Raw genomic sequence first — 115,727 nt, 5'->3', positions numbered from 1 at the left:
TTCACTAGCTGCACTTGGATCCCTGTGGAAATGAACGAGAAACATTCCCTCTTCCTAATGACCCTGATAGAGACACAATTACAGCAGACCTACAGGGAAAAAGCAAACTAGATTTTCATTTAGATTTGAGTCTGAGGCTTTCTGAGTAGCTTAAAAGCTGCAGGGAGAGCATGTGTTTATGTGCAAAATTACAATTCCTTCAGAGAGACAGATTAAACAGGCATGAAGGCGTTTTAGAGGCTGATTGAGAGCTTATTTATTTCTCATTTGCATCCCATTTCTGCTCCTTTGACCAATAACAAGACAATAGCTCAGTTTTACTTTAAACAGTTCCATGTTCTGTCTCTTGAGTGGAACAATGAATCTCCCAGATGAGATTCAGTCACAGGGAGGTTGCGCCACGTAGAGAGAATTTGGTCAGTGGAGAGTTTTTATTGAAGCACTCTGTCTTCTTGGACAGGGGACAGGTCAGATCGAGTGCCAGGCCGGACCTCGCTGTGCAGATCGTGTTAGAGGAAGGACATATGCTCGGAAAACTAGATAAATCCGTCTTTATGAACAAGCCAAGAGTTACACAACCAGGTAAAAGTGACAACAGAAGTCTGTGTGTAACAGACAGCAGAATAAGGCTAACCCTGTGAGAGTGACTCTGCATTTTATTGGCTGCAGAGCCACATTGTGCTGCAATGTGACGCTGCACTTTTACTTTTAAGACCATACAGGCTTGGCTTGAAACCAATCCGCTGCTTCTTTGCTGTCTCCGATAAAGAGATTAACTCTTCTGTGATCCCTCTGATGTAGTCATGACCACAGTGAAGCTGAAGTTAGAGAGGCACAAGTCACCAAAGCTTACGGACGGGAACAGAAAAAAGGAAAAGTTTGTGTATTCCCTTATCCGTTCTAATTTATTCATGCACAATTTGTCCAGCTTTAAAGTTTAATCCCCCCAATCCAATCCATCCTGCAAACGCTAAAACAACAAAATCATATGAAACAAATATTTGACTCAAGTTTGCATATTATTAAAAGGTCATTTTAAGCACATTTCTAAAAAACGCCTGTCAAACAAAGCCAAGTAATCTGTTTACTTTCTGTTATTTTTAGGTCAGACCTCCACATCCTGTCTATGCAGTCAAATTACCAGTTTAATAGAGGCCACAGCCTGTCATTTAATTTTATTTTATCCTGGGATTTCTGCTGGGTGTGTCGCTCCAGATTATTTACCACGACAGAGACAGACAGGGCTCCTGCATTAATCCTCCTCCTGCTGCGCCTGCTGAGCGGAGACAACGTTGAGCTGCAGGACTGTCTGCTCTCCGCTCCCCTCTCTGTCTTGTACTCATAAACACACACTCTGGGTTTAATGTCAGAAACAGGCTGTATTAAAGGCAAAATTAAAAACAAGTGGCCTCATGTGGCTCCTATATTGCTATTTACTTCTGTATCCTGCATGTGCAATAAAAATCCAGGGCTGCTGCTGATGGTGCCCAACATAATGCAACATTAGAAGGTCATAATCCCACCCTCAGAACATTTCTGTGTGTGGAGACCAGAGAGCGTTCAATAACCATGAATTATTGAGAGCATTGTTCCTGCTTGCCTTTCCCCTTCTGGCTGCAAGATTTGAGGCAGTGCAGTCTTTGTGCCACCCAACATGGAGAGAGAAGACATCCCTGTTTATTTGTTTGTTTGTTTAGATATAATTCACTGTAAATCCCTTTTATTCACTACTCTACTTTTCGATAAAGTGTGGGAAAGGCTGCTGGCCACTAGGGGAGCTCAGGGTCAACACTTTAATACATATCGGTATGTTTTTTTAAAAGTCAACAAAAACAAATATTTGAGAGTTAGCTACACATGTCTTCTCTGTATGCAAACTTTCTTGACTGCTTTTTGTGTTAGTGTTTGGTACTAAGTTAACTTTTATTTTTCGGTTTAGGACACAAAAGACTTTCCCCTTGGTCAGACTGTCTCCCAGTATTTATTACATGGGTAAATTAAACTAATTTAATCAACTCTGTTAATTTTTCTAAGACATTCAAATTGTTAAAATAATTTAAAAAAACCTTTTTGAAAATAAAAAATACATTGAGGATTATAATTTTCTTCTTTTTCGTGTTTTAAAATCTAATATGTATCCACTTAAAGTTTTAATTGCCTTATTTTTTAAATAGGGTTGTTAAGACCTATATATAAAAATAATAATAAACATATGTAAAACATACTTTAGTCTTCATAATTCACCACAAAGTGTCAGTGTGCTGCTTCTTGATGTGCACGCAGGTTGAACGTGAGGGTGGCGAGTGACATCACACACACCTGCTTCTGATTGGAGGAAATTATTGATTACTCTAACAGTAAAACTGTTACTAATTAACAACAGCTGGTGAAAAGTACTCAGACCTACAGTAAGTAAAATCCTCTTACATTGAAATAAAAGGGAAGATAATTTAACTTTTTTCCAGGCATTTCTTTATAATTCACAGTGAGTTACAATTGTGGTTTTGTTACAAGCTTTTTAACGAGCTAAAGAGCTGCTATAATATAAATAGTTTTAAACTGAACGTGATGTAATGTCACCATCTCGCTTCCTGCATCCTCAGTCAGTCTGGCATCATCGCGCCAGCCAGCAGACGGCAGAAGAAAAGAGGAAGTGGAAACATCAGCACTATCTCTACGGCAGAGGAGAGAGAGGGAGAGAGAAAACACCACTCACACACACTCACACACATTCATAACACACACACAAACTCCGGCTATCAGCGCTTTGGTGGGAGAAGTGTCCTCGCTTCGTCAGGTTTGTCAAAGCTTTGTTTTTTTCCTGTAGGGATGTTAGCGCTCAGCTCTTTTAGCTACATTTGTTCGCGTTTTGTGCTAAATGTTGACGATGTTAGCAGGCGTTTCTGTGTGTTACATTGTAGCGAGATAACAGTGTGTTTCTTCTCGTCTTTTCTCTCATGTCTCTGTGTATATATTTCTCCTCTGTGTGTGTGTCTTTACTTTTGGCCTTAGCGGCTTTGGGCGCTGTTCTTCACTGACATGCATGTCTGATAACAGCATCGCAGCCCACTCCGCTTTCACAAACAAACACAGACGCACAGAAAAATTAAAACTGCGTGTGAATTCATTCATTGTTGCCTTTAATAAATGTTCACGAAACAAGTGCAAGTTGTGCGTTTGCAGCAGCAGTGAAGGAGAAGAAGAAGCCGAGGTTGCTGCTGCTCCCCGGCTTGTGTGCTCAGTGCATGCTGTTCGCTTGATGCAAAAAGTGGTGCGTTTATAGAAGCCTCGGTTTTCTTCCCAACGCTGCTAATTAAAGAGCTGCCTTAATGGTGTGCGGTGTGTAACTCCACTCAACATCACGCTGGCCACACTGAGGGCCTGAGATTAGGAGAGAAGAGAGAGAGAGGTAAAGAGACATTAAATGCAACGCTTGAGCTTTGGACTCTATGGACTATAAATAAGATAAGATTCAAATATCTCAAGATGCATTCAAATCTGCAGTTAAACTCAGCCTTTATAAAAGTAAATCCATACCTTCCGTCCTGTCCTGTCCATCATGGGTTCCCAAAAGTTCTTTTGCATCAGAAAGTGTGTCTCAAACTTTTGTGGCTTATGACCTATTGGCACAAGTGGTTGTAACCCAGGTTGCTTATTTTTGGGTTGAAAATGTTGAACCAAGACAGTTTTTCTCTTCTCAGGTTTGATGCTTCACATTTTTTCTGCATTGTTTTCCTGATGCTTGTTGCGCAACCTACCAGGATTAACTTGCAAACTCCTGACCCTCAGGGCTAATGTCTAATGCAATGGTGTAACACCTGAGTAGACTTCTTCTAAGAAGATGTTTTGTATTGATTGAAAAGTTTTCCTGGAAATGTTATCACTGCACATTAGTAATTCAGATTTAGTCAACTGGAAGATTGTGGAGTCCCTCAGTTAATTTGAAAAGAACATTGATTTGATTGGCAGAAAAATATTTTAGTTATTATTATAGTTTTGAGGGGAAATAAACATTGAAATAGGACAGTAGTTGGTGCAAAGCTGAATTTAAGTATATTTATTGCTGTGACGGCCTCAGTTTCCCATCAACCAGTTGAGTGAGTAATTGCTGCAGTTGAGAGTATGTGGATTAAGCAAACAATCAGAAAAGTCTAAATTGATAGTTTTTAAGTAGTAGCATTACACATTAAAACTTGACTAAACCTAGGCCTTAGACTGTGTATAAGAAGTGCATGTACCCTCTTGCTGTCAAACGTGAAGCTAATGCGGAAGTCTATTTACAGATTCGACACAGAAATGTTGAATCTGTAGGCAGGGATGTGGATTTTAGGGACGGCAAGTGTTCTGGTTTCCGAGTAATATTGACTGATCACGTATTAGCAGGCTGCGGCGTATGCAGGAAAAACAGTCCGCGAGGAGAGCAAAAGCAGGCGGAACGTAATGCTCCGTAGTGACATCCCGTCTCCCATCAGCGGCTATCTGACAACGATTTAGCTTCTCATTAATCTCTATAAACAGACATCTGCATGCTAACAGCTAACAATTCAACTTGAGACAAATTCCCTTAATGCTGTCTCGAAAAAGCCGTTCAGCGTTCAGATTTCCCGACTTCCTCGAATGCATCGGATTGATTCAACCTCCGTTCAACAAACGAACATTTTACAAGAACTTTTCTTCTCCTCTTGAGGACAGACCTGACAAAGCTTCATTTTTACTTTTACCTAATCTACATCATGATGTTGGAATTTAACTTAAGACCCATTAATTAAAGTAAACACAAGAAAAACGGTGTATTTTTCTGTAAACATTGCGGCACGTGGAAAAGGAAGTCAAGAAGAAGCAAGAAGTTTAACGCTAACCGCTGGCTACACGCCCGGCATGTTCACCGGTGTCCCCAGAGGCTATATCGTCGTCAGACTATAGCCGATGGGATCCGAGATTGATGCGGACGTGACTTAAACCTGCATTCTTACTATTGGCCAGCAGGAGGAGACTCCACTGGTTGCAAAAAGAAGTTCAATCGTATGTAAATCTACGAGAAAATATGCCTGTTTCTCAGTTAATTTACTCTCCCAGAAAACATTTGCCTAATGAGATTATGGTCTCACTTGTTCTTCAATACGCCCTGATGTTTATTTTATTAATTATGTAGAGTAAAGTGGCGACAAAGCGTGTTATGCTTTAGGGCGTGGCATGTAACTGACAAGTTGCTATCACTGCAACCTGTCAATCAGGATGGAGACGTAAAGATGTTCACGTCTGTTTTCCGGGCTCAAGTTTTCAAGTCCTCAAACCAGTATTTGACATCACGATGGCGCCGTCTAATTCCTCTGTACAGTTTAAGACCAAAGCATTAACATTGATGACTCCAGGATTACTTTGTCTTGCATGTTTTTCAATGTGCTGCCAGTGTTTTCTCTGTCATGAAACGCTTTTGAACATTTCATGAAGCTGGCTATCCATCCAAAGGGTTTCTTAAGCCTGTGTGATTGACTGTGGGCTTCTGTAAGAACCCTTGCTCCTTATTTCCCCAGTGATCTCTCAGTAACCATCAACAGACCACATCATGCCTGAGCTCTCTCCTCCTCACATCAGGGGCTCCACCATCGCCCCCTCCAGGCACACTCGGATAGAGTGAGAGCCCATTTACATGCCCTGTTAGCCACCAAAGACGTCCCTGTTGTGATGGAGACGCTCACATGCCAGCGTTGTCGTGTCAACTCGACAATAAACGCAGGCAAACACGGCCTAGATAGAGAAGCGCGGGGACGTGTGCAGCCGCGTCTCAGACACAGACATACGGGCAGTGCTCGAGAGCTTGTTGTTGAGGGATGTAAGGGGGAGGCAATTTGTTTTCAAGGGCCATCCTGGTGGTATCATCGAGGTAGAAAGATAAAGAGGATTGTCTGCTTCTGGTTGTTGTAGTTGCTTTTGAGGAGTTATTTAATGTGAAATCCGAGTTCCTATCAGGCTGACATACTTGAACTGTGTTGCAGGATCGTGAGGTTTTGGCCCATCCGAGCAGCCTGTCTGTGGTCGACGGCCGGTTAGAGATTGATGTTTGGTTTTGGATTCAGGTCTGGCACAGCTTTCAGCAGTCCAGGAACGCAAGTTTCAACTCCTTCCGCTGACACAAACCACTAAGTAAAGCTCCTCTTTAACTGGTATGTGAAGTTTAGTGCGGCCAGTAGCCGGCCAGTTCAGAGCCGAGGCCTTGTATTTCAGATTTACAGCCACCTGAGGGACCTATATGTCAAAAGGAATGCACACACACAAGCAAAAACAAGTTTTATTAGCCACAGAGAACCTCCATTTCTTGTAAGCTGGCTTGCTCGAATAAATATTTCTTCATCCCTACAGGGTCTTAAGAATTAGTGATGGAAGTGGAGTGTTGCAACAGAAAGAAAAGCAAGAAGGTGAAATACAGAGGCCTTGACTTGGTCCATAAGTCAGAAGCTAAATAAACGGAGGGAGTGGAGCTTGAGCGCTTTAGTGCTTTGTTTCAAATAATCCTGGAAATCAGATTAGCACAAGAGATGGACTGGTTTATTGGGAGACGATGGGTGCCTGTCCCCCCTCGCTTATTGAGTCTCATCACGTGAGATCCTGGTGTGTATCTGTTTGACACTGCCGACTGTTTGGCATCCTCTCACCCCCTCCTGAGGTGCAACCTTGCCAGTTTCTGCGTCGTGTTTCTCTCTCCCCTCGCCTCCCCCCCTCCCCTTCCACAGCTTGTTATCTTCCTCTCATTAGCTTCCTCTCGTACACTTGCTTTCTCACAAACTGTCTCGCTCATTTTTAGCTTCTTCCCATCTCCGTATTTCTTGCACTTCCTTCTCATTTGCTTCCTCTCATATTGCAGCACAAACACAGGGACCCCCCCTTCTGCTTCCCGCTCCTCTGTTCTTGTTCCCTGTGGGAAAAGGAGGTATGTAAATTGTTTTCTCCTTGATGGATGCTCGGCCTACTATCTGTCCATCTTAATGAACTCATTTCCCCCTTTTTTTCCCTCCTAAAAACTCTGAATTGCGTCATTAAAGTAACACCAGAAACTCCAGGATGCACACTCTTCCTGGTAACAGCCATTGAGAATGCCTTGAGTAGAAAAAAAAGCAATCTAATGTACCAGTGTCTTTGCTTTTTGCACTTACTGGTGCGCCTGTTCTCCAGCGTCGGTAGGATTAATTTGCAGGTCTAAATGAGATGAATGCTGCCTTGCATAATTGCTCCCGGTGGTATGAAGTTAATTAAAACAGCGGGTAGTTACTGAAGGTGCGATGGGAAGGTGCCAGACAGCCAGACAGACATAGGTGGGTGAGGAGAGATCTCATAGGTGCTGCTGCTGCTGCGTTCTGCTCTTTAGTTTACTGATTGTCGCCTCAGGCTGAAGCCGCTCTGTGACTTGTGAAAATAATGCCGAAGATAAGAGAACCTGATGGAAAAACTGGTTCTGAGATTACTTTTCGCTTCAAACTGTGTTGGCATTTGCACAGGGGAATACACTCATTCTGTCCTTTTACCCTGTTGTTTCTATAACCGTGTATGTTTAGCTCCTCGGGCGCAGACTCCGTCCATTCTTACAATATGAATCAGTTTTAGCGGAGAGCTTCTGCAGGCGTGTTTTTCAGACCGAGTCTAGACTTTATGCGGAGTGAAGCAGCCCGGGATGACCCAGAAAGTGATCCGGTTCCCCCTGCGCGCATTCCAGCTGTGGTGCTGCTGCAGAGCTCTGTAAATACGAGGTGAGAGCAGCTTTCTAGCTCTGCTTGCCTGTGGTATTTAGCATCTCTCTGCTAAGAGCCTCTCAGCCTACTGACCCAGTGGAATAAATGGGTAGAGAGTCTATGTACTAACCAGTATATCCAGCTCCAGCTGTGTGAGAGGCTGGAAATAACCTTTACATTTTAGCGTGTAAGGGTCTTAGATCGTTTGCAGCTGTTGTCCTACGATTGTGTGCATGTGTCAGTGGCGTTAACATCACACAGTGTTTGATTTATGGCACTTTGTGCACATGTGCTGAAAAGATTTGCTGTGTAGCTTTGTCAGATCTTCTCAGTCGCTGCATGCTGCTGTTTCAGTTTGACCCAGGTGCTGAACAGTTTTCTTTTTCAGCTGTAACCTAATTATAGAGGTGTATGTGTCTGTGTGTGCGTGCATGTATGCGTGTCTCTAAGCCCTTCAGGTGCTGTGTAATGGTGTAGGTCATTGCTTGAGCTCTTTACTTCCTGTTCATCACTCCATCTGCACTCTTGTATATCTCTTGATCCATGCATCCTGAGTCTATTCATCCACACATCCATTTCCTTTTGTTCTTCATCCTTTTCCATGAAAATATGATCAGCTGCACACATGGATCGCTGCTAAATCCCTCCAAGATCTCAGTGGCTTAGAAAGGATCACAGGTGTGTGAGTGCCAATCCCTTCAGGACCGACAATGTGAACTTCCTGTGACATTTACTCCCGCTACTATCTTCAGTGATGTCCCGGTTTTCTGCACTTTTCTCCCCAAAGCTTCGCTTGACTTTTTGGTATCTGCAGAAATGTAGAACCATTAGTTCATGGACGTCCGTGTCTGATGTGGAAATGAGCTTTCTGTTTGATGTTGGATCTGGGTTGGTTGGGGAGTTTTCGGTGCGTGAGCTCTTTTTCAAGCGCTTTATTGCTGCAGTATTGTTTGTTTTTCTTCACAGTGGGTTTTATTCAGAAGGTTTCTGAACTTTTGCTGAGAGCAGAATGGTAATGCAGTAACACCCAAATAATGTGAATCAGATTATAAGGGAAAGAAGGAAGTGGCATGTCACCTGAAGCATTTATGCAGTTTTTTTCTACCGCAGTATGTACAGGAGAGGTGAAAAGAATGGAACAACTATGAATTCAAAATGTCAAAACAGGAATCGGGGCTTTCAGAGTTTACCAGACCCCTTCAGGCGGCTCATCATGTCAGCTCAAGGCTAACAGCTCGAGGCTACATTAGCTGCTACTAGCATAACACATCCACAGGTTGTCTTGTCAACAGTGTTTGACAGGGAACAAAAAGGTTTAAAATGAAGAATATGAAAAGTGTCTGTAGTGAGTCAAACATATTAAAGACTGCTTAATGATTCCCCCTTTCCAACAATAGTAAGCAAAGTCCCGATTTTTTAAATGCTTTTTAAGATGATCTCTCCAGTTGTTCCTGTGGTGTGAGGGATGTTAAGGGTGATATTACTTCACCCGATCTGCTCGGAAGGCCGTCGTGGCCGCACCGATTTCAAATCAAGATTTACGATTCGTTATCCTTTTGTGTGGGGGGAACCCCGATGACGAGCACGCACTCCGTGGATTGTCACGTGGAACGAAACGACAGCCAATGGGGAAGCAAGCTGACTGAAGAAGGAAGCACAACAACCGCAGCCATGACAACAAAAGCAAACGGGGAGCATAAAGTAACATGTACAGCCCATGGTCACGCCGTCTCCACCGCTTCATCCACAGTATCATCGCCAATTCTTCCTGCCATGTTCGTTTACTTTAAAGTCTCGTTTGACCACGAGGAATTTTGCGAGATTTCCAGTGTTGAGAGTCGGACTCTGGTTGTTCGTGAATGAGTGTGTGTTGTGCTGTTCTGGCGTTGCTCTGCACACACTACAGGAGCACAACTGTTCAATCTATGATTATATATCGTCATTTGTGGGGTCTCTCTTACATTTTCAACATCTGTTAAGATTTCAAAAATCTTTTAGTGTGGGCCAGGCATTAGCCGTAACTGAATACTGTTTTTAGCAACTAGCCAGCAAATGTGTCTTATATTGTGCCTTAGCCTCCAGTACTGTGTGTCTCAGGTTGAGCTTTAATAAAGATGGGAGTAAAGAGAACTAGAGTCCTAATAAGTCCTTCAGAGCGAAGGGCATCCCAAATCTAAAATCAACAAGTGCTTAAGGGCACTCTGGCTTACTTCTGAGGCCCTTTATGTTCGCTTGCTGCAAAATGCTGCTGAATTTGCTAAAAGGAATTACCCCCATTTTATCAAATCCCTTTGTAAAAAATATGGATAACAGGGAATTGAAATCGAAAACCCAAGAACAGCATGTTTATTGTATTAAATCTGGGACTGTCAGTTCAGTCTTTCATGCCCAGTTTTACAAACAGACGACCGCTACAAAGAGAGAGAGGAATGAGAGATTAAAGGGAGGGTTTCTTTTCCAAGTAAAGGAAAGGTCTGATTGATCTTGTCCCTGTCCCTGAGAGAGAGAAAGTCACATGTCGAAGCCACGGTCCAAACAGAGGTCGGCACCATGTCGTCTCTCTGTGTCTCACAGACACACACACAACAATCATCTTGTCAGCGTCGTCCCTGGGTGACAGCGGAAAGCACACACGGATGACTGGAAGTTTAGTGAGGTGGACCGGAAATAAAACTAGCCTGTTGTTTTTGCTGAAATGGACGGGGACACTGTTTCTAAGAAACCTGAGAACTTGTTTTTTTCTATTTTAACCCCATAGTTTTACCTACATGCAATTTGCTTTTAAGATTCATTTGAAAGGACCAGTTCATCATTTTCAACCTCAGTCCTATCACGCTATTATGGGGAGCTAATGTCATTATGCCAGAAGAAAATTGCAATTTGTCTCTTTGCCTTTTGAAGGACGCTATCCGCTTCTCCAATGGACCCTGGAAAACCTTCACCAGACTACGTAAAACTGACAAAAATTACACTCCCTCAATCTAGGACGCCCGCCTCCGATGTCATGTCTCATTCAAAATCGTCAGGTTTGACATGTAGACCGCAGACCTGAAGATTTTATTAGACGATCCACCGGTATATTCTTATCGTATTTCGGATTCAGATTCACTCCAGCGTCTCTCGCTGAGCCGTTCCTTTCAGAGGGAGGGGCGCAATGCATGCTGGGTGTTGTAGGAATGTAGAGTGGGCGAAACCACGAGCTGTTTGTACAACTTTCTCCACAGCTATGGCGCCAATTTCAAACATCATTGCTTCTGTCGATTACAGAGAACACCAGCTTTGACTGACAGTGGCTTTTTCCAGGGGTGAACTGCTCCTTTAAGCAATTATGAACAATTAAATAACTTTATTTCTTTTCAAATCACAATGAAACAATATAACACGAGAGGGAGTGCTGTTGTTCTTAAGTGATAGGCATGTGGTCGCAGGTCAAGTGCCTGAGATAACCACAGCTGTGCTGATATTTAGTAGAACAGCACGACCTCAAGTGTGATTATTTATAATTATGTAACAGCTCTACAAGCAGAATAAAGTAGCAACAACAGAGAGTAGTTTTTGTGCTTGTGTAATCATCGCAACTACTTCTGCAACATTGCTGGAACTGGACTGCCGATGAGAAACATGTTGCCTGCACTCTAACCATTTTGTGTAGGCCTTTATAGTATGTATATTTATCTACCATAATTAAACTGATTACAGAAAAACTGCAACAATAGAGTCTGATGAAAGTTGCTTTGGTGGCCTGTTTTGCTCCAAGGTACTTGATACATCTGGACAAAGACCACTTACAGTGACTGTTAAAAGTGCCCTTGTACTCTATATCAGCACTCAATCAATGCCTCTAGTCAAATTACTCGGTCAGAACTAACTGTGTTATAATTATCAGTTTTGGGCACTGTAGTGGTAGCGGGGTTTCTCCCACTGAGCATCATCAACACATAGCTAAACGTATTGAATAATTAATGCACGCGCTGAGATTTAGAAATTGAACCCATTCTGTCACAATGCGATGTCAACGTGCCGCAGCAGTGCTTTCCATTAGACTAGTCAAGGCTCCCTCCAGAGAGAGGAGGCTGAGGACGAGTTGAGGGCCCCTCATAACACGCCAAGGTCACCAGCCTGCTCGTTCACTCGCTTGTTCGTTCTCTCGGGCTGGGGAACCGCGAGCCTTGGATTGAAGGTGTGTTGCTTTATGTCAGGGGGCTGCCTCAGAGTGTCTGAATAAATCACAACACAGAAGGACAACAAGACAATTTAATATCCATTTTTTTGCATGTACTTTACAGCCTCCTTTCCATTGTTCATCTCTGTGTTCTCGCCGGAGCTTTCCATCTGAACAACTACACATACATATTGTCCAGTCTCTGCCCCTCGCTGCCCACACATTGACCCGCCTCAGCAGCGCTCAGCATCTGTTATAGATCGACCTGCTCAAGGCTCGAGAGCGCCGTCTCTCCTGCTGCTACTTTTCAGCTCGGTATCAGCCTGAAGTGAGTTTTTCTTGTCTCCAACCAGCCAGTAGAAACAAGCCCTAATCACCCTCGCACTGCCTTTCAACACCTGTTAGGAGCAAGTGAATGTGATCTGTAGCTGGGTAATTTATCTGGAAAACAACCACAGAACTGAAGAAGACTCCTTTCAGGGCCGCCGAGGCTTTGTTCAGGAGTTTGTTGAAGCTCTCAAAGAACAACAGATCAAGCTGAACCACAGAACTCACATTTTCTTTCCTCTGTGAAAGGAGCGATGTTTCAACTTGCCCTCACCCTCTGAAATACTTGTGTCTCTTATTGTGTCCTTAATGTTTGATTGTTTGCCTTACTCAGGAATGTCTGGCATGCAGAAATGGATGTTCAGAAACATGAGGCTGCCAGCTTACAAACCAATACGTAGTAAAAAATTAGAGCGTTTCTGTTCACGAGGTACATAAAGCTGCCATTTTCCTCTGATGTCACGCTCAGGGTGAGAAGCTCAAATGCTGGTGAAATATTGTGCCGTATCTATATATGTAAGGTAAATGACAATAGCTAACATTTCACACTTTCTTGATAATCACAAACTGAAAAATCAGATAAAATTCTGGAGGGACATTTGGCCAACACGTTCTGGACGGCCCGGGAAAAGCAACCAAACACTCCGACGGAACGGCAAAACGAAACATGTTGCTATGGTGATGTTGAATAAGCTATATAAGCAATACATTTATTTTGTGTGATCATTTTATGTAATCTAATATTTGTAGCTATAAATGCAGCTTTCTCTTGATATTCTATTGCAAACATAAAAGTTTAGATTTCCCTCAAAATGTCATTCAAAGGTCAAAGGTCATTCATTCATTTCAAATATTGATAGTGAAAGGAGAACTGCACTTGATACATTTCCGGGTGTTGTACCAAAATGATAAGCTTATCATTGTCCAGATCGCCCGTGTTTCCTTGTTGTGTGAGGGAGGTATCAGACACGGGTCTGTACGTGACTGACTGAGTAACTGACTGACTGACTGAGTGGCGGTACTTTCACAGCCGTAGAGAGTTGCGACATTGCTATGGCGGATCATGGAGCATATTGGACCTCCACTGACGCGACTCTGTCTATACGGCTCTGGATACTTTGTTCGGGGAGCAGGCGGGGCTGCTCCTCCTATGCTGGTCCGCTGTGCTCACCTACGTCTGCAGCACGCACCTGCTTTCAAACACGTTGTCATCGGCCTCATAAGGACAGTCCTTGTAACACATTGCCCACAAAAGCGCACATTGACCTGATGTGGTCAGCCACATACTAGGTTTTGACCTAGTCTACCGTTACCGTTGCCTCACCACATTTTACCGTCCTGCTCTCGTCCAATAAAATCATGTCCGGTTTGCCGTCTATCATCTGCCTGAATCCATGTGAACGCAGCATTAATTGATAACCCATTAGCTACCGTTGGACAACAGCTAATGCTAGCATTCAACAACTTCCTAGCTAGAATTTTGGTAGCTATGAAGTACATTTCTGTTTAACCTTACAGCAGCTAGGAATTTACAGAATATATGTTTAACACTACCAAACACTGAATTTAGCTTTTAGCCACTTTCTTGCTAATAGCAATGCTTGCTAAGAATTTGCTGAATGCTAACGTTAGCTGTCGTCTGACCGTAGCTAATGGGTCGTCAAAGATGTTGTTTTAGCTTGAAATATACCAAGATTTTCTCTGTTCGTTGTCTTTTCACTTGCTGATCAATCAGGAAGCAATTAAATGATCATGATTTGCCGGATACACTAAATTTATAAGATTTACGACCTGGAACACAGCAGTATGACGCAACAGCATTTAAGGTTCCAGCCCTGATCATGATGGAAAAAGTGTGATTATGGTGAACAGGACAAACAGTTTGAGTTCCTTCTTCCTGTTTGGTGCTTATCAGTGTTTTTGCTTCTTTTTCTTCCCGTCAGTTATGTTGTTGTGTCTACAGACACAGATCAGATCTTCCCTGCCATCTGGATACGAGCATCAGGGAGTGTTTTGTCATCATGCAGAGCTCTGGATTCTGTCGCTGTCTGTGGCCTGAGCACATCCCCCATCTGTAAACCACCTGCCTCACCCCGTGTCACCCTGGCTGGTGTGCTGGCCACACAGCAATGTTTCCTATTTCCTGCGGATGTTACACGTGTCAGTGTGCCTGGCCTCGTCTTATTCCCAGCTTTGTCTAAGAGCCGAGGGCTGACACGGTACAGCTCAGCTCAGTTGGGCTCAGCATGGCTCTCTGTTGAGAGAAGAGGGGTTTTGTAATGTAGGACTAGCTGGGTTTAATGTTGCCTTCGGGGCTTGTTGCTGTGTCTGTTCTTTTGTTGTCTGGAGGCGAGGCTTAACACCCTGTGTTTGTATATGTGTCTGTGTGTGTGGGTGTGTGTGTGTGTCGGTGTGTGTGTGTCCAACTTGTCTGGCTGCATTTTGCAGGGCAGACGTTGCTGTTGAAGGAAGGCACAGGAAATACCAACGGCATCTTACAATAAGTGGAGATCTACCGGATGCAGAGCAGCATTTAAACATGTTTGTGAAAGTTTCTCATTAACACAACTGGAGGTTTCAGAAGTAACTACAAACGTACACACCTCCTCTTAACTGGAGGTGAGCCACTTCCTGACAACATCTGCATGTGAACCCATCCACTTCCTGTTGACAGAAAGTGTAACGAGAAAGGTCAAGACCCTGCGTCCCAATGTGATGTAGTTAGCAGCTCATGTTTTTCAGTATCAATTACAGAGCAGGCTGACAAGTAAAACATGCCTGCTGTCCGTTTCCATGTGCTCAGTGAGGAGATGTATGGGGGGCTGCTATGCCTCGATTACATCATCCGATGACATCGTACCCACAGCAATGAGAGCCTGGCCTGAGGAATGCCCTCCACTTGTGTTTTTCTTTCCCTCCTTCTTTCTGCTCTCTCTGTTCCACATAAATTTGGGTTACATACAATTAACCCATAAAAGGCAAACATGTACTTCTTTGAATCCTTTGCCCCAGTCCATAAATAGCCTGGCTTCAGCCTCGTTTCAACTCTGGTTGCTGCCTCTGTACCACAAGCGGAGCCCCCACCCACAGTTTCACTGAAACTTTACAATAATGAGGCGGCCACGACTGAAGCAAAGCCTCAATGAATAGCTTGGTATGACTCCGGCAAGGCACGGAGGACGGATCAAAGCGCCTCAGCAGCGGCCAGTCACCACACTGCGAGGGTGGAGGCCGAGCTGGCATCGGCGCTGACTCGTGACTGACCGGGAAGACAGAACTGAGGCCCGTCAGTGGGTAAACACAGGGAGGGGAGGGCATGGGTGTAGCATATGGTTAGAAAAAAATGTGGGGGATAAATAAATAAATAATAGGAAGGCTGTGGTGAGCGGGAGGTCGAGGGCAGAGTTTAGGGGTTTGCAAATTAATGGGTAAGCCCAAAGCTTGGGCATAGGGCATCTGTCAGGAGAGGAGGGGGTATTGTGGTGGCAGGGTGTGGCTGCATGAAGGGGAGGCTGAGTAAGGAGTCAAAGAAGGCAGGAAAGAGCAGAAGAACAATGGCAAGAATGTGTGAGACCATTATTTCCTTCCTGCTACAGATTCTGATACCTACTTTCCGTACCTATTGGCTGATACTGTGCCTCTCTGATACTGTGTGCAGCAGTGAATAACATTGTGCCTCTAACAGTCACTCAGTCAGTATGGTGGACAGGCAACGAGTGTTTTGGTGAAGCCACCCGAGCAATCTGTGCCGGTGGGATGTGTGCGTGTTGGTGTGTGTGGAGTTGAGGGAAGCTTGATGTATAGCCACAGCTGGGGGGTAGGGGGTGAGGCCTGTGGGAGGGGCCGTAGAGACAGCTGGCAGAGCAAAGGGTGAGTGTAACGAGGAGCGAGTGTGACAGCCACAGTGACTCCTTTGTTCCCACTCACTTGTGCCAGTCGCAGCGAGTACATGGCTGATCTGTGAATCCTTTCACATACACAGTGTAGCTTTACACCAGCACTTTACACTAGCATGTATATGTAGCCTACTTGTATATATGTGTGTGTGACTCTGTGCCAGAGCTGGTAGCGGCAGCAGGAGATTACCACAAGTGAGCCCATAACCATCTTCCATAATGTCCGTGCTCGTGTAGAGCGCTTATTACGCTTGTGATGATAGTCATCAGCTGCTAACATAATTGTAGCACCAGCATCACTGAGCAGCAGCCTGTTTGCTACATGTTTAGGTAATGAGGACCTGAGTTCTCTCCTGAGTTATGTTTTAATAAAAGGAGTAATTTTTGCTCTGGAGGAGGCGAGCGCTGCGTGTGAGTGGCTCCTGGAGAAAACGCTGCTACTGTGTGAGTTTATCGAGGTGCAAGGTCACTGGAGACGGCTTATTCCCCTTTCCTTTTATTAAACCTGTCTGGCGTACGTTCACATGGGCATTTATCTTTCCCAGCACGTTAATTTTTACTCCCCAGAATGCCAGTGGCCTTTAAATAATAGACCAGCGGATGGAGGATGTACTCCAAAGCTTTTACTTCCCTGAAAGCTCTACAGTTAAGCGTCCTCTCTCTTACAGCCGTTTAGCTTTCCAGCGATTTTTTTAAGAGTTCAATAAGCCTTTTCAGCGCCTGACTTCTTCCTCTGAGCATCTGAACCATTTAGTTCAAGTAGGACGAGTAAAAATAGCCGCAAATCAATCCCAAATGTGCCGGGGCTCTTCGCACATCTCGATCTAGGCTAGCACAACCCAACAGGGGATAGAGTGACACTGCATTCAGAGCTGTGCGGAGTGACTGGCAGACGGGCACTAAACAGGAGGGCACGTTCATTAAAAACGCGACTGGTGGCGGCGATTCGGGCCTCGACACACTTTGAAAGCCATTAAAGAGGCAGCGGCGGATTATGGTTTGTTGAGTTATGATGATGATATGACCTTTCGGTTATTACATGCTTCAGTGGAGATGGTAATCCTCTGAGCTATTGAATTTAGCTAAGTGGAGACGGTGTTTCCATTAAGAGATGTATATGGCGTGTACAGTGCTGCAGCATGGCAGGTCGAATTATCCATAGCACAGAAATGTCACATACTGTAAAGTGTTGTGTTCGGCGACTACACACCAGCATGCTGGAAAAAGACCTGCAGGGCTGAGGAGCAATGTGCGAGCATCAGCAGGCGGGAAGAGAGCAATCACAGATATTTAAGATTATTTTTTATGTTGGATGCATTCATATGTTTTTCGATTCACGTAAAATATAAGCAGCAATGATTTTTATTTTTAAATTGAAGAATATCAAATAGTTTTCATTCTTAAAAAAATCCCAACACTTTATCTATACCTGATACTTAAAGTAATAATCTCAAAGATTTTCATCTAAATAAATGTCTAAGTCACTATCTATCGCCGAATGAGGTAACACAATGGTGTTTGAGCCTACGGCCCACTGATGAAAGCCTTTGCATTTGCAGTATATAGTATTATTACAGACTGGGTGTCTGTGGCGACTTCAGCGGAAAAAATCACAAGCGGTGCCCAGTTAGTGACGCGTTTTCCATCACCCAGCAGTGGTTGGTCTGCCAGAGAGGGTAGGCGGAGCTAAGCAGCTGCTTTTCCGGTCTCTGCAAGTGTTGCGAGTAAACAGTAATCTACTATGGCTGAACAAACAAAGAAAAGATCGATGACTACAGATACAACTTCAAAAATAAGTTAAAATCCAAAGAAAAAGAAACGTATTCGACGCTCAGATGAAGGCAAACAGTCAAAAAAGGAAAGCGACCGTCAGCGTGGAAAATCAAGAGTTACAACCGTGGACTTCACACATGTGACACTGTCTGGATATCTGGAAAAGTGTGCTCCTGCAATCTTCGAGACTTTAAAGGTTGCTGGGATAGTAATATTGTTTTTGTCCATTTAAGTCCTAATATTAATTTTAACATACGATTGCTGCATGATTCTTTTCCCATCATCCTGATATGAAAATAGTTCTGTAGTGTTTACAGCGAGCAGCAGGGAGCTCTAATACATCAAAACAAGCACTCCTAAATTACCAAATGAGAAAACATGAAAAGATTTGCACAGCTGGAACGGGCAAAACAGAGATTCAAAGATGACATTAACAACTTTGGTAGCAATGTTTTGCCATGTATGCAGCATTGCAGAGTAACACTGCATGTTCACACAATCATGCTATCATAAAACAATAACTGGATCCCATTGTTACCTGACAATCACGAGAGACAATCATGATCTAATTTTAGAAACATACCATAAAGAAACAGTGCTTTAGGATGCAGTTCTTTTGTGCACTGTCCTCACAAGCCCCTGAATGCATCAGAAACTCTCTGTATATTTGAGTTTCATGGGAAAATCTGCGACACAATGCAAACACTGGTAGAATATACACCGTCTTCCTGTGTGCATAGTTGTGAAGGTCTCCCTGATACGTAATCATGTGAAAGCGATCCTAGTTGTGCATGTTTGTCTAAACACTGAACAGAATCAAAGCCTGGCCTTGGTGGCACAGCCGTCATTTGCAATGGAAATTCCCTGACCCGGGATGCCCAATCCTTCACATCCCATTTAACTCGATGGAGCACATGGCAGCCCTGCCAGCGCTGTGAGCGGGGGGAGTTAAGCTCCTATAATGTAACAAAGCAGTTCTGAAAAAGCCCTGTAGTCATCAGAGAACCAGCAGCCTTTTAGTGCTAAACCCCACAAAGACTGTTGTTTTAACTGTAATGCTTTTTGTAGCGCACTTAACAAGAAAGTGCTCAGCGTATAAGGTCCTTTTTTTGCTTTGCTCACTCAAATCTCCGTTTTGAGACGTGTTGCAGAAGTGTCTGTGGGGGAGTGATGCTGCAGCCTTAAATAGATTTGTCTTCTTCTCTCGTTTTGGGGCCAACTTCATCTTTCCGGACACAGATGCATTACATATTGGACATTTGAAAGCATACATACTGTTCTCTATGCTAAAGTTCTGTAATATAATGGATCATTTGCTGGACTGATTTGTTGCACATTCAGAGGTGGTACTAAACCAGAATTAGAAACCAACAGTGTGATGCAAATAAGAACATTTTAATTGACTAATTGTTTGGACATTCTCTCAGCGCTTTTCAGTCTGGTTCTATCGCTCCATCTTTGTTAACCAATTAACATTTAACATAATTTATAGGCTCCAAAAATCCTCTTCTCCAAAACAGCCTACGCAGAAATAATACATATTATGGCTGCCAACAGTAACTGCTTTTAGTGTGGCAAACAAGAGCTGATCCTTGTTAAAATATTATGTAATAGCAAGCAGTGTGGTGCTAGCTGAGAATGTTGCGTCAGTCAAAACTAGCTAAATATTAGCAATCAAGTTTGTCCCTTCGTAACCATTAAGGCTCAAATTTGAAGTCCATAATAAAAAAAAATGTCGGGAAAACTGCTGTTAATTAATTAAATTGTAGAGAGAATGTTTTTCTCTGATGCGCTGCTACCTGCTGGTAATTTTTGGTGACTATACTGTTGTGTTCTGTGATGTTTCGTTCCGGTTTTGGCGCCCCCTATGGGCAAAGCCGTACCTCTTATCTCTTTGCTGATTTTGTCACGTACTATCTTAAGTGGAGTTTTTTTTACAAAAAATCTCATCCTGCTTTCTTTAACAGTCATATGCATCGTTCACTTTAAATGTTTGCCCTTGGAAAATGTAAACAAAGGCAGCGTGCAGTTAATCGCTTCGTCTGACACCTACCCCCCCGCCAGCAGCTTCAGGCATTAAAAATAACTACATAGAAATAATCAATGTTGTCGCTGATGGGCTGGTTTGCTTTTGTAGCTCATAGAGAGTCATCAGAATTAATTTCAGTCTGTTTCATGGCCAGTGAAAAACTCCTAACAGGAGCTTTAAATCAAGAAAATTCAGAAATTTTGGTCGCAATTGGACGTTAACGAGGCGGTGGTGGGTCCTGAGGTTGAGAACCACTGTCGTAAAGGATTCCTTTAGTGTAATGAGCCAGGCCATACAACGATGATAGTAGTCATATAACAGCCATACAGAGTAAGAAGTATACAACTGTTAGAAAATTGCATTGGCATCAAAGTCAATTTTGAAGTCCAGGTATGTGAATAGGTGTTGGTTAGGATAAAAATCAGAACATCACTATCAAAGGAATTAGCATACTCTGCTATGCTGCACACACTACACAGGACAGGAAAGTTCTCCTTTCTGTCTAAAATAAGTGAAGCTAAGCCTTTAGCCACAGTGTTGTTCTTGCATAATCCCCACTGCTCTATTCTGGGACTCACACACAGCTCACGCCTGGTCGGCAGAGTGCACCGCTCTTTTTGTGGGTCTGTGGGTGTGTGTGAGTAACTTCCACTGATAGCACCTGCTAGTTCGGTTTTCAATTAGAGACATACCATCATTATGGTCCTCATTAACAGCGCTGATCCAGTTATGGGACTGTTGATCTCTCTCGTACTTGGCTAGCTGGAGTGTGACCGCCACTGTGTGTGTTTTGTGAATGAGTAGTCCTGCAGAGGGGAGTATACAGTAAAAGGCAGTGTTAGGGCTGTTGTTGTGGTTGTGTGACGATCTTTTTCCACAATAACCTTTTGTCTGGTCCTTTTTCCTCCTTGCTGTCTGGGGTGTTTTAGCACTTTGAGGAAGTGGGATTTAAGTCTTAAGACAGACAACTGAGCTTTACCCTGCTGGGTTGAGCAGTAAGGGAGCGGTTAAAACTTCATGAATGAGTGTGGATTTGAAAGAATTTCAGCCTTTTGTTAGATTTATTTTAAGAAGTGTGTGAAGAGATTTTGAAGCTTTAGAAGCTTTTGTTTGAATTGTGTATCAGGGATTGTATTTACCAGATAAGCAGGCATGTAGTGGATAAAACATGACGCTGTGGTGGGGAAAAGTTATTGATTTTTCCCCTTCAGTAATGCAGTTTGATTAGTTACACAATGTGGAAACTGAAGCTCGTCATACCTCAGTGCCTGTTCTGTTGTTTGAATGAGGGCCAGGCTTCGTAACCAAAACTGAGTCAGTTATTTTTAAGACAAAAGCCAGGTTATGTTTATGTGCTTGTTTGCCTCCTGTGAAATGCACCCACTTGAAATGAGAGGGGGCGTGAGAGAAAGAGATGCGTGGATGCTCTCACCGTTCTGCTGGAGTAGTCAAGGTCACTTTATGGTGGAGGCGTTTGCTTGTGAATGAAGAATGCTGTGCTGGTCCCTTCTGATGCTACAATGCCTCCCGCCTCCTCCAGCACACACACAGGAACGCACACACACACAAACACGCACGCACACTCAGACAATGGGACTATAGACCTGTTTCCATGACTTCCCTCTCTGACCAACCAAAAAGCTACATTCATCCCCGCCTCGGTCACATGACCTGGCAGGGGTTTTTGTGTGGTCCATACATTCTCTGTCTCGCACACAGAGGGGTCCAGGGAAGTTTTTCTGGGTGGCTTGTTCCTTGAAGCGTGGCCCCAAAGGCTCCAATCATTGTCTGAAGTGATCAGTCAAACCGTTCCCCGTTTCTCCCCCCGCTCTCTGCTGCTTTTGAAGACTTTCACTTTGATGTTTTGTTGTTCGACATCACAAACTGTTATGTCTCTGGAAACAAGGAACACTTTGTTGTGTTTTCTTTTGATTCTCTGGAGTTTTCTGCAGTTTTAAACATTTGTTTGATATTGAATTATGTTTATAAAAAGGACTTCAGGTTTTCTTTTCATGACAAAGACGGGAACATGTAAGATCCCACAGTGGGAAAATGTGTCTCTATTTCTTACCACTTTTATTCTGAGGTACTTCCCATGTGCCAATATAAAGAGACGGTCCTTTGATGTTAAAGTTCAATTTTGAGTTTGTTAAAGGCGACATAGGCAACACAAGTTCAGACTGAAACTGATGTATCAAAGATTTTGGAAAATACTTATTGTTCATTGTTTTGCTGTGACCCACAACTGACCTTTTCCCAAGAGTCAAGAGTTAAATGAGGTTTGATTAAAAGGCAAATGTAATGTTAAAGATATAATGTTGAAGAGTTTTCCATCACCCAGCAGTGGTTGGTCTGCCAGAGAGGGTAGGCGGAGCTAAGTGGCTGCCTTTCTGGTTTCTGCAAGTGTTGCGAGTAAACAGTAATCTACTATGGCTGAACAAACAAAGAAACGATGGATGACTACAGATACAACTTCAAAAATAAGTGAAAATCCAAAGAAAAAGAAACAAATTCGACGCTCAGATGAAGGCAAACAGTCTAATAAGGAAAGCGACTGTCAGCGAGGAAAATCTGGAGTTACAACCGGAGCCAACCGTGGACGTCTGGTTATCTGGGACAAATGTGCCTGTAATTGCCTTTTATTGCCACAAGGAGCCGCCAAAGAGAACAAAACTGAGATTTTGGAGATTACATCTTTAAGGGACGAGAAATGTTTAAAAGTCAAGAGTAGTTCGGCCTTGTAGGAAACGTAACTCATTTTCTTTCTTGCAGAGAATTAGATTAGAGGATTGATTGCACTTTCATGTCTGTCTCTTAAATGTGAGGCTATAGTCAGAAAGCAGTTAGCTTAGCTTAGCATTAAAAACTGAAAAAGTGGGGTAAACACTTATCAGTTATTTATATTGATGCTATTGATGATGATGATATTGAGGCCGTTGTTGATGTTGATTAGGATATGCATGATGATTATGATGATGATATTGACATTGTTGATGTTGTTGATGATGATTTAAACCCCCTCCCCCCACTTCTTTACGCCCTGGCCTGTGCACTGCCTGTCGGCACCAGTGTCTGGTCGCACTTGAAGCTGTTTGTTGGCACTTACTGACTTTGTTCCCTCCTGTCTTGATCGTTGCTTGTGTTGTATTAACTCTCAGATGTTCACTTTAGCTTTAGCGTCTGCTAAATGACATTCTAACAATGTAATTGTAAACAGTTTGCCTTGCTCCGTCCAAGGTAACAGAATCCACCTTTGCTGTAATGCTGTAATTAAAATGCTATATCTAGTTTGTTCATACATACAAAAACTGAACAGTGAAAACATCAGGTCATGGTTTTGTGAGGGGTTGTTATTATTGGCTCCAGCCAAGAAATAGTAGAAATAGACTTCCTGGTGTTTAAACTGGTTGCTTGGCTACGCTTGACTATTTTAGACTTTGGTTTTGCACAGATTAAAGGAAAGAGATGTAACATGACAAACAATGAGCTTTCGAGGCACTAGTATTTTGTTACCTTTGGACAGAGCTAGTCTTTCTTGAACAAACCGATACGACAGTTGTGTCTTTTTATCAGAGTCTCCAAAAATGCTAACAGTATTTTTTTCTTCAACACCTTTTTTTGTGTGACTAAATTCTTGGCTTCAAATATGCAACTATTACAAAAAGTAGATCTGATGCGTTGTGATTCTCAGGACTGTTTTAGTTTAGACAACATAAAATGCTGAACCCTCGTAGAGCTTTTCTGTCAAGTATTTTATAAGAGATCTATAATTACAAATGTCCGTCCTTAAGCACATTTATATGTCATTAAATATAATGTCCATTGTGATCCACACAGCCTGCTGCCTTCAGAGTATCATAACACATAACAGATTCCAGTGTGTTCCTTTAAGCGTCCAGGCTCCTCTCTTCAGCTGCGTCCTAATGGCCCAGCTATCTAAGTTGATTATGCCAAAGACCCCACGGGCCTGCAGCCAGACCAGCCTCTGCGGAGTCTTCTGGGGATGCACATAGCATCGCTGACATTTTTATCTCCCTAACCCGCATCTCTAGCTGAGATAATTCAAGGTTGAGAAAAACCACTGTTATCAGCCTCGGGATTCAGTCTGAGGTCTTTAAAAGCCTTTTAGAGCAGACTGAACGGGCCAGTGGTCGAGTGTCTTTGTCTTTCATGATGACTCCATTGTAGAACATTTCCATCGGGTGCTCATGTCTATCTGCTGATTGCACAAGTCGGCATGTACACAAAACTGTACGTTAGTTGTTGTCAGTGCAGCTAAAACCCAACAATCCCTGCAACTTTAATGATTTCCTGCTGCAGCAGGAGCCTCGCAGGCAGAATCTGCTTTGGAAGACATCATTGAATCAGGCAGAATGTCCATAACTCGATCCTCCTGCGTCTGTCAGTGTGGACGAAATGCACTGTGCAGAGTGGGTGTTTGACCTGGTTCGACTGCTTCCAACAGGGCAGAGGAGCCCGAGAGCAGAAGGTCACACCGTCAGTGACTCAGTGCGCCCGTGGGCTCTCTTACACTCACACGCACACACATCACCACACACACTTTCTATTTTTCTAACTGGCAGTGAAAAGGCTTCCAGGGTAAACACCTAATTGTGCTCCTCTTTTCTGTTTTTAAGCTCTCACCACCGACCTTGATGCTGACTGATATTGAGTTATGCAATGGGGGAGGATGGCATGTTATTTTTAAATCTAAAGCGAACAGAGATTGTGTTTGAACAGAGCACATAGCCTATTGTGTTTCAGCTAGCCAGGAAATGGAGGCAAAAACAACATGTGTAATAGTCCCCTTACATAACGCTCTCGAACGCAATGGAAGTGCAGAGGATTAAAATATTCACACCCGGATATTTTAATGATACAGGTGATGTTTCATAAGCACTTAAATATCCAAAAATATCAGCACAAAGGAACAGTGATGAACTCATCCAAAAATATGAAGCTGGCGCCAGCAGATGGTTGGCTTCTCTTACTCGCTGTACTCGGGGGAAACAGCTCCGGTGCAGCTACGGCCAAAGAAGCTGACCATTTACTAAATTAACATGTAACCTAGTTTGTTAAGTTCATACAAAACTGTCTTTTCTCACAGCTTGATATTGTGAAAACTCAAACTAGCTCAGAGCTGAAGGCCTGGCCCACACTGAAAGATTTTGAAATCTCAACAGATGTTGAAAATGTGTGAGACACATGACGACAGATCATAGATCATAGATTTAACTGTTTTGTTCCTGTAGTGTGTGGAAAGCAAAGATATGAGCAAGTCAGCACACCACACACTAACAGATTCCATTCAACCAGAGTCCCGACTCGCACAACTGGAAATCTCACAAAATCTCTCTCGGTTGAACGTGACTTTAGAGTAAACAAACATGGCGGCTGATGGGCAGGAAGAATCGGTGATATTTTTTGCATTTTTAAAACTATGGATGAAATCGTAGAGACATGGGCTGTATGTGTCACAGCCGGATCTGTACGCGTTATAGCTCCAGTTTTTGCCTCCCCTTCTGTCAGCATGCTTCCCAATTGGCTATCATTTCGTTTCATGTGACAATTCACAGACCGCATGCTCGGCTGTCCTCGGGGTTCCCCCCACACGACAGGATAAAGGATCGTTAATATTGAACATATTTAATATTCAGTTCTTCCGAGCAAGTGAAAACACTCTTAATAAGCTCACACTACAGGTAAATCGAGCAAGATTACCGTTAGAACCATCAAAACATCGGGACTTTGCTTACGTTTGTCAGATTATCTTGTAGTGTGTACCCCGCCTTAGTCGGAAGGACGGTATTGTTCCATCTAACCAGAGCGGGGTCTCCAGTCTTTATGCTAAGTTTGGCTAACTAGCTAGCTTCAGCTAGGTACAAACATGAGAATGGTATCAATTATCTCATACAACTCTCAAGTAAATATGTTTTCCAGAACGTTAACGTCTGAATAAAAGTATGTCTGAATGTCATGAATAAGCTCTTTGGCAGCGTTAAACACACGGAATAACAATGTGTCTATTGTAGCATGTGTATTGTTCTTGTGAATGTACACTGTGGATTGACACATGAGGAGTCACTGCCTGAAGTTCAGACTTTTCCTTCCTTCAGTCATGTCCCATTTAAGTTGATTTACAGCCCTGAAGAGCATGCGGGTGAAACGCGTGGTTAAATATGATTCTTTCTCGTGCTGTGTTTGTCATTGTGTCCATTTGGTTATGTAAGACGGGGTTTTTTTTTCTTCATCTTTCTTGTTTCTATTTTTCTCTTGTGCGGTGCTGGAGCTTTGCTTGAGCACAGATGGTGTGAGGATTTTAGTAAAACAAAAGTAGCTCATCACACACACCAGACTTCCATAAAACTTTCAGACTCTGTATAAAGTACGGCACTACGGGCACTTATTACACAAGCCTCACAGGCACGACGCAACCCTAAGGGTCGCTGTTTTAGGCTGTTGGCTGCCGCTTAAACTCGCAGGTTCATTTCTGATTTCCTCTGTGGTGTAAAACCAAGTGAGGAGTCTCTCTTCCCTAAAAGCACAACAGCCTGTGTGACCGTGTTATTATTATTTAAACTACCACAAAGGATAATAAGAGAATACTTGCACAAGCCGTGGGCAGTGAGACCCAACTAACTGTAACTATACTTGACATTTCCTGCAGGAAGACAGACCCAGGAGTGTTTGGTCCAATTAGGTAGCCGCTGCAGCTCGCAGGTTGTGTACCTATTAACTTTGCCTCCGCTGTTTTCACTGCAGGCTGTTCACTCCTGAAAAAAAGGGCAGATTTGGACTCTAGTTCGCTGTTTTTTCCAGTTTGTTTAGCCGACAAAAAGGAGGAAAGTTATGCCACATGTGTTCGTATGTGTATGTACTGTTTATGGAACAGTCCGTGCTGTCATTATGGTGTTTATTGGCATCTTTGTAATATAATCATGCTTTGCTGTATGTTTTGATGGTTTGCAGACGAGCATATGTGCTGATGATGAACATCTGGACTCCAAACTGCAATTTTATGGCTGCCTGTTATTACTTATAGCCCATGATGATTACATTACACATCGTCCCCGAGTAAAACTAATCCAGACTTCCTCCTCAGATCCATCTGAACAGGAAGTCTGCATCTTACCAGTGTCCTACTCATTGTGGGACTGTTGGGACTCCATCCCTGCAGGCTAATAGCTTGTGTTTATTCACTTGTGCAAAGATACCTAGCATATGTTAGCTTAGCAGCCAGCCACAGGCAGTTGTTTAGTGATCACTGCCAGAGGAGATGTTCTGAGGGCGTGTGTTGTTTGTGTTAGCAGGATGCTGTGCGATCGTTCACCTACTTGTGTGAGGTGTTGGTTGGAAATAAAACATTGCCCAGCTCTCTGTCGTCTCCGACCACCGCTTGCAACACAGGCCGCTGTGTGTTGAAATGCCTGGATCATAACCGCTGGAGTTTGATGATTACAAGTACAGCGTGTTGCTCCTCTTCAAGTGGAATGAATTTGGATGTGGTTTTGAATAATAGATGATCCCCCGAGGTGTGTTGGAATTATCTTCGCCTCGCAAACTCCTCTTCGAGCGGACTGTGGAAATGTGCACATTCGTTTTTAGGTTCGAAAAATGGGAAAGAAAATCTGTGAATAAAAACAGGGGTTATGAAACAACCGTCGACCGAATGACGTCAAGACCCGTCTGATATTATCTGCGTTGACATTTTGGTTTTCAGCCAACGCGCTCATCCAGAGCCATTTAGAGCTGAGTGTTACCGTACGCTCCAATTTAAAAGCAACAGGTAGTAATGCAGGCCGGGGTCAGAGCCGTCGCTGACTCATTATGTTCTCTCACCAAGACGACAAACAGTAATTTGTATCATTAGTCGGACTGTTTTAACAACGGAAATGCTGCTTTGTAACTGAGAAAGGGAAACAGGAAATGACTATTTATTTACATCCATCCATCTATTATTTATATCGCTTATTCTGTCAGGGTCGCGGGGGGCTGGAGCCTATCCCTGCTTTCATTGGGTGAGAGGCGGGGTTCACCCTGGACTGATCACCAGCCAATCACAGGGCTGCCACACAGACACAGACGACCTTTCACGCTCACACTCACACCGACGGGCAATTTAGAGTCACCAATGAACCTGCCAGTGTGCCTGGAGGGAAGCCACCCATGCAAACTCCACACAGAAAGGCCCGCTACATCCAAACCGGAGTGTGAACTAGGAATCTTCTAGCTGTGAGGCGACAGCGCTAACCACTGCGCCACCGTGCCGTGCAGCCCGATTTATTTATGTTATTCCTATTTGAACTTTAAAGCAATAAAAATATTGATGCCTGCAAAAAAATTTACAAAGTTTATTAAGGTTTTAACGAGCTAAGACACAGAACATCTTTAGAAGATGACCAAATTAAAATGTATAAACATCTTTGTACAGTTTTATTGAAGCATACATTTTTTATCTTTTAATGCTTTGCAAAAAAGACAACCGCCTCCAGATCACTGCTTCCGCCAGTCAAAAACACGATCCTTTGTGTGTGCTCATGGCATTTATCTCTAACATTTTCATCGCAACCAGCCTTGCAAATAAAGGCTGAATAGCTCCTGATTGGAACGACACACAGCCTGAAAAGACAGCTTAGGTCACGCTAACACACTTACCTAGCTGCGATCCGCTGTGTGTAAAAACCACAGTAAGTGACGCGCATGTAGCAGCAGTAGGTCAAGATTGCCACCCCCTTTTTAACAGCTCTTAAAGAGGCAAAAAAAATCTGTATCTAAAGTGTCAACCACTCAACACTTGTAAGCCTAAAAGGTGGCTGTTAACAGTTTGCAACAACAGCTGTGGTCAGCTTGAACTCTTGTCTGTCACAGCTGCACAGATTTGCTGCAAAACATCTGGAAACCTCTCAAAAAACAGCACAACATACTTCTATATCTGTATTATCCAGATGTTTCGAACTTGAATATTTGTGCTAGACTGTAGCTGAATAATTTGTATGCTTGTTTTTGAATTTTGAAAGTGTAGACAGACATGGTGCAGCATTTCGGATGTGTCTGTCTGGCTGAGAGAAAGCACAGGGGCATGGTGATCACCTGGGAGCTGAGATGGTTTGTGTAGATTATTAAAGCTTTGACGCGGCAGAGTCCCGAGTGAACTCTCTGACTCAGCAGACTTCGGTTTCCCTGACAGATACTTGCGTGTAGATCCTAAAAAGTATTCTTAGCTGGAAAGCAAGAAGTCATTAGCGACAAAGATCCTCTTAACTTTTTCACTTCCTCCGGTCTCCAGGGCTCCGTACGTCAAAAGAAAAGCCCCTCTCCCTTTGTCTTATTTACCCAGCTTTGCACAAGACAAAAACTCAATAACAGAATGTTTCTATTGCCTTTTTTTCTGAGTTGAAAAGTGTTCCTACTTGTATCCTCTATTATACAAGCAAGAGCTGGAAGTCTGCATTTATGAGGCTCATACGAACCAAAGTTGACCTCAGCCTGGGTGGAGTAAGCATCTGTTTTTGTGTGTCATTGCACAGAAGGCCTGTTGAGCCCTCAGTCTGAAATAAAGATGTCACCACCCTGCTGAAACAGTTAAATGTTTCATTTTGGGCACTTAGCCTCTTTATGAGCAGTGGTCTTTAGTGACAGTGTGAACCATGTAACTCACTCTGATGGCGCTAAGCTGTTTTGCCTCTGTGGGAGAAGTGAAAGTGTGTGTTATGTTTGTGCAACTCACTTTCTGTCCATCTTTGAACAACAATATTAAAGAGCAGCTTCAGTTCTGTTTTAAGACGTATAAAATGCTCTGTTAGAAATAATAAATTGTCTGATATGTTTTTTTCTGCAAAATACGTTTAATTACCTCCCAAGGCATCTCCTCCTTCTCCCTCCCATAACAAAATCCTGCATAGTCCCCGCCCACTATGCACATTTCCAACCGCCCCCGCCGCCGTGAAAACAAAACGCGTCGGTTACAGCTGGCTCGCGCATCACCAAAGTGGTTGCCATAGGTTACACATAATGATATGCATAGCGTCACCCCGTCCATTAACGGGATTGGCTCCTTAGGTTTGTGATGTCTCAAACCTGCCAATCTGAAAACGTGTTGTTCAGCCTGTCCTTGGTACACTGCAGTTTAAAAGCAGACGGGCCCAGCCATGGAGATGACTGCTGATGTCCTCCCTGATATGTCTTGTAGCACATGAACAACACCACATGGAGATGTTTACAAGGTTAAACACTTGATTGTCTTGAAGTGTTACATTGATTCAAACTAAGCTATAGAAGCAATATCACCTTCATGCTTATTATTTTTTGGGAATGTTTCAGACTTTCCTCTACGACCTTTTCCCAAAAGGTCTGCGTCCTTTCTTTCTGGGGTTAGCGCTAAGCTACAGCTATCCTGCAATGTAATTTCAGGATAAATCATTAATGGGATACTTTTGGGAAATAACTGCTTTCTTGTCGAGAGTTAAAGAAGATTGATACCACTCTTATATCTGTTAAGCAATTTAAGATTACAGCCAATAATCCACCTGCACCTGCACACAGCTCAGTAATAAACACGTCTTATCTTTGTCTGACTAACTGTTATAAACCCAAAGTGTAAAAAAAGGTTGTTCCACCGAGCTAATGAACCAAGCATAAAGAAAAAGTCTGGTTAATTGTATTTATTTTTTGGTGAAGCTGATAAATGTTCCCCACCGTTCCCTTCCCAGTCTTTATGCCATGCTAAGCTAACCTAGTTTAAAGGAGCAACTCGCCCCTGGAAAAAGCCACTGTCAGTCAAAGCTGGTGTTCTCTACAATCGATAGAAGCAATAATATTTGAAATTGGCGCCACAGCTGTGGAGAAAGTTGTACAAACAGCTTGTGGTTTCGCCCATTCTACATTCCACCCAGCGTGCATTGCGTCCCTCCCTCTGAAAGGAACGGCCTAGCGAGAAACACTGGAGTGAAATACTACTGTTTTGCTGCAGGCAACGGCTCAGAGCGGAACATAATCTGAAATATGAGGAGAATATACCGGTGGATTGTCTAAAAAAGACATGACATTGGAGGCGGGCGTCCTACTGAGGAACCGTAGTTTAGCAAGCTCCCTGGCATCCTCGAGATGACACGTTTTTTTGACATAGTCTGGTGGAGGTTTTCCAGGGCCCATTGGAGAAGGGAATAGCGTCCTCCAAAGGCACAGAGCCAAATTGCGTTTTTTTTCTACCTTAATGGCATTAGCTCACAATGATAGCATGATAGGACTGAGGTTGAAAATCGGCGAACTGGCCCTTTAAGGATAGTTTAATCTCAGCAATGAACTGGAGAAGGAGAACACTAATGAGAGATTTATGAAATATGATTACATTTAATTAATCCTGCTTAGTTTTGAGTTTGTTTTTGATGATTTGGATGCTTATTTCACATTTGATTCTCACCTTCAGACTGCAGTCTCTTCTACCTCACCGTCGTCTTATCTTTGAATTTTACCGCTCTTTTCTCTGACAGACCTGTTTCCTCTTTTCTCGACAAACGCCTACTTCCTCCTTCTGTGTGTCTCTCTCAGCACTCTCTTGGTCGTTGCTTTTTTTTTTTGTTGCCTTAAGCGAAGCGCTGCACAAACTGTTGTTTAGTCTTTGTCTATGGATTATGATGCTGAAGGCACTCTGCTCGTAGGCAGACACTGAGACTGAAGTTGCCTAGAGAGGAGCGTCCTTCTACTTTCAGCAGGTTGATTTAGAGAAGAAGAACGACTGAGCCCGTTGGTTGTCAAGCTTTCCGGGTGAGTCCTCCCATCTCAACTGTGTTTTTCACTCTCTCTTCACGCGACACAGGATGCAGCAGGCCTCAGGGTGCGGCTCCGAGCACCCTCCTGCCTCCTCTCCTCTCCAGCGTGTCACCAGTGGGTAAAACATTGTGGTTGGATGTTTGCAGTCTGGAGCAGTGAATGTCTCCTGCACATGCTTGTTGGCTGATCCGAGATGGGCCTCTCGGTCGGTTTTCCACATCTGAACCGGAGAAGAATGGAAACGTCAAAGAACGGATGTGTTTTAGGACAGTTGTGGCCTCATGGTTTGGGGGGTGAGATGGAAATGTGGCGGATGTAGTTTATGATCTTTCAAAGGATAAACTCATACAGCTGATAAATGTGCTGCATTGGAAAGTCATTACTCTGCTTTATTGCTTCATTCCTTCACAATACACTTTATGGATTATTCCTGTGCCTGTTTTTGCCTTATTGTCTGTCTTTTTCCTCTCCTCCTTGTCCCTAAATGTCCCAGTGTTTGGATTATCTGGGTTTGCACACTGCCATGCAACTACCTCTAATTGTTTCTGACTCACTTGTTTACGTCAAATTGCTGCCTTGCTTTCCTCGCAACGCGCTATTTAGGCTACGTTTGTACCTTGATCAGCAATTCACCGTCTCTCCATGCTTCACCCGTTCTGCTTGTGTGTGCAGATTCACAGATCTAGACACACATACAGTAGATTCAGCTGTACACGGTTTGTGCGCAGCATCAGAGTGGAATTGTTGTCTTCTAAGCGGGCTCGCGCCTCTGTGGGAGGTTGTTACGAGCCGCTGGTACCGACATTTGACAGGATATCCTGGTTGCAGCAGTTTAGTGACAACTAAAGGCACACAGGGGCCCACAAGTGTCACGCAGGGGAGACGTCAGCAGGCTGCTGTGAAGCTTGTCACTGCACTCTTTAATATTTCAGAGGATTTCAAGCTGAATTCATAAATAAAACCTTCGCTCATTTGATGCTTTGTTTATGAGGGACATTCTCTTGTTTTCTTGGTACATATATATATATATATATATACATGCATGTCTCAGAGAGCATGCACTTCCTCCTTTGGTTGAGTCAAGAAGCCTTATTTCTAAACCCTGACCCCGGCCTTCCCCCTTTTGCTTTTGTCTTCTTCCTTTATTTGTAGCTGTTCTGTCAGCCCTTTGTCTCCGAGCCAGCAGCTTTTCCTGTGGGCTGGCTGTTGAATGTGTGTGTGTGTGTGTGTGTGTGTGTGTTTGGGAGGGACTGAGCATAACAAAGTGGCGTGTTTCAGATTCTTACTTTCAATGTGCTCTTTCTGTCGTGTTGCACACTTGGGACTGGGGTCTGTTTTGGTTTATACGCCGCTGTTTGAATTTTAACAGGCACCCACAGATCCCAGAACATCACTCCTGCACGTTTTTTATCATATTGATTTTATTGATTACTTTTTAAAAAGTTTTAAATGTCCCCAGAATATATTACAGATCTCTTGACCCCCTTTGTGCCTGGGTGTTCCCAAAGATCAGTGGATGCAACTCTGTCGGTTGTTCCTTAATCTCGACTGGTAACCAAAGGTGACCGGGCCTTTGCAGTCAGAGCACAAGACTGTGAGACACTCTGCTGATTGCAATAAGATTCAGCTTCTTTTAAACCCTCTCTTAAAACTTCATTTAACAGGAAGGCTTTCATGAATTCTTCATTTATCTTCTGTTTTCATGTCTTTTAACTGTGTTGTTCTTATCTGCTTTCCTCTAATCTTCCTCTCTGTGTTTTTTGTGAAGCACTTTGTGGCCTTGTTAAGAAAAGTGCTGTATAAATAAAGTTTATTATTGTTATTAATGTTCCATATTACGGATACCAACCAGGGGTTCTGCAGTTTCAAGAGAGTACAGGGAAGTAGTAAAGAAATGTAATAAAAATAAAAGTATGATTTCAGTAGCAAAATATCCACAGATGAACTCCAAGACGTCTGTAGAAACTAGCAACGAAAAACTCATCATATACAGAAGCTACTACTACTACTACTACTCCAGCATCAGTTTGACACGTGCAGGGCTCTGTGAGGAGGTTAGCAATAATAGATATACGTCTGCTTTCGTGTAAAACGTTTCGCACTGTAACATTGTATGACTTTTTGGACATGCAACACAGTGTTACGATCATGACCGGTCTCAGTCTGGTTATTTTGAGGCATTCAGGGGCTGCATCCTTCGAAGGGTGCATTTAAAGGCCAATTGCATCATAGCGGCGTGTCGCAAGCGGTCCCATTTCGAAGGCTCCTTCAGATGCATTTGTCAAATGCTTCCTCCTTTTCGTCCGCCACAAAGGATCCAACGGGTGAATCCTTCTTGGCCCAACAGATCCCGAGATTCATTGCGCGCCAATTCAAACGAGATGTTGGACTCGTAAACAGCTGAGAAATACACTTTTAAATGTAAAAGTTTTTGGTTTCAACTCAATCAAATAGCTAGAGAAACAAGTGGGGCCTTGAAACAAATTATCTTTAAAATTATAGGTTCAGTTACATGATGTTAGTTATGATAGTTAGCCCGCTAGCTACCGTGAGGTTAAGGGTAGGAACAGCTGGTGACGCACAGGAAATCCTTCGTAGACCACACCATCTCGTGTCAGTTCAGCCTTAGCGTCCACACCATCTCGTGTCAGTTCAGCCTTAGCGTCCACACAGGCTACGAATGACTCATCCTCTGTAGACCGATGCAGCCCCTAAATTAAGACCCTATGATGTAACTAATGTACATCGTTGAGGTAACATGTATAAAAGCTCTGCGCTTGTTTGGCCAATCCATCGATTCTGACTGCAACCCCATGCAGATTCTTGCGCTCTTCATATCACACTTTAACTACACCAAGCTGCTTTATGTGACACCTTAAAAATGGAACCACTGAAAGTTCAGCTGTGTAAAAAATGGTTTTAATATCAACTGTTTTGTCCAATTATATATAGAAAACTACTTAGTTATATCCAGTTTGTAATCACTTAAAATCAACACATGTTGATCATGAGATTTAGTGTCAAATGGAGGAGCACTCTAACAAAGGTGAGGCCTATCCCCCTGTATGTGCAGGTGTACTCCATGGTCCGCCATTAAACCATGACATCACTGTTGGGTGCTGTTGATCCATCAGTGTTCCCGGGTTTTGCTCAGAGGTGAAACAGTCTTGAAACTTTGAACCAGAGAAGGCAGTAAATCACAGTTATAAACATTGGTGTTAAGTTACTCTATAAGTGTGTGTGCTTCTAACACGCACACACCTTACCTCAAGGGTGTAACACGACCATCCTGCGGCCGGTGTGTGTGTGTAGGTGCGAGAAGGCGTCACGCTCGGAGCAACAATAACTCGGTCCTCCTCTGCACCGTGTCGCCGGCTTTTGTCTCAGCCCTTAGATAAAGGATGGTGCTCTTTTTGTAGTCTGTCACACACACACACACACACACACCCTAACACACACACACCCTAACACACACTCAGGCCCCTGCGGCGAGGCGGGCTCTTTGTAGAGGCATCAGATGAAGAGCTAGAAGGGGTTCTTTTGAAATCTACCCAGCACATAGGTTAGCACACACACACACACACACACACACACACACACACACACGTCTGCATATGAGTATCTATACTCACCCACAGTTCGCACATAAAGCTGTGAACTTGCTGGCACACACATGCACACACACACACACACACACACACACACACACACGTCTGCATATGAGTATCTATACTCACCCACAGTTTGAACATAAAGCTGTGAACTTGCTGGCACACACACACACACACACACACACACACACACACACACACACACACACTCTGAGCACATGAGAGCTTTGGCAGGCGGATGTAGAAGTTTAAGAGGATTAATTTTTACTCTTTAAGAAAAACGGATTTGATTGACAGGTGGCCTCGTGCTTCTGCGTGCTTTTTGGTACGTGTTGGTGAAAGAGGCTGAAAAGGATTTTTTCCTATTGTTCGAATGCTTGCTTTCCCAAATTGGATTATATGCTGTTGCTGTTTGTGACAATAATAGACTCAAATGTTCTCAAACCCTGAACAATTGCAGCCTAAAATTGGGTATATGACTGTTTTTAGAGAAGTCAGAGTGAGTCAGGCTTTTTCAGGAGGGGGTTGGACTAACAGGAGGACTGTAGCATGGGTTAGCTGCCTACGTGGTCGGCTGTATGAGGTCAAGGTGACATCAATTTATTGTCTTCTTTTTTAACTGTAGAGAAAAAAAATGGAGGCATATCAGTGGATAAGATACTCGACCTATCGGTAGCTTTTTCTGCTGAAGAAGAAGGCAGAGCTGGAGGAGTACAGAGTTCAGAGTTTTGAAGTACAAGTAATGAAAAGTGTTTTTATAGAGTTGACAAAAGCCGAGAAAACAAGCTGATTGTAGTAAAGTTAAAGTGACAGAAGAAGGCAGGGGGAGACGGGCTTTAAGCAATTTAATCTGTGGTTTGACACATGTATATACCATGTGTCAAAATGACTCATGGAGAACCCACACAAGGTTTGACATGTGGTGTTGAGCTTGCATCAGACTGCTCCAAATGAAGCGTCAAAGGCCCGAGCTCTCATTAGCTGAGCTAGTTTTTAAACCAGGGCGCAGTCACAAGAAATAAGAAAGAATCATTATCAGGCTTTAATAATAGACAGAGGCTTCTCTAAGTCAGAGGTTCATTACGTCTGAGAGCTGGTTGACCGCCCTGACATTGCCTGTAAAAGCTGCTGCCTCATGTTCTCTCACACCATCAGAGCTCTTCATCAAAGGTCCCAGGAGGCAGCAGGAGAGGACGTGCTTCACTGGGATCATGTTCCTCCTGATACTCAAGCATCCTGTCTCAATCTCTCTCTCTCTCTCTCCACCAGCGAGTCCTTTTAAAGATTTTAATTAAACTTACTTCAAAGTGTTAAAAATGCCTTAAATAAAGCAACAGGCATCATTTTCCCACCACATCATGCAGTGATGCTTTAATTAAAATTCTTGACAGCTGTGACGTGCAATTAGAAAGTGGTGCTGAATGATTCTTTAGCAGTAGTTGGAAATGAATTCAGCGAATTGTACGAGTTAATACACAAAATCAAGCAAGGTTTTGAAACTATTGAATGTGTTTCACATGTCCGATCCATCAGACGCCACCGTGCTTATCGTTTCCTCTTATTGATGCTGGCGTCAGTTTTTACAGTTACACATTTTAGAACAGTGAGTCATGGTTTGGAGGAAAATATGGTCCAAAGTGTGCTGTCATCCCGCCAGAAAACATGATGTGCTGGTTGTGAAATCTCTGAAATGATGATTTCAAATAAGGTTGGAAATACCGGCAATATGCTGAACGCAACATGAACTTTCATGTGTTTGATGCCACACGCATGAGTGCCACTGCTTCCCAAGAGAGCTGCACATAGGTCACAGAGGGGAGATATCATCTTATACCTTTTGTAGAAATTCTTTAGGGAATCGATAAAGGGCTCCGCCTCAGCGCCGTAACGAAGCTCCGCCGTCATGCAGTCTTTGCAATTTTACATTAAAGTGTGTTTTTACAGTGTTCCAGCTTTGCGGAAGCAAAATGTGCGCGAGGTGTAAACAAACAGTGCGTGCTTCAGGTACGCACACGCCGCTGTTCCGTTCTGCTGGCTCCACTGTTAACGTGGGCGGCTGTGGCTCAGTGGTAGAGTCGGTCGTCTTTCAATCGGAAGGTCGGAGGTTCAATCCCCAGCTCCCTCCCTACATGTCGAAGTGTCCTTGGGCAAGACACTGAACTCCAAATTGCTATGAATGTGATATCTGATTGACAGTTGGGCACTTTACGTAGCAGCCTCTGCCATCAGTGTGTGAATGTGACATGTAGTGTAAAAGCAGCTTTGAGTGGTCGCAAAGACTAGAAAAGCGCTATGTAAGTAAGGTTCATTTATCATTTACCATTTACACAACCTCAGATGCCGGTTCAGGGGCGGAACGCCGTTTTACATAGAAGATGGAACGTAACAGACATTACCTTGAAGTGGCAGTGTATAAGGGGCTTATTATGATAAGGAAGTTGATGAACGGTTGGACTGTTAAGAAGTATTGATAATGTCATTGGTAGCAAGAAAATCTTGTCAATTCCTATCTCTATATTTTAGTTAGAAAGTGTTAAGTTAGACTTTCTGACATTTGTAGATACCCTGCATCCTCATCTCTCCTCCTCTCTGCCTATCCTCCTCTTTTACCCCCCTTTTAATTTTCCCACATAACTCCTCCCCTTTACCTTCTCCAACTTTTAATATCATTATATCATGTTTACTGTCTGCCTCTGCCTTTCATCTTAATCACCCTCCTCTCTGTCTTCTCATGCTCACGTACATTTCTCACCTTTATCCCTCCATCTCCTCTCCCTCCCTCCCTCTCTCCTCCCGGCACAGACGACGTGACCCTCGCATTACACATCGTGAATTATTGAGGCGAAACCCGGCACGCATCTGCTGCCCAAACAAATCACAGGCCTGCTCTCGTCCTGCATTTCCTCTCCTCTTACCCTCTCTGCTCTCTTTATTGATGCTTTTGTTCTTTCAATTTCGACCTCTGGCAGCAGATCACATCACAAGTTTCTGCATGTAACGTGAGATTCGGTTCTTTTTTCCCCCCTCTCTTTTGGAGCTAATCCTGAGGAATTCTGGCCACTGCGAACCCAGCGGCACATGCCTCTCTGGTTACTGCAGGTGGGCGAGCGCTTGAAGACGGATTAAGTGCACACATGCACACTCGGAGATTACAATACCTCGCTGGACTGGAGCCCAGTCTGAGTTGTGGTTTGATGGTTTTGGCGGTGTGGAGTATATTAGTGCAATTAAACCAACGGAAACATTTTAAATGGGCTTTAAATGAATGAAAAAAGACAGAATGGAGTCTGCTGTATATGTTTTAGCGGATGATTTGTGTTATTTTTGGGCAGATTTTGTAAAATAATATGTTCTGTGTAGAAAGAGACGCGGCAGGAAATGGAGGATAGATTGAGTAAAGCATGAGAAGTCGGATGTGGTTTTCAAAATAAATGAGCAGAAGAAAAAGTGAGCGTTTTCCTGCGTTGGAAACAAAAGGTGAGTAAGTGCTACGTCCCGTTAGCGGGTATTACCCTCTGGCAAAGCGAAAAACAAACACACACTCTCTCTTACTCAACGTTACCAGGTTGCAGCAGCTCACCTGCTCTGACACGATGAGCTCTGACAGCAGCCAGCTCTGTAACAAGCTCTTACTTACGCTGTAAGGAAGAGACGCCTGAGCGACAGATTGGGATTTGATACAAAGCCCCCTCCCAGGCTACAATAAACACTCATGATCACACACACCGGAGGAAAATCCTGGTGTGAAACCTCGTTGCTCAGAGGGATGAAAAACATGTTGATCTAATGAGCGCTGGACATTCGCAGGTCTGTTCACGGCGTGTGTTGAACCGACGTGTCTCTCAATTATGCTCCAGCCCAGTTTTTCAAGGGATTTACCGCGGCTGTCAGCAATGAGATAGGTGTGTGTCCCGGTGTGTTTGATTGTGTCCAATCAATACGCCTCAAGGCCAGGCCATCTCTGAGTCATCTGTGCTTCTCGGAAGATGATGACAAGGTGCTGGGAATACACACATAAAGACACAAACGCACACACGCGCTGTCTCTATCAGAAGATAAAGGCTTTTATTTTGACGTGTCACACAGTTAAACTCTCTGAGGTACAATTATCGGTTGTGAGGGTATTGACCATACCGAATTAGTTGCATGAATGTGGGAAAACAGCAGCGTCCTTGTAATGAGGTCTGACAGGTTGAGATAAATGAGCAGTTAGAAGGTCAGACAGCCTGTAAACAGTCATCACTTTAATAACCAGATTATGTAAACCTCTTAATTTGGGGGTAAGATGAAGGAGTGACACTAAATTGCAGTAATAATTGGGCATGTTTGTCGTTTCTGCGCTGCAGTTTAATAATTACCACAAACACAGATTCTACCGTTCCCTGACTGTATCTCCGTGAAGCTAATATCTACATATCTCGTCCCCTCTCGTTCACAGCCGACAGTTTGGACACTCATTTTATTCTTCCTCCATCTTTTTCTTGTCCAAATGAGTTTGGCTGAAGCTGAGTGTTTATTTAGAACTTGTCTGAACATGTCTCTGCTCATGTATTCCCAGATCGCAGACATTGACTTGGCAGGCCCAATTTTAGCATCACTGAAAGGAGCAACTGCCCAAACTGTGAAAACAAGAGCCAAGTTGTCCCGAAGTTCATTAATCTTTTAGGTTTGTTCTTTGTGGGAGTTGAAACGAGACAGATTGACTCTACAACAACACCATCCGGTCTGCGAGGGTGGACTTTATTCGCGTTTAGCTGAAAGGATGGACGGATAGATGGCTGCAGACGTTTGTGTCTCAAGTTGTTCTTCTCAACGGAAACAGTGACGAGCGCAAAGGAAGTATCGGCCTGGATATTCTTGTGTTGCAAAGGTCCTGACTACGGAAGCCCTTAGCGGACATGCATCTGTACATTTTAATTACTTAGTTTTCCCGTTATAACGAGTAATTTCTCAACTTATCTATCACGATGCGGCACCACTGTCACGTCATATGATCTTTCCTCGTATCCCCAGAGTTACAAAGCTAGACAAAGGCTTAACGTACCTTATTAGCATGGGCAATGGCAGCACGTGGTGGTCTGTAATATCACAGTGACCAGCCTGTTGGATTGCTGGAAAATTATCCCAATATCACGAGTAAACAAGCTTTGTTTTCTTGAGATAATGGGCCAAATTAATCTTTTATAACAGGGAAAACCAGCTTTTGTTTTTCCCAGATAAGAAAAATAAGTCGAGATCTCAAGAAAACAACTGTAATTAAGTCGTTATCACAGAATACCAGCATCGTTATCTTTAGATAAGGGGGAAAATAAGTTGAGATCTCGAGAAAACGACAAGAAATGACTCGTTATCACTGAAAAGCAGAGTACATAAAATGTATGGATGCGTGTCCGCTAAGGGCTTCCGTACCTGCCTACAAAAGAAGCTCAGAAATACTTATGTAAGATCTCCAGGGAAACTCAACAAGAGGGGTTACACAACAGAAACACATTCATAATTGAAGCTCTACTCAGCACACTGCCTTTCTTGTAACTTCAGGTTACTCATTTAAAAGGCTCTTGTTGAAAGGAGCCGCTCTGCACATGGGCAGTCTCTACCAGCGTCCAGGAGGAAGGTGGTAACGTTAAGCGTGCATTATGTTCAGCGTGCTCCATTTCAGATTAGCATGCTAGCAGTTACTAATTAGCCCCAACACAAATGACGCTAACAGGATAGTCACTTTTACAACAACCATTCAAATAAAACTGTCACCTCATGGTGGCACGAGATGAAAAGTCAGACAATCACCAAAGTTATTACAGTTCATCTAAAGGGGAACATTAACGTCTGCACAAAGTTTCAACACAATTTATCGATGGTGAGATATTTCAGCCTGAGCCGACAGTCCAACAGACTGACATTTAAATCCCTGGAGCGGCCCCGCTATCGCTCAGCTAGAATCATGACAGCGTGTCTCTGGAGTGGCAGCTTTATGGCTCCCATTGACTCGCTCTGTGTCTGCAGTTTGAAAGGAGCAGGATGATAATCTGTGCATACATGACTAACATGCTATTGTGTGTACAATAAAGCAGAATATTCACACTTGCTGTGTGCGTATGAATAGCATGGCTCGTCTATTTGAGACGCAGTTTTTCCTCTAGAGTAGAATGAACAGAATAGTGTTCCAGCAATTAGCCTCATTAGCATCATGTATGCAGGACTTAGTATGTTCAAATGTTTCAGTGTTTCTGTCTCAGTGTTTTCTTTCCTTTCCGCTCCCTCCACATCGTATTTAATCCCTTTTTTTAAACGGAAAAAGAAGTGAAATTTTCTCAGCATGAAGTTACAGAGGGGAGAGATAAAGTGGGAGGGAAACAGAAAGATCCACAGCTGCCAGGCAAAGTCTCTCTGAAAGTATTTAACATATGTTAGGGAGCCGCTCTAATCTTCAATGAACACCCTCGTTCGTATTCCAGCGGAGAAACCCAAAGCGGAGGGGACCTGTGAGTCATGTTTGGGGTAGTTGTGACAAACGTGACTTGAGTATGACACGCGCTTTCGGAAAAGAAAGGCGCATCCACATCTCGAGCTATTGAGGCAGCGGCTGCCATGGCAACGGGCCCTTGAATAAAGGCTATGTGGATCATTACGGGGTGACTCACTCACAACGCCAGGCCAGCCTTATTGCATAAACTACCTTTAAACTAACACATACTCACTATTCCGCCTTTGTTCATGCCGAATATATCAACACTCCCACTATTGTGCTCCGTAGTGTCCTCCCAGGAATTAATCCGAGCCCGTCTTTATGTATTATGGATTCATATTAAAAATGTAAACAGGCTTCTCCACCAGGAACTAGGATGATCCGAGCTTCCTAGACAGGCTAGGAGGTGAATTATTGATGCCTTCCTCTCTCCGTTTTAAGGATATCTATGGTACATTTCCCGCTTGATAACTCTGCAGTGAGGGCTTTCAGCAGACCCCCTGCAAGCACACACAAGTGGCTTTACCCGGATCCCCTCTGTGTGCTTCAGAGCGACTGTGATTTGGCTGTTTTTCCACCATTGGGGCTGCTAACTGGCTTATTTTAGAAAGGCGCAGGCTTTCAGGTCAATCCGGCTGCTGTTCTGCTGTCAGATACCGAGCACGAGGACAGACACCAGGGAGGAGCCACCCAGGAGTGTGTCTGTGAAAGAGGTGTGAGCTTATTGCCGTGCATATGCACCAGGGAATACTGGGTGCACAATCAGATTGTGTTTGTGTTTTTCCAAATGCGTTTTGACCAAGTGAAAGACGGAGAACATGAGTTTCTGTTTCTGGTGTCTCTCAGCGCCTCACTTCTGCGGCTCAGCGGAGACTGCACGTCAGACAAATGCTCTTATCTCACTTTTTCACTCCGCTCCTCCTGGTCCCGTCTCTGTCAATTGCTTTTGCCTTCAGTTTTGCTTTTCCCCGGCATTTGTTTTTTTCCCCCTGAGCTTACCCATCCTCCTCTTTTAAGAGACACATTTTGGATTGCACTTTAAAGCTAGGGGACTTGCAAAACAGAATGAAAAATAAGTTTTAAAAAAGTGATGCATTGATGCAACTTTCCTTCTTTCCTGATGCCTCGGGTATCTGTTGATAACGAGTAACAGCTTTAAGCCTCCCCAGAGACTGTGATCATGTCAACATGCTACACACTGTGTGTGCTTTTGACTAAACCATCTATGGATAAGTGAAAGGTGTACAAAGTGCATATATATTTTTTAAACATTATTATTGTATTTTATTATTATTTTGTCTTGCTTTTTAATCTATCACTTGTTTTACTCTGAGCTGTTGTAACAAGTGAATTTCCTCCATCTTATGTGCAAAGCATGCATTATCAGACTTCAAATTCTGCTTTCCTCACTCTCCTAACAACTTTGTGGAACTTTTTAATAGCAAGCGTGTAATGCCAACACACAGCTGACACTTCATAGATCCTCTTTGCCAGCGGGGTCGTTCCCTCCTTCTTCTTTTGGGCAGAATGATGTAGTGCGCTTCTGTAGGGATCTGAAGAGATCAAACTAGTATCGGCCCCAATATCACCCGTTCCAAATACCACACCTACAACTTTCAAACTCCACACAAGGCCACAAGGCTTCTCTGCGTTCGTCATGAAGAATAAAGTCATTTTTCTATGTTAAAAGTTGGAGGAATATCCCTTTAGAGGAGTGGATTTGGCCGAGGAAGAAGCTCTGTAGCTCTGTAACACGCCTTTGCATGCTTAGTGCTCATTGTGGCTAAAGTGCTGCTTCGATACATCACTGCCCTTTTTTTTTTGAGTGAGGGAACGAGCTGCTTCATCTCTCCAGCTGCAGGGACTCTTGCTCTTCTGTTGCTGTAAAAATGTGTCAAACGTCAGTTCAGCACTCATGGCAGGATGCTGCTGAGTGTCTTGTCTCTTTGTGCTGTGTTTTTAATAACCCCGGCCCCCCAGTGAAACAGAGAGTCTCTTTTAAAAGCATTATAACTTTCCATTGGCTCACCTGCTGTGACCTCATTAGCAGTTAAACTTTGATTTGAATTAAACTGGAGTGTATCTGCCCCACCGGCACGCCCTAATGTTCTGTGTGTCAGCGGCTGCAAATGAAATTAGTCTGCTGCTAAAAAAAAGTCGTCTCATAGGACGATAAAAAATCTGTTGTCTGCTTTGGTTACTTTAAGTGGGTGTTGGAAGTTTAACTGTGTTTTAATGAAGTTTTAAGACCTAGTTCTTGACTAATGTGCCCAATTTTGTCTCTCTTTTTTACTCCCATCCACCTCCCTCTCTTTCCCCGTATCCCTCTCCCTCCTCTCCTCCTGCAGGTTTGGATGAGCTTCCTTCAGCACCAGTGACAGAGGTGTGAGGCAGCGACACCCACAGCAGCCACACCCGCTGTCAGCCATGCCTCCGCCGGCAGACACCGTCAAGGTGGCCATTGAGTGGCCGGGGGCTTTCCCCAAGCTCATGGAGATAGACCAGGTGGGTGTCTTATGGTCAACACACACTGTGCTGTGATGTGTAATACTCACCTTGCTGATTTAAACACCATAAACAAGGTGCATATATAGTATGTTTTGTCTGAACACAGTGCTGTGCAGTAATCTGCTGTTGTGTAGGCCTACATTAAAAGTACTTAAGATGTGTGAGGGTGTGTGTGTGTGTCTGGAGGAGGTGGGTGGATATGACACAGACCTGATGCATCTTTAAATTGTTAAAAGGAAGTGCCCTAATTCATGATCTTTAAAAGGCAGCACAGCCACAGTGTTTATATAACAGTGCTGACATTACACTAAATATCATGGCAGACGCTATAATTATTAGCCTAAATAAAACAGCACAATTATGACTGATCAATTGTAAAGATTTTTTTATATATTATATTATATTAAATATTATTATTGAAATATTAAAGCAATGTCACATGAGAGGGGTGATGTGCCGAATGCGAACTAACACAGCCGTGCTGATACACAGCACAACATCACCTCGAGTGCGATATTGCTTTTATACAACAGTTCTACAAGCTGTGATTAGTAGTGAACAGTAATGATCAACAACAGATTATTTGTTGCTCCACCAACTCCACTAGTTCCACAACTTAACTGAAACTGGACTGTTGTTGCCGAGCAACCAAAACTTTCTCCTGCACTCTGTCTACAGGTTACCACAGCTCAGCTACTTTTTATGATGTACATTAATCTGTATGTTTTAACTTATCAAATGAGAGTCTGCTGTGCGATTCAGAGGTACCAGCTTGATTATAGACATACACGGTCTGCTGTAATGTTAATTAACAGTATTCAGAACACATGGCTGAGGCGGGGTGATACACACAAGCCGCTTTCCCATAGGGTAAAAAAAAAACAGCTAACACTCGGCTTTTTTGCTTAGTGGGAAAGGCTACAATCAGCATTCAGACCCGGGTCAAATGACTCTGCAGTAGACCCGGGTAATTATCTCCTCGGCTCCGATTGGCATTGATGGGAACACAAAACCCAGCTCGACACGCTCGCCCCCTTTTCCGGCGCGATGCTCCGTCTGTAACTTCTGCGACTCCTTGTCATCTCAGCTACAAATTCCGCCGGGAAGACCTGCTTATAGATGCTGATTGTCTCTGTTCCCATTGCCAGTGAAGTATACTCCTGTTGGGCTCTTTTATACTGCGTCACCGTCTGACGGCACAAACGCGCCGGAGACAGGGTTAATAAACAGTGAAGATGTCACGGTGGTTAGGTCTTTATTGTATCTATTACTCATTCAGTCTGTTTATCAGGCAGTAGGAGATTAGCGTGTCAACACAGGATTTGTGTTCCCATCATTGCCGATTGGAGCCGAGGCGATAATTACCCAGGTCTACTGCAGAGTCATTTGACCCGGGTCTGAATGCTGATTGTAAGCTTTTCCATTAAGCAAAAAAGCCATGTGTTAGCGGGTATTTTGACCAGTGGGAAAGCAGCTTTAGGAACCTTAGGTCTACATTAGAAAACATGAGGACTTTGATTCTGGATTTTAATGTAATAAAAAGCTCTCAACCCCCTTGATTTGACTGATTTCACTCGCATAACGTAGTTGCTGTAAATCAGATCAAAACTGCAGGCTTTAAAACGAGTGATTTCTTCTTTGCTTACATCATTTCTCTGCTTGCCTTCAAAGGGGGAGTATTTTAGCCATCACACTGCTTAACCCACAGTTAAAGGCCAGACAGCATGTCAGCGATCATCCGGCTGTAACAAACAATCTTTAACATGCTAATTAAACAATTAGCACAAGCAATCACTAGCTCATGTGTCGGGGGGGATTACACGATTACTGTAGCGTTATTGGCTCCACATACACTGTGTTACATGGCCTTTGCTCTGTGTGTGCGTGTGACTCATGTATGGGCTAATGATTGTACACGCTCTGAGTCACTGTGGCAACTAAAGCCACAATGGCTCGTCTCAATGGACGAAGCAGTGAATGAAATATTGAACCGTGGAGTAAATGTGCTCCTGGGTCTCCTTGTCGGGATGCAGCTTCGTGTTTAATGACTCCTTATTAGCGGCGGGGCTGTTTCAGTCTTTAGCATCAGTTTGTTCTTAAAGCAAACCTCCCCGTGTCCTCCTCATCCTCCTCCTCCTCTTTAATTCTCTTATCTCTGCCTGTCATCTCTCCTCTCCGTCGCCTCCTCCTCCTTGTCCTTCTTTGCTTTCTCTCCTGTTCGTCCCCCCCTCCTCACTCCTCCTCCCCATCTTTTGTTGCCACTGTGAAACTCGCGCTGTTTCTCCTCCTCTTCTTCTCCTGTCCTCCACCATTATCCCCCCCCCCCCACCTCCTCCTCCCTCTGCATCTCCGCTGTACAATAGGCCCTGCAGCAGCAGCATATGGCTGTCTGAGTCATACGATGGGGAGTGGGCTTCAGATGCTTGCTGTCTTGAGACCCAGAGAAAGTGTGTGTGTGTGTGTGTGTGTGTGTGTTTCTTTGTGTGTGTGTGTGTACTTGTTGTTTGTTTACGTGGGTCCAACTTTGCATAAGTAAAACTGTGGGTGGGTGTGTTTGTGAGGCAACATGCATACTTGTTACTATTCACGCTTGTGTGTGCGCGTATGCGTTGACAGCTCTGTGTTTGTGTGTATCCATTTGTATGTTTTCTTAGTATGTTTATGTACATCTATCTGTGTGTGTGTGTGTGTGTGTGTGTGTGTGTGTGCGTGTGTGTGTGCATAAATCGCACTGTGATTTCTGCATCTCTCCAAATCTTTTCCTGCCCCGTAGGCACAAAGCCCTACATTTGTGCTGGAGCGCTGGGGAATTGGTACAAGTGCAGATAATTGCAATAAGTGTTTTATCGTTATTGTTAAAGTTATTAGAGAGAACAGGAGGAGCACACGGTGCTGGAGCTGCTGCAGGTGGAAGATACATTTTGTAAATGAGCAGGAGCATCTGACTTACAATGAAGAGAAACAAGCTCTTCAGGCTGCAGCAGGGATGATTTAGAAACAGCATTTCATCACCTTTTGAGTTTATATGGAACTAACTGGGTTATTTACGCCTCCAGCAGTTACAGAACAACATCAGCATCTATGTTTGTGTCCCTCTAATGAACGTTAATGAAATATTCACACTTCTTTAAGCTCTGTTTTGTTATCCACCATCTCCTGACAGAAGCATTTATCTCTGTCTACTTTCAGCAGCAAGTCTCTATCTGTGCGTGTCTGCTGTTTGTAGCTGTTCAGCTAGTTAACCATTAAACACTCGCTCGCTCGGTCAGGACATAAAGAGGTTTACGGTGCTAAGAGTGAATAAAGATTATGGCCAAATGATAACAAATTATGACGTGAAAGATGTTTTATGTATATATTTTTTACATTTAACTTACAGATTGCAAATGTATGAAGCCGTTCTGGGCTAAGGAATAAACTGCCCATTTGTTGAAATACACTGAAAAGCACAGTTTTGTCACTGCTGCAGTTAAATGTGGTATTTCAATCAGACCGAGACTGCATGTTTTAGTGCATACATAAAAATAACAGTAAAATGTTTAAAGAGCAGCTCCAGTCATGTTTTAAGACATATAAAATGCTCTGCTTGAAAAAATAAAGTCTGACATGTTTTTTCAAATCCCCAATCTGCACAGTCCCCGCCCACTATGTTCTACGTTTCTCCTTTGGTAGAATTACTGCAGAATTTTGAACACGTCTCTGCCATCGTTTAGTAGCAACTTGTTGAAACGTAACTAGCTTGAAATGTAGTCATTAGTAGTTGTTACGTTAACTTTAGCAGTCAGTAGTGAATTGGCAAAAATCATGATGACGGTTACAGCTGGCTCGCGCATAGCCCAAGTGGTTGCCATGGGTTACACATAACGATACGCATAGCGTCACCCCATCCATTAACGCGATTGGCTCCTTAGGTTTGTGACGTCTCAACGCTGCCAATCCAAAAATGTGTTGTTCAGCCTGTCCTTGGTACACTGCAGTTTAAAAGCAGACAGGCCCAGCCATGGAGATGACTGCTGATGTTGTCCCTGATATGTCTTGTAGCACATAAGAAACACCACATGTTTACAAGGTTAAACACTTGATTTTCACTGGAAGAAGAGGTAAAGGTAGAATTAGATGCGTCCCTTGTGTCTATTAATAGCATAAAAACTCTGCTATCAGACATCAGCGCTAGCAGGGAAAGTCTGTCTGTTGTGTAACTGAACGACCTCGAAATGAAGAAACTCGCCGCTCGTTAGAAAGGAGGAGAGCGAGTCAGATAACAGGAGCTCCACAGCTGAAAGACTGAATCAGATTTTATAGAAAATATTATGTTTAATGTTACTTAACAGCCCAGATTTATTCCAATGCAGAAGATGAATGTAGGAGTCATGTACTGCACAGGTATAGTAGCTCTTTATAGACACAGTGGTAGAGCAGAGTGGAGATAATAGTGAGGAAGATGAGGTGGGAGTATTTGATGGAGTAGGAGGAGAGTGGATAGGATAGTGGAGGTGTTCTTACTCCTGAATGATGACAGGGCGGGAAAAAGAAACACGTATTTAGATCTCGGATAAAAAGAGGAGAAGACGAGAGTTATAGGTAAACATAATGTTGATTTATTTGTACTGAAATGAGACTTTTGCTCAGATCACTTGCTAATCTTACTTGTTACAAGCTGCAAAAACACTTTTTCTATTATTAATATCATTTTAATGTTTACTTTATTATTAATACAGTTCATAGCTGGAAAAAGCTTTGATCATATACGAGAGCAGGAATCGCTCCAAGCTATTAAAAGTGCTTTAATGCCTCTCTAAATATGGCAGACCTTTGCAATTTCTCTAATGATTCGGACTATTAATAGTTAGCTCATAAAAAAATGATAGTATAACTTACAGAACATTTACAGTATATTCTGTGATTTCTGTGTGTTTGTTTAGTTTAGTGAGGCCGCGTGCTGTAAGTAAGCGAGCGTGAGGATGACAGGCGAGAAGATATGAAGTGAACACTGGCTGGCATCGTGCTCGAACACTCCTTATATTTGTCACCTCATCCCCTCATATGTGTTCTGCCAGCTCTTCATCCTCCTCCCATCCCTCTTCCTCTCCGTTATCATCCGCTCCCTGCGTTCTGTGTTTGCTTTTGTTTTCCTCTTCATCTTATTCAATTTGCTTGTTTCTCACTTTTTCATCCTCTGTTCTCTCTTTTGTTCACATAACAGCCGCCCCTCTCCTTCTGTCGCCTCTCTGCCTGTCTCTTCCTGTCATGTATGCCCACAATCCTGCCTCCATTATCCTCTCTGTGCAAGTCCTCATCGCTGCAGCTCGCGCTCGCGCTCTCTCGCTGCTCACGTAAAAGACAATCTTATCATCCACAGCGCTCCATACATTGTGACTCTGTAGATGCTCACGTAATCGCTCTGTGTGTGTGTGTGTGTGATTTAGTGCACAGGCTCAAGTCTTTATGATTGGAGAGGCAATGATTGGCACTGTGTGGACAAGTGTTTCTTAATAGGCTACAGCCTACAGTGACTGGTGGATGAGGGCCGGCAGATGGAGAAGCTCTGCTGTAAGAAGTATATTCAGATCTTTTCCTTTAGCTTGTTTAGTTTACTTTCAAATCACATGAAGAAAATATTAACACGTCTGTGGATGTAGGAGAAACCTGTTAACGGCTTGGCTGAAAACCAAAGATTTATAAAAGGTCAAATAGAGTACAACAATAACTTCAGCTTCTGCTGTGTTAATATCCCGGAGAAAATGTAATCTCCTGCAGGAATCAAGACACAACAGATACATAAAGGACATCAAAAATATAAATACAGACACTCCACAGCTCAAAGGCAAAAAAAGATCAAGTGAAAACAAAGACGCTCCGACCACTCTGAACCACAGGCTGACACTGTGCAACAGCAGAGTACATCGTCAAGTTAAAGAGAGTGCTGTGCAGTGGCAATGGGTGGAATAAATACTATCAATAATTAATAGATAAATAGATAAATGAGTAATAATAAATCTAAGAAGCTATCTCATCCAGGTACACATATAAGAAAGCAAGTTTAAGTGTGTCACTGTATCTGCACATTAGCGTCCTTTACACTGTAATTGCACATTTACAACTGTGAGGACTGTACATGAGCACCTCTACCTCCCTGTAATGTTTGTTTACATTTATATGTTCAGATTTACTTTTCAGATATGTTTATGTTTAGTTAGTTTATATTTTAAATGAATAGAGTTGAGGTTATTAATTCCTCGATGTATATACTCCTTCTTCTAGTGATAGGGATATTTTTACTGTGTTTTTATTTTATCCTGTGCTGTCGTCGCTTTGATAACCTGCTGCTGTGACGCCGCAATTTCCCAGTTCAATCAATAAAGTACATCTATCCGTTGTCAATGGCAAGGGGGATAAAAGAAGGTCGGGCACGCCTTGTTTTTCTGCTAGGCATTCTGACAGTTAACAACAACACAACCTAAATATCAGTGTTCACAAACTCCACCTACAGTATTAAACAAGTGCAACACTTTACTTTGAAACTGATGGGAGGAAGAAAGACTAATAACCATACGCATGCGATGACTAACAAACAGTCATCGCATGTAGTTCCAAATTAAATGTTTTGACAGCAGGAAAAGTGTCTGTTCGTACAGAGAAAATGACACATTTAAAAAAGCTTTTTGATTCCACCAGATGATAATTGATAGAAAACAGACGATTGGATGAACAAAAGTGTCAATAAAAGACTTTAACAGAGGTATGTCAGCGATTAAGCAGTGCACCTTCGTAGGATCCTCGTTCTTACAGTCATTTATACATCAAATAATCATTTCTACTTGTCTGTATTTGATCTGTTAAGGAGAAGCAGCTCTGAAGTTTAATTGCAGACTGCAAATACATTGTTTCTTAAAACGTTGTTACAAATATGTACATCAACATGTTGGGAGACAGTTCCAAACATTATCTAAACCGCTTATCATGTTCAGGGTCACGTGGGGGCTGGAGTCTATTCCAGCTATCATTGGGCGAGAGGCGGGGTACACCCAGGACTGATCGCCAGTCAATCACAGGGCTGACACATAGAGACAGACAACCTTTCACGCTCACAACCACGGGCAATTTTAGAGTCACCAATGAAGCTAACGAGCATCTTTGGACTGTGGGAGGAAGCCGGAGGGAACCCACGCATGCATGGGGAGAACATGCACACTCCACACAGAAAGGCCCACTTCGTCTGAGCTGGGATTCGAACCAGGAACCTTCTATATTTTTAAAATGTATCATATGTTGTGTTCATGCCTGGTCTCTATCTCCCAATAAGTGTAATGGGGTAAAAGGTACAGTTTGTCCCGCTTTCGTACCCGTATTTATACTTTCCACCACAGTGTAGCAGAATATGCTGCTGATCTGAAGCAGTCTCACACACACTTATGATGAATGACACGACTGTACAGACGTGGTCAGTGATCCCTCATCAGCAGTGAGACAGTTAAGTACAGGCTCCTGATGAACAGCCTGTCATTGTGCCAGTCAGTCCTGTAATCGCTCACTCTTAGCGGACTGTTGTTTTTGGAACTCGAGCCGGACTGCCGACTGAATGTCGTTTTTTTCTTCCTCCACAGAAAAAGCCTCTGTCTGCCATCATTAAAGAAGTGTGCGAGGGGTAAGTCTGTTCTTAATGTGTGCCCGTGCACAGGTTTGAAAACACACACACAAATCCTATTAGCTGCATTTTACACTTTTAATACCAATTATGCAACATTTTTTCTCTCTACATCCGATGTTTTCAGGTGGTCCTTGGGGAACCATGAAAACTTTGCTCTGCAGATTGCTGACGCCACAAATTTCTACATCACAGAAAAGGTTTGTTTGTCCGCTTTTTCACACCAGCTGGAATCATTCAAGGTAAAAATGTGTCTGAAGAGCTCGCTAACGTCCGCTTTTATTTTGGTAAATCTCCACAGAATCGCAATGACATCAAAAACGGCTCCATCCTGCGCTTGACCACCTCTCCTGTAAGTTTAAATCATAGAGCATACTGAAACATTACTCTCATATACATAAGGTATGTGTGCGTCCTTTTACCTCTCATGCATCTTCCTCCTCCTCCTCCTCCTTCGCCTCCTCTCTGTCCACAGTATCAGACTGCCTTCAAGCTCAACGATCGGATCCAGTCGTCCAGCATGGATGCAAAGCTGGAGGCTCTGAAGGACCTGGCCAACGCGTCCCGGGACATCACCTTCGCCCAGGAGTTCATCAACATGGACGGCATCTCGCTGCTCACTCAGATGGTGGAGAGCGGGACCGAGTGAGTAACTCTCTCTCTGGCTTGTGTGTGTTCAGTCGCTGATGTTGCTATTCCTCTGTGTGAGATGAATTTCAAAGGGCTCTCATGATGTTTTATTAACGTAGGTACGATATTACACTTTAAACTGTAGTATAATCATATCCAAGTAACTCTAAAACTTTATTTTAATATAAATAATAGATTCAAAGAGCAGGTGCCGCATCCTTTTATTGGGTCACATTCTAATATGCCCATAATGCTGTTTGATTTCATTGAATTTCTGTCCCACCTACACAGGTTGAGAGTTAAATCTCACTGGGTCTTTGGAGTTGCACTGTGCATTTTGATTGGTTAAAGGGCCAGTTTTTCAACCTCAGTCCAATCATGCTATTATTGGGAGCCCGGCTCGTTCACAATCGTCAGGTTTGAAATGTAGACTGCAGACCCGAAGATTTTTTAGACGATCCATCGGTATATTCTGGTCGTATTTCGGATTCTGTAACGCTCTGAGCCATCGCCTGCAGCGATCAGTGTCCTTGACTGGAAAACGGTAGTATTTCACTGCAGCGTCTCACGCTGGGCCGTTCCTTTCAGAGGGAGGGGCTCAATGCACCCTGGGTGTTGTAGGAATGTAGAATGGGCAAAACCATGAGCTGTTTGTACAACTTTCTCCGCAGCTATGGCGCCAATTTCAAATATTATTGCTTCTATCGATTATAGAGAACACCAGCTTTGACAGACAGTGGCTTTCTCTAGGGGTGAACTGCTCCTTTAAGTTCAAAGCAACAGACTGACCTGCTCTCAGTTTAGTTACACTCCTCGTATTAGTGTGTTAACTAGATTGATGCTGTTACATCAGGAGTTACGGCTTGCCCTCTTGTCTATCGTCAAATTGACTGTAGTTGGGCATACTTGATTTTAACTCTGCTACACTGTGCTGTCTAAATACTGTTAAGAAGCTGCTGCCTTGCAAACCAGCAGTCTCCTGTGGTCGCAAGGTTACATTTTTCAAGGGTAGTCTGCTTCCTGTTGAGCCTGCAGCACATCGACAGGGGCTGTCTGCATAAAAGAAGCCAGGCCGTAACCCCCTTACACCCTCTAAAGGTGCCATCTGAGTGTGTTACTGCTGAGGACAGAGGAAGTGGCCTGTGAAGAACATGCCCAGGAGCTCCTGTTTGCCTTTGTTGACCATGATAGTGATATTACAGAAAAATGGAAAAGAGCTGTGCACTGCGTTCTGACTGTTCAGCAGTGCGTGTGTGCATGTGTGTGTCTGAGTGTGAGGGCCCTGGAGACCGTCTCAAGCTGAAGGTTAAAGCGAGGACCTTTTTTCGCTGAGGTGGAATTTCTCAGCCGTGATGCCAGTGGGAGGTGTGTGTGTGTGTTCCGGTAGCATACTGTGTGAGTGCCAGACTTCAACCAGAGTAAAAACCCGGAGGAGAGTTACAGTAGGAGTGCAAACGTGCATGCAGACATACAGTTTAAACTTGCAGGGATCACACCCTCTCGTTTTTTGCCTCATGCAGCCTCATGTTCATCTCTTTCACCCAGCAAGAGGAAAGCAAACGAGCTGAGTCCAAAGACACATTCATGTTGTGAGAGCATGCAAATACACTTACTTACTAGCGCCATGAAACCCTGACGCTTCTCCTCGCTTGTACACAAAGGGTCACACTCCGGTCAGCTCTTTAATATCTCCTCCTCAGCAGAAAGCACCTAATGATCTCCTATTTCTGTCTGTGCGGCTGCAGCACCTCCAGCACGACACTCACTTTCACTATCTGACAGGAAATCATTGAACCCGCTCCTTTTTTTTGCATCTAACATTCAAACAGGCAAATATTTGACACCATGTGAAGGAGCCGTTGCCGCAGCAGCACTCGTGTTGACTCTGCTTCTGGCTCCTTCATTAAATATGTTTCTATGTAAATTACACCAGAGTTATTCAGAGCTGGAGAGTTTGAAAGTGGCGTCTATAGGCGAGAGGCTCAGCTGTATTTTCATCAACAGAAGGAGCTTATGAAACACACACACACAGATAGGTATCAGGGTCTAACACACACACACGCTCATTAGTGCGTCTGCCAGCTGACTTGGTGAACTGTAATTATTCAAGAGGCTCGGCGCTGCAGACTCTCGAGGGCAGAGTGGTGCTGTGATCTAATGCTTCTGCCATGGATGTTGTGTTGTATTCATGTGGAAATCAGTTGGCCGCTGCTGCTGCTGCTGCTGCTGCTGTTGTTGTTGTAGTCCACGTGAGCGTCCAGCAGGAGCAGGCAGACGTCGCCCCCTACTGTCTAAAACATGTAACAAGGCTCTGTTATGTGCTAAGACACAGAAGGGGTTTCAAATGTGCAGTGCAACTTCAAGAAACTTATTTGGTTATTTAACTTTGAAGACTAACAGGAAGAGGAATTTTTATTGTTTTTAATGAGTCACTTGACCCCCCAAAAACTAATACAGCAAATATTCTCTGTCCATGAGGTGAGGTGAGTGTAGAATATAATTATCCAGGCTGTTCCAGCAGAAGTGTTCTCGTTACTGGTTGTAAAGTGTTTTAATTGGGACTACTTTCTTTCTACTGCAGATGTACTCCCAGTGTGTTCTGTAGGCCGTGCAGAGTAACAGGGACTCTTATTTTGAAAATACACGCAATTCCTTCATATTTAAAATCATGTTTTTCAGCTAATCTATTTGTTTCTTCCTTTTGTGTGTAAATTAATCGCTGCACCAGCATTTTTAATACAAATTCTATGACCATATAAGGATGTGCATCATGCAGTATACATTTGACACCTATTACAGCACATGAAAGGAGATGTTTTGTTCCCGTGCATCATTTATTGAAGATGTTCGAGGTGTATCCTCATATAATCCTTTCGTGTTGTTTCATGTTGAAAGAAAGTGTTATCTGTCTTCTGTTCGTTGTCGTCTCTACCCAAGCTTGATGTGTGACAGTAAGGTCAACTCTTTTGCTGTGAGAATGGGAAGTCTGTGTAAGCAAGGTATATTATAATTGAATGATTTTTGTTTGTAACTTCAGGTTATTTATGTCTTAATTTATACAATAAGAAATCAGTTGTATTATCACTAATATGTTGGACTTGCTTAGAGTCTGGTCTCTTCTGTCAGGGACATTCACACATCACCTTAACCCCACACTCAGGTGTGTGTTGTTCCTGCTCTTTACTGCCTAGGTTTACTCCCTTGTTATTGTTTTCCACTTTTGACGCCAAAGTTTCTCAAATCTTTGCAGGCGCTATCAGAAACTACAGAAGATTATGAAGCCCTGGTAAGCCCCTCCCCTCTCCCCCGGCCGGGTAACCTCATTGGCTCTGTGCTCTTTCCTAACCTGCTGGCTGAGTCTGCATGATTAAGACTCTGGCCCCAGTGCCTTATGGGAAATCGTTATAACACTTACAGGCTTCTTAAATCAGTGTCGCACTTTAATTCTTTGCATGCGGTTTCGAGGACCAGACCCAAACGACTTTCTCTTTCTTCAACGCACTTAAAGAAAGCCAAGATTTATTAACAACACTGAATGAAATACAGAATTTTTTTGGCATTTTTAGAACGGCTTTATGTGTTCTTGTACTATAAGTAAGAGCTTATCTGAATTAAATCTTGGTGATCTTTTAAAGATGGTGCTGCTCAGGGTGAAGGGATTCTCTGTTGCTACTTTACTTACTTTCTCTTCAACATTGTGCGCCTCCATCACTGCAGGAACATCATCCATCCATGCATCAATAAAGTTTTCTTAAACTATATCCACCTTCTAATTTCACTATTCTTTAATTCATGTAGAATTGTTTAGTTAACTACAGTATGTCTTCTAAACACCCAGCACCATCAGCAAAGAAACACTTCAGATTTCAGCTGTGGGTTGCTCATTGTCCATTTGACTTTTCACTAACCAGCTACCAAATCGCTGACCCATAATGCATTGTGCTGATCCACTCATGTTGCAATATTTCTGTCCATCTACAGCCTACATTTTTATTTCCTGATTTGATGATAAACTCAATCTTAAATATGCATCATAAAATATGACACCACGTTAACAGATGCAACATGTTTTATTTTGGTTTGCCGTGTATTTTCACGTCATCCTGACACAATGCAGATGAAACAGTAAAACAGTAGTAGTGCAGGGTGGTTGCAGTGCCAGTCTCAAGCAGTAGAGGTCAGTATGTAAAAACTATTTATCAAGCTATAAAACATTTGAAACCTTAAAGTTGTTGACTTCAAACTGCCTATCATACCCTGAGTTACATGCAGGTTAAACCTATATACTTTGATATGACTCCATGGTTTCTTATTAAGTGCATCCAGCAGACTACGTCTCTTAACAGCTGGGTAACACGTTTCCTGCTTCGGCCTCCTGTGACTCTGCACAGTGATTTATTTGTCCTGATATTGTGTAACTGCATGACTTCACTCTATGATGTAGCTTTCTGCTCCTGATTGAACTCCGCACCGTGCTGCCCGGCTCCGGCTGGCCCTCTGACGCCCTGCTGCTTTTCCGAGGCCCGTGTGTCTGCGCTGCATCGCTAATCTCTTTCCCCATTTCTCCCTGTCCCTGTCTGTTTCTCTGTCCTTCTCCAGCAAGCCTGGTTGCAGTATTAAACTTATATTTCTCTGTCTCCTCTCCGCCTCTGTCTCTGCTGACTGCTCATTCCTTGCTAGTCATCTGGGCTTTGCAGCTACGTACAGTCCAAGCCATCTGCTCGAGTGAAGTTTCCTATTGTGTATGTGTGTTTCTGTGTGTCATCTTTTAGTTTTGGCGACCTGCTGTCCTTCACTCTGACGGCCTTCGTGGAGCTGATGGACCATGGCATCGTCTCATGGGACACTTTCTCTGTGGCCTTCATCAAGAAGGTCAGCCAAGAAAACGTCACATTATACAGGACAGGAATTAAAGAGGGGCTGTGTAATTCTGTTTTTATATAGTCTATATCTGCTGGAAAAGTCCTATAATGGCCTTAAAGAGGGGGTATTAAGCTGTGTCACATTGTTAGATATATATATATGTTACAATGTTGGATGTCCAGACTAAACGTGGGTAAAGTTTCAAATCTGTAGGTTAAAGTATGTTGGAGTAATCCCCAGCTAAAAAAGTCTCAGTCTGCTATGAACGTTCGCTTTCAGACAGACTTCCCCAGACGCTTCACTTTGTGATGTCACAAAGTGGAGGAACTCAATATTTGGGCATCTACCCGAGACACAGCAGAACTTCCTGCCCCTGGCACAGTTCAAGGACACGCCTACGCAGCAGCTCAGTCTGCCTCGGAAATGTTTTTCACTCCACCGCTCTGCTCAACGGCTCTGCTCGTCATGTTTGTTCAGCATTTCTTAGAGGAAGTGTTTCTGTGGCTGTGAAGGAAAGACATCAGTGTTTACTTTAACAAAGGACAAGAGCAGCAGACATTTCAAATCGAAAAAGTGAAGGTTACTCCTTACCGACAACTGCCAGAGCACCGGTGTGAGAAAATTATGAGGTTTTTTAACTTATGCTAAGCTACTCCAAAGGTATCACAGAGTGAAATATGAAGCGTGAAATTAGCATCATACCCCTCCTTTAAGGTATGAAGTGCTGACTGGCAGTTTAACTTGAAGTTATGTTTCTAGCTGCCTAGAGTAACTTTAGTTTTAGCCATCCTCCTTTAAATTTTAACATCTTTATGTCTTTTAGGCACAACTGTTGATAGATGATTAAGTGTTTTCTGCACATCCCTTCACCTCTCCTGCTCTGTCCCTCCTGCAGATCGCCAGCTATGTGAACAAGTCGGCCATGGACACAGCGGTGCTGCAGCGCTCCCTGGCCATCCTGGAGTCCATGGTGCTCAACAGTCAGGATCTTTACCACAAGGTGGCGCAAGAGATCACCATTGGACAGCTCATCCCTCATCTTCAGGGGTAAATGGACCAGTAGACTTTAATTACAATGTGATAACTGCATTCCAAACCACAACGCTAGGTGACAGTAACCTTCTTTTTTTGTGAAGTTAATATTGTTTGTGCTTATTTTAAATTTCAGGACGGATCAGGACATTCAGACGTACACTATTGCGGTCATCAACGCTCTGTTCCTTAAAGCTCCCGAGGAGAAGAGACAGGTGAGGCACCCGCAGCACTTTCACACTGTACTACAGACAGAATATGATACTCCTATGATAATCCTTTTTATGTTGCTGTATATGTGATGTCTTACATGATACATTCACATGTTATCTCATTGTTTTTCTGCTGTAACAGTGTACTATGTGTGTATCTTTGTGTCCTTTCTTTCTTACACATCCCCTTTTATGATGTAACTGTAAAATCCTGGAGAAATATCCTGATTAACTCCCAACAGACCACCTTATTCCCCTCTGCAGACGTGATGTTTTCTCCTCTACTACTCTCCTATATCTCCCCTCATCCCTCTTTCCCACACCTATGTCACACTCTGCCCTGCAGCCAATCACATGACGCCTTGTATCAGCACCATAGGGTCCAGAGATGTGCTGTGACATTAATAATGAATGATGCTAACCCACAGCTTTTCTCCGATGCAGCACACAAAGTTGAAGGCACGGCATGCAGAAAAAAAGCCTCACAGCACAGACGCTGCATACAGAGCGCAGCACACTGAGATGTTGCAGTGCTTCTTGTAGGGTCTCAACAGGCTGCTCAATCAGATTCATATAGTAGGCAGTAATTTGAAGGAACTTATTGGGTTGTTTAGGTGATTTATGTCTCTAAAGGACACATAACAGCGCATGTGTTTGTGTTTCTGTGAGTCGACCTCGAGTAAAGCTCTTCTTATGATCCCCCAGCCTCCCACCATTCTGCTGACTCCGTCACCTCCCCCTCCCTTTTTCTCCCACCGCTGACAGGAAATATATTTTTTAACCTCCTCGCAGACGCTCTTCTGTCCACATCCACTCACTCACCCTCTCTGTCTCTCTGTGTCTCTGACTTTGTCTCCTCACTGCACACGATATGGTAGTTTGATGAGCACATTGTGGACATCCTAAATTGTCCCCTGACAGTAAGTGCACGCTTGATTAGCACACTTTGTAGTTTGCACTGTAGAAGACATCCGTTAGTGCATCTAGTTTCCCCTTTTTTTAAGATTCTTTTTGGGATGGCTTTCTAATTTTCCTCGGCCTGACGCTGCTAACTTTGCAGTGCGCCGTGGCAGTTTCTGTTTATTTTGCCCTCATCATTTCTCATTATAACGTAAAAGCCCTTAAAAACAGATTTATTTTGGTGGTATATTGTTGTGTCTCCTCTAATATTCCTCCCTTCTTTTCTCCCTCTATAGGAGATGGCCCATATTCTCGCCCAAAAGCAGCTGCGATCCATCATCCTCAGTGTAAGTCTAACTATGCCCCTCTCCTCTTCACCTCTCTGTCTCTGTGTCTCCTTCTCTCTATTTTTATCCCTGCTCGAGTTTATTTCTCTGCACCAGTGTGGTATAAGACAGCAAAATGACACCTGACACTTCTGCTTCTCTCTCACACTGCTGGTTATTATCTACTGTACTTACTTTCTCACACCTGTGCTCCCCTCTCCTGTCTTTCACCCTTTGCGCCGTGTTAAATCAAATTTCTTTCCCTCCGCTTCCGTCATCTGTCTTATGCTCCCTAATCCTCATCATTCTCTTCCAAATCCTCTTATTCCTCTAAAATCCATGTCTCATCTTTCTCACCCCCGAAAACCCCCTGTCCTCTCTCCCTCTCTTTCACCTTCTCCCTGCACATCTAACACCTCCCTCCCCTCCTCTGTTTGTCCTCCACCTCGTGCAGAATGTGATCCGGAGCCCCACACCCATCAACGATGAGATGGCCCACCAGCTGTACGTGCTGCAGGTGCTCACCTTCAACCTGCTGGAGGACCGCATGATGACCAAGATGGATCCGCAGGACCAGGTGGGGGACTGTGAATAATGCTGACAGGACTGGGTGACAAATGGAGGGAGGGAGGGAGAGCTGGATGAAGGACAGAAGAATGGGTAGATGCCAGACAGGGAAAGGAGAGGACATCATGTTTTCAAAGCTGTATTCCTTTATTTTGTAACCTTTTTTTAACCAGGAAAAAAGCTCTTAAGATTACAAAACCGACATAAACATAAATATATGAAGCAGAACGTCTACAGCCGGATGTGTCTGCCTCCAAGTTATTCAAGATCACCTTAAAAGCATCCAGTGAGACAAGTTCCTTTACTTCCAGGTCTTTTTGTAATGTAAAGGGAGCAGCAAACTTAAAGGAGCAATATGTGTCATTGACAGCTAGCGTCCAAAAAAGGTACTGCAGTCCAAATTCAAACTATTGGAGAGCTCCCCCCGCCCCCTCCTCCCCAGATTCTAATGTTAGTATTTCCTGCTTCAGCGTTCCAAGCGTGGTTGGAAAGCACAGGGGAGACCTATCGGTCTGCCCCAGGGCCCAAGCTGCCGCTAGCTTCGGGGCTAACTCCCGTCACTTTACACACACAGCAGCGAGCAGGAGGCAAGACACGGGTGTGCGGCTTCAGTCTTGAGGAGTATGTGGCTTTATTTCACACACAGCCTGACTGTACAATCGTTCTGTTACTTTCAGTCACTGATAACACTCATGCGCACACACTCACTTCCTTAGTCTCTCACTCACGAGCAAGTGAGTACGAGCAACACTGCCCACACTCACGCACTCAGCTTTTCCCAAAGAGAGCTGTGCTTCTAGTACAACATGAAGCTCACGCGGGTTGCCAGGTTGAGGACACTCAACCGACTTGTGTGCAGGACGTGCGCTTTGACAATGACAAGCAACGAGTCCTGTGCGCCAATTCGCTTCATATCTGGCAACCCGGGGTGACGAAATGGGCAGTGGGTGGGATCGCGCAGGCCAAAAGGCACGCAGATGTTCTGCACCAGAGTGGAAATTTCAGGAGGACATACTGGCTGCAGCATTGTTGTCGGAGAAGGCATTTAAAGACATATCATGGCCATTTTACGATAAATTCCAAATATATATTAAATATTTACATATTGTTCCTTTAAACGCTTTTTCCCCTGTTCAGTTCTGACCTTTGGGACAGACGGTAAGAAAAGCTGACTGAAGATTGTCAGTTCCTGTGCTCTTTTGATGTATGATAGAGGGTACGAGGGAAGCACACCTAAAATACATGTGTAATAAAGAATACACCAGTGTTTTAGTCTACATGTGGACAAGGCAGCCCATCCAACACGTGCATACATCAGTCATGAGTGAGGGCTGTAATATTAGTGATGAACCTCAATGCTCCATGATGCACAGTGTTCAGAGCATGTGAGCTCTGAGAAGAGGCATGCATGTATAAAACATCAACGTAGTTGAGCTCAGACACAAAAGTGGCGGCAACCAGTCTATTTTTAGACTCTAAAGAAAGGCAGGATTTGATTCTAAAATAAAACCCAGTTTAAGTTTTAGTCTTTTTACGAACTGCTGAACATGTGAGAGAGTCATGGCTTAAAATACAAAGATGTTTGTATTGAGTTACAGACTGTGGAAAAGTGGAGATGACAGGACGGTTTGGTGGCTGTGATTTTGTATTTGAGAACAGCCTGACTTTAGTTTGATCTGCGTTTAAATATAGTTTGAGATTATAAACATTTTGTTGAACAATGTTAAAAGCAAGTTGTAGTTTAAAACAATTGATAAACACAGATTTGTCACTAACAGATACAATGATCCTTATTCAGAGTTTGTTAGCTGTAGTGTAAATACCTAAAGTTCAAAGAGGTTCACATGACATGGTTTGATTGATATGTTTTCTCCATTAACTCTTACTTGAAATGATGATGCATTTAATGTTAGAAAATAATGTTACAAAACAGGAAATACTCCGTTGTAAGTTCAAGCTCATTCATTAACAATGCACTTGATTGAAGACACGTCTTACGGGAACATGTTTTATTGTGAAAGTCATCAGGATGTACTGAGTTATCAACCAGTCTCACGACATATAGAAGTAATGTGATTTGTAATAACACACATGAGGAAATGTATTTGTTGGTGACTCTTTTGAGCAGTGGATTTAAACATATTTGATGCACATTTATTGTGAGATTTCACTCAGTCAAAACGATGTATGTGGGATAGACTCAACTACAGTACACGTGTTTATTATAATGACTGAACATGTCAGCGAGTGAAACTTTGTGGCTTTTGTACAACAATGACGCAGCATTATTTCATTGTAGGTTGTTTTCTTTACTGGGATTTGTTAACAGTTATAGAGTTATAAATATATAGAGTGTCACCAGACTTGTCCTTTATAATGATACATTAGCAAGCTAAAACATGCCTCAGGGAGTTCAGGTAGAAGTAGTACATCTCAGAGAGGATTCCTCACCCCGGACAACTCAGCAAAATGCAACTACTCTGAGAAAAGAAGCATTAATGTTTTATTCAGCAGCTCTCGCACAGTTTGGAAATGGCCAGGTTTCAAAAAACTGTTATTTCAGGTTTCCAAAGTAATAAAAACAGTGGAGAGACATGGCTGCTGGCCAGATTGCACTACAACAACCCCAGACAGAGAAGAAGAGGCTGAAGAAATGCGAAATCATAAAATGTGGAATAGAAGAAAAGATGTATGGCTTTATGAGCAGCACTTTAATATTCTCCTCTCCGTGTGCAGGCTCAGAGGGACATCATCTTCGAGCTGCGGAGGATCGCCTTCGACGTGGAGTGTGAGCCCAACAACAGTGGCAGCATCGAGAAACGCAAGTCCATGTACACCCGCGACTACAAGAAGCTTGGCTTCATCGTAAGTTGGACACGGTTCAGTCCTTCGTGTGTGTGCGTATGTGTGTTTATCAGCCAGAGAATGAGATAAGAGAGAGAAACACAAGCCAGTCTGTCCACACGGTGCAGCTGTTAATTGGATGTGATGGTCCTTCATTTTAACATTTGTAGATAAAAGCGTGGCTGTGTCTGTCTGCGAGTATTCATGTAAAGTACTTCTAAAAAAGCACCCTGCCCTAGGACAAATGTTTTCAGCAGCAGAGTGTTTTAGCAAAGTGTAACAAGTGATATTTCTCCTTCAGCTAAAAAGTGGCTCATTGGGCTTATTTTTTTCTTCATTTAACATTATTAGATTGATAATACTTCTGCATCAAAGTATTTGCAGCAATTTCATGTTGTATCTTCTTGAGATGGAGCTCATTTTCTAAATGTAATATACTGTTTGGTGTTTTCAAAGTGGTCCTGAACCTCAGCATCAGACCCCTTCCAAACAGTCACAGGATACATTTTAGGGGGTTAAAAGGAGGGAACCATCCATCCATTATCTATACTGCTTATCCTGTTCAGGGTCGCGGGGAGGCTGGAGCCTATCTCAGCTGTCAGAGGCAGGGCCTCTCGCCCCAATGACGGCTGGGATAGGCTCACCTGAACTGATTGGCAGTCAGACAGAGACAGACAACCTTTCACACTCACACGTACAGGCAATCTAGAATCACTAATGAACCTAACGAGCATGTCTCTGGACTGTGGGAGGAAGCCGGAGTACCCGGAGGACACCCACGCATGCACGAGGAGAACTTGCAAACTCCACACAGAAAGGCGCCCTTCGGCCAAACCGGGATTCGAACTAGGAACCTTCTAGCTGTGAGGCGACAGCACTAACTACTGCACCAACCTGCAGCCCGTATTTGTGTTGATTTATTTTGTACTTTTTTATCAATCAATCAAATTTTATTTGTATAGCGTCAATCATAACCAAAGTTATCTCAAGACACTTTACAAACAGAGCAGGTCTAGACGGTACTCTTTTTGTTATATCATTTAGAGAGAGACCCAACATGAATCCACCGTGAGAAGCACTTACCAACATTTGGCACAGTGGCAGAAACAGGCAGTTTTTGTTTGTTAGAGGGATAGTTCAGACTTTTAGAAGTGGCGTTGTAAGAGTTAGTTATTCAAAGTCAGTGTTTGTTCCATATTGAGGCTGTACGGTTAAAAATGAAGTGCCAAAGAAAAGAGCTTTAGCGCTACATAGCTTAGCTTCTGTGTCTGCACTCTAGCAGGCTTCTCCAAACAGAGGCCGTGCTGACCGCCATCAAACGTATGTAATACATTCACTAGAAGTACCTCATACAACCCCACTTCAGAAAAATCCACTCTATCCCTTTAAGAGGTAAAAAAGCTAAAAGAAAAGTGACCCAATGTTTTGATGTATAAAAACACATTTTCTCATCCTATTATGCTGCAGTTCCTCCTTCAGGCTTTTTAATCTCCTCTCACTCACATCCTTCCGAAGATTTTTCTCGTTCTCTCGTCTTCCTACCTTCAAGCATGCATGTTTTAATACACTGTATATGAATGTGTGGCTTCGTGTTGCAGGCAGTGGTCTAACTATAGCAGAGGAACTTGAACTAACCCCTCTGTGGCTCGGTGTAAGCTCAGAGCTGTTTCGGGGCTCTTCCCGTCCTCGCTCCCTCTGCAGCGTGCTCATTGAAGATAAGGACAATTGAGCTGCCTTGTCTCTGCTAGTGTGGAGAAAACCCACCTTCAAAATCCTCAGTGTGCTATACACGCCAGACTGCCTGCAGACAGACAAAAGAGCTGCACACATAACTCTTAGATGGACATTATCACTGCTTGAATAATATGTTTGCTGTCTAATACCTTCGTGCTGCACGTGCTGGAATATTTTCACACGTCTGAACGAGTGTATATTTTAAGATATGTGTGTGTCTGTTTCTGTTTTAAGCCCGTAAGTCTGCTTCCTGTCAGGCAGAATTACAGAACTGATGAGCCAGACCTCACTGTCCTCCATTCCTCTTTCATCCTCTGCTTTCCTCCCTCCTCTTCCTGTCGCTTTCCCCTTCAACATCCCGTCTCGCCCGTTTAAAGTCAAGATGAGCGTCAGACTGGTGTGTTTGCATGTGTATCTGTGGATTTAATCATTAGTCGACCGAATTCTCTGCCGTATCTTGGGGGAATTAAGTATGATACGCTGTGACAGGCGGGCAGCATTAATTAGCATATCTCATGCAATATTTAGGAGGCGAAGAGGAGGGAGTGGAGAAGTTAGAGGAGCAGGGTTGTTATTGCAAAGTTTTGGGTTTGTTTTTTGGAAATTATGGGAGTTGGCGGCTTTGCAGAAGTTGAAACTAACTGTTTTTTAAAGCATAATGAACATTTTTAGATTGTTTTTTATGGGAGGTTTATCCCTATCTGAGTCGAGTGTCTAAAGATGAAGTGTTGTGTCGTGTACAGATTGTACAGCCTCTTAAGGGGGCCTTCCAGACAGCTAGAGGTTTGAAATTTGCTTGAGCATAGCATTCCTATCAAATAAAAACTTTGTATTTCACTGCAAATATAATTTGCATTTGGGGCGCTGGTTTAGCTCAGCGGTTAAATCGGCGGCCCATGTACAGATGCCACAGTCCCCCGATGCGGCGCCCCTGTTGCTGCGTGTCATCCCCACTCTCTCTTCCTTCGTTTCCAACAATATCGACGGTCCTCTCTATCAATAAAGGAATAAAAGGCCAAAAAAATCATCTTTAAAAAAAGATAGATATATCTTTATATAAAAATAAAGGTCAAGGAGTTTTCAGCTGTTTCCTCTCTGCAGAAGAAGCAGGTCAGTGCCTTAAACAAAATAGCAATAGTTCTTTAGTTTATCTGAAAACCTCAAAATCATCTTAACAGTACCCATAGATATTCTATTATGCAAATTAGTTGGATTTTTAAATGTGTTACTTAAAGATGGGACTGTCCTAGAAAAACCTTCTGTGAGGTGCATTCAAGGACATTTTGAAATTCAGGAACTCAGCCTCTTGAAAGGACTGAAATAAAACCCAGAAGTGGAACCAAACGACAGCATGGAGGCTGTGAAATGGGGGATTTAAATGCAGGAGTTTGGTTTTCATCGCCATGAAAACAACTTTTTCCTGTAAGCATTTTACTTGGTTCTAAGAGATGTCTGTGTTTCTGTTTTTGTGGGCGGGTAGATCAGAAAAAGCTGATGTCATGTACCCAAATGCACCAATGAGAAATTAAGCAATATTTGAAATAAGGTCTGATAACAGTTGTGAGGTTGTTTACTCATGGTATCTTATTACAGGACTTTTGAATGGTCCGACTTGAATCATGCTTTGAGTAGTGCAGTGTATTGGCTGTATGATCGCTGAACACTGATTTCCTCCCCCTATAGCAGGAAACTGGTTGACCTGTTTAGCTTGCGATGTGATTGCCTGTATGTTGCTGTGTGCTCAGAAAAAAAACACATTCAGTGGATTAAACCTAAAAGAATAGCAACACCAAATATCTTAAAGGGATTAGGTAGTGTTCTGACTCGTCTCCTCCTCTCTCCCTCAGAATCATGTGAATCCAGCTGTGGATTTCACACAGATCCCTCCCGGCATGCTGGCTCTGGATAACATGTTGTATTTTGCCAAGCACCAGCAGGACGCCTACATCAGGGTAAGCCACGCACACACACATATGTAGACGCACACACACTGCTCGCTGATTTCTATTGTGTTTCTCCTGGTCACCTCCTCTTCCTACATACCAAACCGTCTCCCCTGCAGCTCATTCACTGATCTGTCGTCTCTGGCTCGTACACACATTTTCTCTCAGCGAAAACTGTGTTTCATGAATTTTCTCTGCAATGAAAATGATTTAATTCCTTTCATTGTCAGTCCCCGAGCACTGCTGTTATAATTTTATAATTTTTTCATGAGAGGTAACATCATTTTACACATCTCCATAACAGACTCGTATATATATCACAGCAGTGATTGTGTGTAATGGGATGATATTCGCAGGTTTGGCGATCAGCGTGTTTGAGTTGTGTTAGTATGTATCTCTCATCGTCTGCACAACTAAGACGTCTCTTTTGTCACTTTGGAGTCCGCAGACCGAGTCCTTATCAGTCCACCTGAGGGAATTAAAAAACACAGCCTCCAATTTCCCAAATTAAACTGTCAGCAGCTAAAATGATTGGGACCTTGATGGCCTCATTTATGGTGCTTCTCCACCATCCACATAATGAGAGTGAATTCTGCTGCTGAGATTTTATTTATGTTTTTTGGCTTCCGAGCAGAAAGTTTAGAAGGTCGGAGGAGGTCGAATGATGACTGATTGTGTCAACGTGAGACGTTTATGGTAAAATGACCTTCAGTGGGACGAGCCAGCAAGGCAATTTCAAATTAACACAAATGTATTTTATATAACAACAGTGCATTTACAGCCGCCACACCTCTACCAAGGCCTCCAAATACTTAAAGTTATAATCTCGAAGATCTTAGTTTCGTTCTCTTTGGCAATACCTGTGGCGATAAATTGTAATTGCAGGAGCACACTTCCAGATATCAAGACAGCGTTGCATGTGTGACGTCCACGGTTGGCTCCGGTTGTAACTCTAGATTTTCCTCGCTGACGGTCGCTTTCCTTTTTCGACTGTTTGTCTTCATCTGAGCGTCGAATTTGTTTCTTTTCTTTGGATTTATTTTTGAAGTTGTATCTGTAGTCATCCATCTTTGTTTGTTCAGCCATATTAGATTGTTTGCTCGCTACACTTGCAGAGACCGGAAAAGCAGCCGCTTAGCTCCGCCTACCCTCTCTGGCAGACCAACCACTGCTGGGTGATGGAAAACGTGTCGCTAACTGGGCGCCGCTTGTGATGTTTTCCGTGAATGTCGCCACAGACACCCAGTCCATTATAATACTATATACTGCAAATGCAAAGGCTTTCATCAGTGGGCCGTAGGCTCAATCACCATTGTGTTACCTCATTCAGCGATAGATAGTGACTTAGACATTTATTTACGTGAAAATCTTCAACATTTTTACTTTAACTCAATTTGTGTTTTGTTCATCAGATGATTCTCAAGGATCTGAGTGATTCTGTCTTTTGTTCTCCTGTCAGAACCAGCCTGTGGCAGACAGCAATGCATGCCAGCACCACCTGGTGACACTTAGAATGAGATAAATGCTTGATGCATAAATATAAATATGCTCCACATAGTCTTTTATCTGCATCTGGATCCAGACCTTTAGCCATTTGTAATACTGCCTAAATTCAGAGAATATTAAGGCTTTTTTAGTTTAAATCATTTTCATTGAGGAAGCAGTTATCAAACAAACACACAAGTCAGCAAGCAAAATAACAGAAGGAAGAAAAGACAAAAAAACAAAGAAAAAGGTACACAACTATCCCCTTATCCCTCCCCCTCCCCCTCCTCGGGACTTTACTTCATGAGGGTTATCAAAGTCGTACAGTTATCCTGAGTTTACATCTTCAATCTATTGAATAAGGGGATGCCAAATTTTGTTAAAGTGCCTCAATTTATCTGATAATGAGAGCCGAATTCTCTCCAAATGCGAGAGTTTTACCATTTCTTAAAGCCATTTTTTAACTTTCAAAATATTAGATTTTTTTGCTCTGATAAGTGCGGGAAGTATCCGCTGTTGTTGACATTTATTAAGCTGGGGAAACTGATCAGAGACTCCAAACAGATTAAAGCTTTTTAAAACATGACCTGACCCAGAATCAAACTAATGACTTAAGCAGAGGTACGATCCTGATATTTCTTGTCTGCTTTTCTAGATCGTCCTGGAGAACAGCAGTCGAGAAGACAAGCACGAGTGTCCGTTCGGCCGCAGCAGCATCGAGCTGACCAAGATGCTCTGTGAGATCCTGAAAGTGGGCGAGCTTCGTAAGTCTGCACGAACACACCTTCCTCACTCAGTGTGCTGCTGCTGCTCGTTCTTCCTCTCACAAATACATGCATATTCTTCTGTGCACAAAAATACAAACACACACATAATCACAAGTACACCTTCCTGTTCACGTGAGAGCAGCCATTACACTCAGTAATTTGTGCAGCCGGGAGTTCATTATTTAGCGATGCACCTCGCTCCCAGTGAGCCCCTTTCAGCCTAATACACCGCCTCTGGGAGGCACAGTGCGCCGAGAAAGTGATGCTGTGCCCACGTCCACTCCAAATTGATCTGCCCTTTTCATTTGTCTTTACTTGTTTAAATGGGCGAGTTGGTCTCCGCTCTGCTGCAGACTGACCCCTGCTGCTCCCTGTAGGGAGGGAGGCTGCGTTCTTAGCTCCGTTTCAAACTGATGTGCCCTTTTCCTTCTGCTCATATCTTTTTCTTCATTCAGGATTTAGACCTCGCTGCATTGCAGGGGTCGCAGCTCTTGGCGGTAAAAGACTTAATTCCATAAAAGAACAGTGACTTCTGCCTTTAGAGAAATTTCACACAAATTCTCTCAGCTGCTGATAAAAAGAAGCAGGCTAGGTTTCAAGACGAGATAAGGAGGCACAGGAATACTTTTAAACATTTCTACGTTTCATATTGTCAGTTCCTGTGCCTTTTTTAATATGCTCTTATCTCTGCCAGACGCCGCTCTAATGCAAAATGTCTCCACCTTCCTCCCTGTCCTCATCACATTGTGAGCACGTAGCCTGCAGACGCTTGCAGGCTACGATACTTTATTATACAAATGTAGCTCACCGACAACTTTTGACCTGCACGTATGTCTGAACACATTTACATAGCTTTTAGTGTTTCTTATTCAGTGACCTGCTGGCTCTGTCTTCCTTACTCTATGTTTGTGATGTATTTTTTTGTGTCTCGTCCGTTTTCATCCAAATGTGCTCCGCCGCACATGCCCTTTTGATCTCCTCTCTTAGCTGAGATTGCTTCCCTTTTAGTGTCTCTTAGAAAGATCACTTTGACCCCATACACTTCAAAATGCAGATTAAGCATCTAGACTTGTCCCAAAATAAGGGAGCGTCTTTATCTCCACAGCTTTTGTAAGCATGTAGTTGAGAGCTTATGCAATAGAGCTAAATCCCCGTCATGAATTAGACTTTGTTTTGGAGAGACTTGCATGTTCAGAGAAATAGAGATTGGGCGAGGGCACAGAAAACAAATATGCTAGCAGATTTACCTTCTATCCTTGTTATTGTTGATATAAAGGGAAGACTGTGACATGTTATGATGGTGTAAATGCTTTAGCTGCATCCGAGCAGTGACCTTGACTCGGAGCTCTGAGCCGTTTTATTCCCAGCAGCTGTATTTTGTCCTCTTTACTGAGGCTGTTAGTCCACGAGACTGAACCTGCATTTAATATTTATGATGTGTGTATGTGCGTTTATTTGTGCTCTGTGTGTGTGCAAGATGGGGGTCAGATAAGAGCCGGAAAAGGTGAATCTATAACCTGAAGATTAAACGACTTATCTGTATGAGATTCTGTCTGCTGCCGTAATAACAGCTGGTTAAAATAAGAGGACTCGCGTTGAATAAAGTAGGTCATCTATAGTAAAATATTACACTCAAAGGCGAGGAAATAAAACAAATCCTTTGCAGGAAGTCGCAGGGGACAGCAGAGGAAACACAACATTTTGATATATTTATATTTACTGCGTCCCAAATCATAATGTCCCCATCCGTCTTTGTCACAACTCCTGTAAATATTTGCACAGACTCAAACACAGCACAGCTTTACATCGTATGGGGAGGGAGTGCATTTAATACACACCCGGTTACTCCTGCGTATATTAACACACACTAATGAATGTATGAGGAGGATGAATGTAACACGGGCCGGGCAGGTGTTGTAAGTGCTTTGTGAGTAATTAGCAGTCATTAGAAAAACTACGTAAGCGTGTGTGTGTGTGCGCGTGTAATGTAGGGGCATGAACAGGCATTTCTCCCCCGAGGAAAGCGGGAAGAGAAATGAGTCTCAGCTCTGCACCGCCTGTCATCGCCGTGCTGACCTTTCAGCAGAGAAACAATGAAATATCTGACGCTAATGAGGATGTTGGAGGGTGTGTCTGTGTCTCTGTAACGTTTTATCACTTTTGATAGTGTGGTATTTTAGTCGGCATAATGTTACAAACTGTGCCGCGTTATTCACCACAACTTGAAGTGTAAAAATGTCCATTTCAGGCTTCTACCTCAAAGTCGGTGAGTCCCTGAGTGTGACTAGTGGGATTGGGCTAAAGTGACAGTGAGCCAGCATGTAAAGCTTATTAATTACATTCAATTCCTTCATGACATGTACATTAAGTTTATGCTGATGTTATCAGCTCGGCTGTGCTTTGTATTTAGTGCTAATTATCAAATGTGAGCATGCTAACAGGCTACAAAATTACAGTTCCTGTTCCACATTAGCATGTTAGCATATTAGCATTGTTATTGTGGAGATGGTTTATCATGTTAGCATTTAGCAAAATCATCAATAGCAACGCTACAGAGCCGCCATGCAAACTCCTCGTCTGCTGAAATGTTACAGCTTTAATTTAATTTGTGAATAATCTAAATCCCTCAGCCTCAGCCCTACTTTCTGTTCAGTGCTAATTAGCACATGTATGCTAACAGGCAACAACAGGATAAACATTATACCTGTTAAACAGCTGCATCTTAGCATTGTCGCTGTGAGCGTGGTTAGCATTAAGCTAAAATCATCACTGTGCCTGAGTGAAGCCTCACAGAGCCGTCAGCATGGCTGTAGTCTCTTCGTCTACTTTTGAGTTATTGAAAACCTAACAGCTTTAATTTAAATATTTAATCATGGGAGAATTCTTAAGTGCTGCAGAAGATGCAGGCAGTGCAAGAGCTAGGTGCTAAAGCCGCCGAGGTAGCTGTACTCTTTAAATGATTCAAGGTGCAGAGCGAATACCGTGAAGCGAGCAGCTCATGGACGCCAAAAACTTCATTAAAGCAACAAGAACACAAGCACTCTGCACTTCTTCATGAAAAAGTCATGGCTGTCTTTCAGTAAAGGTTTCCATAAAAGTAGTCTAAACCCCCTCGTGTAAGAAAACGTTTGAGCTTCTTCTTCTGACTGTATCTTTGTGGATGAAAGCAGAAGATAGACGCAGCGGATTAATGGTGACGGCGGTGACGTCTCAGAGGCTCATTTGCTCCCCCCGTCTGTGTGAAATGCCAGTGTGGCTCTGACAGAGGCCAGACGCTCTGTGTTTGTTTTCTCACGGGGATGAAACCCTGACGGATGCTGGATTTGCCCGTAGCTGTGGAAGTTGCTTTTCCTCCACTCTCGCCTCTTCGAGCTCTCTATCTAGATACATTTTCCCTCCTTCTTTATTCTCTCTCTCTGGGTCTAAAGAACATCTGTCGCTCTCAGACTTGTAATCCCTTCTCATGCTTTCATGCGCTGATATTCTCTTTTTTCAATCTCACAAATTTCACAAAATGACACCGTTACACAAGCAAGAAGCATTCGAGCATTTTTCCACAAATAACAGGAGTCTGAATCTGGTCCGACAGATGTTTCAGGTCAACACATTTCCTTCCATTCTGCTTTTCCATTTAGTGCATCTCTCAAACACTTTCCCTGTAGCTTGTTGTCGAGATATTTTATTGAAATGCAGACGTGATGTGGAGAAAAAGGGGTTAAAGGAGCTTGTTTGGTTGAATCAGCTGCAAAAGCTGCGAGATTCTACATAATTCATGACACTATCCAGGTGTCACTCTCTCTCAGCTTCCCCTCTCTATCACCCTCTTCCATTAATTCATACCCTTTCTGTTTCTTGCATTTATCCTTGCCCTGCGTCGGATCCTGAAAGATTAATTGTCTCAGCATGTTTCTGCAGGAACAAAGAGTTTAATGGCATCTGTGTCTGTGAGGCGACTTCCCTGTTTAAGCCGGCCCATGGAATATTTATGAAGTTATTTAGAAAGGGCCAGGCATGGTGAGTAATGGCCCTGCTTGGTGATTCACAGTGAGGCATGTCGTCGCTGAGATGGAGGGCTGGGTGGCGGGACATGGCAGGTCTGGGCATGGATACACACATTAAACTCAAAGCGCACACACACACACACACACACACACATGAAGGCAGGTCTGAGCAGGCTTCAGACTGACAGTCACATGATGTTCTCATATTTGTAACTGTGTCTGAGAGCATCAGCCAAGGTCGGCACAAAGGTTCATGTTCAGCACCACAGACAGCTCCTTTTTACATCCCAGCACACCAACGCACCACATCATGAGGTATATTTGGATTGATTTTCTATTTAGGCTTTTTTATAGATTTTTTTTGATAGCGTCTCTCTCTGAGGAAGGTGTTTCAGTTTATATTTTCCTTTTTATTACATTTAGAATTTGGAAATAAGCTTTTCTTAGTCTTTAAGCAGGCTGTGAGTACGCTTAATTTACAGACTTTTTTAATGCTTTTTGTCAGTGTCAAGTTTCTGTAAGTTTAAAAAGATCAAAACTGACATGATTGATGGAAATAATTTCATCTCAGTGGCATCAATTGAAACTGAATTTTCTATAAATTTTGGAAAATTGTGCAAAAAAAATTGTTCTTCTGTATGTCTGTTTCCTGCTTTAACAATAGCAACTAACTACAAGGGCTTATGGCCATTGTTGTACTGGAAATAAGAGCCCAGGGATGAGGATAATATGAAGAGAAAATACCCAGATTTTTATTCTCATTAATTTGTGAGTTATTCCATTTGTCTTGTAAATTCTCAGGGGTTTTTTCTTGGTAATTTACCACTTTAACGTCAGAAATTAAACATAGTTTTTTCTCCTGTTTTTGACTTTAATCTAGAAAAAAATGTCTTAATGTCCTAGGTTTGTGTGTGTGTGTGTTTGTGTGTAGCTGGAGTATGCATGTGAACAGTTTGTCCAAACTCAGCAGGTGTTTCAGAGTCATCCAAACTCATTAACCGGACAACTCCCGCCGTAATGACACTCCTGAGTTACCTGCTGCGCTCTGATAAAAACAACAACACAATCTCCCCCACACACTCACAAAACGGACCCTCGTCCACACACGCCTATGAAATGCCACAGTGTGTGATTGAAACGCTGCGCCGAGTTTGGACTTGCCCAAAGTCACTGAGCTGTAGTTTTAACACACACATGTGCTGCCCACACTCACAGTCACAGTCATGATGAAATGTCATGTCTGGGCGAGCAGTCATCGTCCATTCTGAAGAATAAATAGCAGCAGTGAATGTCACACTCAGGATTCTCAAATGTGTGTAACATAAGGAGCTTCAACTCAGTATTCTTTTGATTATTCATAGTTTGTGTTGTGTTCAGGAACGGTGCTGTAATGAAAGTAGATTGTGTCTGTCGTGTGCAGTCCAGCTGTCTGTGTGCAACTGCAAAAGCTGACGAGGTCGTGCAGGAGAGCTGCAGGATGGAAGCAGAAGAAAATACGACTGCGTGCATCACAGTTAACATAGACTTACTTTCTTATTGACATTAAAAAATGTAATCGAACATATATTCAGGCACATGCACATCTGAAACAGGCACCATCTATATACTATGAGTGTTAGAATTAATTACATGTCTGACCCACTGAGAGAGACATTACGCAACATGCTGACATGTCATTAGATTAGTCAGTATTAATTACTGGATAATGTAACGACTTATGATTCATTAGCAGTCACTCAGGGCGAAATATGAACCAGAGCAAGACTCTCCGAGAGCTTGCTTAATAAATCTCAGTGTTCTCTTTAAATCACTGCTGCTTCTATAAGAGTTTAATGAGACATGAAGGTAGCACATGCTGAATAAGAGTGCATGAAACCTCTCATGATACGTTTGTGTCCCGTCTCATTGATTATTTTCAGTGGACCCCCTCTCTAAGCAGTAACGAATTATCAGTGGAACTAGATTTTTTGTCCGAGATCACACATTAGTATGCTAACATAAGTGTTAGCCGAACATTAGCTTAGAAAGTGGTCCCATTAGAAATGACTTCTTAAGTCTGGAGGTTTCAGCAGCTAATCCCTCCCGCAGGTCTCCCTCCATGAATCATGATGGAAGTGGAGGACGGCGAGAGGAGGAAAGGCCGAGCGAGCGTAGAATCCCAAGTATCCCTCAAGTCGTGACACGAGGATCTCATTCGGCAGTCAGAAACCACTTCACACACTTGTCAGTTGCGGCCTCGTGTTACAGGGGAAGCTCCTTCAGGGTTTTCCACCCCGTAGCCTCGGGCGAACACCAGCAAAGAGCTCTCTAAATTGGAGTGCACAAATAACAACAAACTTGACAGATTGGTGCTTGAGAATCTGAAGTTTTGAGCATCCTTGGAGTTTTTCATAGATTTTCCTGTCCCCTGTCAGCTCTCATCAGCCCCTTTTGGACTGAAGTGGTGCGGTGGATGAAACACGGCTCAGCCTGTGACAGCGCTGCCATGCTCATTTTACTTGCATGCTTTCTCCAAGGAGCTCCGTGGATGTTATTTACCATCAAACTCTCAAAAACAAGCCCCCCCCTTCTATTTTACACCAGAAATATACTTCATACTCTCGACAAACTGAAGCTGTTTTCCTGAAAGGACCCTTACCTGCAGGCCGTGTCAGAACACGAGTCTTTCACTACACACACGCACACGCAGTATATAAAACCTGTGTAGCTGTTTAAAGTCCTTACTGAGGAAACTGAGATCTTGTGATCTTGGAAAAAGTGCATTTTGTATGCCAATCAAAACAACATTTAACATTAAATCACGGAAGAAAAGATACATCCATTATCTATACCGCTTATCCTATTCAGGGTCAAAGGGGGCTGGAGCCTATCCCACCTGTCAGTGGGTGAGAAGCAGGGTACACCCTGGACTGATTGCCAGTCAGTCACAGGACTGACAGAGACAGAGACAGACAACCTTTCATACTCACACCTACGGGCAATTTTAGAGTTACCAATAACCGTCTTTGGACTGTGGGAGGAAGCCGAAGTACCCGGAGGGAACCCACGCATACACGGGGGGAACATGCAAACTCCACACAGAAAGGCCCCCTACGTCCAAACCGGGATCCGAGCTCGGAACCTTCTAGCTGTGAGGCGACAGCGCTAACCACTGCTCCAGAAAAGATACAGAATAGAACAAAGCTGGGCACATAAAGCTAATATAACACCTTCTAATAACAAAGTAAATGTAATATTGTTCAACTTCCACTGTGGTTTATTGTTCCTTGCATTCAAAAAATGTAATGTGATTGATTTTGACCATTCTGTACTACATTTAGGCCTTAATAATAAACCAGATGGAAGCAGAGACATGGCTCTCAATATTTGATGCAACAACTCTCTCTTCATCAGTCTGTTCTAGAAAGGAGAGACAAAAGAGAATTCTCCTCAAAATAAAGGTTGATCTTTACACGCCCTGCAGTTACAGTATCACCATCCCTGGGTTTCATTCAATCTCAAAGCTTTACTTATTCAACCCTTATGTAATGTCTTTTTGTTTTCCCCATGTAGAGGTGAACTTATCATTTATTTGTGCACGTACACGTATGAGCATGTAAGCTGGAGAATTTTCAGTTGTTTTTCCTATAATTAAACAATTGTGTTTCTGCATTTTGTGTGTGAGCATGCGTGTGCGTGCATGTGTGCGCGTGCATGAGCATGACTCACTCTGTCTGATCTGACATTTCCCTCCAGGAGAATCTGGCATGAGGTGCACATTATAATCTGCACTGTAGCCCTCATATCTGATGCTGTGAGATGTGAGTTGTGGTTTATATATTGAATAAAAGCAACCTGGGGGCCGCTCTGCATGGATGGAAGAACTCACAGCTAGCTGCAGTTTCACAAGCCTTATTGTATCTAAAGGAAATATGATCGTGTGGAAGCAGATATGCTGCTGAATTTGTTGGATACGTGTGTCAGTCCGGAGCGCCTCACGGCTCACTCGCTCTCATTTTCTCTCCCCTCCATCTGCTGTCCTGTTTTCCCCTCGCTCTCCCTCTGTCCTCTAATGCATCTTGACCATTGTCGGGGACTGCACGCTAAAACGGTTTGGTTACGTAATTAGAAACCACAGAGGAGGAAAGGCTTTGCCTTCTCCCTGTTTTCATCCTCGAATATTGAAGATTGTTCATGTGCTTCACTTCCTCGCTGATGTTCAGTACAGTGGGAACCTAAAAATACATGAAATCCAATACTGCAGACAAATAGCAGTTTATTTTGTACAACACTATCAAGCCCTTGCTACGCCTTCTAGTTAAATCTAACGTTTCAGCTTGAATCGGTGACCTCATTCTGCTGGCTTTTTTTATTTCATGACCATTAGTTTTAGGGAGGAGAGCAAATACAACCCAGCTGCCCTGCGGGTGTGGCCACTAAATGATGAAGCTGATTCATGATTATATGTCCTGACCCTTTACACTTGGAGGTAACACATTTGGCCTTCAATCTCCCCAGAAAAATGCTGCTTAGCTTCTAAGATAATTCCTTGATCTAGGTTTAAGTTGACAAATAGATGAGAGAGCAGTCAGTAAAAACAGTAATTATCCTGGTTTGCTTTAAAGACATTACTTGAAGCTTCTATTAACCTGAGATGACCTTTAGTCTGCATTGTCAGTGTCTGTACATCGATGCTGCGTTGTTTGCTGCAGCATGAGAAGTCCTCCGTCAGCCTGCTCGGTCATCCACCCAGCTGTGGTTTGCATGTCTGTGTACCTGCTGTCTTTGCATCCTGCACACACGCAATCTGTGACTGGACCGGAAAGATGGTGCTGACGCTGCTTGCTGGACACACACACACACGCACACACACGCACACACACGCTCCCCTTGTCACAGTTGGACATCAGGGCATGCTGGTATTGTAATTAGAGTGAGGATGACACTTTTTCGCTGTGTATTCATCGTGTGGCTGAGCTGCAAGGTGACTCTGAGGGTCGTTTCGCTTAACTTTGTGCACACTCACCGACACACATACACAAAAATAAGCACACACTGGTCCCTGACAGATGTCACAGTGGCATGCAGCCTCCATCTCTCCCTCTTTCTCTCCCTTAAACACACACACACACACAGGTGCACACGAGCACTTAGTCCCCCCTCTCTCTAAACTCGTGTGATTTGGCCAGTTGGGTAATTAGCCCGATTTGACGTCACACTCTGCCCTCAGAGGCCTCACGTTGAATGGACTTTGATAAGAGCGTGACAGACGACAGCTGGCCCACACTGAGTCACGCTTGCATTCACACACACACACACACACACACACACACACACACTCATAAACCGAACCACACATCCACTGCAGGGAGACGACAGTGACCTTTGACTTCAGCCCGGGCCGCACACATCCCTGGAGATAAACAGACAGCAGAAGAGAACTCTGTGCGTCCTCTGAGTTGTGTTTCCGTCATGATGATGCTGTGTGATGTTGTGGAACATCACTGTACCGGTGTGCTAATTTAGTCTGCAACCACCGACTTGGAACGCCTCTCCGCTTACATAGCTTGTGATGCGTTCACATCATAACGCTCGGTAATCACGAGCATCTGAGGCGGGAAAACATCAGCCTTCTGAGTTGTAAATCCAAGTCATAAATATTGCAAACTTCTAACAGTGACATTATCTCCCACGTGGGGAAGACTTGCCGAAGTGTCAGCAAAGTTGTTGCAGGATTGTTGCATGGCTGGCAGTTGCACCTAGCTGTTAGTTTGTTGTTGTAAATGGGAAACTGTTGTTGTTATCCCTGTCTTGTCCACAGGGAAGTTGGTTAAAAGGCCGTTGTTCACCAAACCGTATCTATATGTCATCATTCTGTAGCGACATATGGTCACAAAATGACCCACCATAACCATAAAGCATCAAGTTGTGATGATCCCTGCGGCCATGTGTCCCAGTATCACCTAAAGTGGTCATCACAGTGTCCTGTTACCTGCTTTATGGGTGGCTCAGCGAGCGAACATCTGGCTGTGCAGATGGATGTAATGCAGGACAAAGAGAACTCATTATCCATCCATCTAACTGTGCTGATGTGGGCCCATATGCTCGGCCAAAAAGAGCCATGAATTGTGACTTAAATTGAGAGAGTTCATATCTACCCCGCTGTTTCCCGGCATGACATCCAGCTACAAGCTTATGTGTGTGTGTGTGTGTGTGTGTGTGTGTGTCCCTGGATGTGTGACTCATGCATCGAAAAGTGTCAGACTCCTCGGGCTCCTAATGTGTCCAGTCGCCCACCCAATCACCATGACCGTGTTAGCCCGCCTGTGGGAGAGAGGGCTGTTTCTCAGTAGAAGGAAGGAAGAAATGAGAGGTTTTTACGTAACCTGTTTCAACCAATTAAACAGTCCAGTTCACAGCGGTTCACAAGAGCTGAGACTCCCAGTTTATTAGCTGTTAAAGGGACATCGGTCAAGGCACAGTGTAGTTATTAATATCTATATGTAAATAAAGAAGGAGAATTCAATTTCAGTTCAGTCAGGTCATGAGTGACAGGTGTAGTGTCACACTGAATTGTGGGATTGTTAGTAGAAAGAAATACATGCCATGTATGTTCCACTATATACTGCTCAAACCTTGTTAGCATCTCCATGTGGTGTTCTTCGTGTGCTACAAGACATATCAGGGACAACATCAGCAGTCATCTCCACCTGCTTTTAAACTGCAGTGTACCAAGGACAGGCTGAACAACACGTTTTCAGATTGGCAGGTTTGAGATGTCACAAACCTAAGGAGCCAATCCTGTTAATGGACGGGGTGATGCTATGCATATCATTATGTGCAACCTATGGCAACCACTTGGGCGATGCGCAAGCCAGCTGTATCTGTCATTTTTGCAAACTCACTACTGACTATTAACATTAATGTTACTACTACTGATTACTACATTTCAAGCTAGCTGCCACTAAACGATGGCAGAGACGTGTTTGTTTTCATGATGAAGGGGGCGGTTGAAAATGTGCATAGTGGGCGGGGACTGTGCAGATTGTGGAATTTTTAATGAGGGAGAAGGAGGAGATTTTTATAAGGTAATAAAACATATTTTGCAGAAAAGAAACATATCCGACACAATTTATTATTTCAAGCAGAGTATTTTATATGACTTTTTTTCAAACATGACTGGAGCTGGTCTTTAAATTTCACCTTCTGTATTCAAATAGATTGGTAGATAGTAAATAGTCAAAAATGTAGTCAATAAGGAGCTCTTTAGGTGAGCTGTCATATTCTGGGTTTCTTCCTTATACTTTATTTAACTAAAATTAAAAAGGTCTCACCCACTTGTCTCCTTACAGAAAGACATTGTCATCACTTCATGAGTTACAGCCCTTAATATGAAAACAATAGTAACACTTTGGGGGTTTAAAGTAGTTTCCAAATGGCTCCTCATTTTAACACACATGAATAAACACACACACACACACACACATACACACACAGCCACAGATTAAGGTCGCATGCAGCCCAATGATTGCAGGCAAGAGCAGCAAAGAGCTCGGTGGTGCTTCTGCTTCTTCAACAGGGTCCAGTCAATCCTGCCACTCAGCCCAATCAGTCAGTGTTTCACTTTAGAGCAGATGTTTGATTTCATCATCGCGGCTTCAGTTTTGTTGCAGCATCACTCTAAAAAAAAAAAAAAAAAGGAAAAAAGAAACACGGCTGGTTTAGTGCTAGTAAGGCTTAGAGCAAAGTTACCTAATCACAGTAACATGACTTTGCACTCACACAGTGCCTTTTCAATTCAGGCGGATAATTTCAGATGCATTTGTGCAGCGGTGGAGTGATTCAGCCGTGACATTTCAGCTAGCTGCAGAGAAGCTGAAAAAGGAAAGAGGAGTTGTTTCCTTTTTTTCCTCCATGTGGACTTTTCATCTGCACGAGCCATACATTCACAGAGCTTGTAATGCTTAGAGGCTGAATGGAAAAGAGTGCAATCTGCAAGGACTCTATATTGAATGCCTTGGATTTGAAATCGATTGTAGACTGTAATGCTGCAGATCTGATTTGTAGCTTTAATTTGAGGAGAACACGAGTCATCTAGTGAGTTGGGAAGACTCTCCTTAAACAGATCTGTATGTTAAAAACTACATTTAGATTTGACCCCATAGCGACCGTTTCTCCAAGGTTTCCCCTCTTAAATTATTTCTTTGTTTGATGAAATACTCAGTGACTCTGCAGCCATTTCGATAAGTTTGCCATAAGACCATTACAATGAAGAACACTGTTTGCGAACTATTTTGAGCATCAACACGCCTCATTGCTGTGCTGCTTCAGGTCCTGCTGAGCCCTGTGAGAGGTAATAAAACTGTCTGCACGCCTTGCAAAACCTCAGGATGGAGAAATTTCTGCAGAGCCACCTGAGACTGCTCACTGTCTGTATCGCCCAAATAAGCCTTGACGTGTAATTCCTCTCACCTCGCCACCTCTGGCTCTGTTGGTCCAACCAATAAACAACCTGTTTTCCTCAGAGGTCACTCCGAACTTCAACCTTTCCAACAACTTTTAGCAGTTTGCTAAAAACGTATTTGATTGAGTTAAATCCACCCCTTCTTTCTGTTTTTCTTCCCGTCCCTGAGTGCGATGGACTGTCGACTAAGCAGCCAGTCAGCATCTGTTTTGGCTCACCTCCATTAGCTTCCTGATTGACTACCGGCACCAGTAGCACATCCCCTCGCACATTTCTCCACCTCGCCCTCCCCCTTAAATCTCCCATCCATCGCTCCAAATCAAGGCTCAGGTTGCTGTGCCCATGGCCTGCGGGCATCACTCATTATACCGTGAAGTTTCAATCGCTGCCTGACCCCTTCCATCCAATTTCATGGCTGCTCGCGGTGGGCCTGTTCCCCCGCTGCTCTGCTCGGAAAGTCTCTAAATGAACCAACCTTTGGCTCAAAGCCGCCACTCATCTCTGCGAGACGACGAGAGGGAGATGAATTTAGTTCAAATGAATGTCAAGCCTTGTTATTCTACCGCTTGGTTAATATGGTTTGGGCACTCAAGAGCCCTGGCTTTCCCTCTTCCCTCTCATTCTCATTTCACACACACTCTCGCTCGAAACGTGGGGGTTGAAACGCTTCAGTTCACTGCTAATAAACAGAATCAACCACCTCTGGCTTTGGAAAATGAAAAATCTCGACTTAATCCAGTTGGAACAGAGTTTGCTGGTCACAATTTGTCTCCAAGGGATGTTTTGCGTTTGAAGCTAAATTTTCAATAACAGCCTGGATTCATAAAGGGGAGCTGTATATCATAGTCAGTGGTTGTTTCAATGCAATAACCTGTAAACACATTAACTTCCTGCCATGTCTGTAAAGATGAATCAAAAGATCCCTCTAAGGCCAGTTAGTTTATCTCTCATGAGCAGTCACGTCTTATCTTGCTTCGTATCTTCTTGAAAATGTTGTATTTTAAATATGAATCTGGCAGAAGTCTGTGTCTGTATGGTCATGTGTGATCGTCAAACACCCATGATTCTTTTGAACCTTTCTGCAACAGTTAGCCTATTTCATGACTGCATCTGTAACATTGTCTAGCTAAGTAATGCTTAGTTACAGTAACGGTGTGTGTGTGTGTGTGTGGGCTGCTTCTACCTGTTGTTGTCCACGTCCCTTCAGGCCCAATTACATATTTATGAATTGAAGGCCACCATACGGCATGAGTCACTCAACGAGGTGAAAAGTAAAAAGTAAATGTACCTTTGCTGGCCATCTAGCTGCTCTTTTATTCAAGTGTTGATGTGGACTTTTAGTCATTAGGACTGTTTTAGTGAGTTAGATGAGGTTTTTGATCGTCTTATCAAGATGCTAAATTTGAAGCTAAGTCAGCAGCAGCCAAAAAGCCTTGATTAGCTGGAAGCTAGCAGGGAAAACGGCTAGCTTGGCTCTGTAAAACAAAAACTCCTCTTTTTTACACTTTCATTTTTATATCCATTGAACAAGCCAGATATAAAGTGTTAATAGTGAGAGTTTACCAATATATCTAACTCATTTTTTAAGAGGACTCTGCCTTCGTGCCTCTGTGGTGGTAAAAGTATTCTCTACTTCTGGACAGTGCCAGGCTAGCTGTTTCCCACTGTTTACAGCCTTTCTTTTTAGCTAAGCTAACGACTGCTGGTCATAGCTTCCAAAGGAAGTGAATTTGCTCAAGATGAGTGTGTTTAACAATATATTAAACTATTTATTGAAGAGTATACAAGCAGATACACGCTGCCTTTGTGTTTCTCAGGGGTTTAAATTCATACCAGCACGTTAATGTTAGCTTTTAGCTTCCTTTTTCTCAAGCTCACAGTGTGTGAGTGGCTTTGGAGTTTGTGGTCATTAGATTAATTTCATCATTCATACGTGTGCCTTTCTACCAAGGGGTGGTGTCTGTCTTGAATTTGTTCTCACTTGTTAATACCTTTTTTTGACATATTACTAATTACCTTGTAACATCTAACTGCCTATTCTGTGCTCCGGACATAGTTAGCTACACAGCGAGCTAACACATCTATAAAAGTTGACGGCTAAACTTTTAAGATTAAGATATTTTAACAGTTACGATTTATTTTTGCCGTTAGTAGATAGGACAGCTGAGGAGAGATAGGAAATATTGGAGAAGAGAGCAAGGAGCATGTAGACCACTGTAAACATAATAGAGATTAGAAATATTTCATAATATCATAAACACAATTTGACACAAACAGGCCTATTGTCATAATGAATTCATAGGCCTCCAATGACGAGGCAACTTTATTCACAGAAGTAAACCCAAGGTGACATCCTTTCTCCCTCTTGTGTCCACAGCCAGTGAAAACTGCCACGACTTCCACCCCATGTTCTTCACCCACGATCGCTCCTTCGAGGAATTCTTCTGCATCTGCATCCAGCTGCTCAACAAAACCTGGAAGGAGATGAGGGCCACGAGTGAAGACTTCAACAAGGTAGGCTTCACTGCAGGGGTGTGTTTTTGGGGAAGGTTGGGATGAATTTAAAACCAACTTCTGTGCTCCATATGATTTTAATTAGTCATAAAACAAATTCCAACTAGGTTTTGACATAAGCACACTTGATGCCAGTACACACTCTTAATGAGTGAGACTTTTGAGTTTTCTGTTGACACACTCGTCACAGCTGGAAAGAGTTCAAACACACTTTGAGACAGCTCCAGGGACATCTTTGAAAAAGTTTAAAAAAGCCTTCGCCACTTTCAAATTTGGAGAGTCCCAGTTTCATTCACAGCAGTTGTTTTCATAATTTCCTGTTTATTTGGGACACAGCTTTTGACTTTGTCTAATTATAGTGACAAAACATGAAAAGAACAGAACTGATGAAGACGGAGCTTCAAAAGAATTCATGCAGACATTTCTTTAAAATGCCAAATTAACGCATTCATATAATTGATTGAAAAGTATATTCATTTATTTGTTGACCATATGATGAAGACTGACACATATAATCAACTGATATTTGATTATTTGTGGCACAGATGTCAAAACACATTGAAGAATTTGGCAATGCTAACATTTAATTTGTGTCTGATACATCAGCTCAAAGGTTTGTAGTGTAGGTTTGAGCGCACACAAACATTGTAGGCTTTATTATTAAGAGGGATCCTGGCCCCTCAAGATTACAAAGTCAGATATATGTGACCTTCTAGCAGTTTTGTCTGATGTACATTATTAAGTGACTTAATACAGAAATATGTCACAGTAGGACTTACTGCCGACTTCCTGTTGTCGACACTGGCATGAAGCACAGTCACGCAACTCACTTGAAAAGTAATAATCATGCCTCAAATGATTTAAGCCATGAGAGTGGCGTATCCAAGGTTCCCATGCAAATATCAGACCCTTTTAAGCAGCGCAGACACGGAAATTTTGTTTTCCTGTTTGCAAATATGAACATGCTGAAAGGCGTTTCCGTTTTTGGACGCAGATTAGGAGAGAGGAATCTGCATACACATCTCGAGGGCCTCCCCACTTTTTCCTGCATTGTTTCCTCCCTGTTTTGAAGCATTAGCTGCCTGCATTGGCTGAGCCACTGATTAAGCTACTACGTCTTCATTTGGAGCTCATTGCAGTCTGGGCGAAGATGAAAAACTTCCTGTTGGCTGGCTGCTGTTGAGTCGGCTCACACAGGAAATGCGTGCGCGCTGCCAGACGGTGATAGTAATGAGCTGTTTATGACAGATATTGTATGATGTAAATTCAATTGGGCATCAGATGTAGCAGTCAGCGGATGCTGTATTCCTTTCTCCTGATTTGTTAAACAAATTGTGATTATCTTATAGAGAGATACATCAAATAGACTCGCACAAGCTACAAGAAAGGCTTTGTCCAATCTCTGTTTATACTGGTTTGGTCCGAATCCTGTGCTCATATTTGCTGGCTTTGACCTGTATTGAAACAGTTCCTCACACATGAATGAGCCGGTTTCACCTCTACAGGTGACTCTACCTGCAGGTACTGTCTGCACTCATATTGTGCTACATAAATCAGCCTCCAGCATCGTGGAGACACATTTTAAAGAGATTGTACATCTTGTTTCTGGTTGTGCATGTAGTGATGGTGCATGTGCATAAGTGAAGTGATGCTTGAGTTGCATCATAAGCTGATATTTTGCTAAGACATAAATGATGGAAGACGGCCGCGTGGGTTTCATAAGCCGGTCAGAGCTCGTATGGAAGGTTGCAAATAACATCTAAATGTATAAGGTGTTGTTTTGAGACTTGGTGCAGCAGTTTGATCTGAACATATTGTAGTCACGGCGATAAAAACTACCTTTGTAGTCAGTGCTGAACAATAAATGTCAAATCCACCTGCAGTCCATTGAAGTCCTCATCAGCGTCTGTGTTTTCACATTTAGCGCTCGTTAGGAAAACCTTTGGAAGTGGAGGAAAACATCTGAGCCTGATTTTATGCCTGCTTTTATGAATGAAGAGCAGAAAAAAGGACGTTTTGATTGTGACAGAGGATAATTTGTCAGTCAGATAAACCAGGAGTGATCGTCAGTCTCTAACAGGCTCGGACAGACCACCACAACTCATGTTCAGCTGTATTTCTATCTCATCTTGGGGGAGAATTCGACGCCATGAACACACCTCTCCGAGGAAGCTTTCCGATTATCCGATCCCATCCTTCACACCTTTCCCTTGAAGGTGAGCGTCACTTTCGATTGAGTCCTTCTCCCCCTCTTCCCTCCCCAACCTCCCCTCTCCTCACACTGTACCTCGGGAGTTTAAAATTCAGCAGCAGCTTGTCGATATTGAGACAGTCTGGTCTCGCAGGCTTCCCATCAGCTAAATGGTGCGTGCGCGGCTTCCAGTTAGTATCGCTGTGAACTTTCAAACTCTCTGGAGACATCAGAGCTTCTGGTGATGTCTTTTCTTTTTCTACCCAATTCTGTCAACGAGAGAATGAGCTGTTTATCTGAAGCTGACGTTTTATAAAAGAGGAGAGAGCAGAGGAGGAAGATGTCCCAAAAAAGCACACTGGGGAGGCTCAGTGTAAATCCCACTAAATCCTGAGCATTAGCTAATACAGATAAAAAAAAATATCAGTTATAAGAAGAAGATGGTTAGAGGGATGTTCAAGTGCATTACAGGGTCAGGATGGTGAGTGAGAGTAGATGAGGTGGATAAAGTAACACACATCAATCAACATTTAAAGTCACACTGATTTTTTTAGTGTGTCTTTGGCTTTTGTTCCGTCATGTGCTTTATAACTGGGAGGGTAGAATTATAAAGAAAGCGAATAAACCAAATGGACAAGTGGGTTATTTATTAATGGGAGTACAGCCACATTGTCTTCAGTCTCGGAACCCATCAGCTAAAGTCTGATGACGATGTATAGCTTCTGGGAGCAACGGCGAACATGTCGGGCATTCCAGTTTAGCCAGCGTTTAGCGATTAGGACTTCCAGTCAAGACTTATTTACAGTCCAGTTAGCAACTTGAGAAGCGACCGTGTGTTCAGATCAAAAGTGAAGCGAATTTCGCCCCTCTAGATATGTCAGCAAAATAAACGCCGTCAATTCATGGTTCATTAAATCCCCCTGAGGAGCACCCGTTCATCCGTTTCTGGTGAGTCTCAGTTTCACTGTAAATAGTAAGTTACACAGAGGCTGCACTCTGGCTAACTTCAGCGGTATGAACCCGAAAAAGAAACAGATTTTCTTGTGATTGACTTTAATTAACGGCTCTTAAATTTGCAGAAATAAGAACATCCTGTCCTCAAGGGGAGAAGAAAACTACTTTTAAAATGCTCGTTTGTTCAACGGAGGTCAGATCGATCATTTCTGACGCATTCGAGGAAGTCAGGGATTCTAAATACTAAACGGCTTTCATGACACAGCGCCAAGCGAATTTGTCTCAAGGTGATAGAACGGACTGTTAGCTGTTAGCACGCAAATGTCAGTTTATAGAGATGAATAAGCTAAATCATTGTCAGATGATGATTGGGATCTGTGATGTTATTACGACAGGTTACGTTGCGCATACTTTTGCTCTCCTCATGGACTGTTTTTCCTGCATACGCTGCAGCATGCTGATGCGTGATGGTCAATATTACTCGGACTACAAGCGTAAAACAAACGGAAACCAGAACACTTGCCCAACTAAAATTTGGTCGCATCCTTATACATTCTATAAATAGAGATAACGCTGTCTTAGAAAGGAAAAAAGGGGTTTTGTAGAGAGGAATCCAAACCACTGAGATTTAACACATGAGGTTTAGCTAGGTTATCATATTTTGTTAGATATATGTAAACCTCCCCATGTTCAAGTTGACGCATGAAAAGTATTAAGACACTTCACAGGAGGAAGAGAGAGGGATTTTGTTATTAAAATGATTTTTTTTTTTACATAAATTTGGCACAAATTAAGATATAACTGAACAATTAAAACAGAGAAATGGGATAAACTTGCTAAACTTCTTCTGTAATTCACTGCGCTTGTAATGAAGAGCGGTAAAGATAAAGAGGACTCATTGAATGAATAAAGCGATAGAATAAAACATAAATTAATATTTCAAATAAAACTTAAAGGGATTAAAAGCAGGAACATTAATGCAAGCTTGGAAGAATAACATCAAAGATAAATACTGTTTTGCCTCGTTATGGTGGCGGCATAATGCAGTAAGAGTCCAGGATCAGTTAAACAGAGCGTCCGACAGATGTCTGCTTTTTGGACCACTGTCAGAAAATAAAAGACCCCAGTAAGTCGGCTGCAGTTCAAGGTTGTAACACTGTAAAATTTGGAAAAGGGGGGTGAACATTCATGCAAGGCACTGTGCTTAAAAGCAATGTGCTTCATGTTACTATCACTGATTTGATACACCAATTGCTCACGTCCTGTAATTTGTTATAGATGTCTCAGACAGATCCGCCTGTGAGGAAACCTGAACAATATTTCTGTTTTGTAGAAGGACTATAATCTGTAAATGTATTCATGCTACCATTCGGTTCTTCATTCAGTATATGAGCATGCATCCTCTCCAGGGTGTGTGGAAGGATAATAAGCCGTGTCAAGGATAATTCTGAGGGCTCCACTTCAAAACGCGACTACTGTAGGTAGGTACCTGCAGCTCCCACAGCCGCTGCCCGACACCGACGGCGCCGAGCCTCCGGAGGTGTGGAATACTAAATCACCTCGTTCAGGTTTTTATCAGTGTTTGGATACGTGCACGGCGCTGTGGCCTGCGAGCGCGCGTGTGTGTGGACATTTCTTAAACACTTGGCTCTTCACGGCTGAGCGAGCGTCTCCCCCTGCACACACAAACACACAAAGACGTGAGCACGCACACAAAAAAACACACAGGCTCTTAGATGCATTTATGCTCATTTAAGACAAAGGCACAGAGGCTTAAATGAAGCTTAAAAACACTGTGGCGCTTAAGCCCACACACACACACACACACACACACACACACGGTGGAGCCACTTTACATTCTCTCTTGTATTCTTTCTGTTTAATAAAATATGTGCGTAAGGAGAACAAGAGGTGTGTGTGTGTGTGTGTGTATATGCTGGGTATGTGTGTGTGTGTGTTTAATGGAGGCAGACTGATGCTCCCAGGGCACAGCTACGTCCGTCAGGCAACCGTTTCCCCTGTTTCCATAGCAACCCCTGTCCAATTACCGCTGCACTACTCTGGCTCTGTTTCTGTAAGATGGAGCCACTTCTCCGCTGCATGTGTACACGCCAGTGTTTACGTGCTTTTGTGCGTCTATCAGAGACTCGCAACGGCCGCCTGTCGTCTCTGCATCCAAACGTTTGCGCTGAGAGCTTCTCCTCCTTCTCCTCCTCCTCCTCCACCTCCCTGCTGGAGAAGAACAAGCCTCCATCTCTCCCTGTGCTCGGGGAAGAAAAAAAGAAAAAAAAAATTCCCTCATTGATGTAGCAGCTTGCAGCCACTCACGATACCCCTCCTCCTTCTTCTCCTCCTCATCTCTCCCTCCCTCCCCCCCTCCATGTAAACCTCTCTCTCCTAACACACACACACTTATCATGTGATCTACTTGCAGCAGCACCATTGGCGTGTGTGATCGTGGCGTGTGTCCAATCAGGGCATAAGCCCAGAGATCAACATAAGCGAAGCAGAGCAGCCTGGCTGATGCTCTTAGAGTCACAGAGGGAGGGAGGACAGGATAGTGAGGCTTACACAAATAGAAATATCATAGTAAAAGGGAGTAAAGAAAGGGAAAGGAGGAGTTTATTTTAGTGGGGGGTTGTTTTTTTTTATTTAAGGGAGGGGGCTGAGGAAGAGGATCAGTCAGGAAACCTGAAGGAACAAATATCCAAGGCAAAAAGAGGAGGCGCACAAGCTGTGTTGACAGACGAGTCTTCCCTTATTGTGGCTAACGCTCAAGCTAACTGTCCACAATCAGCTCTTCCAAGGAGCCATCTGCCTCCTCCATCCATCCATCCCTGTCTCCCGCCGGGCGATTAAAAAACTCCGTCTCTGGCAGGAGCACGAGGATTCATCCGTCACTGTGGAGAGTATCACACCGCACTTGGAAACATGGAGGTGACATGTAAGTAAAAAAAAAAAGAGTTGAAATGAGAAGAAGAGTGAGTGGCTCTGGATGGTACTAAAGGAGGAAGAGGGAGTGTTTGTGTTGTTGCCTGGGCTGCGGAAGAGGAGGAAGAGGATGGGAGAGGGAAAGAAAAAGGCAGGGAGAGATGGAGGAGATGGGACAGTGGAGAAACAGATGGGGTTGTGTGGGCTCGGCGAGGCGTAAGCAGGTTAGCCGAGGACTCAGATCGCAGCCCTTTTCATTAAACACACACTCAGTCACACAAAAATAATCCGCTAGATTACAATTTCACCCATTCTCACAAACGCACACCCACTTCTTCTGCTGCTCACCTACCCCCATCTCACTCCAGGCATCATCTGTATTCCAGCGTACAGTGTGTGTGCGCCCGTGTGTGTGGTGGGGGGTTGGGCTTTGTTGTTCTGAATGGGATTACTCCACATCACCAACACCCACCGATTGTCACCGGAGGAATTCGCCGCCACTACCACTGATCTCCTCCACTCCACGGTGTCTCTCTCAGCTCCTGGATGAGCTTCAACCAGTGTTTGAGCCAGAGGGGGTTTGACTCGGGATTAGAGTGAGGTCAGCATCAGACTGTAGAGCAGGACTCTGTGAAACACTGCCAGGACCTGATTTCATTAGTTTTGGACAATGCACAGTGCAACTGAATCTACTTACTGTCCTTTTTCAGCCTGAATGGTTTGTAGGATGGAAATAGTCTCCTGGCTACCACATTCACCCACCATGCTGGATTATTTTGAATTGTTAGTAGATTATTCTCATATGTAAATGATGTATCATAACTCATTCATCAACATTTTTAAGCCCAAAATGTGTTTTTTCCAACTTCAAAGATTTTCTGTATTTCTCTTTTTTAAATTGAATTCAATGCAAATTACACATGTAAACTTAGCTGTTCGATATTCTGACGGCTTCACATTTCATTTTAACATTTTAATCAATGATTCATGAAAAATTAAATGATTAAGTAAAAAGTTTTGGAAAACACACAAGAGCTAGTTTAGTCGAAACTCTCAGATCTGTTTGTTCAAACTGAGGCTACAGCGAGCAGAGTTAGCTTAGTTTAGCTTAGCGTAAAGAATGGATACTGGTAGAAACAGCTCGTTCAAAGGTGGTAAAACTGCTTCAAGTACCTCTAAAGCTAATTTATCAACATGTTATAACTCATTTGTTTTATTATGTACAAAAACCAAAATGTTTAAACAACCCATTGGACTTTTTCTTGAGGAGGCCTAAGCTAGCTAGCTTGTTACTAGGCTAAGCTAACTGCCAACTAGTCTAGCTTCTAATTGACAAACAATAAAGCATATTTCTCAAAGCTTCAGGCTGTTCCTTTAAAGTTATAATCTCAAAGATCTCAGTATGCTCTCTTTGGCGTCACCTTTAGCGATAAGTGATAATTGCGGGAGCACACTTCAAAGATATCCAAACATCGTTGCATGTGTGACGTCCTCAGTTTGCTCCGGTTGTAACTCTTGATTTTCCTCGCTGACGGTCGCTTTCCTTTTTAGACTGTTTGCCTTCATCTGAGCATCGAATTTGTTTCTTTTTCTTTGGATTTTCACTTATTTTTGAAGTTGTATCTGTAGTCATCCATCTTTTCTTTGTTTGTTCAGACATAGTAGATTACTGTTTACTCGCAACACTTGCAGAGAGCGTAAAAGCAGCCGCTTAGCTCCACCTACCCTCTCTGGCAGACCAACCACTGCTGGGTGATGGAAAATGCGTCTCTAACTGGGCTTGTGATTTTTTCCGCGAAAGTCGCCACAGACACCCAGTCTGTAATAATACTGCAAATGCAAAGGCTTTCATCAGTGGGCCATAGGCTCAGTCACCATTGTGTTACCTCAATCTGCGATAGATAGTGACTTAACAGACATTTATTTACATGAAAATCTTCGAGAATATTCCTATTATAGACTGTGAAAATAAACATTAGTTGCTGCTCTGTTAATGCTACAGCAATGTGGAGCAAGTTCAATGGCTAACAACCCATTGTTGTCTGCGTCTGTATCAGTGCCCTTGATCGGAGACCTTGAACCTGGTCACCTGAGCCACTATGACCGAGCACTTGACCTAAAAACACAGAGCAGGGATGTAAAGTAAAGTGTTTGACATTTCTGTTGTGGCTAAGGGTGATACAGAGGAGTGCAGATAATCTGCTTTGTTCAACCACGTTGAAGTCTGACCTCTCCCATGTGGGATTATCCACTGCAGCCCCAGGCCCAAAGCCCCCCCAGCAGCAGCAGCAGCAGCAGCAGTAGGCCGAGCCATTCCTCAACTCACACATGGTTTGGTGTGTAGCTGCTGTCCTCAAATCAATCACACACACTTCATGCTAATGAATGCAAATGATTTCTGTCTCTGCTCTTTAGCTACAGGACAGTTCCTTCACTTCCCCCAGAAGGTTAACATGCGCGCGTACATGATTAATGAAATGGCTGCTGGTGTGTCCGGTCTGATCTGATGTGACAATAAAAATGAGGGTGCAGGTGCCAAAGGTTTTGGGCGGAAGCCACGTTTGGCTTTCAGGAAGCAGCTTGGGACAGTTGGTGAAAAGCGCTGCACGCTGCCATATGCCAACAACTCTGACTGCTGCTGCTGTCGTGCTTTGCATGAAGCGCTAGGTCTATGACTCGTATCAGGACACGGTGAAGCAGCCCCTCCCCCACTCCTCTCCTCTCCTGCAATGAGACCTGCTGTTTTTCTACACCTCCTTCCTTCCCTTATAGCTCGTTTTGTCTTCCTCTCCCTCTTGTGCTCTATCTCTCCTTTTCCTCATCCCCATTCTCGTCTCTCGACCCCCCTCCACCTCTTTTGTTGAATTCAGACAGGCTATTTATATCTTTCTGCCTGGCTGCCTCACCTCCCACTCCCTTAACAAGGTTTGCTTTATTGTTTCTGCACGTTCGGACTTCTCGTGAGCGTGTGTTTGCACATGCATTGCAGCACACTGCCGTGTTTGAGTCCTTGTAGGGATGTCCACGCTTTTAAGAGTTTGTTTTTGTTTGTAGCTTTTTTGAGTGTGCAGCAAAGAGCGGGCAGCGAATGTCAAGATCTGTGCCGACCGTGCTCTTCTTTTTTCACTGTGCATTAGTTTTTCATGAGTGTGTGTTCTCCCTGTGTGCGCCTAAAGGGGGGCATCTCTGATCTCAGGCTGCGTTGGCCCACTCACACTGAGAATCTTGAAGCTAAGCTCACTAATCAGGCCACAGAGATCATGAGCCATTAGCATCAAACCATCAGAGAAAGATGCAGAGCTAACATTTTGTTTTGTTGTGCGACTCTGTCGCCTCATCTTCACAGGAGCTCCGCAGGGAAAGAGAATCTTTTGATTTAGTTTGTTTATTGATAAATCTGCAACACATATATGTAACCCTTCTCAAGCTCACACCAAGTAGAGTGCTCACACACAAAGGCTCTGATGTGTGGGCGTGTCTTATTGTGGACACATGCTGCGACTGGCTGCTGCAGGCCTTATCATTAGTATCACATAATATTCCTGTTTTCATGTATCACAGCTTGAATCTGGGTTTAATTTGGAGCACTTCATCTTGCAATAGGAGGGCGATGACGCATGTAAAGGCAGGCAGACAAACGCAGATATGTATGTGTTACTCGGTAGCTCGCTTTCTCGATTGGTCCACCTTCCTTCACACGAGAAAAGGCAAGCGAGGCCAGAGTGAATCATTGCCAAGAAGTGTAGTTCTTTCTTCTCCCTGAGCTTCTCTGCCATGCTTGAGCACGTTTGCAGCACAATATGATGGAAAGTCTGCATTGTGTGCTCTGCTATGGCTTGACTGCAGCCAAAAACAGCCAACTTTTAACTGGTTTAAATGGGTTCTCTTTGCATTATTAATAGAGAGCATGTCTGAGTTCAGTTTTTCCAGACAACTTTAATTAGATCCAAAAAGCATTAAAGCAGATTTTTCCAGCAGTGATGCATCATGGGCAGACTCCAGGAAAGGTCCCTCGTGAGAGTTATCTTACATAATGAAATAATACCTGATGTTTTGTCGTCCTTGAGTAGAAGTTTAATCACAAGCAATTTACTCATCCCCCTCTGGGACAATTAATGCACAATGTTCATATTTCCTGCAACAACCGTGTCGTAATGAAACACTCATTAATGCAGCCAAGGTCGCCACTTGGCTTTCATCAGCATTTCTTGACTCTCTCGCAGTAAGTGGCGTTTTCCCGGGCGACTTCGCTCTCTAGTCATCCATATGTGCCGAGCTGCGCCTCGCGCTGAGCTGCTTGTTGAAAAAGAGCTCTACTGACAGTTTGTCTGAGCATGCAGCGCTCGCACTCTAAATATGGCAACACAACAGCTAGCAGCAACAGCCGGCGTCCAGCTCGCATCACTCATGAGGAAGGAGGGTTCAGTTTGATGGAGGGAGGCCTGCAGGAGTGTTTTGTGTGTGTGTGCATGGGAATATTGGGAACTTACATGGAATATTCTGTATAACTGTGAAGTATAAGAGTACATTGAAAGTGTCTGTATCCGTCCTGCCTATGATACAGTATGTGCAGTTCCCTGTGGCGCAGTAAAGCTGTAGAACAGCTCCCTAAGGCATCCACTGAGAGAGAAAAGAGCTTACATTCACCCCTCTCCACTCTATTTTATATTATTGAGATACAGTGACTCCCTACATTCGAGCCGTGGGGCGAAGATACATAATTGAAATTTTAATGGATGAAAGTAGTGCCTTTCCACTTAGCTGCTCTCAGCAGGCTTAACGTGGAGCCATGACAGGGCTGTCAGGAGAGTCTAACAAGAGACCCTGAATGTACTGAATATAATCTGGCTCCTTTTACCCTTATTCTCCCCCCTTCATGAAATGCCCGTCTGACCGTCTCTCACAGAACATCAAGTGTCTGACATACAGTTACAAAGATGGCAATACACTCCCCTCCCATCAAACACAGAAGCTTGGTCTGTGGTCTTGCCCTTCAAACTATGACGCTCTATGTACCACTGTCGTCAGTTTTGCAAATGCAGAGGTCAGAGGTCAAGTAAGCATTAAAGGAGCAGTTCGCCCCTGGAAAGAGCTGCTGTCAGTCAAAGCTGGTGTTCTCTGTAATCGATAGAAGTAACAATATTTGAAATTGGCGCCATAACTGTGGAGAAAGTTGTACAAACAGCTCATGGTTTCACCCATTCTACATTCCTACAACACCCAGCATGCATTGTGCCCCTCCCTCTGACAGGAACAGCCCAGCGAGAGACGCTGGAGTAAAACACTACCGTTTAGCTGCAGGCAATGACTCAGAGCGATACAGAATCAGAAATACGATGGGAATATACCGGTGGATCGTCTAAAAAATCTTCAGGTCTGCAGTCTACATTTTAAACCTGACGAGACATGACATCAGAGGCAGACGTCCTAAATTGAGGAAGTTTAGTTTGCCAAGCTCCCTGGCCTCCGCCAGATGTTTGTATTGTATTACGTAGTCTGACGGAGGTTTTCCAGGGCCCATTGGGGAAGCGGATAGCGTCCTTCAAAGGCACAGAGTGACATCTTTTTCTAACATAATGGCATTAGCTCCACATAATAACATGATATGACTGAGGTTGGAAATCGGCAAACTAGCCCTTTAAGAAAAGGTAAATGGACTAGACTTGTATTTAGTCTTCTGACATTCACAAACACGGACTCAAAAACAGATAGCAGAGGCTGCTAACCTGTCCATCAGGATCTAATGTAACAAATTCACACACACCTGTAGATATGCCTTTGGGTGCAATCTCAGGTTCAGTATCTTGCCAAAGTACTCCTACACATACTGGAGGAGCCAGGGATTGAACAGCCGATCTTCTGATTAGTGGACAGCCCGCTCTTCCTCATAACGATCGAACAAACAATCCGTGACATCTGGTTAGATTTTTGAATCGGATCTTGCTGGGAAACATTTCACATTTTATTAATATTTGACATGCAGGAAAAAGGCCAAGGTCAGTTTACCTTTGTGGTCTTAATCAGGTGACCTTCATCAGCCTGGTATTAATAATGAACAGGTGGTTAATGTTAAACTGGTTTTTGTTAGCTTAAGGCACAAAATATTCTTGGTAAGGTTAGTAAAGGATCATTGATTGAGTTAAACATAATACTCGCATAACAGACGTAACATTGTGTTACTCGTCAAGCATCTTGTTTTGTCTTGAAGAACCAAACAGTCTGTTAATTAACTAATGACGCTGCAGACGTGATGTAACCATCGCTCTGATTCTGTTTCTACCGTTCTTGCTGCTCATTTTGTGATCCATATTACTTTTGTCACATTTGACAGTCTCCCTCCTCGCTGCTGGCCGTATTACCCTCCAAGTGGAGATGAAGTTTGACCCGGGTTGTGGCCTGAACGCCGTCTCATATAAAACAATCAGCATCACCGACACACCTGTGACAGTGACAGCAGCTGACACTCAGCGTGGTCTACTGTTAAAGGACAGGATTTCTGTAGCCGGGCCAGTTGGTAGCGCTTGTGGCTCTGCACTGTGTTGTAAGAGATGGTGTGTGTGTGTGTGTGTGTGTGTGTGTGTGTGTGTGTGTGTGCTGCTTTAAGCGAGTCAGACTGAGATCTATGTTTTGTTGTGCCTCCCAAAACGTCCTCTCCCACAGACGGCGAGGTGACGGAGTCCAAAAGCCGGCACAGTTGGCCTTGTTGGCAGAGATTAGTGTCACTATCATTCCGGAGACGGGAAGCTGAAGTAAATTTAAACGAGCTCGTATTAAACAAGTCGATACTTAATTTGATCAAATGCAGACTGCATTTTGTCGGCTCTTCTCCAGGTTTTATGGATAACAGTATATAATTACACTACATTTGTATCAGAGCCACCTTAAACTCATCGTGCTTCATCTTTATTCGATGAATTTTGTCATCTTCTATATTTAGTCCACGCAGCGCTCCTCTCTGTACAGTGTGATAAGAGATGGGCGTCCTTTCATGTCCATCTCTGTGGCGTTTCTTCACTTTGAATGACATCATTGTTTGAACTTTGAAGGAGATAATTATTAATTGAACACGGGACATGGTGGCAGGGGGTGTGTGATGTAATTACCACTTCAATAGCAGGGAAATAGATTCCCAGTGTTCTCCTTCGCTGCTGCTTATTGAATGAACGTGTGCTTTCTGTGCGCTCGCACATGTGTGTGACTGCGTCCTCTTTGTATGTGCTCATGTTTTCAAGGCTTAGGATGCAGGAGCACACTCCACCATGCTCCCATTATCACCACGTGAGATTGACTTTTTGATTGCTTTCAGGGAGTATCAGCAAAGTCATTATTCTGTGATTACCGACGCGTTATTTGCCCACTAAAGCGCCCGCACTGCACAATCGCCAGATTCCAACGGCCAGGCTTGAGTGGCGGGTGAGCGTTTGAGTGACAGCTGGTAAATGATGTCATTAGCATCCTTTTAGTTAAATGGAGCAGCGGCGAGTGCTGATTGGACGGCTACAGGGGGGACGGTAATTTGTTCCGGCTGGTGCGTTTGGGATGATGGATGGCGGGGCGACTCCGGGAGAGAGGAAACTGCCCGACTGTCCTGTTCGGGGAGAGACTGGAAGAAGTGCGAGACAGACGAGTCAGTGTGGCCTGCGCTTCATTACGTGTACTAGACGGCTCATGGGACGGCGTTTAATTACTTTTGCTGACACTTGCTCTGCTGTAACTCGAGCTACAAGAAAGAATGATGGCCCGTTGTCTGCAGGAGATTAGGGAGCGTGATGGGGAATGTAGAGAAAGACGGGAAGAAAGGAAGACGAGATAGAAGAGATAAATCTTGGATCAACAGCAGAGAACAAGATGAGCAATCCTGCACTTAGATTTTACAGACAGAATCTAATGACGCCAGCACAAACCTAACTTTATCCTAAAAGTGAGCTCATCTTATAAAGTTTGTCTCAGCGCTGACGTCATGTCACCTCTACCAAGGTGCTCTCCGAGCAATCAGCACATAAAGAAGGAGGCTGCAGATAAAATATTCATAATGCCCCTCCGCCCTGTTGTGAAAGGACCATGTGTTCGTATTAAATGTGATGAATATTCGCCGTTTTAATTAGCAGGAGTGCAGCCACATGGGCCAACAGAATTGTTTTCCTGCCGGAGACATGGCTGCAAACAAGGCATATTAATGAACGTTCCCCGGGGACGGCTCCGCGGAAACATCAAGGCTGGGTGGCAGAGAGTCTCCAGAGATCGGGATGAGGTTGGAAAGCGAGCTGCAGGTGCCAACTAAAGCGACGTTAATGACCTCTGAAAATACAAAACATCGAGGTTTCCTGCTGTTTTGGTGATTTCAGGGCATCATTTACGGATTCAGGACGTTAAAGAAATACAACTCACGCTGCCAAAAGTCAAAGTTATTATACATGCATGAACTGTAGACTTCCTTTTAGACACACTTACACACCATTCGTAATCTTAATGGGAAAATAACTTAGTTTAACTTAATTATAAGGATTTATCCCGTGTGTATGTGTGGAAAGAATTTATTTGTGAACTTGTGATTAAAAGTATTGCTGCACAAGAGTGATGAATCGCTCCGGCTTCATCCATTTGTCGGCTCTCACAGGAGGAGGAGGGCGGAGGAGGCCAAGGGCTGCGGCTGAGCAGACAGTCCACGGGGGCTGTAAATCTGAGGCCTTCTGGACACGTGTCCCCCTGCATGAAAATATGGCGTGCACATTAGAGGGTGTTGCAGGCGAGGACGGAATACAGAAAACAACCTTCTGTGGAGCAGACAGAGCAGGGAGAGGGGCTCATCTGAGGGAGGAACTGACAGCTGTCTGCTGATGAGTTGACTGATAGAGGGATACGAAAGAGATGCAGACAAGTAAATGAGAAGAAGCGTAGTCCTTCTTATAAAGGCGACTGCACGCCTACATTTAAGCGCTCAACTTTTAAAGTGATGTAGAACAAGGAAGAAGGGAAGGTGTCGACCCTCGCCCTCTGGTGGTCGGGCTTAAATCTACCTTTTTTTTATCCATGCAGGTTAAACTGACCATACAGCAACGCCTCATGCTGCACAGTCTGTTCTGCTTTCACAAAGTGTCCCGTGCAGGTCCTACCAAAGACAGCCATGCACATCACTCCCCTTTGTAAACTGCATTGGTTGCAGGGTTGATATTCTGCACACAGGGGCTTTATCCCATCCCCGGATCAGAGCTGCGTTTTAAACAACCACCATCCTGATGTCAGCCCTTGTCCGCCTCTGTCAAAGGGGATTTACAGAATGAATTTGCGCTGAGTCACTGATAATCTGCTTCATCCTCAATAATATGTTATCAGTGAGAAAAAAGAAGAAAAACTTTTCTTTCCAGTATTTTCTCAGTGTGGGAGTCGAGTATTACCTTCGGGGCTTATCAGATGTAAATTTAGAAATGGGTTAATTACTTTCTGTAGCTCTTTCACTGCTCAGCACCAGCTCGACTTTATGCCTTTTTTTACACCATCGTCTTTGTGCTCTCGTGTTCCTCTGATTTCTCGTGCTGGTTGGATGTTTATGTCCATATTTCATTTTCACATCTTCTATTTTCCCCCGCTCTCACCCCTGGCTCAGTCTGACTAGCGAGAGTTCAGAGGTCAGAAAGTTGATGAGTAATCGCCTCGCAGAACAAACGGCAAAAACAATATTACATAAGACTTTGTTTGGGATCGTGGCTCGCTGGGTTTCGGCGTTGTTTGTTGAACCCAGATGAAACGGGATCGTATAATCCAATTATGAGTGAAGCCCCAAAAAAAATCTACATTTTTCTGCACATTCATGCACGCTCAAACATCAGCTTTAAATCTCATTGTCTCACAGTATAATTGAGTGGACGTGTTGAGAAGAAGTGTGTTTGCAGAGGCTGGAAATACTTCAATGTCCCCGAGCATTTGATCAACAAGACAAGCGGCGAGAGGAGAAATCCAGCAGAGAGGAACAAAAGGAGAGACAGTCTATTTCTTTCTGTCGCCTCAGTATGATGTGATCCAGTGATTCAGCATCTGCAGAGGAGGCTGCTAACAAGGCTGATCCATAATCAGAGCTGCCTGTCACGTCTGGCATCACAGCGTCTGCAGAAACTGGAACGGCGCTGCTCAACCTGGCCCGAAAAATGTTGACTGAAGCCAAGTCAAGTTTATTTTTAAAGCCAAATATCACAGAGCGTCTCGGCAGGATTTATAGGCCGACATCAAACCGAGCTCCGCAGGATGCTCTCTGGTTTGAAGGGGAAGCCGTGGTCGTAGGTGATTTCAGCACATTAGCACTTGTGTTTGCTCTCAGTCAAGCCCTCCTGTGTGTGGGCGGAATACCTTCACAGCTAAAGAATCAATCTGTGAGTTATATTAGCGTTCAAATGCTAATTATGCAGAATGCAAATCAGAGTGCAAAGCTAAATGGAAGCAGCTGTCATTGAAGATTTCAGCTAAGGGCTCATTTCCCAGAGGCTCAAGTGAGTATGAGGACGGATAAGGAGATTTCAGACTGTAGGAAGAATCAGTGCTTTATTAGCTGTGTTAGAAAGTCGGTGTAGTCCTGTCATTAGGTAGATCAAACTGGGCTTTAATTCTATTTCACATCTTTATGAGTCTAAGTACCATTCAGTTCAGGCCTTTGGTTTTAACGCATTAAATGCTTGGGTAATAACAGACACATTAGTTAGTTGAGAGAATATTTGCTCGAGCTCGCTGCTGCTCTTTGATTTCCCCAGCACTAGTTTCAAATGTGTGTGTGTGCGCTTCTCCTGCGTCTGTGTGTAAACTTTAATTATCTCCTGACAGCGCTGCATACACGCTAAGCTAATTGATCCAGACATGCATGATGTGTTTAATGTGTTGTTGCGGAGAGCTTTTGCTTTTGCACTGTCACCTCGGCTGATCACAAAGGCCCCCGTGAGAGGGATTGATGACTTGGAACACTTCTCATGTCATGCCTCTGCAGCCACAGCCAGACTAATGCTGTTAGCCAGCCGGGGTATTAGAGGCGACTTCGGTCATGCATTTCACTGATGCATGATACTGGGGCTAACAGTCGACTAGCTGCCGCTGAATTATTCCGCTTTGCTTTTTTGCTCTTAAGGCTCAGCGCACCAGACTGGATTACAGGCTCCGGTTCTAAAAAAAAACCTACAAAAAACTTTATTAATCCTGTCTGGGACTGAACAGACGGTTATATGCTCCCTTGATCCCCCCCCCCTTAAAATAGGGAGGGGGGTTTAGTTTTGGCTCATGCATCCATGATGATCTCACCCTCCTCTTCCTCTCCTCCTCTGCAGGTAATGCAGGTGGTGAGGGAGCAGATCATGCGCGCGCTGACTCTCAAGCCTAATTCCCTGGACCAGTTCAAGAGTCGCCTGCAGAACCTGAGCTACACAGAGATCCTGAAGATACGCCAGTCCGAGAGGATGAATCAGGAAGACTTCCAGTCCCGCCCCATCCTGTGAGTCAGCCAATCGTGCACCAGTGTGAAATTCATAGAAATGCACAAGTACACGTTTATCAAAGGATTATGTCCCACATGCATTGTAAATATCAACTTTATTTGTGTAGCACTTTTCATACAAGTTAATGCAACATCTACGCATCAAGCCATGCATACACACACACACACACACACACACACACACACACACACAGTCCCAAAGCCATGAACTGATACAGGACTTAGTAATTAACAAAGTGGATCCAATGATAGCAGAATCTGGAGGCTGTAGTCTGAGCAGCATCGTCCACCAGCTGCATGCAGGAAAACAGTCCGTGTGTGTAGCAAAGGAGGCAGAACTAACCGGCTGTACAACCATACTGAAACCCATCCGCCATCATCTGACGACGATTAGGCATTTTATTAATCTCTATAAAAACACGTCTGCACTCAAGTTAACAATCCTAGATCAGTCAGTGATGTCGTTTCTGCACCCCACTACAGCCTCACAACTCAAGTCGCTTTTCAGACTGTAAAAACATTGGCAGCACACAGAGAAGGAAGTCGTGCCAAGTCCCATTACCACCGGGTACACCTGAGCTCCCCAGAGAAATGGCCGTACGTCACAAGGGTTAAGTTTTGGTCAGACAATAACCGATGGGTTCTGAGATTGACTAAAGAGATTGGAGGCCAGAATTTAAGTGCCAATTTCAAAGATCTGGCATCAGCACCTTATGGCGATAAACAGTAATTGCACCAGGTGCCCAGGTATCCAGACAGTGTTGCACGTGTGACGTCCACGGTTGGCTCCGGTTGTAACTCGGTCGCTTTCCTTTTTAGACTGTTTGCCTTCATCTGAGCGTCGAGTTTGTTTCTTTTTCTTTGGATTTTCACGTATTTTTGAAGTTGTATCTGTAGTCATCCATCTTTTTTTTGTTTGTTCAGCCATAGTAGATTACTGTTTACTCACAACACTGGCAGAGACCGGAAAAGCAGCCGCTTAGCTCCGCCTACCCTCTCGGACAGACCAACCACTGCTGGCTGATGGAAAATGCATCACTAATTGTGCTCCGCTTGTGAAGTCTCCACAGACAGCCAGTCTGTAATAGTACAATAGTTTTAAGCAATTATAGGAGTTGCTCAGTGATATTTAATGACCCCCCCTTTGATACAGACGCAAATGATGTCTGAAATGAGTCTTAAGACCTGAGCAGGTAGATTAGAAAGAAGGGACATTGTAATTAATTTGCTCATAATTGCTTCTTTATTCTCCTTCCTGTTTGTCAGCCAAACCCTGGCTCCTGGCCTGACGAGAGTTGCCTTCATGCTCTCCTCTCCTGATTGAAAAATATGCATTCATTTCAAATTGTCTGCAAACAGCGTTCCCACTGAATGCTCCATTAAAACCCTGCAGCTCACTGAGCATGGCGAGCCGGCCTGTAATAGATCATTCATTGACCGATCCTGAATGCAGGCCCTGTAATGGAGAACATTGTTTTGTCCTGCCTGTGTTTAATGGAGTAGCCAGCACTATTGAAAAATCATTCAGCCGAGGGAGAGCTCGTCCCTTTGAACAGTAATCAATGCCGAGCGGAGGACTTATTGAATCGATAGAGGAAGGGTAGGGACCAAACTTTAGCAGACAATTAATCCCAGAGGAGAAAGCAGAAGGTGGAGGAAGATGCAGAGAAATGTTCCCGACAGGTGGTGCTTTTAACTCAAGCTCACAACACCAACCAACACTTTTTTCTATTTGTAGAACAATTAAATGTAATTTCTTCTTCCTACGAATAAAAGAGAGTACAAACAACAAGTTGACACCGAATCCCAGCCTGTTGTCAAAATGCATTCTGGGAGATAAGAAATTGAATCAGACGCTGAAAACAAGAGGCACATTTGTCACAATGTATCACAGAATAACTCTTGGAAAGCGCTGAACGTCACCTGCTGATGAGTCTCTCTGCATCAGCGTGAGACTTCCCGAGGGTGGAAGTTTCCTCAAATCAATACCGTACAGTCATGACTGGTAATGAGCAGAGCGTGTCAGCCTGCAGATCTCAAGCTGCTTTGTGTTACCTGCTGCCAGTTCTCTGCTATAAATTCTTGTAGAGGGTGACTTTAGACATCAAAAGAAGCTGAAGGGGAAGTGTTAGTGAAAGACTTCAGATTAAAGCTGTGTCTGCTGTGAAGCGTCTGATTATTATGACTCCTTTAACGAGTCTTTTTTTCAGTGTGATTTGCAAAAAATGCTGTTTTTGCAATGTATCCAGAACTGAAAATTGCTCACTAGCTCAACTCAGAACTGCTGAGGAAATACTTAATATTCAACTTAAAGAGGGGGTGTTATGCTGTGTCACATTGTAAGACATGTATATAATGTTACAATGTTGGATGTTCAGACTAAACGTGGGTGAAGTTTCAAATCTGTAGGTAAAAGTATGTTGGAGTAATCTCCTGCTAAAAAAGTCTCAGTCTGCAGGCTGCTGTGAACAACAGGTTTCAGACAGACTTCTCCAGGCGCTTCACTTTGTGATGTCACAAAGTGGAGGAACTATATTTGGGCATCTGCCCGAGACACAGCCGAACTTCCTGCCCCTGGCACAGTTCAAGGACACGCCCACCCAGCAGCTCAGTCTGCCTGGGTAATGTTTTTCACTCCACCGCTCTGCTCAACGGCTCTGCTCGTCATGTTTGTTCAGCATGTCTAGAGGAAGTGTTTCTGTAGCTGTGAAGGAACGACATCAGTGTTTACTTTAACAAAGGACAAGAGCAGCAGACATTTCAAATCGAAAAAAGTGAAGGTTACTCTTTGCTGGTTACTCTTTGCTGACAGCTCTGTAACATGGTAGGAGTTCTGCCCCTCGGCCAATCAGAAGAAAGTGAGCTTACCCCCCTCCCCTTTAAGTTAAAGGCATCAAATAAGCATGGCTGTGCATAATTCATTACTTATTCCCCTCTCCACCTGCATGGAAATACATTACTGATAAACTGTGTAGGGTCTTTCCTTTCTGTAAAGCAGGAAATGGCCTTTTATACCTCACTGTTCTCATCATTTTAACACCTGATAACCAGACTTTGAGCAAGAACTCATTTATTCAGCTGTCTCTGATTTTCACTCAGTCGACATTAAAGCTGGAGCGACTTCTTAAGAAGAGAGAGCAGCCTCTCAGTCTCTCCTGTCAGAGTAAAAGTACAAGAGGCGGGAAAGCCGAGCTATCATCATCATCCATCCCTCCCTCCCATGATTGAACCACGCCCTCCCAACTAGCTGTGTTTTTTTTTTAAAGATGTCAGAGTGAATGTCCGACCACAGATCAATGTAATGACCGGAGTCGCTGATGAGGCAAACACACAGACAGGGAGGACGAGCGCGGGAGACTGATGAGGAGAGACAAGGGCGGACGAGCCTGAAGGAGAGGGGGGGGGAAGAGGAAGGAAAAATGTGATTCAGCAAGAGGAAATAGAAAATGTTTGAAATGTGTGCATATTTCAAGAGAAGAAAAAGGTGAATTTGACTCGGAAAGAAAGAAGTTTAGAGCCGGGAAATAAAAGACGGGGAGCAGCAGCACTGCTGGGGAAGATCCGATACATAATTCATCTTAACTTCACTTCATTCATATGCAACACAGGCACACATACATGAAGACGCATTAATAAATGACAGCTATCAGGCTTCCGGGACGCTATATGACATATTTAGTGTGTGTGCATTTATGCATGCATGTGTTCTCTGTTCCCTCCTGAAACAAGAGATGTTGAGGCCTGCTTCTCCTGTCATTTATAGAATACAGATAATTCTCTTAAACTAAAAATATGTCTTCATGTTCTGTTTTTCTGCAGGGAGCTGAGGGAGAAGATCCAGCCTGAGATCATGGAGCTGATCAAGCAGCAGAGGCTCAACAGGTTGTGTGAGGGAACCTGCTTCAGGAAAATCAGCAGTCGCAGGAGGCAAGGTGAGACGCACACACGTGTAAACATGCGTGCAAGATCATACCCACACCTCCCTCTGCTGCATGAGGACACTGCTCCCTCTTGTTTCCCCTCTCTGCTTGTTCTTCCTCCCTCCTCTCTGCACCCAAAGCTTTGCATTATTCCTTTTGCGTTATGAGAAACCCCACAGGAGATGATGAGATCTTTGAAGCTCTGGACTGCTGTGGATCTGCTGTCATGATGGTTCATGCACATTTCTCTTGCTGTCAGCCCTTCGAGGCAGAGATGTATAGCGTCACGCTGCCTCTCTTAAAGAAAAGCTTTTAAATCTTTGTGTCTTAAGATGCACAAACACACTCCTTCCTTTACTCCTGCTTTCACAGATATATCAGATTCAGAGAAATGCAAAGCATAAAGGGTGAACAGGCATTAATGCACACTTGTCATGTATAAACAATAGAGCAGACTGCTGTTATACGGACTCTACAGGATGGAGGCTGTCGTGAAAATAAGTATACCCCTGCATAAACACTCCTCTATAGACATATTCTTCTGACTTAATTTACTGTAGGTATCTGTATTATTATTCCCTCTCAGTCATACAGTGCAGACAGAGGAAGAAGAAGACCCGGCGGCCAGCTCCGCTCTGCATGCATTTCAATCAGTCCGCCTCATATCGTTCTTCACACTTGCTGCCACCAGAGCGAAAGTAAAGAGGGAGAGGAGCAGCAGTGGTAGCACTTAAACTGCATTATATTCTGCTCCTCAGCTGAAAGGGATTTAATCTGTCTGAGACTTGAACCCTTCATTCTTCCATCCTCCCTCGTGCACTTTCCTTCACCCCTCTCCGTCTGCATATGAAATTTAAAAAAGTCAGCGATGAGCTCAGGTTTGTCGTAATTGCGACACAGTAATCAGCCTCCCTGCAGCAACTGTACGTCCGATAAGTCGAATCAAATTGAGCACAACCCGGTGGGTTTCTTTCGCCACGCTCCAATATGTTCTGGCATTTGAGAGCCTGATCACGATTTGTCTTGGCAGCTGTCATCCAGATGTTGTCAGAGCGGGATTGACAGAAAACAGAAGACGTGTAAGAGGGGGGAAAAGATGTTGCAGGACAGATGTTCAGATGGAAAGCATCACCAGGATTCAGCGTCTGATCCTATTTGCTGCTTGTCAACGGCTGATTAACGTTTATCTACATATATGCAGCAAATAATCTCAAATGACTCTATCATAGTTATTAGTGTTTGACAGGCTCCAGAGCACATACTAAACCATGCAGGAGCTGTAGGCAAGCACGTAACAGTATATAAAGCGGTTCATGAGCCTCACCGGATTTAATTTAGCACACTAGCCTGTGGGGCAACACCAGCTTCAGTCTGCTGCAGCAGCACACTGACTGTCTCTGCTACGAGCTAGCTGCAGCTCTCTCTGCCTCCGAGGACTTTTGGAAGAGTCAAGGACACGCTGTTTGTCCACAACACACTTACAAAACACTTGTTTTTCTTTCTGCATACATGTTTGTCCTTTAGTTTCTCTTCCCTCAGAGCCTTTGTTCCATCCACGCATTGACAGTATGAGGAGTATTTTGTCCTGCATATTTAAGGCAGGAAAACATGAATAAAAAGACCCTATGGATGGTAGATGAGATGTTAAATCAGAAGCAGGGTGACACACACTTAAAGCTGATGCTTGGTTTTATAGTGTTCTTGTCTTTAGTGTGTTCCTCAGACAAACTTTCACGACGCCTATACCCCTCAGAAACTTTATGCATATACATAAAATGTGCTCCCCACACCCCTCCCTCTCAGCTCTCCTTCTCCCGCTTCTCCCTCAGCGTCTTGTACGACTATTTCAAAGTCCTCCAGCCCGCAGGGACGCGAGTGCCGACATCAAATATTAATTTAGCTGACTTCAGAACAGATGACTCTTCTCTCTACCTTCCAGAGAGCCCATTACGAGGGGATGCGTCCATGTAAAAGCTCAGAGTGATGGTGTTTTTGAAGTTAAGGGCACTACCTGTATAATCTTTAAAGTGCAGGGTTACTGGCAGGTAACAGCTCTCGGGTCTCAGGAGAGTTTACCTTGTGTAAAAGCTGCATTAAAGCAGAACTAAAAGTGGAAATTTGGCCTGATTCTGTTTTATCTGCAGCGTTCACCCACGTTCTGGCAGCTGAATCAGATAAAGACAATTTTAGATTAAGTGATACAAGAATAAAATCCAAGAGAAGTCTGGGAGCCAAAGGCAGAACATATGCGCTCGTATATTCACACACATGCACACACAAAGCAGTTAAGCCGTACAGTCGATGACGCCCCTCCTGTCACAGCTGCCGCACACATCTCTCCCCGCTCCCTGTGGACCGCTGCCACTCCGCACCAGCCTGGCTCCGCCAACTGTCTATTTTCAGAAGTTATGTTTTGGACGGTGCCGTGCACGCACATGCCAGCCGGACCTCCCCGGTCTGTGCCCCGCTCGCTCACTGCCAGCTCTGCTCGTGTTCGCTGCCCACCCTGGCAGGGAACCGCTAAAAAAGAACACCGGGGCCGGCCGCAGAGGCTGGCGGGCGGCGGCTGTGAGCGAGCAGCACTTTGCAGACACAGATGGTGGATGCAGGCATCCTCTGCTGGAGGATGACACCTCACAGCAGTCAACATTAAAACACACTCACTAGATCAGCAAGTATGTCTTATTCCTGCAACAAAACCTGATTATTACACTGATTTTAAAGTACATTTTAAGCACCACAGTTGATTGAGCACTCGGTTGTTTGATAACCTTGTAAACCAAGCCTGTTTTACATTATTACATACATGTTTAATTACATCATAACACCAAAAGTGTCAGTTTTTGTTTTAATAAATTAAAAGTCTTCGATTGGGTGTAAACAAGGGGGAAAAAACAAGAGTTTAGGGACTATTTTCTCTGCTGACCTGGTGCGTGTTTGACTTAAGTTCATCAGGTCACAGTTAATCCTCCCCAGACAAAGAAGAGGCTGGATTCCCCTTTAAGAACGAACCTGAGTGAGCTGAATCCGTCCTAAAAGAAAGAAGGCCAACTGTCTGTTTTGTTGCCCGTCACACTCCCTCCCTCATGCGGAGAATCACGGCCCATCTGTGGATTTTCCTCACGGCTGTTTTCTTTCTTTCTCTCCTTTTTGTCACAGACTTTTTTTATCTGCCATGCTAATTTTCTCTCCTGTCGGTGACTCATGCAATCCCTTAAGATGTCTCCCGCCAGCCGCTGACTTTTTCATAACTCCTCTAACTCTGTCTCTCCCCTCTCTGTCTTTGTCTCTCTCTTCGTGTTTTCTTCCAGATAAGTTTTGGTACTGTCGTCTGTCTCCGAATCATAAAGTCCTGCACTATGGAGATCTGGAGGAGAGCCCTCAGGGGGAAGTGCCCCACGACTCTTTGCAGGACAAACGTGAGTGAGACAATTGATGCTCCTTACCCAATACACAGCAATTTAAAGCCTTCAGTGTCCATGTAAGCGTATTGCTGGAGGCATATGCAGCCTTAAAAACACAGTACGGGCAGTGACAAGTCAGTATGAGGATCAGTTTTCCATCCAGCGCACATATGTGGGACAAATTTAACTTTTAATGACTGAACAAGCCCCCAATCTGCTGCGGCACACTTGTCACAGGGATGTTGTTAATGTTGTTGTTGTTGTGAACTCACTCATGTCCTCTCTGCAGTGCCTGTGGCTGATATCAAAGCTGTTATCACCGGCAAAGACTGTCCTCACATGAAGGAGAAGGGAGCCCTCAAGCAAAACAAGGTGTGTATGTGTTTGTGTGTACACGTGTGTGTGTGGGCGTGTATCCGGGCGAGATAGAGACTGTGTTTCTGTGTTGCGTAACATGATGTGAGTTACATAAATTCGCTCGGGGAAATAACACGATAACTCGCGTCTCAGTGCTCAGCGCGGGGGGTCGTACCCATCAGCCGCGGCGTGCAGAAATAAATTACAGAATCGTCCTTTAGCCGCCGACACAAATCACTCCGGAGCCGGCAGAAACACGCTGACATCTCTTCGCTGCTGTTTAAATTTGAAAGTAACACACCGGCCTGCCCTCTGCGGTGCCTTAACCAGGATGAAAGAGCCGTCTTGTCAGTGTCTGTGTACACATCAGCCCTTCCTCTCCTGCACTTTGCCTCTGCAAACCTTCCACCCCCCCCACACACACACCCACAGGACTCTGATATATTGGATCCTGGATAAATAGCCTTGAAGACAAAGAAGCACGCCTCCTCCACGCTTTGTCTCCTTTATTACCTAGTCGATAAGCGCAGGTCTAGGAGAATGACCTGAGGGGGGTCTGCGGGCCGTCTGGCAGGCCTGTCCCGGCCCTGTGAATGAGAGCACAAGCACATTTCATTACTCACTGTTACAAGGCCAGACAAAGTCACCTCCACAGGCTTCGGAGCAGAGCTGGACCAATTGTGGGACACTGAGTCAGAGCTGAAGTGACAAGCAGTGTTTCCCAAATCCAACATTTCTTAGATGACTGTCTTTTACTCTGTAATTACTCCAAACAGACACATATGCCTGTAAGTATGTATTCAGGGCCGTATTTACCTTTCTTCTGACGCCTCCTGCGCCTCGAGACATGCGTGCCATTCAGCAAACAGGTGCACCGACCTGGAAGCGCTGTTTGCCTTTCATCCAAGCTGTAGTTCATCTCATTACTGCAGCACATCTTCCTGCTTTATGTGCATACATTTTAAAGAGAGGACCGCGCACACGACCGGAGGATGTATGATGAGCGTGGAGGATCGAATGTTCTGCAGCGTGAGATTTCATGCAATTTGCGACGGCTCCAATTCTCGTGGAGAATCCTCCTTTGCTTCCGAAGAGCAGGTGCAGATGTGAGCAGCTTTATTAAAGGGAAAAGAAGATCCAATTAGGCAGCACTTTATTGAAATCTCGATGATGGCAGCCAGCGTGATGCAGGAGAGGGGAGCCGAGTTAGGCTGTGAACTCGTACAGCTTTAATGTTAAAAAATATGTCTCTATATTGAGTAATAGTCTCAAATAAGAGTCTCTTAACTTGGGTTTAATCATAATAAATGCTTCAAAGTTATTTTACTGTTTCAGCTTTAAATCATCTTTTCAGAGTTGGCTTTTATTGGCCAGGCTTGTGTACTCCAATTTTTACATCGCTCTCACTGTACAGACACACAAATAGACTTTCTTTCCCGAGATAAATCCCACCGCTCCGCTGCGTAGTCTCCAGTCTCTCGCTGTTTAATTACCTGCCGTCTTAGTAAATCAGACGCTAATTTCACAAGCATTTAATGCATTCCTTTCATGTATACAGATCTGGCTCTTTAATGAACTACCTACAGCAGATATTGAGGGAATGCACCTGAAATCGCATCACTCCATATCCCCGCTCTCCCCAGGCGCTTCTCTCTATCTAGTATCTGAGGGCATCCGAGGTATCTCTCTCTCCGAGCTCTACCTCGCTGATACCCGATGAGCTGATGCACAGCTGATGTAACAGATGGTGATAAGGCAGGAGGAGGAGAGGGGAGATATCGTAGGAATAGCAGCATTGTGGTGTTAATTTCACCTGTTCCTTCTTTGTTTTTCTCTTCTATCTTTATCCCCCCCCCCTCCTCTTCTGCCTCCCCCTCTGTCCTTTCTCCAGGAGGTGTTGGAGCTGGCCTTCTCTGTCCTCTACGAGTCCGACGAGTATTTAAACTTTATTGCTCCTGACAAGCATGAGGTAAGGAAACAGCAGGTTGTGGACGGTGTCAGACAGAATGAACATGTGATCACACAAAGAGGACAGTTTATCTTTAGTATATACGTCTGGTACTCATGCAAATGTACTAATGCAAACTCCGATATGTACTGGAATTTATCACTAAAGCTTATTTAAAAAGTTATTTTTTTACCGTGGTTAATTTAACTGTTTTTGTCACAACCTTGCGATAGCACATAGAAAAATTATTATTATTTGTTTGCATGTTATCCCCACCTGCTTTTGTTCAGAGGAACGGCATGTCACCCACCTTAGCTCAGCAATTTTAGATATATAATAAGTTGGAGATATAGGTAACGCATTTATCATGGTTTATTCTGAAAAATACTTGTCATGATGATGATGCATTTTTGGAAAATAAAAAGATAAAAATCTAGGTAAAACACTTCAGCGATTTGCCTTAATTGCCTAAAACACTATTTCTAATAATAATAATAATAATAATAACCTTTATTTTATTTAGCACTTTTCTGAACAAAGTTACAAAGTGCTTTACAAGTAGCCTAAAATACATTACAAAAATAAGAACAGATTTAAAAGCAGAGACAGATTTAGCAAACCGGATTTCAGCAGGTAGGTCATCCAGAGTTTAGGAGCCCGGACTGCAAGAGCCCGATCGCCCTCAGTCTTCAATCAGGCTCTGGGTACAACCAGCAAACCCCTATCAGCTGGTCTGAGAGGGCGCCCAGGCTCATAGGGGGTTAGTAGGGCACTAATATACCTCGGGGCCTGGTTATGTAGAGCTTTAAAAGTTACTACGATTTTAACATCAATATGGAAATGGACAGGAAACCAATGCAGGGAAGCACGTATCAGAGTTATGTGATGATGTTTGAACCAGTGAGAAGTCTAGCCAGTTGAAGGCGGTTAAGGGAAGCCCGAGATAAACCGGTATAAAGAGCATTACAGAAGTCCAAAGGGGACAGAACATAAGCATGAACAACATGCCCGTGCAACTTTCTTTACCAGAATATCAAAACACCTAAATTCCTTGTAGTTGACGTAACGTTTTGTGACGCGTATCAAGATTATCAATTATGTTGCTTGAGGAATAAGGTGTGGAAACAACCTTTGTTTGTCGCCATTTAGTTTTAGGACATTTTAGGATGTCCAGTAATTGATATCAGAAAGGCAGGTGGTGAGTTGATTTAGACTGTTGTGATTGGTGGAATGCAAAGCTACATATACCTGGGTGTCACCTGCGTAACAGTGGCTTTGTACATTATGGTTACTGATGATTTGACACAGGGGAAGCATATATTGGCTTCGTTCCCATGGTATTTAATCGGACTGCAACAAGTCATAGTCAATTAACAGATAAGTCAATCAAAGGAAAACCAATAGCCAACTTCTTCAGTAATCGATTAATCACTGCAGTTGTTTTTATACAAAAATCCAGCTTCTTGATTGAAAAGATTTGCTGCTTAATCTTTGTCACTCTGATAGTAAATCTTTCTCTAAGCCTTTAACTACATTGGATGGTAACTTGGCTGAGAGAGGGGTATTTTGATGTAATGTTACACACAGGTCTTCTATTTGTAGACTTTCTCTAAGGATAAGTCACATCCTCTCCTTGGTGCTTGAATCCAGAAACTTTTTCTAACTCAGAAGTTGGTATTTAGGACAGGAGAGGGGAAGGTGTCCCTGCTGTATTCCTCCTGAGTCACAGTGTACACAAGCGTTCCTCCCTCAGTGCTTAGCTTCCTTTCTCACTTCATGTCTTTGTAGCAGGAGGAGCCTTTAAGGTACACTGCTCACAGCTCGCCTTGGGTTTGAAATATATCATTGTCATCAGAGATTGTAGGTTTTGGATGTGTTTGTTTTTTTGTCTATAAATTAGGTTTCTCTCTGCTCGTACTGATTAGCTTTGCTTGTGGATATTTGTCTCTGCAGTACTGCGTGTGGACAGACGGTCTCAACGCCCTCCTGGGAAAGGAGATGACCAGCGACTACACCAAATCTGACATGGACACCCTCCTCTCCATGGAGATGAAGCTCCGCCTCCTGGATCTAGAGAACATCCAGATTCCCGAGGCCCCGCCCCCAATTCCCAAAGAACCTAGCAACTATGACTTTGTTTACGACTGTAACTAGACGTACAACCCCACGAGCCCAAACCCCACCCGGAACAACCCAGCACCTACTGTACTCACTGGACCGATCCACTTTTCTTACAAACTGGAACAAAAACAAATAAAACCATGTGATGTAAAAAGTGATCTGTGATTGAAAGATTGAACTGTTTTCCTCTTGCTTCTTGAGAGAGAAAATGTGTTAACATGCTGGCTGAACTCGAGGGTCTCGGGATGGATGCAGAGTCTTAAGGTTGCTATGGAGAGGAGGAAACAGGAAGTACTCGTTCAGGCTGTCGTTGGTCGTCCTGCGTCTTCTCCCTCACTCTCCTGTGTCTGATGTTTTGAAACATTCACTTCTTCTTCTCAGCCGAGCCGCCCGCTGTCTTTTTGCTTGAAGAGTGTTGTAGACAAACGCTTAGAAATTTAATTCAGCTTCCTTGTCGTCCTTTTTTACGTTGACTTTATTATTTTTCCTCAGGGCTTTGGTGGGGGGAGGGGATGGCGTAGTTCAGGCGCAGGGAGGGACGGGGTTTTGTGTTTTGTCCTCAGCTTTCAGGCAGTGTCTCCTGTCACACTCTCACTTACAGCATCTGTGGCAGCTACATGTTTCCTAAGAGGCTGAAAGGAAGGTCGTCTCTTCTATCCGCTCTGTCCTGCTACACATATACTGAAGACTGTTAGAATAAGTCGATCCTCAAAATCAAGGCACTGTACTACAGTAAACAGCCTTTCTTTAAATATTCTAATGTTCCTGTTATTATCCCACCGCTGCTTATCGCATATTGTACACACCTACACAGTGGCTTTGCCAGAACCGACCGTACAAAGCACCACCATTGTGAAACACACGAACGAACACACACTCGTCTCTTCCTCATTTGAGTCTCTTTCGTTGTAATGACTGCTGTACACGACATTCCTAAGCAATATTTGAGCTTTTTTTTGTTTATCATTTGTAAGATGGTCGGAATCTAGTGATTTTAAAATTGTGAAACTGCCAAGTCATTGGTAAAACAAAGAGGATGTTTTGGTCGAGGAAAGTTGTCTGTTTTCTGTGTGTGTGTTTTGGGACTACATGGCCACAAAATTGAAAGTCTATGTATTTTTTTAATTTAAAAACAGATCATGGTTGTTATTTCTAGTATGATTTATATATTTTCCCCTTCCTATTTAATACCTTCAGATGTTTTTCTTTAGGATTTTTCAAAGCCCCTCAAAACTGCTGTTTACATTAAAGATTTAAGAACCATAACGGACTTTTCCTTCTGTTCCTCTTTTCATTCACCAACCACGTTAGTCCTGCATTAGGTAAGTCAGTGTGGAAATGTAGTGCCTATGACATCTGGATAGTCTGTTAATGTGATGTTTAAGACATAATCTCGAAGATTTTCTTGTAAATAAATGTTAAGTTACTATGTATCGCCGAATGAGGTAACACAATGTCTTTGCATTTGCAGTATATGGTATTATTACAGACTGGGTGTCTTTGGCGACATTCGCGGAAAAAATGACAAGCAGCGCCCAGTTAGTGACGCGTTTTCCATCACCTGTCTGCCAGAGAGGGTAGGCGGAGCTGAGCGGCTGCCTTTCTGGTCTCTGCAAGTGTTGCGAGTAAAGAGTAATCTATAATGGCTGAACAAACAAAGAAAAGATGGATGACTACAGATACAACTTCAAAAATAAGTGAAAATCCAAAGAAAAGGAAATAAATTCGACGCTCAGATGAAGCAAACAGTCTAAAAAGGAAAGCGACCGTCAGCGAGGAAAGAGTTACAACCGGAGCCAACCGTGGACGTCTTGGTATATGGGACGCATGCGCCTGCAATTACCTTTCATCGCCACAAGGTGCCGCCAAATAGAACGAAACTGAGAACTGCGAGATTATCACTTTAAAAGCCCCTGCTAAACCCAAAAGAATCAACGCAAAAACATAAAGACTTCTGGTTAGTTCTGCAGTTATCGTCTGGTCCCTGAAGGTGCTCCTCATCACAACACCTCACGTTTGGTTGGGTGGTAGGTGTCGTAGAGGCTCCAGGTTTATCTCCTCCTGTCCCACCTCGCACAGCCTGCAGGAGTCCTCTGAACTGCTGCTCCCAGCCGCTGCAACAGAAATCCTGGCACTGGCCTGAACAGAAGCAGACAAAACTTGACAGCATTTGATGAAAAAATGCCTCGAGAGCCTCTGTTATATCACTTTCAGAGCTGTCATTGCTCGAAGAAGAGATCCTTACACAAACACTCCTTTA

The 115,727-nt window shown here is 43.6% G+C and overlaps 1 protein-coding gene across 4 annotated transcripts; it reads left to right on the top strand.

The window, feature by feature from the left end:
• The first annotated feature begins 2,659 nt into the window (after nt 1-2,659).
• On the top strand, nt 2,660-114,795 carry elmo1 (engulfment and cell motility 1 (ced-12 homolog, C. elegans)). 4 transcript variants are annotated; one of them, XM_069681130.1, is made up of 23 exons: nt 31,500-31,674; nt 44,106-44,262; nt 51,870-51,910; nt 52,038-52,110; nt 52,212-52,262; nt 52,386-52,555; nt 55,791-55,826; nt 57,313-57,412; nt 58,299-58,450; nt 58,572-58,650; nt 59,526-59,567; nt 59,844-59,894; nt 60,328-60,450; nt 63,177-63,305; nt 66,866-66,970; nt 69,102-69,210; nt 84,035-84,171; nt 101,551-101,714; nt 105,537-105,649; nt 108,949-109,056; nt 109,331-109,413; nt 111,290-111,367; nt 113,300-114,795. In XM_069681130.1, exons 2-23 carry the CDS (start codon nt 44,185-44,187, stop codon nt 113,498-113,500), a joined length of 2,223 nt encoding a protein of 740 aa, XP_069537231.1. In that variant the 5' UTR covers nt 31,500-31,674; nt 44,106-44,184; the 3' UTR covers nt 113,501-114,795. The 4 variants fall into 4 exon arrangements, with proteins under 4 accessions (XP_069537229.1, XP_069537231.1, XP_069537228.1 ...); XM_069681128.1 differs by lacking the exons at nt 31,500-31,674; nt 59,526-59,567 and adding an exon at nt 2,660-2,797 and having other exon boundaries at nt 113,300-114,794; XM_069681127.1 differs by lacking the exon at nt 59,526-59,567 and having other exon boundaries at nt 113,300-114,794.
• Nucleotides 114,796-115,727: the final 932 nt, after the last annotated feature.

This window comes from Semicossyphus pulcher, unplaced genomic scaffold (assembly GCF_022749685.1).
Source record: "Semicossyphus pulcher isolate SPU_LCO1_2020_fin unplaced genomic scaffold, fSemPul1.0.p SCAF_5, whole genome shotgun sequence".
NCBI classification, from domain to species: Eukaryota; Metazoa; Chordata; class Actinopteri; order Labriformes; family Labridae; genus Semicossyphus; species Semicossyphus pulcher.
Note: the sequence above shows the minus strand (reverse complement) of the source record. Positions and strands in the feature narration are given on the sequence as shown.

Bases quoted from the DNA above. Each gene is read 5' to 3' on its own strand.
- elmo1 (XM_069681130.1), top strand. From the start codon at position 44,185: ATGCCTCCGCCGGCAGACACCGTCAAGGTGGCCATTGAGTGGCCGGGG. The intron at 44,263-51,869 runs GTGGGTGTCTTA...CTTCCTCCACAG, and splicing joins AGCTCATGGAGATAGACCAG to AAAAAGCCTCTGTCTGCCAT. The intron at 109,057-109,330 runs GTGAGTGAGACA...TCCTCTCTGCAG, and splicing joins CGACTCTTTGCAGGACAAAC to TGCCTGTGGCTGATATCAAA.